General features: G+C 58.5%; 2 protein-coding genes across 8 annotated transcripts; one reads left to right on the top strand and one right to left on the bottom strand.

Annotated features, from left to right (window-relative positions):
• Positions 1 to 1122: 1122 nt before the first annotated feature.
• Positions 1123 to 43177, bottom strand: SLC35F5 (solute carrier family 35 member F5). Of its 7 annotated transcripts, none has more exons than XM_029072912.2 (15): positions 43121 to 43177; positions 40185 to 40292; positions 38090 to 38233; positions 34692 to 34754; positions 29276 to 29357; positions 23066 to 23256; positions 20457 to 20538; positions 17477 to 17564; positions 13674 to 13738; positions 13476 to 13580; positions 11303 to 11462; positions 10594 to 10684; positions 7813 to 7967; positions 6283 to 6370; positions 1123 to 1683 (listed from the first exon to the last, which is right to left on the bottom strand). In XM_029072912.2, exons 3-14 carry the CDS (start codon positions 38177 to 38179, stop codon positions 6286 to 6288), a joined length of 1257 nt encoding a protein of 418 aa, XP_028928745.1. In that variant the 5' UTR covers positions 38180 to 38233; positions 40185 to 40292; positions 43121 to 43177; the 3' UTR covers positions 1123 to 1683; positions 6283 to 6285. The 7 variants fall into 7 exon arrangements, with proteins under 7 accessions (XP_028928745.1, XP_028928714.1, XP_028928735.1 ...); XM_029072881.1 differs by lacking the exons at positions 40185 to 40292; positions 43121 to 43177 and adding exons at positions 1817 to 1842; positions 39847 to 39991; XM_029072902.1 differs by lacking the exons at positions 29276 to 29357; positions 43121 to 43177 and adding an exon at positions 41098 to 41131.
• A 27819-nt stretch (positions 43178 to 70996) lies between these two features.
• On the top strand, positions 70997 to 99794 carry ACTR3 (actin related protein 3). Its single transcript, XM_029068741.2, has 12 exons — positions 70997 to 71184; positions 83534 to 83589; positions 85031 to 85155; positions 85809 to 85919; positions 88085 to 88180; positions 89612 to 89719; positions 89817 to 89960; positions 91551 to 91724; positions 96869 to 96961; positions 97265 to 97390; positions 99103 to 99186; positions 99648 to 99794. The coding sequence occupies exons 1-12, from the start codon at positions 71141 to 71143 to the stop codon at positions 99741 to 99743; spliced, it is 1257 nt and encodes a 418-aa protein (XP_028924574.1). The 5' UTR covers positions 70997 to 71140; the 3' UTR covers positions 99744 to 99794.
• The last annotated feature ends 40506 nt before the right edge of the window (positions 99795 to 140300 follow it).

The following is a 140300-nucleotide window of genomic DNA, read 5'->3' on the forward strand; positions in this document are numbered from 1 at the left end:
CTCACGGTCTTCATCCCCATTTTACAGATGAGGGAACTGAGGCACAGAGAAGTGACTCGCCCACAGTCACGCAGCTGACAAGTGGATGAAGCCTGTGAGCCTCACGTGGGACAACCCGATGACCGTGTATCTCCCCCCAGCGCTTAGAACGGTGCTCGGCACATAGGAAGCGCTTAACAGACACCAACATTATTATTATTATTATTATCATTCTTTGGCAGGTCAGGATGAGAACCCAGATCCTTCTGACTCCCAGGCCCGGTTCTAACCTCTCGAGCTTCCTAGAGCTCACCTGCTTCCCAACAGCGTCCCTGACAAGGAAGAGACCCTCCCGGCCCCGGTGCGAGGATCTCCCCAAACTTTCTGAACGCTCGGGACGCCAAACGTGCCTCCGGATGGTCTGCGCAAGCGCTTAATACGGTGTTCTGCATACGGTGAGCGCTCAATAAATACAACTGAACGAATGAATGCCGGCCCTGTGGAAGTTCACCCTCGGCCCCACTGATACTAATAATGAAAAGTTCCGGTACTTGTTAAGCGCTTACTAGGGGCCAAGCACTGCTCTAAGCGCTGCGGTAGATACAAGTTCATCACGTTGGACGCTCCCAGTGGATTCACATTCGATCCCCACTTGACAGACGAGGGCAGTGAGGCTCAGAGAAGTGACGTGACTCGCCCAAGGCGACGCAGCGGAGAAGTGGCGGAGCCGGGATTAGAACCCAGGTCCTTCTGACTCGCAGGCCCGGGCTCTACCCACGAGGTCACGCTGCCCAGAGACCTGGTTTTGCTGCCTGACTCCCCCGCTTCGAGACTGTCAGCCCGTCGTGGGCTGGGATCGTCTCTCTTTCTGGCTCAACTGGACTTTCCGATCGCTTAGTACAGCGCTCCGCACACGGTAAGCGCTCAGTAAGTACGAATGAATGATTTTGAATGCATGAATTTCCTCCGCTCCCCCTCCCCATCGCCCCGACTCCCTTCCTCCACTTTACGCCCCTCCCCGCCCCACACCGCTTGTCTATATATAGACCGAACCGAACCCCCCGGGAGTCCTTCCCTTCCCCGCTTCCGGCGGCCCGACCGGGCCGGGCTCTCATTTATTAACGAGCACAACGACGACGACGGTCACGTTTCTCTGGCCGTTTATTCCCCCGGGGCTCCATCCCGCCGTCGATCCCGTCCCGGAAAACCCTCCCCGGCGTAGAGAGACCGCGGAGAGCGACGTTTCGGCTCCGACTCCCGCCATCGCCAGCCGGGACCCTCGGCGGCTCCGGGAAGACCCGTCGGGCCCCAGGAAAGACAACCGTGTGGACTCCCCCTCTCCGGCCCGGCCCCGGAGCGCGCGGCGGATCCCGATCCCGCTCCGGGCAGCTGGCGGACGGTCGGGGGGGGCCGACGCCGGGACGGATCTCGGGCCCGTCGGGCGGCGGTGCGGCCCGCTCCGGGGTCGGAGGTCAGAGGCGGCGACGGCCCCCTCGACGGCAGGCGGGGCAGGAGGGGAAAACCAACGTCCCGTCGAGGGCTTCGGGGAATCCCAAGTTGAGATCCGGGGCCTTTCCCCGGAGAGGTCGCCGGAGGTCGGCTCTTCCCGGGGGTCGGGGTCTCCGTCCGGGGCCGGGCCGAGGGACGGCGTGGGAGACGACCCGGGGACGTCCTCGCCGGTGGCTTCTTCCGGGTCGTGGGTCACTTGGGACGCGTTAGGAGAAGAAAGGATTCAGAGAAACCGACCGTTCCCCTTCTCCCGCTCCCTTCCGCGTCCTCCTCGCGTTCGCTCCCTTTCATTCAGTCACTCGTTCTGTCGCGGCGATTGAGCGCTTACCGCGGGCGGGGCACTGTACTGAGCGCCTGGGAGAGGACCATGTAAATAATAATAATAAATAATGTTGGTATTTAGTAAGCGCTTACTAGGCGCAGAGCACTGTTCTAAGCGCCGGGGGAGATACAGGGTCATGGGGTTGTCCCCCGTGAGGCTCCCGGGCTTCATCCCCGTTTTCCAGATGAGGGAACTGAGGCCCAGAGAAGTGAAGTGACTCGCCCACAGTCACCCAGCTGACGAGTGGCAGAGCCGGGAGTCGAACCCGTGACCTCTGACTCCCAAGCCCGGGCTCTTTCCACTGAGCCACGCTGCTTCTCTAACAACAAACGGACACATTCCCTGCCCGCAGTGACCTCACAGTCTTTATTCCCGCCCCCCTCGGCACTCAGGTCCATTTCCCTCGGTGATTTATTTATATTAATATAATAATAATTATGTTGGTATTTGTTAAGCGCTTACTATGCGCAGAGCACTGTTCTAAGCGCCGGGGGAGATACAGGGTCATCGGGTTGTCCCCCGTGACGCTCGCGGTCTTGATCCCCATTTTACAGATGGGGTCACTGAGGCCCAGAGAAGTGAAGTGACTCGCCCACAGTCACCCAGCTGACGAGTGGCAGAGCCGGGAGTCGAACCCGTGGCCTCTGACTCCCAAGCCCGGGCTCTCTCCCACTGAGTGTCCCCCTCTAAACCGTAAGCTCCTTGTGGGCAGGGTGTGGGTCTACCAGGTCCGTTAGCGCGTCCTCTCCGGAGGGCTTAGCACGGTGCTCTGCGCAGAGGAGGCGCTCAATAAATACCACTGATGGACGGACCGATCGACGGACTGTGTTCGGAGCCGCCGAGGGAGGTCAACCCGGGAAGCTGTCAACCCTGGGAGGCTGCGGGGCCGCTCTGGGGGACGATGGGGGTGGGCGGGGGGGGGGGGGTCTCAGATCCCGGGGCATTATGGGAACGGTGCTGGGGGAGATGCTCAGGACCCAGAGCGTTATGGGAAATGTTCTTGGGGAGGGGATCTCAGCAGCCAAAGCATCGTGGGACCGTTCTTGAGGCGGGAAATCGCACAATCTGGTGCATCATGGGGATATCTTCGGTGGGGAGCATCTTAGCACCCAGGGCGTTACGGGAATAATGACGACGACGGCCTTTGTTAAGCGCTTACTATGTGCCCAGCACTGTTCTGAGCGGTCGGGGGGAATACGGGGTCATCGGGTCGTCCCCCGCGGGGCTCCGGGTCTTCCTCCCCGTTTTCCAGAGGAGGTCACCGAGGCCCAGAGAGGCGAAGCGACTCGCCCGACGTCACCCAGCTGACGTGGCGGAGCCGGGATTAGAACCCATGACCTTTGAATCCCAAGCCCGGCCTCTTTCCACCGAGCCACGCCGCTGGGAGCCCCACTGGGATGACCTGATGACCTCCCAGCGCTTAGAAGAGTGCTTCGCACATAGTAAGCGCTTAACAAATACCGTCATTATCATCATGAGGAGGAGGAGGACGACGACGGGAATGTTTCCGACGGGGAGGAGGGGGCGCGGAAACCTCAGAACGCAGAGCATTATGGGCCTACTTTGGCGGGGCGGGGGCCCAGGTCTCAGAACCCAGAGCATTGTGGGAGTGGTTTCTGCTGAATGGCCTTGGGCGAGTCCTTTCCCTGGGCCTCAGTTGCCTCATCTGGAAAATGGGGAATGAGACGGCGTCAGTGTCGGGTGTTGACGTGTTCCGGTTTTTGTTTCGTTCTGTTAGGTTTCGTTGTCCGTCTCCCCCCTCCTAGACCGTCAGCCCGTCGTCGGGCAGGGACGGTCTCTCTCTGTTGCCAAACTGTCCATTCCGCGCGCTTAGTACAGTGCTCTGCACATAGTAAGCGCTCAATAAATACTACTGAATGGATGACTAATTCTCTTTATTCCCGCCGATGCCCTCGAGGCCCGATGACTCGTTTCGCTGCCCGTCTCCCCCCTTCTAGAGCGTGGGCCCGCTGGGGGCGGGACTGGTCGCTCTTCGGTGCCGAACTGGGCTTCCCAAGCGCTCACTACAGCGCTCCGCACCCAGTCAGCGCTCGGTAAATACGACTGAACGAACGACGGGGCGAGGGGGTCTCTGAGAACACGGACTGTGAGCTCGCTGCGGGCAGGGAATGTCTCTGTCCGTCGTTAAATCGTCCTCTCCCGAGCTTTTAGTCCATAAATTCGTCTGAACGCGTGAATGGACCAACGGGTGGAAGGGTGGGAAGCCCATTCTGGGTTGGAAGAGTCAGAAGCGGCGGGAAGGAGCCTGGCCCGGTGGAAAGAGCCCAGACCCGGGTTCTAATCCTGCCTCTGCCGCTTCCCCGCTGGGCGACTTTGGGCAAGTCGCTTCCCCTCTCTGGGCCTCGGCTTCCTCGCTTAAAAAATGAGAATTCGATCCCTTTTCTCCCTCTTCCCCCTCCAGACTGTGAGCTCGCCGTGGGCAGAGAATCGCGTCTATCCGTTGCCATACCGTATTCTCCCAAACGCTCGGCACACTGCTTTGCACACAGTAAGCGTTCGATACGATTGAATGAATGGTCTGCCCTCTAATAATGATAATCATTATTATGGTACCTGTTAAGCACTCACTCTGTGCCAAGCCCTGTTCTAAGCACTGGGGGAGATACGAGGTCATCAGGTTGGACCCGGTCCCCGTCCCCCGTGGCGCTCACGCTCTGAATCCCCATTTTCCAGATGAGGGAACTGAGGCCCAGAGAAGTGACTCACCCAAGGTCACACAGCAGACACGTGGCGGTGCCGGGATTAGAACCCATGACCTTCTGACTCCCGGACCCCGGCTCTACCCAGTAAGCCACGCTGCCCCGGTGCTTAGCACAATGCCTGGCACATAGTAGGCGCTTAACAGTCGCCCCAACTCCCTCCCTTCGCTCTACCCGCCGCCCCACAGCGCTTGTGCATATATGTACGTATTTACAATTATAAATCTATTTATTTTTATTAATGCCTGTTTCCTTGTTTTAATGAGTCTATATCTATAATTCTATTATTTCTATCGACGCCCGTTTCCTTGTTTCAACATATCTATATCTCTAATCCTACTTATTTCTACCGATGCCTGTTTCCTTGTTTTAATGAGTCCATATCTTTAATTCTATTATTTCTATTAATGCCTGTTTCCTTGTTTCGATGTATCTATATCTATAATTCCATTGATGCCTGTTTTAATGAGTCTATACCTCTAATTCTATTTATTTCTATCGATGCCTGTTTCCTTGTTTTAATGAGTCTATATCTATAATCCCGCTTATTTCTATCGATGCCCGTTTCCTTGTTTTGATGTATCTATAGCTCTAATTCTATTTATTTCTGTCGATGCCTGTTTCCTTGTTTTAATGAGTCTATATCTATAATTCTATTATTCCTACTGATGCCTGTTTCCTCGTTTCGATGTATCTACATCTATAATCCTACTTATTTCTGTTGATGCCTGTTTCCTTGTTTCGATGTATCTATATCTATAATCCTATTTATTTCTATCGATGGCTGTTTCCTTGTTTTAATGAGTCTATATCCATAATTCTATATTAGAATTATATTATATATTAGAATTGTATTAGAATATATTAGAGAAGCATTGGCTCAGTGGAAAGAGCATGGGCTTGGGAGCCAGAGGTCATGGGTTCGAATCCCAGCTCTGCCACTTGTCAGCTGTGTGGCTGTGGGCAAGTCACTTCACTTCTCTGGGCCTCAGTGACCTCATCTGTAAAGTGTAAAATGGGGATGAAGATTGTGAGCCTCACGTGGGACAACCCGATGACCCTGTATCTCCCCCAGCGCTTAGAACAGTGCTCTGCACATAGTAAGCGCTTAACAAATACCAACATTATTAATTCTATTATTCCTATTATTCTCTTATTCCTATAATTCTGTTATTCCTATTCCTATTAGTCCTATTGATGCCTGTTTCCTCGTTTCGATTTATCTCTATTTCTAATGCTATTTATTTCTATCGATGCCCGTTTCCTTGTTTTGATGTATCTATATCTCTAATTCTATTTATTTCTATCGATGCCTGTTGCCTTGTTTTAATGACTCTATATCTATAATTCAATTTATTTCTACTGATGCCTGTTTCCTTGTTTTGACGAGTCTATATTTCTAACTCTATTTATTTCTATCGATGCCCGTTTCCGTTTTTTAATGCCTCTATATCTATAATTCTGTTTATTTCTATCGACGCCTGTCTCCTTGTTTCGATGTATCTATATCTTTCTATTGATTTCTATCGATGCCTGTTTCCTTGTTCTGCTGTCTGTCTCCCCTCTTCTGGACCGTGAGCCCGTTGTTGGGTCGCGATCGTCTCTCTTTCTTGCCCATTTGGCCTTTCCGAGTGCTTAGCACAGGGCTCAGCCCAGAGTAAGCGCTCAATAAATACGACCGAACGACCGAACGAACCGTTGAAAGAAAAACCGACCGACCCGAGAGAGCGGGGCTGCGGGGGGCGGACTTACGGATCACGAGGAGCAGCCGGTCTCATCTTCCGGCTGGGTGTCGTGCAGAGGGATGAGGCTCTGACAGTGCTCGCCGTCTTCGGAGAATCTGAGAATTCATTCATTCAACGGTACTGAGCGCTTACTGGGTGCGGAGAACTGTGCTAAGCGCTTGCAGTGTACTGATAACGGAGGGGGGCTCGCGGACCTCCGGGGACAGTTCGAGCCGCGCGTTTCCCCGGGGGCCAGTGACGGGATGATCGAGGTGGCCCAGCCCCAAACCGCTGACGTCCGCAGCCGTCGTTTATTTCCTTTTCATAACGATGCTTAGTACGGTGCTCTGCACATCGTAAACGCTCAATAAATACTACTGAATGATGATGATACTGACGGATAATGACCATATCTGCTACGCGCTTACTACGTATTAAGCACCGTTCCAAACGGTGGGGTGGACACGAGCCAATCGGGCTGGACGCGGTCCCTGTCCCCCGTGTGGCTCCCGGGCCCCATCCCCATTTTCCAGATGAGGGAACTGAGGCCCAGAGAAGCGAAGGGACTCAGCCAAGGTCACACAGTGGACAGGCGGATTAGAACCCAGGTCCTCTTAATGATAATGATAATAATGATGGCGTCTGTTAAGCGCTTACTATGTGCCAAGCACTGTTCTAAGCGCCGGGGTAGATACGAGGTCATCAGGTATGTGGGGCTACAGTCTTCATCCCCATTTTACAGTAAGCCCGTCACTGGGCAGGGACGGTCTCTACCTGTTGCCGAACCGTCCGTTCCAAGCGCTTAGTGCAGTGCTCTGCACATAGTAAGCGCTCAATAAATACTATTGAATGAATGAATGATAGTCTACGGTGTGCAGGGCGCTGTACTGAGCGCTTGGGAGAGGAAAACAGACTTCGCAGACCCAATCCCTGCCCTCCAGGAGCTTAGACTCTACATAAGGAGAGAAGCAGTGGGGCCCAGTGGGTAGAGGCCGGGCCTGGGAGTCAGAAGGACCTGGGTTCTAATCCCGGGCTCTGCCACTTGTCTGCTGGGTGACCTTGAGCAGGTCACTTGACTTCTCTGGGCCTCAGTTCCCTCATCTGGAAAATGGGGATGGAGACTGGGAGCCCCTCAGGGGACGAGGACCGTGTCCAACCTAATTTAACTTGTATCTCCCCCCAGCGCTTAGAACAGTGCTTGGCACATAGTAAGCGCTTAACAAACACCGTCATTATTATTATTGTTATTATTATTACTACACAGACTGTGTCCGACGCACTCATCGTGTAACGACCCCAGAGCTTAGTAGAGTGCGCGGCACATCCTGGCTCTGCCACTTGTCTGCTGTGTGACCTTGGGCAAGTCATTTCACTTCGCTGGGCCTCAGTTCCCTCCTCTGGAAAATGGGGATGAAGACCGTGAGCCCCATGTGGGCCAACCTGATCACCTTGCATCTCCCCCAGTGCTTAGAACAGTGCTTGGCACCCAGTAAGCCCTTAACAAATTTATTAATTTGTTATTAATTAATGCGCTGAATTTCCGCGATCCCCCCGTCACCTCTGAATCCGGTGCTTCCGACAGATGAAGGCGAAGACCCTTCGGATGCCCACCGTCACCGGATCCCAGTTATTGTAGTGGCACAACAGGGTGACCGTCACGAAGGAGAGGAAAACCGGCACCGACCCTGCCAGGAACAGCCAGGAAAACTGCACCTGGAGAGGGAGAAGGGAAAATCCCATCAGCGGCGCGGAGACGGGGCCTCCGAAAGGCCAGCCTCGTCCGCCCCGTCGCCGCTGGGTGACCTTGGGTGGGTCACTCCATTCGATCGTATTTATCGAGCGCCGACTGGGTGCAGGGCGCTGTACTAAGCGCTTGGAAAGTCCAATTCGGCACCAAAGAGAGTCCATCCCTGCCTACACCGGGCCCACGGTCTAGAAGCGGGGAGACGGACGGCGAGACAAGTCAACGGGCATCAAGAGCGTCGGTAGGAATAAACAGAATTCGAGATACAGACACCGTCTCATTCCCCGTCTTCCAGATGAGGCAACCGAGGCCCGGAGAGAGGACTTGCCCAAGGTCATGCAGCGGACAAGTGGCAGAGCCGGGATTAGAACCCAGAACCTTCCGACTCCCAGGCCCGCGTTCTTTCCGTCGGGCCACAAGAGGAGGGCAGACGGGGTGGCGAGGGAAGAACGGGCGGAGCCGCCGTCCGGGACGATGCCGCCGGCGAGGGCAGCGCGGCCCGGTGGGTAGAGCCCGGGCCTGGGAGTCAGAAGGACCTGGGTTCTAATCCCGGCTCCGCCCCTCGTCCTCTGTGTGGCCTGGGGCCAGTCACTTCGCGTCTCTTAGAGGAGCAGCGCGGCCCCGTGGAAAGAGCCCCGGCCCGGGAGGGGGAAGGATCCACCACTCGCTCGTCGGCTGAGAGACCTCGGGCGGGTCACTCCACTTCACTGTGCCTCGGTTCCCTCATCTGTAAAACGGCGATGAAGACTGGGAGCCCCAGGTGGACCGTGTCCCGAACTTCATTCATTCAGTCGCATCTGGTGAGCGCTTACTGTGTGCGGAGCACTGTACTAAGCGTTGGGGAGAGTCCAATACGTCCTGCCTCTGGCCCGGAACCCCCTCCCTCCTCACGGCCTCCAAACTAACTCTCTTCCAAGCCCCCCCACCCCCCTCCGCTCCTCCTCCCCTCCCCGTCGCCCCGACTCCCTCCCTCCGCTCTACCCCCTCCCCGCCCCGCTCGTCTATATTTGTACGTGTTTATTATTCAATTTATTGTATTAATGATGTGGCTAGATCTCTAATTCTATTTATTTCTATTGATGCTTACTGATGCCTGTCTACTCATTTTGATGCCCGTCTCCCCCCTCCTTGACTGTGAGCCCGGCGTGGGCGGGGATCGTCTCTTCGTTGCCAAATCGTACTTGCCCAACGCTCAGTCCAGTCCTCTGCACACAGTAAGTGCTCCCAAAATGCGACTGAATGAACAATAATAATGATGTTGGCATTTGTGAAGCGCTTACTATGTGCAGAGCACCGTTCTAAGCGCTGGGGGAGACGCAGGGTCATCAGGTTGTCCCCCCGTGAGGCTCCCAGTCTTCATCCCCATTTTCCAGATGAGGTCACTGAGGCCCCGAGAAGCGAAGTGACTTGCTCACAGTCACACGGACAAGTGGCGGAGCCGCAATTCGAACCCACGACCACTCACTAGCTTGGATCGCCCCCGGCACATAGCAAGCGCTTAACAGAGGCCGCGTGGCTTAGCGGAAAGAGCCCAGGCTTGGGAGTCGGGGGTCGTGGGTTCTAATCCCGGCTCCGCCACTTGTCTGCCGTGTGACCTTGGGCAAGCCACTTCCCCAATCCGGGCTTCAGTCACCCCATCTGGAAAACGGGGACGGAGACCGTGAGCCCCACGGGGGACAATTAGACTTTATGTTATAATTAATAAATCCCCCGATTAGACCGTGAGCCCGTCAGAGGGCAGGGACCGTCTCTCTCTGTTACCGATCAGTCCAGTCCAAGCGCTTAGTCCAGTGCTCTGCACATAGTAAGCGCTCAATAAATACTATTGAATGAATGAATGACAACCCGCTGGCCTCGAATACTCCCCCAGTGCTTAGCGCACAGTGAGCACTTCACAAATCCCGTCATTATTCCGGCGCTTCGTAGAGGGCTCTGCAAACAGTAAGGGCTCCATAATAGGACTGAAGGATAATAATAAGAATAATGATAATGTTGGTATTTGTTAAGCGCTTACTATGTGCCGAGCACTGTTCTAAGCGCTGGGGGAGACACAGGGGAATCAGGTCGTCCCCCGTGGGGCTCACGGTCTTCATCCCCATTTTATTCATTCATTCATTCAATAGGATTTATTGAGCGCTTACTATGTGCGGAGCGCTGGACTGAGCGCTCGGAAGGAACAAGTCGGCGACAGACAGAGACGGTCCCCGTCGTCCGACGGGCTCACGGTCTCATCGGGGGAGACGGACGGACGAGAACGACGGCGACAGATAGAGTCGAGGGGAAGAACGTCTCGTAAAAACAACGGCAACAGGTGGCAGTGCTGGGATTCGAACTCATGACCTCTTTCTCCAAAGCCCAGGCTCTTTCCACTGAGCCACGCTGCTGCGTTAGGCGCTTACTATGTGCCCGGCACTGTTCTTCGCCGTTCTGAAGGAGTGGGAAGAGGGAGGGAAAACGGGGGGGGGGGGGGGGGGTGGAAGGGGGGAACCAGGCCGTTCTTTCCTCCCCACCGGCTCCATCCCCCGCCCTTTCGGGAGACGACTTTAAGCGCCGCTCCCTCGCCGGGGGGGCTTCGTCGCCGGGGGGCTTCGTTACCTTTCGGACGCACATGTCGGCGATGACGGACAGGGGGATGGTGAGGCTGATGGCCAGGGTGCCGATCAGCGAGGACGTGAGGAAGCAGCCCCTGAAAAGAACCGAAGCGACAGCCTATTTATTATTTTTATGTGCCTCAGTGGAAAGAGCCCGGGCTTTGGAGTCAGAGGTCACGGGTTCGAATCCCGCCTCGGCCACCTGTCGGCTGCGTGACCGCGGGCGAGGCGCTTCGCTCCTCGGGGCCTCCGTTCCCTCCTCTGGAAAATGAGGATGAAGACCGGGAGCCCCACGTGGGACAAACCGATTCCCCTGTGTCCACCCCGGCGCTTAGAACAGTGCTCGGCACCTAGTAGGCGCTTAACAGACACCAAGGTTATTATTCCCCTACTTATTTGGTTAACGAGCTGTCCGTCCCCTTGATTCCATTTATCGTGATTATGTTATCCGGTTTCGGTCCGTCCGTCTCCCCCGACGAGACCGGGTGCCGGTCCTTGGGCAGGGACGGTCCCTATCTGTCGCCCGACTGTCCGTTCCAAGCGCTCAGTCCAGCGCTCTGCCCGTAGTAAGCGCTCAATAAATACCCCCGAATGAATGAAAGCCGCCGGCATCGCCCGCCGCCCGACGGGGAGCGGGGACCCCCCCCCCCCCGGTGTCTCCCTCCCTCCTCTCCCTTTAAACCCCCAGGTCGGGGGTCCCCGGGGGCACCTACCACAGCCACAGGAACTCGGAGAGGACCGTCCCGACCAGCCCGTTGAGGAAGATGTAGAACCACACCAGCCTACTGGGGAGCTCGAAGGCCTCCCATCCGGCGTAGTGGAAGACGAAGAAACCGGGCCACAGCAGGAGGAGGTTAAACAGTCCGACGAATCCTGCGGGACGCACGCGGCCGGGGTGAGTCCCCGGGCCGCCTCGTCGAAGACTCCTCACCCTGGGCTTCGAGGCCGTCCGTCCCCTCGCCCCCTCCTACCTCTCCTCCCTTGTCTCTTTCCCCCGCCCAGCCCGCCCGCTCCGCTCCTCCGCCGCCCGCCTCCTCGCCGGCCCCCGGTCTCGCCCGTCCCGCCGTCGACCCCCGGGCCGCGTGCTCCCGCGGTCCCGGAAGGCCCTCCCGCCTCGCCTCCGCCGGACTCGTTCTCTTCCCCTCTTCGAATCCCTACTTACAGCTCACCTCCTCCGAGAGGCCTTCCCGGACCGAGCTCCCCTTCTCCCTCTGCTCCCTCTCCCCCCCTTCGCCTCTCCGCAGCTAAACCCTCTTCTCCCCGCTTTCCCTCTCCTCCTCTCCCTTCCCCTCCCCTCAGCACTCTGCTCATTTACCCATATTTTTATCCCCCTATTTATTTTGTGAACGAGGTGTCCATCCCCCCCGTTCTATTCATCGCGATTACGTCGGCTCGTTCTCGTCCGTCCGTCTCCCCCGATCAGACCGTGAGCCCGTCGTCGGGCAGGGATCGTCTCTATCTGTTGCCCGACTGTATATTCCAAGCGCTCGGTGCGGTGTTCCGCACATAGTAAGCGCTCGATCGATACTACCGAATGAACGGACGGAGGCTGTTCACGGAGCGCCCGCGGCGGGCAGGGCGCCGTACCGAGCGCTTGGGAGAGGACAAGGCAACGGAGTGGGTAGACCCGGCCGCCGGAGAAGCGGGGCTTAGGGGAAAGGGGCCGGGCTCGGGAGTCAGAGGTCGCGGGTTCTAATCCCGGCTCCGCCGCTGGTCTGCTGTGTGACCTGGGGCAGGTCACTTCACTTCTCTGGGCCTCCGTGACCTCATCTGGAAAATGGGGTTGAGATTGGGAGCCCCTCGCGGGACGACCTGATGACCTTGGATCCCCTGGGGTTAGAACAGGGCCTGGCACATAGTAAGCGCTTAACAAATACCACTATCATTAGAACCGCTGCCTTCCCGCAAGAAGCTTGCCGAGTCTTCCCACATGAGTGTATCGATCGGCGGGCTCTATGGGGCGCTTACTGTGTGCGGAGCACTGTGGTGAGCGCTTGGGAGAGGACACTGCCACAGAGTGGGTAGACACGTTCCTTTCCCACTTGCCCACATTCCCTGTCAATCAATGGTATTTCTTGAGCGCTTACTGCGTGCAGAGCACTGTACTGAGCGCTTGGGAGAAGGCAATGCCCAAGAGCTGGTGGAGGAGTTCCCTGCCCCCCAATTAGACCGTAAGCCCGTCAAACGGCAGGGACCGTCTCTATCCGTCGCCGACTTGTTCGTTCCGAGCGCTTAGTCCAGTGCTCTGCACATAGTAAGCGCTCGATAAATACTACTGAATGAATGAATGAATGCCCACAGGGGCCGAAAGAGGCGAGCGGAAGGGTCAAAGCCCCCGTTTCCTCAGCTCCCCCTCCCCTCTGCGTCACCCCGACTCGCTCCCCCCGCTCTAGAGAAGCAGCGCGGCTCAGCGGCGAGAGCCCGGGCTTGGCAGTCGGAGGTCATGGGTTCTAATCCCGCCTCCGCCGCTGGTCGGCTGTGTGGCTCTGGGCAAGCCGCTTCACTTCTCTGGGCCTCGGTTTCCTCATCTGGAAAATGGGGATGAAGACCGGGAGCCCCACGGGGGACGACCTGATTGCTCTGTATCGACCCCAATGCTTAGAACAGTGCTCGGCACGTAGTAAGTGCTTAACGAATACCATCGTTATTATTATTATTATTCATAATAATTCGGGCTCCTCCACTTGTCAGCTGTGTGACTCTGGGCAGGCCTCTTCACTTTTCTGTGACCCAGTTCCTTCATCTGGAAAATGGGGATGAAGACTGTGAGCCCCGGGGGGGGGGGGGGACCACCTGATGACCCCGTATCTCCCCCAGGGCTTAGAACGGTGCTCGGCACCTAGTAGGCGCTTAACAGATACCAACATTATTACTATTATTTCTTACCGAAGAACATGGCGATGTCCAGCCTGTCTTCGCGCTCCACCTTCCTCTTAATCATGACGATGTAGACGGCGTAGAGGGCCGCCCCGGCCAGGGACCACGCCGACCCTGCGGACGGGACGGCGGGGTCGCCCGGTCCGGCCCCGCCCGGCCCCCGGCCCCCGCCCGGCCCCCGGCCCCCGGCCCCGGCCCGCGACGTACCGAGGGCGTCCTTTTTCGGCGAGGAGTCCGGGCCGGCCAGGTCGACCAGGACGACGCCGCCGATGCTGCGGGACCAAGAGGCGCGGTCACGCGGGCGGGCGGGGAAGTAGGCAGGCCATCGGTCGGGAAGTCAGTGGGTCAGGCGGGCAGGCGGGGAGTCAGTCGGTCGGTCAGTCAGAGGGCAGGGAGGCAGACAGTCGGTCAATCCGGCAGGCTGGGAGGCAGGGAGGCAGACGGTCAATCACTCGGGTGGTCAGTCGGGCAGGCAAGGAGGCAGGCAGGGAGGCGGGGAGGTAGACGGTCAGTCAGTCAGGAAGTCAGTCGGGCAGGCAGGGAGGCAGTCGGTCGCTCAATCAGGCAGGCAGGGAGGCGGTCAGTCAGGTAGAGGCGGGAGGTAGTCAGTCAGGGAGGCAGGCAGTCGGTCAGTCAGTCAGGAAGTCAGTCGGTCGGGCAGGCAGGGAGACAGGCGGGCAGGGAGGCAGTCAGTCGGTCGGTCGGTCAGGCAGGCAGGCAGGCAGGGAAGCAGTCAGTCAGGTAGAGGCAGGAGGTAGACAGTCAGACAGTCAGTCGGTCAGGCAGGGAGGCAGGTAGGGAGGTAGACAGTCAATCAGGCAGGAAGGTAATCGGTCGGTCGGTCGGTCGGTCGGTCAGGCAGGCAGGGAGGGAGGGAGGCAGTCAGGGAGGCAGACAGGCAGTCAATCAGTCAGGCAGGCAAGCAGGCGGTCGGTCGGTCAGTCAGTCAGTCGGTCAGGGAAGCAGTCAGTCAGTCAGTCAGTCGGTCAGGCAGGGAGGCAGCCAGTCGGTCAGTCGGGCAGGTGGGGAGGAAGACAGTCAATCAATCAGGCAGGAAGGTAATCAGCCGGTCGGTCGGTCGGTCAGGCAGGCAGGGAGGGAGGCAGCCAGGGAGGCACGCAGGCAGTCAATCAGTCAGGCGGGCAGGCGGGGAGGCCGTCGGCCGGTCAGTCAGCCAGCCGTGCGGGAAAGCAGTCAGTCAGGTAGAGGCAGGAGGTAGATAGACAGTCAGGGAGGCAGTCAGTCGGTCAGTCAATCAGGCAGGCAGGCGGGGAGGCGGTCAGTCGGTCGGTCAGGCGGTCGGTCAGGCGGCCGGTCAGGGAGGCAGACAGGCAGTCAATCAGGCAGGCAGGGAGGCGGTCGGTCGGTCGGTCGGTCGGTCAAGCGGTCGGTCGATCAGACGGGGAGGCGGTCGCGCAGGCAGGCAGAGGGTCCATCTCATCATCTCGCGTCCGCGTCGGTGCTCGGCACAGTGCTCGCCACAGAGTGAGCGCTTAACGGAGACACTCCCCCTCTAGCTTGTAAGCTGGTGGTGGGCGGGGAATGTAACCGTGCTACTGTTCCATTATCCTCTCCCGAGCGCTCGGGAGGGGACAGCGTCAGCGAGCGGGTAGACGCGCTCCCTGTCCACGAGGAGCTGAGTCTTGGGGGCCCGAGGTGTCGGATCGACCGATCCATCAATCGACGGCATCTATTGAGCGCTCGCCGTTCGCGGAGCGCTGTGCCCGGCGCTCGGGAGAGTCCAATACGGCACAATTGGCGGACACGGTCCCTTTCCACAACAGAAGCAGCGCGGCCCAGCGGGTAGAGCCCGGGCCCGGGAGTCCGAAGGACCTGGGTTCTAATCCCGGCTCCGCCGCTTCTCCGCTGGGGGACCCGGGGTGGGTCCCTTCACTCCTCTGGGCCTCGGTTCCCCCCTCTGTAAAACGGGGATGAAGACGGGGAGCCCCCCCCCGCGGGACCGGGACTTCGTCCAACCTGAGCTTCTATCTGTTAGAGAAGCAGCGTGGCTCAGTGGAAAGAGCCCGGGCTTGGGAGTCAGAGGTCACGGGTTCGAATCCCGGCTCCGCCACTCGGCAGCTGTGGGACTGTGGGCGAGTCACTTCACTTCTCTGGGCCTCAGTGACCTCATCTGGAAAATGGGGATGAAGACCGGGAGCCTCACGAGGGACAACCCGATGACCCTGTATCTCCCCCAGCGCTTAGAACGGTGCTGGCCACAAAGTAAGCGCTTAACAAATACCAGCATTATTATTATTATTTACTACAGTGACTGGTACATAGTAAGCGCTTAACAAATAGTACTAAAATACAAAGAACAAACGAAAAAATGAGCTTGCAGTCTAGACAGGGAGAAGACCAGGTTTGTTCTTGAGTCAAATCCTCCTCTCCGCACCCGATTCTCCCTCCCTTCTGCATCCCCTTATGCACTAGACACCTCGGCCTCTAAGCCCCACGTGGGACACCTGATTAGCTTATCTGCCCCGGGGCTTTGACCAGTGTAAGCCCTTAAATACCATCATCATCATGGGCTTGGGAGTCAGAGGTCACGGGTTCTAATCCCGGCCCCGCCCCTTGTCCGCTGGGTGACTTTGGACAAGTCACCTCACTTCTCTGGGCCTCAGTCCCCTCATCCGTCAAATGGGGGTGAAGCCTGGGAGCCCCACGTGGGACAAGCGGATGACCCCGTATCTACAGCGTGGCTCAGTGGAAAGAGCCCAGGCTTGGGAGTCAGAGGTCACGGGTTCGAATCCCGGCTCCGCCACTTGGCAGCTGTGGGACTGGTGGCGAGTCACTTCGCTTCTCTGGGCCTCAGTGACCACATCTGAAAATGGGGATTAACTGTGAGCCTCCCGTGGGGCGACCTGATGGCCCTGTATCTATCCCAGCGCTTAGAACGGTGCTCACCACATAGTAAGCGCTTAACAAATACCAACGTTATTATTATCACCCCAGCGCCTAGAACAGTGCTTGGCACATAGTTAGTATTATTATATGCACACAGTAGACAGTCACTCTTTGAGGGGAGGGATCGTTGTGTAGACCGTGAGCCCGCTGTTGGGCAGGGATCGTCTCTATCGGTCGCCGAATTGTTCTTTCCAAACGCTTAGTACTGTGCTCTGCACACAGTAAGCGCTCAATCCACAGATTGAATAAACTGGATAATAATGATGACGGTATTTGTTAAGCGCTTACTATGTGCCAGGCACTGTTCTAAGCACTGGCGGGGATACAAGGTGATCAGGTTGTCCCACGTGGGGCTCACGGTCTTCATCCCCATTTTCCAGATGAGGTGAGCGAAGCCCCAGTGAAGTGACTCGCCCAAAGTCACCCAGTACAGAGGCGGCGGAGCCGGGATTAGAACCCACGCCCTCTGACTCCCAAGCCCGGCCTCTTTCCCGAGCCCCGCTGCGAACGGACGCTGACTCCACCCTCTTCTCCAAAGCGCTCAGTACAGTGCTCAGCCCCTAGATCCTTGAGGGTGGGGATCATTCATTCATCCAGTCACTGTACCGAGCGCTCCGAAAGTACAATTCAGCCCCAGAGAGAGACAGTCCCCGCCCACACGGGGCTCCTAACGCTACCATATAGGGAGGAACAGCGTGGCTCAGTGGAAAGGGCACGGGATTGGGAGTCAGAGGTCATGGGTTCGAATCCCAGCTCTGCCACTTGTCAGCTATGTGACTGTGGGCAAGTCACTTCACTTCTCTCTGCCTCAGTTCCCTCATCTGTCAAATGGGGACGAAGACTGGGAGCCTCACGTGGGACGACCCGATGACCCTGTGTCTCCCCCGGCGCTTAGAACGGCGCTCCGCACATAGTAAGCGCTCAATAAATTCCAACACTGTTATTACTGAACTCTCCCGGGCGCTCAGCACAGTGCCGAGAGTAGCCGCCGGTGGGCCGAACCGCGTCTGCCAACGCCGGGGCGTCCTTGTCTCCCAGGCGCTCGGCACGTCCCGCGGCGGGCGCCCACGCCATCCCCCCCGGCCCCGCCGGCCGGTCCGTACCTTAAGAGGACGGCGAGCAGTTTGGAGAGCGTGAACCTGTCTCCGGCGTTGCTGGGGAAGATCGCGGCCAGGAGGAGGGTAAAGAGGCCTGCCGGGCACATAAAATAAAATCATTAATTTAATAAAATAAATAGATTCATAAATCTGAAGAAATATAGACAAGCGGTGCGGGGCGGGGAGGGGGGTAGAGCGGAGGGAGGGAGTCGGGGCGACGGGGAGGGGAGGACGAGCGGAGGGAAAGGGGGGCTCGGTCCGGGAAGGCCTCCCGGAGGAGGGGACCTCTCGGGAGGGCTTTGAAAGGGGGCAGTGAATTAGTAATAATAATAATAATAATAATAATGTCGGTATTTGTTAAGCGCTTACTATGTGCAGAGCACCGTTCTAAGCGCTGGGGGAGATACGGGGTCATCGGGTCGTCCCCCGTGAGGCTCCCGGTCTTCATCCCCATTTTCCAGATGAGGGAACCGAGGCCCAGAGAAGTGAAGTGACTCGCCCACGGTCACACAGCTGACAAGTGGCCGAGCCGGGAGTCGAACCCAGGACCTCTGACTCCCAAGCCCGGGCTCTTGCCACTGAGCCGCGCTGCTTCCCCAATTAGTAGACAGGATCCTCGAGGAGTCAACCGTCTCCTATGTGCAGGGCACTGTGCTGAGCGCTTGGGAGAGGACCATCCACTTGGCAGATAAGAGCCCTGCCCTTAGAAGCAGCGTGGCTCAGTGGCAAGAGCCCGGGCTTGGGAGTCAGAGGTCATGAGTTCGAATCCCGGCTCTGCCACTTGTCAGCTGGGCGACTGTGGGCGAGTCACTTCACGTCTCTGGGCCTCAGTGACCTCATCTGTAAAATGGGGATGAAGACCGTGAGCCTCACGGGGGCCAACCCGATGACCCTGTATCTCCCCCAGCGCTTAGAACGGTGCTCGGCACAGAGTAAGCGCTTAACAAATACCAATATTATTATTATTATTATCATTAATCCCGACCCTGCCGCTTGTCTGCTGTGTGACCTTGGACAACTCACTTCCCTTCTCTGGGCCTCAGTGACCTCATCTGGAAAATGGGGATGAAGACTGGGAGCCCCACGTGGGATGCAGACGGAGCCCCCCTTTCCCTCCGCTCCTCCTCCCCTCCCCGTCGCCCCGACTCCCTCCCTCTGCTCTCCCCCCTTCCCCCCACACTACCACTTGTCTATATTTGTACAGGTTTATTATTCTACTTATTTGATTAATGATGTGTCTATATCTACCATTCTATTTATCTATTTTGATGCTATCGATGCCCGTCTACTTGTTTCGTTTCGTTGTCTGTCTCCCCCCTTCTGGACTGTGAGCCCGTTGTTGGGCAGGGATCGTCTCCATTAGAGAAGCAGCGCGGCTCAGTGGCAAGAGCCCGGGCTTGGGAGTCAGAGGTCGTGGGTTCGACTCCCGGCTCCGCCACCTGTCAGCCGTGTGACTTTGGGCGAGTCACTTCACTTCTCCGGGCCTCAGTTCCCTCATCTGGAAAATGGGGATGAGGACCGGGAGCCCCACGGGGGACGACCTGATGATCTTGCACCTTCCCCAGTGCTGCGAACAGAGCTCGGCACATAGTAAGCGCTTAACAAATACCATCGTTATTATTATTATTCGTTCCCGAATTGTACTTTCCAAGAGCTTAGTCCGGTGCTCTGCACACGGTAAGCGCCCGATAGATACGACTGAATGAATGAGAGAACGAATGACGGGGATCGTGTCCAACCCAATTAGCGTGCACCCACTCCCGCGTTTACTACAGTGCCTGGCCCGTAGTAAGCACTTAAATATTAATCCTGCGCTGCCCCAGGTGCTCGGGGCAACGCGGTGCACGTAGAAAGTGCTCAAAAAATAGTAGTGACTGATTGACCGGTCCATTCCTTTGACGCCCTAGGAAAGACGCCCAACAGGTGGAACTCGGGAAGCATCAGGGCGAGGTGTTTCGTCGACTAGACCGTAAGCCCGTCAAAGGGCGGGGACCGTCTCTATCTGTGACCGATTTGTCCATTCCAAGCGCTGAGTCCAGTGCTCTGCACCTAGTAAGCGCTCGATAAATACTATTGAATGAATGAATGAATGAATGAATGGACACCCACTGAAATTCCATCCCCCGCCCCGGGAATCGCTGACCGGAAGTCAACCCGTTCCCCCGTTCCCCAGGGGAATCGCTTACGGGAAGTAATCTCGTCCCCACGGGGGAATCGCTTACCAGAAGTCATCCCGTCCCGCCGGGGGAATCGCTTACCGGAACTAATCCTTTCCCCCTTCCCTCTGCTCCTCTCCCTTCTCCCGCCCTCAGCACTCTGCTCATTTGTCTATATTTTCATTCCCCTATTTGTTTGTTAACGAGATGTCCAACCCCTTCGTTCTATTTATCGTGATAATGTTGTCTCGTTTTCGTCCGTCCGTCTCCCCCGATTAGACCGTGAGCCCGTCGTTGGGCAGGGATGGTCCCTATCTGTTGCCGAATTGTCCATTCCAAGCGCTTAGTCCAGTGCTCTGCACATAGTAAGCGCTCGATAAATATTTTTGAATGAATGAAGTAATCCCGTTCCCTGGGGGGAATCGCTTACGGGAAGTCATCCCGTCCCCTGGGCAGAAGCGCTTATCAGAAGTCCTCCCGTCCCCCGGGGAAATCGCTTACCAAAGGTCTTTCGGTCTCCCCGGGGGGGGGGAATCGCTTACGGGAAGTCATCCCGTCCCCCCCGGGGGAATCCCTTACCTGAAATAATCCCGTTCCCCGGGGCGATCGCTACGGGAAGTCATCCCGTCCCCCCCGGGGGGAATCCCTTACCTGAAATAATCCCGTTCCCCGGGGGAATCGCTTACGGGAAGTCATCCCGTCCCCCCGGGGGAATGGTTTACCGGAAGTCATCCCGTCTCCCTGGAGGAATCGCCTTCCAGAGGTCATCCCGTCTACCTGAGGGAATCGCTTACCGGAAGGCATCCCGTTCCCCGGGGGGAATCGCTTACCCGAAGTGGAAGACAAGATGTTAACGAGGGCGACCTGAGAGTCGGAAAGGGCCTCTTGGTAAGAAAGGTTGGCCAGAAACCACTGAGGGGGAAAAAGAAAAATCAAACAAAAGCCCAGTTAACCCAGGACTTAATCCGTGTTCTTTCCATTTTGGGTTTCGGCCGAATCTGGCCTTCTCCTAAAGGATCACGTTTATCAACTCCGGAGGACTGTGCTCGCCCAAGTGCTCAGTACAGTGCTCCGCCCGCAGCAAGCGCTCATTAAATACCACCGATCTGCAGGCTGTAATAATAATAATGTTGGTATTTGTTAAGCGCTTACTATGTGCCGAGCACTGTTCTAAGCGCTGGGGGAGATACAAGCGTGGCTAGAGAAGCAGCGTGGCTCAGTGGAAAGAGCCCGGGCTTGGGAGTCAGGGGTCACGAGTTCGAATCCCGGCTCTTCCACTTGTCAGCTGTGTGACCGTGGGCAAGTCACTTCACTTCTCTGTGCCTCAGTTACCTCATCTGGGAAATGGGGATTGAGACCGGGAGCCCCACGTGGGACAACCTGATTCCCCCGTGTCTACCCCAGCGCTTAGAACAGTGCTCTGCACATAGTAAGCGCTTAACAGATACCAACATTATTATTATTATTATTATTATTACAAGGGAATCAGGTTGTCCCACATGGGGCTCACGGTTTTAATCCCCATTTTCCAGATGAGGTCAGTGAGGCACTGAGAAGTGAAGTGACTTGCCCAAAGTCACACAGCTGACAGGCGGCAGAGCGGGATTAGAACCCGTGACCTCTGACTCCTAAGCCAGTGCTCCACATTGGCGGTGTCTACCAACGCTGTTATGCTGTACTCTTCCAAACCTGTAAGTTTATTATGGGCGGTGTCTGTGTCTGTTTTACTGGGGAAGCAGCGTGGCTCAGTGGCAAGAGCCCGGGCTTGGGAGTCAGAGGTCATGGGTTCGAATCCCGGCTCGGCCACTTGTCAGCTGGGTGACTTTGGGCGAGTCACTTCACTTCTCGGTGCCTCAGTGACCTCATCTGGAAAATGGGGATTAAGACCGTGAGCCCCACGTGGGACGACCTGATTCCCCTGTGTCTACCCCAGTGCTTAGAACGGTGCTCGGCACATAGTAAGCGCTTAACAGATACCAGCATGATTATTACTGTACTCTCCCAAACGCTCAGCACAGTGCTCTGCAAACAGGAAGCGCTCCATAAATACGACCGACTGACTGCATACAGTAAGCACCCAATAAATGCCACCGATTGATAGATTGTAAGCTCGCTCCGGGCAGGGAATGGGTCTGCTTATTGCTGAGTTATCCCTCCCATGCGCTTAGTACAGTGCTCTGCACACAGTAAGCGCTCAATAAATACGATTAAATACATGAGCGGGGACTGGGTCCAACCCGATTCACCTGTCTCTATCCCAGCGCTTAGAACAGTGCTTGACACCTAAGCAGCACTCTACAAATACCATCGTTATCATCGTTATAATTACGAAGCGCTCAGTCCAGGCTCTGCACATAGTAAGCGCTCAATAAATATAATCGAACGAACAGGGATTGGGTCCAACCCGAGTCACCTGTCTCTACCCCAGTGCTTAGAACAGTGCTTGACACCTAAGCAGCACCCTATAAATACCATTATTATAATCATTGTTATTAAGCGCTTAGTCCAGGCTCTACACACAGGAAGCGCTCAGTAAATATGATCGAATGAACAGGGATTGAGTCCAATCTGATGAGCTCGTCTCTACCCCAGCGCTCAGAACGGTGCTTGACACCCAATCAGCACCTGGCAAATACCATATTATTATCATTATTAAGCGCTTAGTCCAGTTCTGCCCACAGGAAGCGCTCAGTAAATACGATCGAATGAATGAACAGGGACTGATTCCAACCTGATGAACTCGTCTCTACCCCAGCGCTTAGGACAGTGCTTGACACTCAATCAGCGCCTGACAAACACCACTATTCTTATCATTATTAAGCGCTTAGTCCAGGCTCTGCCCACAGGAAGCGCTCAATAAATACGATCGAATGAATGAACAGGGACTGAGTCCAACCTGATGAACTCGTCTCTACCCCAGCGCTTAGAACAGTGCTTGACACTTAATCAACACCTGACCAACACCACTATTCTTATCATTATTAAGCGCTTAGTCCAGGCTCTGCCCATAGTAAGCGCTCAATAAATACGACTGAATGAACGGGGATCGAGTCCAAGCTGATGAACTTGTCTCTACCCCAGCGCAGTGCCTGACACATAAGTCACGAGAAGCGGCGTGGCTCAGTGGAAAGAGCCCGGGCTTGGGAGTCAGAGGTCACGGGTTCGAATGCCGGCTCTGCTGCTTGTCAGCTGGGTGACTGTGGGCGAGTCACTTCGCTTCTCTGGGCCTCCGTTCCCTCATCTGGAAAATGGGGACGAAGACCGTGAGGCTCCCGTGGGACCACCCGATGACCCTGTATCTCCCCCAGCGCTCAGAACAGTGCCCCGCGCAGGGTAAGCGCTTAACAAATACCAACATTATTATAAGCGTTCGGCACAGAGTGAGCGCTCGGTAAATCCGACCGAATGTCGGCGGGGCCCTGGCGGACGGCGGACCTACCACGAAGCAGAAGAAGAAGCTGATCTTGGCCACCTGTGAGGGCGACAGCTTGTCCGGGGCCTTGGGGGCGACCCCTGGCTGGCGGGGGTCCGGCGGGGCGGCGGGCTGGGGGTCGGCTTCGGCCCCGGCGCTCCAGGGCAGCTGTCGGACTTCCATGATGTTGCTGAACCGCACCCGGGACTTTTTGGCGGCTGGGCGGGAAACGGAGGAGAGAGTAAGGACAAACGGGGGACCGGCCGAGCGCTTCCTGCGTGCCGGGCGCTGTACTAGGCGATGGGACGAGAAGCTGTGAGGAGCGGCGGGGAAGGGGCCCGGGCTGGGGAGACGGAGGTCGTGGGTTCTAATCTACTCACGTCACCTCTCTGGGCCTCGGTTCCCTCATCTGGAAAACGGGGATGAAGACCGTGAGCCCCACGGGGGACGACCCGATGACCCTGTCTCTCCCCTAGCGCTTAGAGCAGTGCTTGGCACATAGTAAGCGCTTACGGATATCATCATCATTATTATTATTAAGGGGGTTATAACGTGGTTACCACGTGGTGCCTGGCAGCGTACTAAGCGATGGGGTGGTTACGACAAGAGTCCCACGTGGGACAGGGACTGGGTTCGACCCGATTTGCTTGTATTCATTCAATAGTATTTATTGAGCGCTTGCTATGTGCAGAGCACTGTACTAAGCGCTTGGAATGGATAAAGCGGTAACAGATACAGTCACCCCAGCGCTTAGAACAGTGCCTGGCACACAGTAAGCGCTTAACAAACACCAGAGTTATCATTATTACTATTAATACGCAAATCGAGTTGGACACGGTCCCTAAGAAAGCCCTCCTCTCACCCACAGACAAGAAAATTCCCAAACGGATCAGGCTCGGTTTTCCTGCTCCAGAAAGGGCCTGATTCATTCACGAGAAGCAGCGTGGCTCAGTGGACAGAGCCCGGGCTAGGGAGTCAGAGGTTGTGGGTTCGAACGCCGACTCTGCCACTTGGCAGCTGTGGGACTGTGGACAAGGCACTTCACTTCTCTGGGCCTCAGTTCCCTCAACTGGAAAATGGGGATTAAGAGTGTGAGCCTCACGTGGGACAACCTGATCACCCTATACGTTGGTATTTGTTAAGCGCTTACTATGTGCAGAGCACTGTTCTAAGCTGTATCACAGACGAGAAAATTCCCAAACGGACCAGGCTCGGTTTTCCTGCTCCAGAAAGGGCCTGATAAGGCTATTTCCCAGAAGCGGCGGCGTGACCTTGTGGGTAGAGCCCGGGCCTGGGAATCAGAAGGACCTGGGTTCTAATCCCGGCTCCGCCACCTGTCTGCTGTGGGACCTAGGGCGAGTCGTTTCACTTCTCTGTGCCTCGGTTTCCTCATCTGGTAAATGGAGACTGTGAGCCCCACGGGGGACAGGGATTGTGTCTTACCTGATTAACTTGTTTCTACATCAGCGTTTAGGACAATGCTTGGTTCATAGTAAGTGCTTAACAAATGCCACGATTATCCTTTTTATGACTTATTACTACACTGAGGCCCGGGAGTCAGAAGGACCTAGGTTCTAATCCCGGCTCCGCCACTTGCCCGCTGTGGGATCTTGGGTGAGTCGCTTCACTTCTCTGAGCCTCAGTTCCCTCATGTGCCTTCGATGCCCATCTACTTGCTTGATTTTATTTTGTCGTCTGCCTCCCCCCTTCTGGATTGTGAGCCCGTTGTTGGGCAGGGATTATCTCTCTTTCTGGCCGAATTGTAATAATATTGGTATTTGTTAAGCGCTTACTATGTGCAGAGCACTGTTCTAAGCGCTGGGGGGGGATCCAGGGTCATCGGGTCGTCCCACGTGAGGCTCACAGTTAATCCCCATTTTCCAGATGAGGTAACTGAGGCCCAGAGAAGTGAAGTGACTCGCCCACAGTCCCACAGCTGCCTAGTGGCAGATCCGGGAGTCGAACCCACGACCTCTGACTCCCAAGCCCAGGCTCTTTCCACTGAGCCACGCTGCTTCCCAACTGTTTATTCCAAGCGCTCAGTACAGCGCTCCGCAGATGTAAGCGCTCCATCAATACGATTGAATGAATGAATGGAAAACGGAGACGAAGACTGTGATCCCCATGAGGGACAGGGACCCACGTCTGACCTGATTAGCTTTTATCTTCCCGTGCGCTTAGTAATAATAATAATAATAATGTTGGTATTTGTTAAGCGCTTACTACGTGCCGAGCACTGTTCTAAGCGCTGGGGTGGATACAGGGTCATCAGGCTGTCCCATGTGAGGCTCACAGTTAATCCCCATTTTACAGATGAGGTAACTGAGGCCCAGAGAAGTTAAGTGACTTGCCCACGGTCACACAGCTGACAAGTGGCAGAACCGGGACTCGAACACTGCTACGTAATAAGCACTTAACAGATTCCTTAAAACAAAAGCGATGCGACTCGCCCAACTCACACAGCAGACCAGTGGTGGAGCTGCGATCAGGACCCGGGGTAATCTCCCTTAGGCCGTGGTACTTCCCAGTAAGTGCGATCTCACCAGGATGAGAGAAAACTGGAGCATCTCATTTACCCAATTCACTTCATTTACATGCAAAATGCAATTTTAACCGGAAACGCGCAGACGGTGGTGTTTGGAAGGCGAGGAGAGGTTTCTCAGGGACCACGAAAGCTTCCCCTGCCGCCGCCTCTCAGGGCCCAGGAGAGAGAGAGACCATCTCTGAGAAGCGGCGCGGCTCAGTGGAAAGAGCCCGGGCTTTGGGAGTCAGAGGTCATGAGGTCGAATCACCACTCCGCCACTTGTCAGCTGTGTGACTATGGGCAAGTCGCTTCGCTTCTCTGGGCCTCAGTTACCTCATCTGTCAAATGGGGATTAAGACTGGGACCCTCAGGTGGGACAACGTGATGACCCTGTATCTCCCCCAGCGCTTAGAACAGTGCTCTGCACCTAGTAAGCGCTTAACAAATACCAACATTATTATTATTATTATTATCCCCTGCCTCCACTCGGGGATGAGGAGAGCTTCACCTGTTTCCTCTCAGGGTCCAGGAGACCTTCACCTCTCTCCACTCATGGACCAAGAGAGAGTCCCCCACCATCCTTTCAGGGACCAGGAATGTTTCAACTAACTCCTCTCGGGGACAGGAGAGCTTCACCTGCCTCCTCTCAGGGTCCAGAAGAGCTTCGCCTGCCTCCTCTTAGGGACAAAAAGAGCCACACCTGATTCCTCTAAGGGATTAAGAGAGAAAGCTTCACCTGACTCCTGTCAGGAAGCAGAAGAGCTTTACTCGCCTCCTCTCAGGACTACAAGAGCTTCCCCTGAATCCTCTCAAGGCTGAGGAGAGCTTCACCTGCTTCCTCTCAGGGATCATGATAGTCTCACCTGCCTCCTCTCAGGGATGAGGAGAGCTTCACCAGATTCCTCTCTAGGACCAGGAGAGCAACACCTGATTCCTTTCAAGGAGCAAGACAGCCTCAGCTGCTTCCTCTCACGGACCAAGAGAACTTCACCTGCCTCCTCTCAGGGATCAAGAGAGTCTCACCTGACTCCTCTAAGGGATCAAGAGAGCTTCACTTTTCTCCCAGGGAGCAGGAGAGCTTCACTCGCCTCCTCTCAAGAACCACAAGAGCTTCTCCTGAATCCTCTCAGGGATGAGGAGAGCTTCACCTTCACCAGACCTTCACCAGATTCCTCTCAGGAGCCAGTAGAGCTTCACCGGACTCTTCTCAGGGCCCAGGAGAGCTACACCTGCCTCCTCTCTAGGACCAGGAGAGCATCACCTGATTTCTCTCAAGGATCAAGACAGCCTCACCTGCCTCCTCTCAGGGATCAAGAGAGCCTCACCTGACTCCTCTAAGGGATCAAGACAGCTTCACTTTCCTCCTCTCAGGGACCAGGAGAGCTTCACTCGCCTCCTCTCAAGAACCGCAAGAGCTTCCCCTGAACCCTCTCAGGGATGAGGAGAGCTTCACCTGCCTCCTCTCAGGGATGAGGAGAGCTTCACCAGATTCCTCTCTAGGACCAGGAGAGCAACACCTGATTTCCCTCAAGGAGCAAGACAGCCTCAGCTGCTTCCTCTCAGGGACCAAGAGAACTTCACCTGCCTCCTCTCAGGGATCGAGAGTCTCAACTGACTCCTCTAAGGGATCAAGACAGCTTCGCTGTCCTCCTCTCAGGGACCAGGAGAGCTTCACTCGCCTCCTCTCAAGAACCGCAAGAGCTTCCCCTGAATCCTCTCAGGGATGAGGAGAGCTTCACCAGACTACCTCTCAGGGATGAGGAGAGCTTCACCTGCTTCCTCTCAGGATCCAGGAGAGCTTCACCTGATTTCTCTCAAGGACCAAGACAGCTTCACCTGATTCTTCTCAGGGACCAGGAGAACTTCCCCTGATTCCTCTCAAGGACCAGGAGAGAACTTCACCTGATTCCTCTAAGGGACCAAGAGAGAAAGTTTCAAGGAGCAGGGGAGCTTCACTCACCTCCTCTCAGGGACCACAATAGCTTCCCCTGAATCCTCTCAGGGATGAGGGGACTTTCACCTGCCTCCTCTCAGGAATCAGGAGGGCGTCACCTGACTCTTCTCAGGATCCAGGAGAGCTTCACCTGCCTCCTCTCAGGAACCAGAGGGGTTTCACCTGCCTCCTCTCAGGGATCAAGATAGTCTCACCTGCCTCCTCAGGGATGAGGAGAGCTTCACCAGACTCCTCTCAGGAACCAGGAGAGCCTCACCTGCTTCCTCTCAAGGATCAAGAGAGCATCACCTGCTTCCTCTCAGGGACCAGGAGACTTTACCTGCCTCCTCTCAGGGATCAAGACAGCTTCGCTTTCCTCCTCTCAGGGAGCAGGAGAGCTTCACTCGCCTCTGCTCAAGAACTGCAAGAGCTTCCCCTGAATCCTCTGAGGGATGAGGAGAGCTTCACCAGACTCCCCTCAGGAACCAGGAGAGCTTCACCTGATTTCTCTCAAGGACCAAGACAGCTTCACCTGACTCTTTTCAGGGCCCAGGAGAGCTTCACCTGATTCCTCTCAGGGAGCAGAAGAGAAAGTTTCACCTGAGTCCTCTCAGGGATGAGGACAGCTTCAACTGCTTCCTCTCAGGAACCAGGAGAGCTTCACCTGCCTCTTCTCTAGGACCAGGGGAGCTTCACCTGCTTCCTCTCAGGGACCAGGAGAGCTTCACCTGATTCCTCTAAGGGACCAAGAGAGAAAGTTTCAGGGACCAGAAGAGCTTTACTCACCTCCTCTCAGGGACCACAAGAGCTTCCCCTGAATCCTCTCAGGGATGAGGAGAGCTTCACCTGCTTCCTCTCAGGAACCAGGAGAGCTTCACCTGCCTCTTCTCTAGGACCAGGGGAGCTTCACCTGCTTCCTCTCAGGGACCAGGAGAACTTCACCTGTCTCCTCTCAAGGATCGAGAGAGTCTCACCTGACTCCTCTCAAGGACCAGGAGAGCTTCCCTCGCCTCCTCTCAGGGACCACAAGAGCTTCCCCTGAATCCTCTCAGGGATGAGGAGAGCTTCACCTGCCTCCTCTCAGGAACCGGGAGAGCTTCACCTGATTCCTCTCCGGGACCGGGAGAGCTTCACCTGATTCCTCTCCGGGACCGGGAGAGCTTCACCTGATTCCTCTCCGGGACCCAGAGTCCTCCACTTGCCTCCTCTGGGGGACCATGAGACTTTCCCGATTCCTCTCAGGGTCCAGAAGAAGTTCACTTGCCTCCTCTGAGGAACCTGGAATTCTCTCCTCTTTCCACCCCTTTCTCCCTCCAGACTGCAGCACTTCTGCACTCGTTTCTCCTCCTCTAGCCTGTAAAGCCTCTGTAGACAGGGAACATGGCTGCCAACTCTGTATTTTCCTCTCCCAGGCGCTCAGCCCAGTGCTCTGCACATAGTAGACTGTCAGCTCCCTGAGGGCAGAGATTGCATCTACTAACTCTAGTCTCCTCTCCCCAGTGTTTACCAGAGTGCTCTGCCCTCAGTAGACTATCAGTTCCTTGAGGGCAAGGAATGTGCCTCCTAACTCTTCATCCTCTCCCAAGCGTCCAGCACAGTGCTCCGCACACAGTAGCCTGTCAGCTCCTTGAGGGCGGGGCCCGTATTCTCTAATGTTCTCTAACGGTGTCGTCTCGTCCTGAGCTCAGCTGGGGTCGGAGGTCCTGGGGGGGGGGGGGGGGGGGGAGATCAGCCCCGGGGCCGGATTTCCCGGGAGCGGCACTTTCGGCCGCGCACTCACTCGTTTCCGCGTCGCTCTTGGCCGCGTCGGGCTTTCCCCCGGGCAGGTCGTGAAATCTGACGGGGACGTAGAGGGGTTCGCTCTGGAAGGCAGGGGGTGCGTGTGGTTACCTCCCGGGCGGCCCCCGCCAGCCCCCCACAACGTCTCCGGGAGGCCTTCCCTGACCGCGCCCGCCTCTCCTCTCCTTCCGCTCCCTTCCGCGTCGCCCCGACTCGCTCCCTTTCTTCATCCCCCCCCTCCCTCAGCCCCACGACACTTATGTCCACATCCCTCATTTATTCATTTCCATTCACATCTGCCTCCCCCACCTAGACTGTGAGCTCGTTGTGGGCAGGGAATGTGTCTGTTTACTGTTAAGTTGGATTCTCCTAAATGCTTAATACAATGCTCTGCATGCAGTACTTAATAATAATAATAATAATGTTGGTATTTGTTAAGCGCTTTCTATGGGCAGAGCACTGTCCTAAGCGCCGGGGTAGACACGGGGGAATCAGGTCGTCCCACGTGGGGCTCCCGGTCTTCATCCCCATTTTACAGATGAGGTCGCTGAGGCCCAGAGAAGTGAAGCGACTCGCCCAAAGTCACACAGCTGACAAGTGGCCGAGCCGGGATTCGAACCCACGACCTCTGACTCCAAAGCCCGGGCTCTTTCCACTGAGCCACGCTGCTTCTCCATCCTGATCCTCCTCGACCTCTCAGCTGCCCTTGACACTGTGGACCATCCCCTTCTCCTCAACACGTTATAATAATAATGTTGGTATTTGTTAAGCGCTTACTATGTGCAGAGCACTGTTCTAAGCGCTGGGGGAGATTCAGAACACGTCATCCGATCTTGGCTTCACTGACTCCGTCCTCTCCTGATTCTCCTCTTATCTCTCTGCCCGTTCATTCTCCGTCTACCTCGGCGGGCTCCTCCTCTGCCTCCCGCCCCCTCACTGTGGGGGTCCCTCAAGGCTCATTTCCGGGCCCCCTTCCAGTCTCCGTCTACACTCACTCCCTCGGTGAACTCATTCGCTCCCACGGCTTCAACTCTCATCTCTGTGCGGACGACACCCAAATCGACACCTCCTCCCCGGTTCTCCCTCCCTCCCTCCAGGCCGGCATCTCCTCCCGCCTCCGGGACGTCTCCCCCCGGCTGTCCTCCCGCCACCTCAAACACGCCCGAGACCGAGCTCCTCATCTTCCCTCCCGGACCCCGTCCTCTCCCCAACTTCCCCGTCCCGGTGGGCGGCCCCGCCGTCCTTCCCGTCTCCCGGGCCCGCGACCTGGGTGTCGTCCTCGACCGCGCTCTCTCATTCACCCCGCACGTCCGATCCGTCACCGAATCCTGCCGGTCTCCCCTTCGCGACATCGCCGAGATCCGCCCTTTCCTCTCCATCCACACTCCTACCACGTGAGTACCATCGCTCATCCTCTCCCGCCTAGACGACGGCCTCGGCCTCCTCTCTGACCTCCCGACCTCCTGCCTCTCCCCACTCCAGTCCACACTTCACTCCGCAGCCCGGCTCGTCTTCCTACGGAAACGCTCGGGGCCTGTCACTCCCGTCCTCAAAAACCTCCAGTGGTCGCCTATCAACCTTCGCATGAAGCAAAAACCCGTCACCCTTGGCTTCCAAGCCCCCCACGCCCCGGCGCCGTCCTCCCTCCCCTCCCTTCCGTCCTCCTCCGTCCCGGGCCGCACGCCCCGCTCCTCCGCCGCCGCTCGCCTCCTCCCCGGGCCTCCGGCTCGCCCGGCCCGCCGGAGACCCCCGGCCCGCGTCCTCCCGCTGTCCCGGACGCCCTCCCTCCTCAGATCCCACAGACGATTCCTCTCCCCCCCCATTCAAAGCCCTACCGAAGGCCCGTCTCCTCCGAGAGGCCTTCCCCGACCGCGCCCTCCTCTCCTCCCGCTCCCTTCCGCGTCGCCCCGACTCGCTCCCTTTCTTCGTCCCCCGTCCCGGCCCCGCACCGCTTAAGTCCACGTCCACCTTTTATTTATTTCTATTCATGTCCGTCTCTCCCTCTACACTGCAAGCTCGTTTGGGGCAGGGAATGTGTCCGTTCATTCCCGTGTTGTAATGATCATCATGGTGGTATTTTTTAAACGCTTACTATGTGCCAGGAACTGTATTAAGCGCTGGGGTGGTTATGAGAAAACGGGGTTGGACGCGGTCCCTGTCCCCCGTGGGGCTCACGGTCTCAATCCCCATTTTCCAGATGAGGTCACTGAGGCCCAGAGAAGTGAAGCGACTTGCCCAAAGTCACACAGCGGCCAAGCGGTGTGCCGGGATTCGAACCCCTGACCTTCTGACTCCTAGGCCTGCGCTCTATCCACCTCACCACGGTGTCCTCTCCCAAGCGCTTAGTACAGTGCCCTGCACACAGTTAAGCACTCCACAAATACGACCGGATGAATGACTATCATCAGTGGAATGACTCTTTCCACTGGGCTCCCAGTCTTCATCCCCATTTTCCAGATGAGGTCACGGAGGCCCAGAGAAGGGAAGTGGCTTGCCCGAGGTCACCCAGCAGACACGTGGCGGGATTAGAACCCAAGTCTTTCTGACCCCCCCCCCCCCCCCCAGGCCCGGGATCCGACGCCATCCGATCGGGACGGTAATTGGGGAAGCAGCACAGCCTAGAGGAAAGCGGTCGGGTCCGGGAGTCGGAGGACCTGGGTTCTAATCCGCCTCCCCGCCGTGCCTGCTGTGTGGCCTTGGGCAAGTCACTTCAGTTCTCCGGGCCTCAGTTTCCTCCACTGTAAAATGGGGAGTCCATTCCCCTTCTCCCTCCGACTTAGTGAGCCCCATGTAGGACGGGGACGGTGTCCAACCCCCTTTCCTTGAGTCTATCCCAGTGCTCGGCACACAGTAAGTGCCTCCAACGTGTACCGTAGATCTTCTTCTTATCATTAATATGACCAACCCTAACTCTAATTATTCCCAACGATCATAATAATCGGTCATTAGTATTCATCGAGCACAGAGCGCCGTACTAAGCGCTCGGGAGAGTACAGTCCACCAGAATTAGCGGAAGCGTTCCCTGTTGACTCCGGGCTAAGCGTTGGGGTAGATTCAATAAATCTAATCGAGAAGCAGCGCGGCTCAGTGGAAAGAGCCCGGGCTTGGGAGTCAGAGTTCGTGGGTTCGAATCCCGGCTCTGCCTCTCGTCAGCTGTGTGACTGTGGGCGAGTCGCTTCACTTCTCTGGGCCTCAGTTCCCTCCTCTGGAAAATGGGGATGAAGACCGGGAGCCCCACGCGGGACGAGCTGACGACCTGGTACCTCCCCCAGCGCTCAGAACAGTGCTCTGCACATAGTAAGCGCTTAACAAATACCGTCATCATTATTATTATTATTACAAGCAAATCGGATGGGACACAATCCCCATCTTGCCTGGGGCACACTGTCTTCATCCCCATTTTGCAGATGAGGGAACTGAGGCTCAGACGGGGGCAGAGCCGGCATTAAAACCCACATCCTTCCTCCTCCCGTGCTCGAGCTCTCTCCACTAAGCCCCGCTGCGTCTTCTCTCTCCCCCAGCGCTCAGCACGGTGCCTGCCACCCAGGAGACCCTTAACAAACGCCGCGGAAAAGGACGCCATTTCACCCCAAAGTGCCCCCTGTGAGAAGCAGCACGGCCTAGCGGATGGATCCCGGGCCCGGGGGTCAAAAGGTCATGGGTTCAGATCCCGGCTCCGCCGCCCGCCCGCCGGGTGACCCCGGGCCGGTGGCTTCACTTCTCTGGGCCTCGGTTCCCTCGTCTGTCGAACGGGGATGAAGGCCGTGAGCCTCACGGGGGGCCAAGGCGATGACCCTGTAACCCCGGCAGTGCCCGGCACGGAGTAAGCGCAAATGCTGCTTACTCTCAGATGAGCGAGGAGAGGTCGCCTCCTCCGGGAGGCCTTCCCACCCCGAGCTTCCCCTTTTCCCTCTGCTCCCTCTCTGCTCCCCCTTCCCCTCCCCTCAGCTAAGCCCCCTTTTCCCCCCTTTCCCTCCGCTCCTCCCCCTCTCCCTTCCCCTCCCCTGGGCAGTCTCCTCATTTGGATAGATTATTTATTCCCCGATTTATTTTGCGAATGAGGTGTCCATCCCCTTCGTTCTACTTATCGCGATGACGTCGTCTCGTTTTTGTCCGTCCGTCTCCCCCGATTCGACCGCGAGCCCGTCACTGGGCGGGGACGGTCTCCGTCTGTTGCCGAATTGTCCAAACGCTCAGTCCGGTGCTCCGCACATAGGAAGCGCTCGATAAATACTACTGAATGAACGAATGCCGTCGCCGGCATCGTCGTGTCCCCCGCTTCCCCGACCTTTGATTTTCCTCCGCCCTCCGTCCTCGGCCTTCCCCCCTCCATCTCTCCGGGGGGGGGGGGGCTCAGTTATTCATCCCTTCGATGGTATTTATTGAGCGCTCCCTGTGCGCGGAGCCTCTAAGCACTTGGCAAGTCCAACTGGGCAACGGACAGAGACCATCCCTGCCCGACAACGGGCTCACGGTCTACAGAAGCAGCGGGGCTCAGTGGAAGGAGCCCGGGTCGTGGGTTCTAATCCCGGCTCCGCCACGTGTCGGCTGTGTGACCTTGGGCAAGTCACTTGACTCCTCTGGGCCGCAATTCCCTCATCTGTAAAATGGGGATGAAGACTGTGAGCCCCACACGGGACAACCGGATGACCCTCTATCTGCCCTTGCGCTTAGAACAGTGCTCGGCACGTAGTAAGCGCTTAACAAATACCAACACTATTAGAGAAACAGCGTGGCTCAGTGGAAAGAGCACGGGTTTAGGAGTCAGAGGTCACGGGTTCGAATCCCGGCTCTGCCACCTGTCAGCTGGGTGAGTTTGGGCAAGTCATTTGACTTCTCGGTGCCTCAGTGACCTCATCTGTGAAACGGGGATAATAATTGGTATCTGTGAAGCGCTTACTATGTGCAGAGCACTGTTCTAAGCGCTGGGGTAGATACAGGGTCATCAGGGTGTCCCGCGTGAGGCTCCCAGTTAATCCCCATTTTACAGATGAGGGAACCGAGGCCCAGAGAAGCGAAGTGACTCGCCCACAGTCACGCAGCTGACAAGGGGCAGAGCCGGGAGTCGAACTCGTGACCTATGACTCCGAAGCCCGGGCTCTTTCCACTGAGCCAGGCTGCTTCCCGAAGACCGGGAGCCTCACGTGGGACCACCCGATGACCCTGTTTCTCCCCCAGCGCTTAGAACAGTGCTCGGCACAGAGTAAGCGCTTAACAAGTCCCAATATTATTATTATTATTATTATTATTGTTAGAAGGGGGAGACGGACGACAAAACAAAAGAAGTAGACGGGCATCAGTGGCATCTCCCCGCCCTCGGGGAGGCCGGGGGACTTTCTGGTCTCCTCCTCCGAGGGCAGGACCCCCGGCCCGGCCCTGCCCGCCCCCCGGATCCCCCGGCAAGGCGGCCGACTTACCAGGGAGCCGTTGGCCGCGGTGTCTCCGCCGTAGGTGGCAAAGTAGCCCTCGGCATCTGCAAGCTGAACGTGGGAATGGATCCGTCAGGCTGGCGCCCAGATAATAATAATAACGTTGGCATTTGTTAAGCGCTTACTACGGGCAGAGCACCGTTCTAAGCGCTGGGGGAGATACGGGGTCATCGGGTCGTCCCCCGTGAGGCTCCCGGTCTTCCTCCCCATTTTCCAGATGAGGGAACCGAGGCCCAGAGAAGTGAAGTGACTCGCCCACAGTCACCCGGCTGACCAGGGGCAGAGTCGGGATTCGAATCCATGACCTCTGACTCCCAAGCCCGGGCTCTTTCCACTGAGCCACGCTGCTTCTCTAACAGAGACTGAACCTCCATTTTGCAGACGGAGGAACTGAGGCCCAGAGGAGTGAGGTGGACAGAGCCCGGGCTCCACTGCTGGTCTGCTGGGTGACCTTGGGCAACCTCTCTGGGCCTCGGGGACCTCATCTGGAAAACGGGGATGGAGACCGTGAGCCCCACGGGGGACAGGGACTGGGTCCAACCTGACTTTCTCCTATCCACTCCAGCGCTTAGTACGGTGTCTGGCACATAATAATAATAATATTGGCATTTAAGCGCTTACTATGTGCAGAGCACTGTTCTAAGCGCTGGGGGAGATACAGGGTCTTCATCCCCATTTTCCAGAGGAGGGAACTGAGGCCCAGAGAAGTGAAGTGACTCGCCCACAGTCACCCAGCTGACGAGTGGCAGGGCCGGGATTCGAACCCACGACCTCTGACTCCCAAGCCCGGCCTCTTTCCGCTGAGCCACGCTGCTTTTAAGTGGTTAAATGGCTCAGTTATCATGTATTATTATTAATCATATCTTTTCTCCTTCTTAAACCATTCGCTCTCCAATGGCTTCTTCTCTGCTGTTTTCAATCACGCCCACCCATTCATTCATTCAATCGTATTTATCGAGCGCTTCCTACGTGCAGAGCACCGGACTGAGCGCTGGGAACGGACAATTCGGCCACGGATAGAGACGGTCCCCGCCCACTGACGGGCTCACGGTCTCATCGGGGGAGACGGACGGACAGAACAATGGCAATAAATGGAATCAAGGCGGGTTAGGATAATAATGTTGGTATTTGTTAAGCGCTTCCTACGTGCAGAGCACCGTTCTAAGCGCCGGGGGAGATTTACAGGGTAATCAGCTTGTCCCACGGGAGGCTCCCAGTCTTCATCCCCATTTTCCAGAAGAGGTCACCGAGGCCCAGAGAAGTGACGTGACTCGCCCACAGTCACCCAGCTGCCAAGTGGCAGAGCCGGGGTTCGAATCCACGACGTCGGACTCCCAGGCCCGGGCTCTTGCCACTGAGCCACCCTGCCTTCTCTTAAACGGTTGGATCAACGTCGTAGCCGTAACCGTAGCCCACGTCTTCCCTGTCCTAAAAAGATCCCTCTTTCGGCCCCACAGCTCCCTCCAGTTCTGGCCCCGTCCCCCCCCGTACTCCAAACTCCTTGGGGGAGTCTTCTACACCCACTATCTCCACTTCTCCTCCTCCAGGAGCAGGCAGCGTGGCTCAGGGCCAAGAGCCCGGGCTTGGGAGTCAGAGGTCATGGGGACGAAGACCGTGAGCCCCACGGGGGACAACCCGATTCCCCTGCGTCTCCCCCAGCGCTTAGAACAGTGCTCGGCACAGAGTGAGCGCTTGACAGATACCAACATTATTAAGTGGCAGAGCAGGGATTCGAACCCACGACCTCCGACTCCCAAGCCCGGGCTCTTTCCACGGAGCCACGCTGCTTCTCATGCCGCTCCGTTAAGCGCCCGCTATTCGGCGGACGCCGTCCCGAGCGCTGGGGTGGATACAACGGCGCTTAGAAGAGTCCCGGGCACCCAGTAAGCGCTCCCCAGATGTCGTCATCGTCGCGGAAAGCACTCGGGTTTGGGAGTCGGAGGTCGTGGGTTCTAATCTCGGCTCCGCCGCTTGGCAGCGGCGGGACTTTGGGCAAGTCACTTCCCTTCTCTGGGCCGCCTGTCTCTCCCCACTCCGGTCCAGCCTTCATTCTGCTCCCTGGATACCTTCTTTGGGCGGGGAATGTGCCTGTTCTATTATTCTACTGTCCTCGCCCAAGCGCTCAGTACAGTGCTCTGCCCACAGGGCTCCAGAAACGCTGCGCGCAGTAAGCGCTCAATAAATACAACTGAATGACCCGAATGACTGATTGGGACTGGGAGAAGAGGACAGGAGGACTGAGTCAGGGAAGGCCTCTTGGAGGAGATGGACCCTCAACCAATCAATCGGTGGTATTCACTGAGCGCTTACTAGGTGCGGAGCACTGTCTCTGTTGCCGACTTGTCCATTCCAAGCGCTTAGTCCGGTGCTCTGCACCTAGTAAGCGCTCAGTAAATACTGTTGAACGAATGAACGAATGTACCCAGCGCTTGGAAGAGTAATAATAATGATTTGGTATTTGTTAAGCGCTCACTAGGTGCAGAGCGCCGTTCTAAGCGCTGGGGGAGATACAGGGTCGTCGGGTCGTCCCACGGGAGGCTCCCGGTCTTCGTCCCCATTTTTCCAGATGAGGTCACTGAGGCCCAGAGAAGGGAAGTGAGGCGCCCACGGTCACACAGCTGACAAGGGGCGGGACCGGGATTCGAACCCGTGACCTCCGACTCCCAAGCCCGGGCTCTTGCCACTGAGCCACGCCGCTTCTCGTAATTTTGGTATTTGTTAAGCGCTTACTACGTGCCAAGCACTATTCTAAGCGCTGGGGGGCGGGGGGGGGGGGGGATACAAAGCGATCAGGTTGTCCCCCGTGGGGCTCCCGGTCTTCATCCCCATTTTCCAGATGAGGTCACTGAGGCTCAGAGAACAATAATAATAATAATAATGACGATGGTATTTGTTAAGCGCTTACTATTTGCCAGGCACCGTTCTAAGCGCTGAGGGATACGAGGCGATCCCGTTGTCTCACGTGGGGCTCGCCGTTTTTAATCCCCATTTTCCAGATGAGGTCACTGAGGCCCAGGGAATCATCATAATAATAACGATGGCGCTTGTTAAGCGCTTACTACGTGCCCGTTCTAAGCGCCGGGGGAGATCCAGGGTCATCGGGCGGTCCCACGGGAGGCTCCCGGTCTTCATCCCCATTTTCCAGATGAGGGAACTGAGGCCCGGAGAAGCGACTCGCCCACGGTCCCCCAGCCGACAAGGGGCGGGGGGGGGGGGGGCGGGATCGGAACCCACGACCTCGACTCCCAAGCCCGGCCCCTTTCCGCTGAGCCACGCTGAAGCGACTCGCCCACGGTCCCCCCAGCCGACAAGGGGCGGGGGCGGGATCGGAACCCACGACCTCTGACTCCCAAGCCCGGGTCCCCGGCCCGCGTCCCGCCACTCACCAGAGCCCCGGGCCCGGCGTGGGATCGGCGCGTACACTGCCTCCGCCACGGCCTCCACACCGCGAAGCCCACGAGGTAGAGGACGAACATGGACGTCTTGGCGAAGGTGCTGAAGAACGGCTTGTTGTACTGACTGAACACGTACTGCGGCGGGAAAGGCACGAGACCGTCAGCCCCCCTGCTCGAACCCGCCACCTTCGAATCGCAACAGTAACGACGATGCCGGAATTTGCTGAGCGCCGTTCTAAGCGCCGGGGTGGATGCCGGGTCATCGCGTCGGCCCCCGCGGGGCTCCCGGTCTTCATCCCCATTTCCCAGGTGAGGGAACTGAGGCCCAGAGAAGAATAATTTACCATGACGGTATCCGTTAAACTATGTGCCAAGCACTGTTCTAATAATAATGATGATGTTGGCATTTGTTAAGCGCTTACTAGGTGCCGAGCACCGTTCTAAGCGCTGGGGGAGGCGCAGGGGGATCAGGTCGTCCCCCGTGGGGCTCCCGGTCTTCAGCCCCATTTTCCAGTTGAGGTCACTGAGGCTCAGAGAAGCGAAGTGACTTGCCCACAGTCAGCCGCAAAGTGGCAGAGCCGGGATTCAAACTCGTCACCTCTGACTCCCAAGCCCGGACTCTTTCCACTGAGCCACGCTGCTTCTCTACAGTGCTGGACACCCAGTGAGCGCTTAAGAAGAACCATAATTCTTACTGTTCATTCATCTCATAGTATTTATCGAGCGCTTCCGATGCGCAGAGCACTGGACCGAGCGCTTGGAATGGACAGGTCGGCGACAGAGAGAGAAAATCCCTGGGGATGAAGACCGGGAGCCCCACGGGGGACGACCCGATGACCCCGTCTCTCCCCCCCAGCGCTTAGAACGGTGCTCGGCACATCGTGAGCGCTTAACAGATACCCACGTGACTATTAACAAATACCACCGGTGGGCTCCGCCTCCTCACATCCCACCGACGCTGACTCTCCCGCCCTTCCAATAATAATAATAACGTTGGCATTTGTTAAGCGCTCCCTATGTGCCGAGCACCGTTCTAAGCGCCGGGGTAGACACGGGGGAATCGGGTCGTCCCACGGGGGGCTCCCGGTCTTCATCCCCATTTGACGGATGAGGGAACTGAGGCGCAGAGAAGTGAAGCGACCCGCCCACGGTCACCCAGCCGACGAGTGGCAGAGCTGGGATTCGAACTCGTGAGCCCTGACCCCAGAGCCCGGGCTCTTTCCGCCGAGCCACGCTGCTTCCAAGCCTCACTGAAGGCCCCCCTCCTCCCGGGAGCCTTCCCGGACCGCGCCCTCCTCTCCTCCCGCTCCCGCCTCGCTCCCCTTCTTCCTTCCCCCGTCCCGGCCCCGCCGACGTCCACATCCCTCGTTTTATTTTATTTATCGGTCTCAAGGTCCGTCTCTCCCGCTCCAGTCCGTGAGCCCGTCGGCGTCCCCGTTTACTGCTGCCTCCTCCTTTCCCCGGCGCTTAGGCCGGTGTTCGGCGGACGGAGATCATAATGATACTGATGCCGGTATTTGTCGAGCGCTTCCTACGAGCGCCGTTCTACGCGCCGGGGGAGAGACGGGCTCACCGGGCGGTCCCACGGGAGGCTCCCGGTCTTCACCCCCGTTTGACAGAGGGGGGGGGAACCGAGGCCCAGAGGAGGGAAGCGGCTCGATCGAGGTCACCCGGCTGACGGGTGGTGGCGGGGATTCGAACCCGTGACCTCCGGCTCCCCACGCGGCCTCGGGACGGGAGCCACCTACCGAGGTGAGTTCGGACGAGGCCACCCAGATGACGTCGACGAGGAGGAGGACGGAGACCCCGAGGGCCACGCGGCGACGCTGTGGTGGGCCGCCGCCCCCGCCGCCGGGGGGTCCCGCCCGTGGCATGGCCCGCGGCCCGCGCCTCCTGTCCGGCCACGGGGGCGGCCGCGTCAGAGCCCGCGCGTGGGGGAGACGCCACCCACACACCCGGGGGGAGGCCGGGAGGAGACCCGGGGAGGCTTGGGGGGAGGCCCGAAGAGGCCGGGTCGGGGGGTGGGGGCCACGGTGGAGGTCCAGGGAGATAAAAATAACGATGGGGCTATTTGTTAAGCGCTTACTATGTGCAGAGCGCCGTTCTAAGCGCTGGGGGGGATCAGAATGTCCCACGCGGCTCGGTGGAGAGGCTTCGGAGGCCAAGGTCACGAGTTCAACTCCTGGCTCTGCCACTTAATAATAACATTGGTATCCGTTAAGCGCTTACTATGTGCAGAGCGCCGTTCTAGGCGCTGGGGGAGACACCGGGTCATCGGGTCGTCCCACGGGAGGCTCTCGGTCTTCATCCCCATTTGACAGATGAGGGAACCGAGGCCCAGAGAAGCGAAGCGACTCGCCCACAGTCACACAGCTGACAAGGGGCAGAGCGGGGATTCGAACCCATGACCTCTGACTCCAAAGCCCGGGCTCTTGCCACTGAGCCGCGCTGCTTCTAAGCGCTGGTGGAATCAGAATGTCTCACGTGGCTCAGTGGAAAGACTTCGGAGTCCAAGGTCACGAGTTCAACTCCTGGCTCTGCCACATAATAATAATAATAACGTTGGTATCTGTGAAGCGCTCGCTATGCGCCGAGCACCGTTCTAAGCGCCGGGGTAGACACGGGGGAATCGGGCCGTCCCACGTGGGGCTCACGGTCTTCATCCCCATTTGACGGATGAGGGAACTGAGGCACCGAGAAGTGAAGTGACTCGCCCAAAGTCACACAGCTGACAGGTGGCCCACCGGGGATTCGAACCCACGATCCCTGACACCAAAGCCCGGGCTCTTTCCACGTGTGACTGTGGGCGAGTCACTTCACTTCTCTGGGCCTCAGTGACCTCATCTGGAAAATGGGGATTAAGATTGGGAGCCTCCCGTGGGACGACCCGATGACCCCGTATCTCCCCCGGCGCTTAGAACGGTGCTCTGCACAGAGTCAGAGCTTAACACATACCAACATTATTATTATTATTATTATTATTATTAATAAGCACTTACTCTGTGCAGAGCACTGTTCTAAGCACTGGGGAGGGGGCTCAGAATATCCCATGTAGGGCTTACGGTTTTCATCCCCATTTGACAGATGAGGTCGCCGGGGCCCAGAGAAGTGACTCGGCCACAGTCACCCAGCTGACGAGTGGCGGAGCCGGGATTCGAACCCATGACCTCTGACTCCCCAGCCCGGGCTCTTGCCACCGAGCCGCGCTGCTTCTCGATCCCAGGGAGACCAGGGGGAGAGCCGGGGGGGACTGGGCTGGAGACCCGGGGGGGGGCCTGGGGGGAGGTCCGAAGAGGTCGGGTCGGGGTTGGGGGGCCGCGGCGGAGGTCCCGGGGGGGGGGGGGGGTCAAGGGGTCACTTGATTCTATTTATTTGCTATCGTTTTAACGAGACGTCCTTCCCCTCGACCCCATCTATCGCCGTCGTTCTCGTCCGTCCGTCTCCCCCGATGAGACCGTCAGCCCGTCGGAGGGCGGGGACCGTCTCCGTTACCGATTTGTAATAATAATAATAATGTTGGCATCTGTCAAGCGCTCACTACGTGCCGAGCACCGTTCTAAGCGCTGGGGGAGACCCGGGGGTATCGGGTCGTCCCCCGTGGGGCTCCCGGTCTTCATCCCCATTTGACGGATGAGGGGACTGAGGCCCCGAGAAGTGAAGCGACTCGCCCAAGGTCACCCAGCCGACGAGGGGCCGAGCCGGGATTCGAACCCATGACCTCTGACTCCAAAGCCCGGGCTCTTTCCCCTGAGATCTGTCCATTCCAAGCGCTCAGTCCAGTGCTCTGCACAGAGTAAGCGCTCAATAAATACTATTGAATGAATGAATGAATGAATATTTATCACGATTAAGTTGTCTTGTTTTTGTCCGTCTCCCCGGATGAGACCGTAAGCCCGTCGAAGGGCAGCGACCGTCTCCATCTGTTGCCGATCTGTCCATTCCAAGCGCTCAGTCCAGTGCTCTGCACAGAGTAAGCGCTCAATAAGTACTATTGAATGGATGAAGGAATATTTATCACGATTAAGTTGTCTCGGTTTTGTCCGTCTCCCCCGATGAGACCGGGTGCCGGTCCTTGGGCAGGGCTGGTCTCTATCTGTTGCCCGATTGTCCGTTCCAAGCGCTTAGTCCAGTGCTCCGCACACAGTAAGCGCTCAATAAATACTACTGAATGAATGAATGAATGAGACCCTGGGATGGAGGGCAGAGGGAGGCCTGGGGAGACCGGGGTCGGGGGTCAAGGGGAGGCCGGGGGGAGACCGTGATGGACGCCCAAGGGGGACAAGGGGGAGGCCGGGGGGAGACCGTGATGGACGCCCAAGGGGGGACACGGGGGAGGCCGGGGGGAGACCGTGATGGACGCCCAAGGGGGGACACGGGGGAGGCCGGGGGGAGACCGTGATGGACGCCCAAGGGGGGACACGGGGGAGGCCGGGGGGAGACCGTGATGGACGCCCAAGGGGGACAAAGGGAGAGGCCGGGGGGAGAGGCCGGGGGGCGGGCGGAGGGAGGCGGGGGCCGGGCAGGGCTGGGGGTGGGGGGCGATCCGGGCTCAGGGGGGGCAGATGGAGGGGGGCGATCAGGGCGCAGGGAGGTTGGGGGGGGGTCAGGCCGAGCTGGGGAGGGGTCACGGGGGGGGCGGGGGCAGGGGGCAGTTGGGGGGGGGGGAAGGGTCAGATGGGGGGAGGGGAGGGGGAAGTGGGGCAGGGGGCAGTTCGGGCTGGGGGGGGGGGGCAGGGGGCAGGATGGGGGGGAGGGGGCAGGGGAGGAGGAGGGGAGGGGGCAGGGGAGGGGGAGGGGAGGGGGAGGATAAGGGGCGAGGGGAGGGGGCAGTTGGGGGGGGAAGGGTCAGATGGGGGGGGAGGGGAGGGGGAAGTGGGGCAGGGGGCAGTTCGGACTGGGGGGAGGGGGCAGGATGGGGGGGAGGGGGCGGGGGGGGGGGAGCTGGAAGCCAGGACCCCCCGCCCACCCCCCCCCGTCCCGTCCCGTCCCGTCCCGTCCCGTCCCGGCCCGTCCGTCACTCACAGCGCCCCGCTCCGCGCAGACTCAGTGCGACGCGCCCCGGCGGGGGGCGTGGCCAAGAGCCGGGCAGGGGGCGGGGCCGCGTCGACGTCACCCGAGGGGGCGGGGTCAGGCCCGGGAAGGGACGCGTCCCAACCGGACGTCGCTGTGGGGGCGGGGCCTGCCGCCCAAGGGGGCGTGTCCTGGGCCGACGTCACGGCGGGGGGCGGGGCCTGGCGACGAAGGGGGCGAGTCCGCGGTAGACGTCACGATCGGGGGCGGGGCCGGGGGGGGGCGTGTGCGAGGTGACGTCACGGGTGGGCGGGGCCTGGATGGGCGGGGCGGGGGCGCCCGTGACGTCATGACGTCGGGCGGCGCGTCCTGCTCCAAATGCCCGGATGTGGGCAGACCTGCCCGTCTGCCCTTAGAACGACCCTGCCCTGAGAATTGGGGCCTTTCCCCAGCGCTCACTACGTGCCCGGCCCTGTGCTAAACGCCGGCCACGTCGGGTCGCTCCCGGCCCCGTAATCCCCATTTTCCAGATGAGGCCACTGAGGCCCAGAGAGCTAGAATCCCATTCATTTAATTAGAATAACAATAATAATAACGTTGGTGTTTGTTAAGCGCTTACTATGCGCCGGGCACTGGAGTGAGCGCTAAATAATAATAATAATAATAATAATGTTGGCATTGGTTAAGCGCTCACTATGTGCCGAGCACCGTTCTAAGCGCTGGGGGAGAGACAGGGTCGTCAGGTTGTCCCCCGTGAGGCTCCCAGTTAATCCCCATTTTCCAGATGAGGTCACTGAGGCCCAGGGAATAATAATCATAATGTTGGTATTGATTAAGTGCTCACTATGTGCCGAGCACCGTTCTAAGCGCTGGGGGAGACACAGGGTCATCGGGTCGTCCCACGGGAGGCTCACGGTCTTCATCCCCATTTTCCAGATGAGGTCGCTGAGGCCCAGTGAAGTCACTGGCCCACAGTCACCCAGCTGACAAGGGGCAGAGCTGGGATGCGAACTCATGACCTCTGACTCCGGAGGCCCGGGCTCTTTGCGCTGAGCCACGCTGCTTCTCTAGACTGTAAGCCCGTTGCGGGCAGGGATTGTCTCTCTTTAGGGCTGCATTGCGCTTTCCACGCGCTTAGTACGGAGCTCCACAGACTGGAAGCACTCAAGAAATGCGATTAAATGAATGAATGCGCTTAGAACAGTGCTCTGCACACAGTAAGAGCTCTATAAATAAGATTAAATGAATGAATGCGCTTAGAACAGTGCTCTGCACACATTAAACCCTCTATAAATGTGATTAAATGAATGACTGCGCTTAGTACAGTGCTCTGCACACAATAAACATTCTAAATGTGATTAAATGAATGCACTTAGTACGGTGTTCTGCACACAGTAAGCGATGCAATTGAATGAATGTGCTCAGAACAGTGCTCCGCACACATTAAGCGCTTTATAAATAATTTTAAATGAATGAATGAATGCACTTAGCACAGTGCTCCGCATACAGTAAGCGCTCTATAAATATGATTAAATGAATGAATGAATGAATAATGGCATGCCTGAGGCCACACAGCAGACAAGTGGTGAAGGTAGGATTAGAACCCATGACCACCTGACTCCCAGGCCCGGGCTCTAGCCAACACCCCAGCGTGGCTCAGCGGCAAGAGCCCGGGCTTGGGAGTCGGAGGTCATGGGTTCGAATCCCAGCTCCGCCCCTTGTCAGCTGGGGTGACTGTGGGCGAGTCGCTTCACTTCTCTGGGCCTCAGTTCCCTCATCTGTAAAATGGGGATGAAGACTGTGAGCCTCACGTGGGACCACCCGATGACCCTGTATCTCCCCCGGCGCTTAGAACAGTGCTCGGCACATAGTAAGCGCTTCACAAATACCATCGTTATTATTATCATGATTATTATTACCCCAGGACTCAGTACAGGGCTTGACACTTATTAAGTGCCCAAGTTCCATAAGCACATTAAGAGCAGTGGCTGAAAAAATGCAACACTCTGACCATGGGCCAGTCGCTCCCTCTCTCTTGGCCTCAGTGTCGTCATCTGTAAATAGGGGATTCAATCCTCATTAGTAATCATCATTATGGTCTTCGTTAAGGGCTCGGAGTCTCAATCCCCATTTTACAGATGAGGTAACTGAGGCCCAGAGAATTAAAGTGACTTGCCCAGGGTCACACAGCAGGCTGTTCCCCCCTCCCACTTTGACCGTGAGCCCCTCGTGGGACGGGGACCGTGTCCAACCTGATTAACTTGCATCTACTCCAGCGTTTAGCACAGTACCTGACACATCGTAAGCACTTAAGTATTGCAATCAGCGTAAGCGGCAGAGAATTCGTGCAATGGTATTTATTGAGCGCTTACTGTGTGCAGAGCACTGGACTAAGCGCCTGGAATGGACAATTCGGCAACAGAAGAATCTGGATCCCCTCTAACCGGGGAAATTAGACTTGGATCCGTGGCGTTTACTGAGTACCTGTGGCCAAGTGGAAAGACACAGACCTGGGAGAGAGGGGAGTGCTTAGTACAGTCCAGCGCTTAGAGCAGTGCCTGGCACCTAGTAAGCGCTTAACAAATACCATCCTTATTAGTCTCATCCCCTTAGTGAACAGAGCAGGGACCTGGGAGCCAGAATAATAATGATGATGGTATCTGTTAAGCGCTTACTATGTGCAGAGCACTGTTCTAAGCGCTGGGGTAGACACAGGGTCATGAGGTTGTCCCACGTGAGGCTCACAGTCTTCATCCCCATTTTCCAGGTGAGGGAACTGAGGCGCAGAGAAGTGAATAATAATGTTGGTATCCGTTAAGCGCTTACTAGGTGCCAGGCACTGTTCTAAGCGCTGGGGGATCCACAGGGGAATCAGGATGGCCCACGTGGGGCTCCCAGTCTTCATCCCCATTTTACAGAGGAGGTAACTGAGGCCCAGAGAAGTGAAGTGACTCGCCCACAGTCACCCGGCTGACAAGTGGCAGAGCTGGGAGTCGAACTCATGACCTCGGACTCCCAAGCCCGGGCTCTTTCCACTGAGCCGCGCTGCTTCTCTAAGTGACTTGCCCACAGTCACACAGCTGACAATAATAATAATGGCATTTCTTAAGCGCTTACTATGTACCAAGCACTGTTCTAAGCGCTGGGGGGGTATACAAGGTGATCAGGTTGTCCCACCTGGGGCTCACAGGCATCATCCCCATTTGACAGATGAGGGAAGTGAGGCCCAGAGAAGCCAAGTGACTCGCCACTTCTCGCCCAGAGAAGTGAAGTGACAAGCGACGGAGGCGGAATTAGAACCCACGGCCTCTGACTCCCGAGCCCGGGCTCTTTCCACTGAGCCGCGCTGCTTCTCAGAAGGACCTGAGTTCGAATTCCAGCCTCGCCGCTCATCAGCTGTGTGACCTTGGGCAAATCACTTCGCTTCTCTGGGCCTCAGTGACCTCATCGGAAAGAGGGGGATTAAAAACCGGAGCCCCACGTGGGACAGGGCCTGTGCCCGACCTGCTTAACTAGTATTTCCTCTGCGCTTAGAACAGTGCTTGGCACATAATAAGTGCTTAACAAATGCCATCATTATTATTATTAATATTACTACTTGTCCGTTCTTTGAACCTGGGCAAGTCACTGAACTCCTCTGAGTCTCGGTTTCCTCATAATAATAATAATAATAATAATGTCGGTATCTGTTAAGCGCTCACTATGTGCCGAGCACTGTTCTAAGCGCTGGGGGAGACACAGGGTGATCAGGTCGTCCCGCCTGAGGCTCCCAGTCTTCATCCCCATTTGACAGATGAGGTCACTGAGGCACAGAGAGGTGAAGTGACTTGCCCACGGTCACCCAGCTGACAGGTGGCAGAGCTGGGATTCGAACCCACGACCTCTGACTCCCAAGCCCGGCCTCTTTGCGCTCCTCTGTTCCTGGAGGCGCAATGTTGCATAGTGGAAATTAACCAGAGGATCCGCGGTATTCACTGAACGCTTACTGTGCAGAGCACTGTACTGAGCGCTTGGAAGGGTACAAAGCATCAGAAATGGTAGAAATGTTCCCTGCCCACAAGGAGCTTCCAGCCTCGGCCGAAATAATAGATGATCCTATTAACTATTGTATTTATTAATTCTATATTCTATTATTTGTATTTTATTATTGTTCTACAGTATATATTCATTCAGTCGTATTTATTGAGCGCTTACTGTGTGCAGGGCACTGGACTAAGCGCTCGGAATGGAGAGTTGGGCCACAGATAGGGACCATCCCTGCCCAACGATGGGCCTCAGGCCTAGAAGGGGGGGAGACAGACAACAAAACAAAACAAGTAGTCAGGCATCAATACCATCCGCATAGAGGAATAGAATCACAGATACACATCATTAATGAAATAAATAGAGTAATAAATAATATATACGAATAGAGGCAAGCGGTGTGGGGAGGGGAAGGGGGTAGAGCAGAGGGAGGGAGGCGGGGGAATGGGGAGGGGACGAAACAAATAGACGGGCATCGATACCGTCGAAATAGACAAATAGGATCGTAGATAATAATAATAATAATAATAATGTTGGTATTTGTTAAGCGCTTACTATGTGCCGAGCACTGTTCTAAGCGCTGGGGTAGACACAGGGGAATCGGGTCGTCCCACGTGGGGCTCACAGTCTTAATCCCCATTTTACAGATGAGGGAACTGAGGCACCGAGAAGTTAAGTGACTTGCCCAAAGTCACACAGCTGGCAAGTGGCAGAGCCGGGGTTTGAACCCATGACCTCTGACTCCAAAGCCCGTGCTCTTTCCAGTGAGCCAGACTTATCATTAAGAAAATAAATATTCGTTATTATTTATCACCCCATTTATTTTGTTAACGAGGTGCATATGTCCTTGATTCTATTTCTCTTGTTGACGTGTTCCGGTTTTTGTTTCGTTCTGTTAGGTTTTGTTGTCCGTCTCCCCCCCATTTCCAGACCGTGAGCCCGTCGTCGGGCGGGGACGGTCTCTATCGGTTGCCAAATTGTCCATTCCGAGCGCTTAGTACAGTGCCCTGCACAGAGTAGACGCTCAATAAATACTACTGAACGAAGGAATGAATGTACAAATAGAGTAATAAATGATATATACAAATATGCACAAGTGGTGTGGGGCAGGGAAGGGGGTAGAGTCGGGGCGATGGGGAGGGGAGGAGGAGCGGAGGAAAAGGGGGGCTCGGTGGGGGAAGGCCTCTATTTATTTATTTTATTCATTTTATTTATTTATTCTATTTATCGCTATTGTTTTTGTCCGTCCGTCTCCCCCGATTAGACCGTGAGCCCGTCAAAGCGCAGGGACCGTCCCTATCTGTTGCCGAATTGTCCATTCCAAGCGCTTAGTCCAGTGCTCTGCACGTAGGAAGCGCTCGATAAATACTATTGAATGAATGAATGAAAGGCCTCTTGGAGGAAATCTGCTTATTGCATATTTATAATGACAACGTTGGTATTTGTTAAGCGCTCAGTCTGTGCAGAGCACTGTTCTAAGCGCTGGGGGAGATCCCGGGTCATCGGGTTGTCCCACGTGAGGCTCACAGTTAATCCCATTTTACAGATGAGGGAACTGAGGCCCCGAGAAATGAAGTGACTCGCCCACAGTCACCCAGCTGACAAGTGGCGGAGCTGGCATTCGAACCCATGACCTCTGACTCCCAAGCCCATGCTCTTTCCACTGAGCCACGCTGCTTCTCTAAGCACTATTATTAATAATGATTATTATGAAATATCAATTGGTATTTGACTATGGATAATACTATTTATTATATTTCTAATTATATAACTAAATGGATTATGGATAAAAATGAATTATGGGTGTGGAGTGAGTGCTCTAGGGCTGCGGGCGGGGTGAGTATTGAGCGCTTAAAGGGAAGCGAGCCCGAGTGTGAAGGCGACGCAGAAGGGAGTGGGAGGAGAGGAAAGGAGGGGGCTTCGGCAGGGAAGGCCTCCGGGAGATAGGGAAAGAGGAATTGTCTGTGGGATAATAATAATGTTGGTATTTGTTAAGCGCTTACTCTGTGCCGAGCACTGTTCTAAGCGCTGGGGGAGACCCGGGGGGATCAGGTTGTCCCACGTGAGGCTCCCAGTCTTCATCCCCACTTGACAGATGAGGGAACTGAGGCCCAGAGAAGTGAAGTGACTCGCCTACAGTCCCACAGCTGACAAGGGGCAGAGCTGGGATTCGAACCCACGACCCCTGACTCCCAAGCCCGGGCTCCTTCCGCTGAGCCACGCCGCTTCTGATGTGAGGAGGGAGGGCGTCCAGGCCAGAGGCGGGACGGGGGCCGGGGGTCGGCGGGGAGACGGAGGAGCTGGAGGGGCGGGGAGGAGGTCGGCGCGAGAGGAGCGGAGCGTGCGGCCCAGGGTGGTGGAGGAGGAGGAGGAGGAGGAGGAGAGAGGCCGGGGCGGGGAGGACGGGGCCACCGCATGGTGAGGCCTTTCTGATTGATACAGAGAGAACTTCCCCCACTAACTCTCAGTCTAAGTAGGAGGGAAAACAGGTATAATAATAATAATGATGATGACGATGGTATTTGTTAAGCGCTTACTATGTGCCGAGCACCGTTCTAAGCTCTGTTCTAAGATACAGCGTCATCGGGTTGCCCCACGTGAGGCTCCCAGTCTTCATCCCCATTTTCCAGATGAGGGAACTGAGGCCCAGAGAAGTCAAGTGACTCGCCTACAGTCCCACAGCTGACGAGGGGCAGAGCTGGGATTCGAACCCACGACCCCTGACTCCAAAGCCCATGCTCTTTCCACTGAGCCACGCTGCTTCTCAGAGAAGTGAAGTGACTCACCCAAAGTCACACAGCTGATGAGTGACGGAGCCGGCATTAGAACCCACGACCTCTGACTCCCAAGCTCGGGCTGTTTCCACTGAGCCGTGCTCTAAGCCCATGTGGCACGTGGACTGTGTCCAGTCGAATTAATTCAATTCCGTCACATTTATTGAGCGCTTACTGTGTGCAGAGCCCTGTATTAAGCGCTTAGGAGAGTCCAATATAACAACAATATAACAATATAACAAAAAGAGAAGCAGCGTGGCTCAGTGGAAAGAGCACGGGCATGGGAGTCAGAGGTCATGGGTTCGAATCCTGCCTCCGCCACTCGTCAGCTGTGTGACTGTGGGCGAGTCACTTCCCTTCTCTGGGCCTCAGCTCCCTCATCTGTAAAATGGGGCTGAAGACTGGGAGCCTCACGTGGGACGACCTGATTCCCCTGTGTCTACCCCAGCGCTTAGAACGGAGCTCTGCACATAGTGAGCGCTTAACAAATACCAACATTATTATTAACAAAGAGACAACCATCCCTGCCCACAGCGAGCTCACAGTCCAGAGAGGGAGACAGACATTAAGATAAATAAATGAATAGACAAATAGATAAATTACAGATATTTACAGATGAATATTAACTATCCCGTATCTACCCCAGCACTTAGTACAGAGCCCGGCCCCTAGTAAGCTCTAAACAAATACCATTTAAAAAAGAAATCTGTTTCCACCCCGGAACTTAGAACGGTGTTTGATGCATGGAAAGTGTCTAATTTAATTTTTTAAATGGTATTTATTCTTGCCAGGCACTGTATTAAGCGCTGAGGTAGATAGAAGACGGTCATATTGGACATAGTCTGTGTCCCGCATCGATCGATAGTATTTAATACTAATGACGGTATTTGTTATTCGTTAAGCGCTTACTATGTGCAAAGCACTGTTCTAAGCGCTGGATAAGATATGGTGACTAGGTTGTGGGGCTCACAGTCTCCATCCCCATTTGACAGATGAGGGAACTGAGGCCCAAAGAAGTGAATCCCTGCTCTGCCACTTGTCAGCTGTGTGACTTTGGGCAAGGACTTCACTTCTCTGGGCCTCAGTTCCCTCATCTGCAAAATGGGCATTTATACTGTGAGCCCCACGTGGGACAACCTGATCACCTTGTATCCCCCCAGTGCTTTCCACATAGTAAGCGCTTAACAAATACCACCATTTTTTTTTCCGATTAGACCGTAAGCCCGTCAGAGGGCAGGGACCGTCTCTCTCCGTTACCGATTTGTCCATTCCAAGCGCTTAGTCCAGTGCTCTGCACATAGGAAGCGGAGAAGCGGCGTGGCTCAGTGGAAAGAGCATGGGCTTTGGAGTCAGAGGTCATGAGTTCAAATCCCAGCTCTGCCACTCGTCAGCTGGGTGACTGTGGGCGAGTCACTTAACTTCTCTGGGCCTCAGTGACCTCATCTGTAAAATGGGGATGAAGACCGGGAGCCCCACGGGGGACGACCCGATTCCCCTGTGTCTCCCCCAGCGCTTAGAACGGTGCTCCGCGCTTAACAGATACCAGCATCATCGTAGGAAGCGCTCAATAAATACTACTGAATGAATGAATGAAGTGACTTGCCCAAAGTCACACAGCTGGCAGAGCCGGGATTCGAACGCATGACCTCTGACTCCCAAGCCCGGGCTCTTTCCACTGAGCCGCGCTGCTTCCCAGCGTATTTACTGAGTATTTACTGAGTGCTTACTATGTGCAGAGCACTGTACTGAGCGCTTGAAGAGGACGATACCACAGAATTGGCCGCCACGTTCCCCGGCCCATAACGAGCTTGCCATCTAGAGAGGGAGGCAGGGGCGAAGGTGAGTAAACGAGTCATTTTTAATTGTATACTATAAAGGTGTGGCTGGAGGGTGAGGCGACTATCAAATATCCGAAGGTCAAAGGACATAGAGGACGCGAAAGGGAAAGCGAGTCAGGGAAAAGAGGGCTTCGGCAGGGAAGGCCTCTTGGAGAAGATCGGACAACAGTAATAATGATAGTGACGGTAATAATAACGATAATGGTATTTGATCAGCGCGTACTATATTGGCGAGGAGCAGCGGGGCTCAGTGGCCGGAGCCCGGGTGTGGGAGTCGGAGGCGGCGGGTTCTAATCCCGCTTCGGCCACTCAGCGGCGGTGCGACTGTGGGCAAATCGCTTCACTTCTCCGGGCCTCAGCGACCTCATCTGTAAAATGGGGGTGAAGACTGTGATCCCAAGTGAGACAACCTGATGATGACCTTGTATCCACCCCGGCGCTCGGAACAGTGACCGGCACATAGTAAGCGCTTAACACGTACCACCATTATTATTACTATTATTATTATCATATGCCAGACACTGTACTAAGTGCTGGGGTGGATACAAGCAGCGTGGTTCCGTGGGAAGAGCCCGGGCTTGGGAGTCAGAGGGACGTGGGTTCGAATCCCGCCTCTGCCGTTTGTCTGCTGTGCGACCTCGATCAAGCCGCTTCGCTTCCCTGGGCCTCAGTTCCCTTGTCTGTAAAATGGGGGTGAAGACCGTGAGCCCCACGGGGGACAACCCCATCACCCTGTATCTACCCTAGAGCTTAGAACAGTGCTCGGCACATAGTAAGCGCTTAACAAACACCATCATTTTATTATCATTACAAACAAATAGGATTGGGCACAGTCCCTGGCCCACGAGGGGCTCACAGTCTCACTCCCCATTTCACAGATGAAGGAACTGAGGCCCGGAGAAGTGAGGGACTTGCCCAAGGTCACCCGGCAGACAAGTGGCAGAGCCGGGCTTCGAACCCATGACCTTCCGACTCCCAGGTCCCTGCTCTATCCACCGCGCAAGATTACCTCCCCTGTAAGGCTCACAATCTTAATCCCCGTTTTACAGATGAGAGATCTGAGGCACGGAGAATAATAACGGTAAAGATGGTATCTGTGAAGCGCTCGCTATGTGCCGAGCACCGTTCTAAGCGCCGGGGGAGAGACAGGGTCATCGGGTCGCCCCACGTGGGGCTCACGGTCTTCATCCCCATTTTCCAGAGGAGGGAACTGAGGCCCAGAGAAGTGACGGGACTTACCCAAGGGCACACAGCAGACAGGTGGCAGGGCAGGGATTCGAACCCACGTCCTCTGACTCCCAAGCCCGGGCTCGTGCCGCTAAGGGACTTGCCCAGGGTCACCCGGCAGACGAGCGGCAGAGCCGGGTTTAGACCTCCTGACTCTCAGGCCGGCGCTCTATCCGTTCGGCCAGGCTGCTTCTCCGAAATCATTATTAGGGAAGCAGCGCGGCTCAGGGGAAAGAGCCCGGGCTTGGGAGTCAGAGGTCACGGGTTCGAATCCCGGCCCCGCCCCTTGTCGGCTGGGTGACTGTGGGCGAGTCACTTCACTTCTCTGGGCCTCAGTCCCCTCATCTGGAAAATGGGGATGAAGCCTGGGAGCCTCGCGAGGGACACCCTCATGACCCTGTATCTCCCCCAGCGCTTAGAACAGTGCTCCGCACATAGTAAGCGCTAAACAAATACCAACATTAAAATTATTATCATTATTGTTGCTAATTATTGTGAAACCACTGTGGGCAGGGAACGTGTCTACCCACTCTGCTAGATTGTCCTCTCCCAACCGCTTAATACACTGCTCTGCACCAAGTAAGCGCTCCAATCTAATCCCCGCTCCGCCACGTATCCGCTGGGTGACCTTGGCCGAGTCATTTCACTTCTCTGGGCCTCAGTTCCCTCATCTGTAAAATGGGGATGGAGACCGTGCGCCCCACGGGGGACGGGGACGGTGTCCAACTCGATTTGCTTGTATCCACCTCAGCGTTTAGTACAGTGCTTGGCGCATAGTAAGCGCTTCATAAATACCACGATTATAATAATAATTGTACTGTGTTCAACCCGTTTTGTTTGTAATAATATTATTATTATTATTATCGTCTTGTATCTCCCTCAGGGCTTAGAACGGGGCCTGACACATAGTCAGCACTTAACAAATACCATCATTATCATTATTATTATTCTCTGGGCCTCAGTTCCCTCATCTGGAAAATGGGGGTACAGACTGTGCACCCCACGTGGGACAGGGACTGTAGCCAACTCAATTTGCTTGTATCTACCTCAGCGCTTAGTATTATTAATAATAATAATAATAATGTTGGTATCTGTTAAGCGCTTACTATGTGCCGAGCACCGTTCCAAGCGCTGGGGGAGACACAGGGGAATCGGGTCGGCCCCCGTGGGGCTCCCGGTCTTCATCCCCATTTTCCAGATGAGGTCACTGAGGCCCAGAGGAAGGGAAGTGACTCGCCCAAGGTCACCCAGCTGACAAGCGGCAGAGCGGGGATTAGAACCCATGACCTCTGACTCCCAAGCCCGGACTCTTTCCACTGAGCCACGCTGCTTCGCTTTATTGAGCGCTTACTGTGTGCAGAGCACTGGACTAAGCGCCTGGAATGGACAATTCGGCAACAGAAGAATCTGGATCCCCTCTAACCGGGGAAATTAGACTTGGATCCGTGGCGTTTACTGAGTACCTGTGGCCAAGTGGAAAGACACAGACCTGGGAGAGAGGGGAGTGCTTAGTACAGTCCAGCGCTTAGAGCAGTGCCTGGCACCTAGTAAGCGATTAACAAATACCATCCTTATTAGTCTCATCCCCTTAGTGAACAGGGCAGGGACCACGTGAGGCTCCCAGTCTTCATCCCCATTTCACAGATGAGGGAACTGAGGCCCAGAGAAGGGAAGTGACTCGCCCCCAGTCACCCGGCTGCCAAGTGGCAGAGCCGGGATTCGAACCCGTGACCTCTGACTCCCAAGCCCGGGCTCTTGCCACTGAGCCACGCCGCGTAATACAGTGCCTGGTGCGTAGTAAGCGCTTCATAAATCCCATAATAATAATAATTGCGCTGCGTCCAAACCAATTTGTTTGTGAAAATATTGTTATTATCCCTCAGGGCTTAGAACGGGGCCCGCCCCATAGTCAGCACTTCAACAAATGCCATCGTTATTATCATTACTAATTTTTATTAAATCACCGCGGGCGGGGGAACCTTCCTACCAACTCTGTCGTGCCGCGCCCTCCCCAGCGCTCAGTCCAGTGCTCTGCACACGGTAAGCGTTCCATAAATACCCTAGATGGATCGATTAATTTTCATGTGTGTCTCCTCCCCTGGACCGTACGCTCGTGGGGGGCATGGGACGTTTCTACCGACTCTGTTACAGTGTCCTCTCCCAAGGGGTCAGCCCGGTGCTCGGCACACAGTAGGTACTCAATAAATGCCATTGATTGATCGACTGATTGACATTCGCCCTGCGGCCCCCTTTGGAGCGGCTCTGCATCGCAGCATCGATTGAGCCGGGCACACGGCTGGACGGACTCCAGCAAGAAGAGGCCCGTTTCTGGCCCGCCGCCCCCTCCCTACTTCTCTTCTCTCTCCTTTCTCTCTCCCACACTTTCTTACACTTTCTCTTTCTCTCTTCTTTTCTCTCTCTTACCCTCTCCCTCCTTTCCCATCCTCTCTTTTCTCTCTCACACACTCTCCTTTCCCTCTCTTTTCTCTCTCTCTTTTCTCTCTCACACACTCCCTCTTTTCCCATCCTCTCTTTTCTCTCACACACACTCTCCTTTCACTCTCTTTTCACTCTCTGGCACACTCCCTCTTTTCCCATCCTCTCTTTTCTCTCTCACACACTCTCTTTTCCCTCTCTTTTGTCTCTCTCGCACACTCTCTTTTCCCATCCTCTCTTTTCTCTCACACACACTCTCCTTTCCCTCCCTTTTCTCTCTCCCTTCTCTCTCACACTCTCTCTTTTCCCATCCTCTTTTTTCTCTCTCACACACTCTCTCCTTTCCCATCCTCTTTTTTCTCTCTCGCACACTCTCTCCTTTCCCATCCTCTTTGCTCTCACACACACTCTCCTTTCCCTCTCTTTTCTCTCTCTCTTCTCTCTCTCACACTCCCTCTTTTCCCATCCTCTCTTTTCTTTCACACACACTCTCCTTTCCCTCTCTTTTCTCTCTCTCTCACACTCTCTCTTTTTTCTCTCTCATACATACTCTTTCTTTTCTGTCACCTTTTTCTCTCTTTCCTCTCTGCCTCGCACACTTTCTTTTCTCACACTCCCTTTTCCCTCTGTTCTCTCTCTCACTCTCTTACACATTCCGTCTCTTCTCTCCCTCTCTTGTCTCTCTCAGACGCACTGTTTTCCCTCCCTCTTTTCTCTCTTTCCTCTCTCACACACACTGTCTTTTCTCTCCCTCCCCTTTCTCTCTCTCCTTCTTACACACTCTCTCTCTTCTCTCCCTCTCTTGTCTCTCTCAGACACACTCTTTTCTCTCCCTCTTTTCTCTCTTCTGTCTCTCTCACACTCTCTTTTCTCCCTCTCTCACAGGTTCTCCGTCTTTTCTCTCCCTCTCTTGTCTCACTCAGACACTCTCTTTTCTCTCCCTCTTTTCTCTTTCCTCTCTCACACACTCGCTGTCTTTTCCTCTCTTTTCTCCCTCTCTCACAACTTCTCTGTCTTTTCTCTCCCTCTCTTGTCTCTCTCAGACACACTTTTCTATCCCTCTTTTCTTTCTCTCTTTCCCCTCTCTCTCACACATTCTCTCTCTTTTCTCTTCCTCTCTTCTGTCTCTCATACTCTCTTTTCTCTCTCTTCTCTCATTCTCTCTCACACTCTCTCTTTTCTCTCCCTCTCTTGTCTCTCTCAAACACACTTTTCTCTCCCTCTTTCCTCTCCTCTCTCTCACACACTCTCTTTTCTCTCTCTTCGCTCACTTTCTCTCACACATTCTTTTCTCTCCCTCTCTTTTCTCTCTTTCTCTCTCATATACTCTCTCTCTCTCTCACTCTTGTCTCTCACAGACACACTCTTTCCTCTGTCTCACACACTCTTTTATCATCCTCTCTTTTCTCTCTTTCCTCTCACACACTTTTTTATCACCCTCTCTTTTCTCTCTCTTTTTCTCTCACACACTCTTTTTTCCTCCCTCTTCTCTTTCCTCTCCCACACTCTTTTATCAGCCTCTTTTCTCTCTCTCTTTCTCTCATCCACTCTCTTTCCTCTCCCTCTCTTTTTTCTCTCTTTCCTCTGGCACACTCTCTTTTACCATCCTCTTTTTTCTCTCTTTCCTCTCACACACTCTTTTATCACCCTCTCTTTTCCCTCTCTTTTTCTCTCACACACTCTTTTCTCTCCCCCTTTTCTCTTTCCTCTCAGCCACTCTCTTTCATCATCCTCTCTTTTCTCCTCCTCTTTTCTCTCACACACTCTTTTATCGCCCTCTCTTCTCTCTCTCTTTCTCTCATACATTCTCTTTCCTCTCCCTCTCTTTTTTCTCTCTTTTCTCTCACACACTCCCTTTTATCACCCTCTCTTTTCTCTTTTTCTCTCACACACTCTCTCTTTTCTCTCCCTCTTTTCTCTCTTTCCTCTCACACTCTCTTTTTCTCTCTCTTTCTCTCTCCTCCCTCCCTTCGCCCTCCCTCCACCCCCTCTCCTGGGTCTCCACTCCCGCCGCTCACCCCACCTTCAAACGCCTCCAAAAAAATCCCACCTCCCCCAAGAGGCCTTCCCCGACTAAGCCCTCCTCCCCCCCGCCCTGCATTGCCCTCGCACTTAGAGTCAGAGGCCATGGGTTCGAATCCCGGATCTGCCGCTTGTCAGCTGTGTGACTGTGGGCGAGTCACTTCGCTTCTCTGGGCCTCAGTGACCTCATCTGTAAAATGGGGATTTACTGGGAGCCTCCCGTGGGACAACCCGATGACCCTGAATCTCCCCCGGCGCCTAGAACAGTGCTCTGCACATAGTAAGCGCTTAACAAATACCAACATTATTATTATTATTATGTGCCCTTTACGCCCTTGGAGAAAGCACTCTATTTTGTATGTCGTATTTGTTAAGTGTTTACCATGTGCCAGGCCCTTTGCTAAACGCTGGGGTGGAGCCAAGCTAATCAGGTTGGACAGAGTCCCTGTCCTGCTTGGGGTTCACAGTCTTCATCCCCATTACGCTTACTATGTGTCAAGCACTGTTCTAAGAGCTGGAGTAGATAGAAGTCATTCAGATCGGAGGCAGTCCCCGTCCACACTCTCAATCCCCATTTTACAGATGAGGTCACCGAAGCCCAGAGAAATCACAGTAAAAATGATAACGATGATGGCATTTGTTAAGCGCTTACTATGTGCAAAGCGCTGCTCTAGGCGCTGGAGAGGATACGAGGTGATCAGGTGGTCCCACGTGGGGCTCACAGTCTTCGCCCCCATTTTACAGAGGAGGGAACTGAGGCACAGAGAAGCGAAATGACTTACCCAAAGTCACACGGCTGACGAGCGGCTGAGTCGAGATTTGAACCCATGACTTCTGATTCCCCAGCCCGGGCTCTTTCCACTGACCTGCGCTGCTTCTCACCGATGTGAAAATCCACCTTCTCCCCTCCATCCAAAGTGCTACCACGTTCATTCATTCATTCAATCGTATTTATTGAGCACCTACCGTGTGCGGAGCGCTGTGCTGAGCGCTTGGGAGGGGACGACACTACAATAAACAGATGCATTCCCTGTCCTCAACGAACTGACAGTCTAGCGAGGGGGAGACGGACACGAAGAGAAATAAATAAGGTGACGGGTGCGTACGCAAAAACAGAGGGGCCGGGACGGGGGACGAAGAAAGGGGGCGAGTCGGGGCGACGCGGAAGGGAGCGGGAGGAGAGGAGAGGAGGGCGCGGTCGGGGAAGGCCTCCGGGAGGAGGGGGGCCTGCAGGAAGGCCTGGAAGAGGGGGGAGAGTCATCGTCTGTGGGATGTGAGGAGGGAGGGCGTCCGGGACAGAGGCGGGACGTGGGCCCGGGGTCTCCGGCGGGCCGGGCGAGCCGCAGGCCCGGGGACGAGGCGAGCGGCGGCGGAGGAGCCGAGCGTGCGGCCCGGGCCGGAGGAGGACGGAAGGGACGGGAGGGAGGACGGCGCCGGGGCGTGGGGGGCTTGGAAGCCAAATAGTGAGATTTAGTTTGCTGCGGAAGTGGCTGGGCAACCACTGGAGTATCTTGAGGAGCGGGGCGACGTGTCCCGAGCGTTTCTGTAGACAAATGATGTGGGCAGCAGAGTGAAGGGTGGACTGGATCGGGGAGAGCGAGGAGGCCTGGAGGTCGGCCAGGAAGCTGATCCAGTCATCCAGGCGGGAGAGGATGACCGATCGAATTAACGTAGTAGCCGTTCGGATGGAGAGGAAGAGTGGACTTTAGCCATGTTGCCAAGGGGGGACCGACAGGATTTAGTGATGGATTGAATAGTGAGTTGAATGAGAGAGAGAGGAGCTTTAGGAGAACGCCACCTTCCCCTCTCCCGCCTCCATTACCGGATCGACCTCCCGGCCGACCTCCCGGCCTCCCGTCTCTCCCCGCTCCGGTCCACGCTTCACTCTGCTGCCCGCACCATTTTTCTACCAGAAATACTGAGGCCACGTCTCCCCGCTCCTCAAAAACCTCCAGGGGTTGTCCATCCACCTCCATATTAAACAGAAACCCGTCACCGTCGGCTTTAATAATGTTGGTATCTGTCAAGCGCTCACTACGTGCCGAGCACCGTTCTAAGCGCCGGGGGAGACATAGGGGGATCGGGTCGTCCCACGTGGGGCTCCCGGTCTTCATCCCCATTTGACGGATGAGGGAACTGAGGCCCAGAGAAGTGAAGCGACTCGCCCACGGTCACCCAGCCGACGAGTGGCAGAGCTGGGATTCGAACTCATGAGCCCTGACTCCAGAGCCCGGGCTCTTTCCACTGAGCCACGCTGCTTCTCCAAAGGCTGCTTCTCCAAAGGCGTCTTCCTTAAAGGCGTCCATCGAGTCGTCGCCTCCTCCCCCGGCCGCTCTCCTCCTCCTCCTCCACCCTGGGCCGCACGCTCCGCTCCTCCCGTGCCGGCCTCCTCCCTGCCCCGCCGCCTCCTCGGTCTCGCCTCCGACCCCCGGCCCCCCGGCCCGCCTCTGGCCTGGACGCCCTCCCGCCTCAAATCCACCAGACAATTCCTCTCTCTCCACCCTCAAAGCCTTACTGAGGTCCCACCTCCTCCAGGAAGCCTTCCCTGACTGCGCCCTCCTCTCCTTTTCTCCCGCTCCCTTCGGCGTCGCCCCGACTCGCTCCCTTTCCTCATCCCCCCTCCCTCGGCCCCGCACCGCTTAGGTCCACATCCCCCATTTCTTTATTTCAATTAGTGTCCGCCTCCCTGTCCATTCACTCAATAGTATTTATTGAGCGCTCACTATGTGCAGAGCACTGTACTGAGCGCTTGGAATGGACAATTCGGCAACAGATAGAGACCGTCCCCGCCCGCTGATGGGCTTACAACTGTGGGCAAGGGATGTATCTGTCCTATGGTTATTCTGTATTTTCCCAAATGCTTAGTAGAATAATAATAATGATGGTATTTGTTAAGCGCTTACTATGTGCCAAGCACTGTTCTAAGCGCTGAGGGGGGAATACGAGGTCATCAGGTTGTCCCACGCGGGGCTCCCGGTCTTCATCCCCATTTTCCAGATGAGGTCACTGAGGCCCAGAGAAGTGAAGTGACTTGTCCCAGGTCACCCAGCTGACGGGTGGCGGAGCCGGGATTCGAACCCACGACCTCTGACTCCCAAGCCCCCGCTCTTTCCATTAAGCCAAGCTGCTTCTCAGTAAATATTGAGAAGCGCTTAGTACAGTGCTCTGCAGAGAGAAAGCGCCCAATAAATACAATTGAGTGAAATAGGGTCGATCGATCGATTGACTCAACTCTTTGGTACTGTACTCTCTGGAACGCTGAGTACGACGCTCTGCTCGTACGGTGCTCTGCACGGAGTAAGCGCTCAGTAAATACGATTGAATGAAAAAATGAATGCTTTATTCATGTCTGTCTCCCCGTCTCGACTGTAAGCTCCTGGTGGGCAGAGGACGGGTCTGCCGACTCTCTTGTATCCGATCGATCGATCAGCCGATCGATCGGTGGTATTTATTGAGCGCTTACCATGAGCAGAGCACTCCACTAGGCACTGGGGGAGAGGAGGTTACGGCCAAATTGGCAGACACGTCCTCTGCCCATAATGAGCTTCCGATCTCGTACTCTCCCAAGCGCCCAGTACAGTGTCCTATTAATGCCTGAGTTCAAATCCCGGCTCTGCCACCTGTCAGCTGGGTGACTGTGGGCAAGTCACTTAACTTCTCTGGGCCTCAGTTACCCCATCTGTAAAATGGGGATTAACTGTGAGCCTCACGTGGGACAACCTGATTCCCCTGTATCTACCCCAGCGCTTAGAACGGTGCTGGGCACATAGTAAGCGCTTCACAGATACCAACATCATTATTATTATTATTATTAATGCCTGTCTCTCTCTCTAAGCAATAAGTTCGTTGTGGGCATGGCACATGGCCACATGGTGCTTTCCAAGCATTCAGTCCAGTGCTCTGCACATAGTAAGCAGCGTGGCTCAGGGGCAAGAGCCCGGGCTTGGGAGTCAGAGGTCATGGGTTCCAATCCCGGCTCCGCCGCTTGTCAGCTGTGTGACTTTGGGCGAGTCACGTCACTTCTCTGGCCCTCAGTTCTCTCATCTGTAAAATGGGGATGAAGACTGTGAGCCCCACGTGCGACAACCTGATGACCTTGCATAAAAAAAGTTGGTTTCTGTTAAGCGCTTCCTATGTGCAGAGCACTGTTCTAAGCGCGGGGCGGGGGGGGGGGGATACAAAGTGATCAGGTTGTCCCACATGGGGCTCACAGTCTTCATCCCCATTTTCCAGATGAGGTCACTGAGGTACCGAGAAGTGAAGTAATAACGTTGGTATTTGTTAAGCGCTTCCTATGTGCAGAGCACCGTTCTAAGCGCTGGGGGAGAGCCAGGGTCATCGGGTTGTCCCACGTGAGGCTCACAGTTTTAATCCCCCTTTTACAGATGAGGTAACTGAGGCACAGAGAATAATAATAATAATAATAATGTTGGTATTTGTTAAGCGCTTCCTATGTGCCGAGCACCGTTCTAAGCGCTGGGGGAGATACGGGGTCATCGGGTTGTCCCACGTGAGGCTCCCGGTCTTAATCCCCATTTTACGGATGAGGGAACTGAGGCACCGAGAAGTGAAGGGACTCGCCCACAGTCACCCAGCTGACAAGTGGCAGAGCCGGGATTTGAACTCATGACCTCTGACTCCCAAGCCCGGGCTCTTTCCACTGAGCCACGCTGCTTCTCAAGAGAATTCATTCATTCATTCAATAGTATTTATTGAGCGCTTCCTATGTGCAGAGCACTGGACTGAGCGCTTGGAATGAACAAGTCGGCAACAGATAGAGACGGTCCCTGCCCTTTGACGGGAGAAGTGAAGTGACTTGCCCAGGGTCATACAGCTGACAGGGGGAGGAGCCGGGATTAGAACCCAAGACCTCTGACTCCTAAACCCGTGCTCTTCCCACTGAGCCACGCGGCTTCTCTCCCCTCCAGTGCTTAGAACAGCGCTTTGCACATAATAAGCGCGTAACAAATGCCATCGTCATCATTATGATTCTTATAAACACGATTGAATGAATGAATGACCATACCTACCAACTCTGGTCTCTCCCAAGCGTTTAGTACAGTGCTCTGCACACCGTAAGCGCTCCATAAATACCCTTGACGACGATGATTCCTTCTAGACTGTAATCTCGGCGTGGTCGGGGGGTGCGTCGACCAACTCTAGGTAGGTAATAATAATAATAATAATAATAATAATAATGTTGGTATCCGTTAAGCGCTTACTATGTGCCGAGCACCGTTCTAAGCGCTGGGGGAGATACGGGGTCATCGGGTTGGCCCCCCGTGGGGCTCCCGGTCTTCATCCCCATTTTCCAGATGAGGCCACTGAGGCCCAGAGAAGCGAAGCGACTCGCCCACGGTCACCCAGCTGCCAGGGGGCAGAGCCGGGATTCGAACCCGTGACCTCTGACTCCCAAGCCCGGCCTCTTTCCACTGAGCCGCGCTGCTTAGAAGCTGAACAGGCTGGACGCAGTCCCCGTCCCCCGGGGGGCTCCCGCTCTTCATCCCCATTTTCCAGATGAGGTCACTGAGGCTCAGAGAAGTGACTCGCCCAAGGTCACCCGGCAGGTGGCGCTGGGATTTGCACCCAGGTCTCCGATTCCCAGGCCCGGGCTCTAGCCTCTAGGTGACGCCGCTTCTAATGGACTCTCCCAAGAGCTTAGTACAGTCCTCGGCGCACGGGAACCGCTCAATAAGTAGTATAGATGGATCGATGACGACATCCCGCCTCTGCCCCTTGTCAGCTGGGTGACTTTGGGCAGGTCGCTTCACTTCTCGGTGCCCCGGTGACCTCATCTGTGAAACGGGGACGAAGACCGGGAGCCTCGCGCGGGACCGCCCGATCACCCTGTCTCTCCCCCAGCGCTTAGAACAGTGCTCGGCACGTAGTGAGCGCTTAACAGATACCGACATTATTATTATGAGCCACGCTGCGGAGCCCCGGAGTAGATATAGGACCGTCAGGCTGGACTCGGCCTCCGTCCCGCGCGGGACTCTCAGAAGCTGCATGGTGTCGTGGATTAGAGCGGCGTGGCTTAGCGGCAAGAGCCCGGGCTTGGGAGTCAGAGGTCCTGGGTTCTAATCCCGCCTCTGCCGCTTGTCGGCTGTGTGACCTTGGGTGAGTCACTTCACTTCTCTGGGCCTCAGCTGTAAAATAGGGGAAATGGAGTCCGTGAGCCCCACGAGGGGCTTGGGATGGTGTCCAACCTAATATGCTGCCTCTCCCCCAGCGCTTAGTGCAGTGCTTGGCACGTAGTCAGCGCCTAACAAGTACCGCAATCGTTATTATTAGGGCACGGGCCCGGAGGCCGGAAGGTCATGAGTTCTAATCCCGGCTCTGCCACTTTTCCGCCGTGTGGCCTTGGGCGGGTCGCTTCGCTTCTCTGGGCCTCGGTTTCCTCATCTGCACAATGGGGATGAAGACCGTGAGCCTCACGTGGGACGACCCGATGACCTTGGATCTCCCCCGGCGCTTAGAACAGTGCGTGGCACACAGTAAGCGCTTAACAAACCCCGACATTATTATAATTATTCTCTACTCCGGGCCTCTGTTCCCTCATCTGTGAAATGGGGATGAAGACTGTGAGTCCCATGCGGGACAGGGACCGTGTCCAAACCCGATTTACTTGCATCTCCCCCAGCGCTTAGTATAGTGTCTGGCACTTAGTAAGCGCTTGACCCAAACCACAATTATCGTTAAGATTATTATCCATGTCGGAGGGAGGGGAGTTGTTTAATCCCCCTCTTCTCGGACGAGGAAACCGAGACCCGGAGAAGCGAAGTGACTGTCTCCAGGTCACACGGCAGACGGGTGGCGGAGCCGGGATTAGAACCCAGGTCCTTCTGACTCTCAGGCCGCGGTAAGCACTCGATGAAGAGGGATTGGATTGATTAGCGCGGCTCAGTGGGAAGAGCCCGGGCTTGGGAGTCGGCGGTCACGGGTTCGAATCCCAGCTCGGCCACTTGTCAGCTGGGTGACCGTGGGCCAGTCACCTCACTTCTCCGGGCCTCGGTGACCTCATCTGTCGAATGGGGATGAAGACTGGGAGCCTCACGCGGGACGACCCGACGAGCCGGTATCTCCCCCAGCGCTTAGAACGGTGCTCGGCACGTAGCGAGCGCTTAACGAATACCAACATTATTATCGGTTTCCTTTCGGGGGAAGTGAAACCTCTAGAAGACAAGATGGGCCCTCGAGACGATCACCCTTTTGTCAAGATGGGCCGTCAGGGGAATTTTCGAATAAGTGTTTTTCGGGGGGAAGACCCCGGCAGGCATCAGGGAGCTAAATCGCTTTACTGAAATATTCATAGTAGGACCGGAGACTTCCTAGGCTCCATTATGATGGCGAAATATCTTTACCTCGGGATCGTCTCTCTCTGTTGCCGAATTGTCCATTCCAAGCGCTCAGTCCAGTGCTCTGCACCTAGTGAGCGCTCAGTCGATACCGTCGAATGAATGAAAATCAACTTGCGTTATCGCCGCAAGGGTTTGCCGCGACTGCCTTCAACTCGCCGTTCTCAGTTTCCTCGAAATAATAGTCCTCATTTGGTATGTGTGGAGCGCTTACTAGGTGCCGAGCACTGTTCTGAGCGCTGGGTAGATACAAGGTAAACAGGTTGTCCCCCGTGGGGCTCCCAGTTTTAATCCCCATTTCCCAGATGAGGTGACCGAGGCGTAGAGAAGTGAAGTGACTCGCCCGTGGTCACACGGCTGACGAGTGGCGGAGTCGGGATTCGAACCCACGACCCCGGACTCCCAGGCCCGGGCTCTTGTCACCGAGCCACGCTGCCTCGTGGCCTCTCTCTCCTCCCTCCCTCTCTCCATCCGCCGTCGGCGACTCCGTTCTCCTTCCGACGTCGGACGTTCCCGCCGGACTGGCATCGTCCTGCACGTCCAAGCGCCCGGGCTCCTCTCCCTCATTTTTTTTCTTGGTATTTGCTAAGCGCCTACTCTGTGCCAGGTGCTGTACTAAGCGTTGGGGTAGATACAAGGTCATCAGGTTGTCCCACGTGGGGCTCCCGGTCTTCAGCCCGTCAAAGGGCAGGGACCGTCTCTATCTGCTGCCGATTTGTCCATTCCAAGCGCTTAGTACAGTGCTCTGCACATGGTAAGCGCTCAATAAATACTATTGAATGAATCCCCGTTTTACAGAGGAGGGAACTGAGGCACAGAGCAGCGACTTGCCCAAGGTCACACAGCAGGTCGACGGCGGAGTCGGGATTTAATAAAAATAATAATAATAGAGAAGCAGCGTGGCTCAGTGGAAAGAGCATGGGCTTTGGAGTCAGAGGTCATGGGTTCGAATGCCGGCTCGGCCACCTGTCAGCTTTGTGACTGTGGGCGAGTCACTTGACTTCTCTGTGCCTCAGTGACCTCATCTGGAAAATGGGGATTGACTGTGAGCCCCACGTGGGACATCCTGATTCCCCTCTGTCTACCCCAGCGCTTAGAACGGTGCTCGGCACCTAGTGAGCGCTTAACAAATACCAAAATTATTATTATTATTATTAATTAATTGTAATTAATAATAATTTGGTATTTGTTAAGCGCTCACTAGGTGCCGAGCACCGTTCTAAGCATTGGGGGAGAGACAGGGTCATCAGATTGTCCCACGTGAGGCTCACGGTCTCGTTCACAGATTTGAACCCAGGCCTCTGACTCCCGGGCCTGGCCTTTAGCCTTTGGGTCATGTTGCTTCTCCTCACGTCGGCCAAACCAATAACACTAATTAACGATGATGATTATAATGACGATAAACAACCCGTGCTCGTTCCCGCCTTCCAAAAGGCACCCGCCAATCGAGCTGACTTTCTCGATAATGACGGTGGCGTCTCGTTAACTGACCGATATTTGCCGATTTCTGAGCGGCGTTGGAAAGCCGCCTTCGCCCTTTCAAGTCACTCATTCGGTGGTATTTGTCGAGCGCTTACTGGGTGCAGAGCACTGGACTAAACGCTTGGAAAGTCCAATTCGGCCACAGGTGGAGACCGTCCCGGCCCAACGACGGGCTCACGGTCTAGAAGGGGGAAGTCCAAGCGTTCAGTCCAGTGCCCTGCGCAGGGTAGAACGTCGGCTCCTCGAAGGCGGGGTTGGCGGCTACTTACTTTAGACCGTGAGCCCGCTGTGGGCAGGAATGTGTCTGTCTGTGGTTATATCGTACTCTCCCGAGCGCTTTTTCCAGCGTTTATAACTCTGTTCTCCTCTCCCAAGCGCTCAGTACGGTGCTCCGCACACGGTAATAATAATCGTGATGTTGGTATCTGTTAAGCGCTTACTAGGTGCCGAGCACCGTTCTAAGCGCTGGGGTAGACACAGGGGAATCAGGTCGTCCCCCGTGGGGCTCACAGTCTTCATCCCCATTTTCCAGATGAGGTCACTGAGGCCCAGAGGAGTGAAATGACCTGCTCAAAGTCACACAGTTCACAAAATATCCCGGCTGGATTACCGTGTCGGCCTGCTCTCGGACCTCCCTTCCTCCTCTCTCGCCCCGCTCCGGTCTATCCTTCGCTCCGCCGCCCGGCTCGTCTTCCCGCAGAAAGGCTCTGGGCCCGTCACTCCCCTCCTCAAAAACCTCCAGGGGTTGCCCGTCGACCTCCGTACGAAACAAAAAGTTCTCACTCTGGGCTTCGAGGCCGTCCGTCACCTCGCCCCTTCCTACCTCTCCTCCCTTCTCTCTTTCCACCGACCACCCCGCCCGCTCCGCTCCTCCGCCGCCCGCCTCCTCGCCGTCCCCCGGTCTCGCCCGTCCCGCCGTCGACCCCCGGCCCTCGTCCTCCCGCGGTCCCGGAAGGCCCTCCCTCCTCGCCTCCGCCGAACTCGTTCTCTTCCCCTCTTCGAATCCCTACTTGAAGCTCACCTCCTCCGGGAGGCCTTCCCACCCCGAGCTTCCCCTTTTCCCTCTGCTCCCTCTCTGCTCCCCCTTCCCCTCCCCTCAGCTAAGCCCCCTTTTCCCCCCTCTCCCTCCGCTCCTCCCCCTCTCCCTTCCCCTCGGCACTCTGCTCCTCCGCTCATCGGTATAGATTTTTTATTACCCTCTTTATTTTGTTAATGAGATGTCCATCCCCTCGATTCTATTTATTACTATTGTCTTTGTCCGTCCGTCTCCCCCGATGAGACCGTGAGCCCGTCAGTGGGCGGGGACGGTCTCTATCCGTTGCCGAATTGTCCATTCCGAGCGCTTAGTCCGCTGCTCTGCACATAGGAAGCGCTCGATGAATACTATTGAATGAAGGAAGTGGCGGAGCCAGGATTAGAACCCGTGACCTCTGACCCCCCCCAAGCCTGTGCTCTTTCCACTGAGCCGCCACGCGACCGTCAGCTTCTTGAAGGCAGGGTTGGTGACCTCTTACTCTAGCCTGTGAGCCCGCTGCGGGCAGGAGTGCGCCTGTCAGTTGTTATATCGTACCGGCCCGAGCGCTCAATACAGAGAAGCAGCGTGGCTCGGTGGAAAGAGCCCGGGCTTTGGAGCCAGAGGTCATGGGTTCGAATCCCGGCTCCGCCGCTTGTCAGCTGTGTGACTGTGGGCGAGTCGCTTCACTTCTCTGGGCCTCGGTTCCCTCATCTGTAAAACGGGGATGAAGACCGTGAGCCCCACGTGGGACGACCTGATTCCCTTGTGTCTACCCCAGCGCTTAGAACAGCGCTCTGCACATGGTAAGCGCTTAACAGATACCAACATTATTACAGTGCTTTGCGCACAGTAAGCGCTCGATAAATAGGATTGAATGTACTAGCTCTGCCATCCTCTCCCAAGTGCTCAGTATAGTGCTCTGCACATAGTAGAATCGAAGCTCCTTGAGGGTAGGGATTGTCTCTACGAAGACTCAAACTTAACAAATAACACAATCATTAGAAGCAGCGGGGCGTAGCGGACAGAGCCCGGGCCCGGGAGTCAGAAGGACCTGGGTTCTAATCCCGGCTCCGCCCCTTGTCTGCTGTCTGACCTTGGGCGAGTGGCTTCACTTCTCTGGGCCTCAGTTACTTCATCTGTAAAGTGGGGGTGAAGACCGTGAGCCCCGTGTGGGGCAGGGACCGTGTCCAACCTGATTATCTTGGATCCACCCCAGCGCTTAATACAGTGCCTGGCGGTGCCTGTTTAACTTGTTTTGATGCCTCTCTTCCCCCCGTCTAGACCGTGAGCCCGGTGTGGGCAGGGATTGTCTCTCTTTGTTGCTGAATTGGACTCTCCGAGCGCTTCGTGCAGTGCTCTGCACGCAGGAAGCGCTCAATAAATACATTTGGATGAATGAGTGCTTAACAAATTTAATATTACGATGCTCTGAACAATGTGGCTGGCCAACTCTTCGGGGGCAGAGATCCTGTCTACTAACTTTATTGTGCTCTCCTAAGCGCTCAGTACAGAGCTCTGCACGCCGTAGACTGTCAGTTCCTTGAGGGCAGGGATCGTGTTTTACTACAACTAATGATAATGTCGGTATTTGTTAAGCGCTTACTACGTGCAGAGCACTGCTCTAAGCGCTGGGGGAGATACAGGGTCGTCAGGTTGGCCCACGGGAGACTCACAATTAATCTCCATTTTACAGATGAGGTCACTGAGGCCCAGAGAATAATAATCATAATGTTGGTATTTGTTAAGCGCTTCCTATGGGCAGAGCACCGTTCTAAGCGCTGGGGGAGATACGGGGTCATCGGGTTGTCCCGCGTGAGGCTCCCGGTCTTCATCCCCATTTTCCAGATGAGGTCACTACTGAGAGCCTGGGCTTTGGAGTCAGAGGTCATGGGTTCGAATCCCAGCTCTGCCACTTGTCAGCTGGGTGACTGTGGGCGAGTCACTTCACTTCTCTGGGCCTCAGTTCCCTCATCTGTAAAATGGGGATGAAGACTGTGAGCCCCACGTGGGACAACCTGACTCCCTTGTGTCTCCCCCAGCGCTTAGAACGGTGCTCTGCACATAGTAAGCGCTTAACAGATACCAACATTATTATTATTATTATGAAGTGGCTTGCCCACAGTCACCCAGCTGACAAGTGGCAGGGGTCGGGATTCGAACCCATGACCTCTGTCTCCCCAGCCCGGGTTCTATCCACTGAGCCGCGCTGCTTAGGGAAAGAGAGCTAGTTCTAGACTGTGAGTTGGTTGTGGGCCAGCATTGACACTCTTGACTCTGGTACTTTAGTATTATACTTTCCCGAGCGCTTAGTACAGTGCTCTGCATATAGTAAGCGCTCCATTAATACGATTGAATGAGTCAATGAATGAATGAGGGTGTGAGGTGGGAGGGGGCAGGCCTTCCGCGCATGCTCAGTTATCGGAGGGGGGGGAATCAAGCCCTCGTCTCCCTGCGCATGCTCAGTATTCGGAGGGGGGGGGGAAATCGAGCCCTCGTCTCTCTGCGCATGCTCAGTTATCGGAAAAGGCGGGGGGGAGGATCGCGCCCTCGTTTCCCCCCCGCCCCCCGCGCAGGCTCAGTTATCAGGAGGATCCCGCCCTTGTCTCCCTGCGCATGCTCAGTTAAAGGGAGGGGGTTAATCGCGCCCTCGCCCCCCCCCACGCATGCTCAGTTATCAGAGGATCGCGCCCTCGTCTACCTGCGCATGCTCAATTACCGGAGGGTGGGGGGAATCGCACCCTCGTCCCCCCGCGCATGCTCAGTTAGCAGAGGATCGCGCCCTCGTCTACCTGCGCATGCTCAGTTATCGGAGGGTGGGGGGGGAAGTCGCCCCCTCGTCCCCCCGCGCATGCTCAGGCGCTTTGCTTAAGAAGAAAGGAGGAAGGAGTAGGGAGAGGGGAGCGACCCCGCGTTCTTGCGCATGCTCAGTCGTTAGGATTTCTGTGGGGGGGGGGGTGGAGGAGGAAGGGCGCGCCCCTGCCACCCCGCGCATGCTCAGTCGCTAGGCTTCCGGCGCGCCCCCGCGTCTCCAATCGTTAGGCTTCTCGGCGTGGAGGTGGCGCTCGTACTGCCGTCCATCTTACCCCCCCCTTAGGCCGCGAGCCCGTCGTTGGGCAGGGATCGTCTCTCTGCGTTGCCTAATTGTCCATTCCAAACGCTTAGTCCAGCGTTCTGCACACCGTAAGCGCTCAATAAATACGATTGACTGACTGAATGAATGAATAAAAGGAGAGGCGCGCGCCTCACCCGCGTCGGGCCGCGCATGCTCAGTCGCAGGCCCAAGCGGCGGGGTTGTGGGGTGGAGGAAGGAGAGGGGCGCGGCCCCCTCCCCCCCCCATCTCCGCGCATGCTCAGTCGCTACTAGGCTTTCCGGGGGGAGGTGGGGGCGGGCCCGTTCTTTTGCGCATGCTCAGTCGCCACTAAGGTTTCCGGAGGGAGGTGGTGGGGCGGTGCCGTTGCTTTGCGCATGCTCAGTCGCCACTAGGCTTTCCGGGGGGAGGAGGTGGGGCGGCCCCGTTGCTTTGCGCATGCTCAGTCGCTAGGTTCCCCCCGGGGGGAGGCAGGAGCGGAGCGCGTGCCGCGCATGCGCCCTGGCGAGTCGGCGTTGACGGGGAAGGGGGGGGAGCGGCCATCTTGAGGAGGGCGGGTCCGGCCCCTGGCCTCCCCGCCGGGCGGGCGGGCGGGCGGAGCGTGTTGCGGAAGCGTAGGCGGGAGGGGCGGGAGGAGGGCGGTGGCGGCTGGTTGGGGCCCCGCCCGCGGATGGTCCTGTCGCCGGGCGGCCCACACGACTCGCCTCAGCCCCGGAACGGCGGCGGCGGCGGCCCAGGCTTCGGGAGCAGGAAGGCCCAGGAGGCGGGAACATGGCGGGGCGGCTGCCGGCCTGTGTGGTGGACTGTGGCACCGGGTAAGGGGACGCGGCAGGGCGGGGGCGCGGGGGCTGCCGGGACGGGGCAGGGGGCGCGGGGGCTGCTGGGACGGCCCAGTGGGCAGGGGCAGGGGGCGCGGGGGCTGCCGGGAAGGGGCAGGACGGGCAGGGCAGGGGGCGCGGGGGCTGCTGGGACGGGGGCAGCTGGGGCAGGGGGCGCGGGGGCTTCTGGGGCAGGAAGGGCAGGGGCAGGAGGCCCGGGGGCTCTGGGCCAGGGGGCGCAGAGGCTTCTGGGACAGGGGCAGGACGGGCAGGGCTGGGGCAGGGGGGCGCGGGGGCTTCTGGGACAGGGGCAGTTGGGGCAGGGAGCAGAGGGGCAGCTGGGGCAGGTTGGAGAAGAGGAGGGCTGCGGGGGGGGGGGGGCGGGTGAAGGAGCGGTAGGCCTGGAGAACATCCCCCTCGCCCATACGCATCCGCCCCCACCCCCTTCACAACCTCCTCTTCCTCATTCCCCTCTCGCCCCTCCTCTTCCTCACCCTCCCCACCCCCCCACCCCCCTCCTCTTCCCCATCCCCCCCACCCCCTGCTCTTCCTCACCCTCCCCACGCCCCTCCTCTTCCCCATCCCCCCACGCCCCTCCTCTTCCCCATCCCCCCACGCCCCTCCTCTTCCCCATCCCCCCACCCCCCTGCTCTTCCCCATCCCCCCACCCCCCTGCTCTTCCTCACCCTCCCCACCCCCCTCCTCTTCCCCATTCCCCCACCCCCCGCTCTTCCTCACCTTCCCCACCCCCTCCTCTTCCCCACCCCCTTCACCCCCCCCTTCCTCACCCTCCCCACCCCCCTGCTCTTCCCCATCCCCCCCACACCCCTCCTTTTCCCCATTCCCCCCCACCCCCCTCCTCTTCCCCGCCCCCTTCACCCCCCTCCTCCTCCCCACGCCCCTCCTCTTCTCCACCCCCCCCTTCATTCATTCAGTAGTATTTATTGAGCGCTTCCCGTGTGCAGAGCACTACACTAAGCGCTCGGCACGTCCCACACGGCCATAGAGACGATCCCGAGCCGACAGCGGGCTCAGGGTCTCGCACCCCTCCCCGTCCCCCCAAGTCCTCCTCCTTCCCCTCACCCCCTTTCTGCCCTCCCCCCCCCCGGCCCCCTTCGGCCTGCGGCGATCGCCGGCCTCCCCCGTGGCACGTTTTCGCAGCGGGATGACGAGGGGGTTGGGGGGCGGGGGGTCGTCCCGCTCTAGTTCGGGGGGGGGGGGAGGCCCGGCCTCAGAAGGAACCGAAACGGGGCCGGCGGGCACTTCCTCCTCCCCCGGGCCCGGGCGGGCGGGCAGGGCCCCTTCCCGCCCTCCCTCTGCCCTCCCGCTCCCCCATCCCCTTATAAGGTGACGAACCCCGAGCTTCTGCTCCGCCGCCGTCTCTCCCTCCCGAGACCCGCCCAGAAGAGAATACCGTATTTCTCGAGCCCCGGCTGGGCCCGGAGAACCTGCCCCGTCCGGCGGCGGGGGATTCGTTCACTTCGTTCGTTCCGTCGTACTCAGTGAGCGCTCACCGGGCGCGGAGAATCCGGCCCGTCCCGTCCCCGACCCTGCCCCGTCCGTCGGCGGAGGATTCGTTCACTTATTCCTTCCGTCGTACTTATTGGACGCTCACCGGGCGCGGAGAATCCAGCCCGACCCTGCCCCGTCCGTCGGCGGAGGGTGCGTTCGTTCCTCCCGTCGTACTTACTGAACGCTCACCGGGCGCAAAGAATCCAGTCCGGCGCGACCCTGCCCCGTCCGTCAACGGATTCATTCGTTGGTTCGTTCGTTCCGTCGTACTTACTGAGCGCTCACCGGCGCAGAGAATCCAACCCGTCCCCTCCCCTGCCCCGTCCGTCAGTTGAGGATTCGTTCATTCATTCACCCCGTCGTACTTATTGAACGCTTACCGAGCGCAGAGAGCGTTTGGAAAGTCCACTTGGGCAGCAGAGACTGCGAGCTCGCCGTCTCGAACGGGGGAGAGGGACCCCAAAACAAAAGCAGGCGGGCACCCGCAGCGTCAGTATAGATAAAAGCGGCGTGGCTCAGTGGAAAGAGCATGGGCTTTGGAGTCAGAGGTCATGAGTTCGAATCCCAGCCCCGCCGCCTGTCAGCTGGGTGACTGTGGGCGAGTCACTTCACTTCTCTGTGCCTCAGTTCCCTCATCTGGAAAATGGGGATGAAGACCGGGAGCCCCCAGCGGGACGACCCGACTCCCCCGTGTCTCCCCCAGCGCTTAGAACGGTGCTCGGCACATAGTAAGCGCTTAACAGATACCAACATTATTGTTTTTATTACTATTACTTGTTAAGCGCCTGCCGCGGGCCAAGCGCCGCTCTAAGCGCTGGGGCGGATTCATCCACTCGACTGCATTTATCGGGGCCTGGGAGTCGGCGGTCCCGGGTTCGGATCCCGGCCCTGCCCCCCCCCGTCAGCTGCGTGACCGTGGGCGAGTCGCTTCCCTTCTCTGGGCCTCCGTGACCTCATCTGTCCACTGGGAGCCTCACGTGAGACGACCCGATGACCCCGTCTCTCCCCCAGCGCTCAGAACAGGGCTCCGCACCTAGTAAGCGCTTAACAGATACCGGCATTATTATTAGAAGCTAATCAGGGTGGACACAGTCCCACGTCCCACCCGGGGCGCACGGTCTTCACCCCCATTTTACAGATGGGGTAACCGAGGCCCGGAGAAGAGAGGTGACTTGCCCAGGGTCGCCCAGCGGACAAGTGGCGGGGCCGGGATTAGAACCCGGGTCCTTCTGGCTCCCGGGCCCCGCCCTCTTCCCCCTAATAATAATAATGTTGGCATCTGTTAATTAAGCGCTTACTATGTGCCGAGCACTGTTCTAAGCGCCGGGGTAGACCCAGGGGAGTCGGGTTGTCCCAAGGGAGGCTCGCGGTCTTCATCCCCATTTTAGGGCCAAGTGACTTCTCATTTTGCCTTCGAACATCTCTTCCTTCCTCCCGGAGTAAATTGGTTCGTCGAGTCGTACTGAGCGCTTTTAAGCGTGCGCGGAGCACTGTACCAAGCGCCTGGGAAAGTATAATACGGCAGTAAACGGTGCCATTCCCTGCCCGGGGCGAACCGGCAGCCTCGTCCGGGACAGCGGAGCGCTGCGGCTTAAGAAACGTCTGCCAAGCGCTCGCCCCGGCCTCTCCCCTCGTGCCGTCGGTTTCCCTGCGGGAAACGAGCCCGGGCCGTGCCGGGAGGCCCCGGGTTCTAATCCCGGCTCCTCCACCTCTCCGCCGTGTGCCCTTGGGGAGGTCGCTTCACTGGGCCTCGGTTCCCGCCTCCGCAAAACGGGGATGAGGGCGGTGAGCGTCCAACCCCGTCGGCTTCTCATAATAATAATAAAAAGGGTATTTAAGCGCCTGCTGTGTGCCGAGCACCGTTCTAAGCGCCGGGGTGGAGACACGGTGGTCAGGTGGTCCCCCGTGGGGCTCCCGGTCTTCACCCCCATCTTCCGGATGAGGTCACCGAGGCCCGGAGGAGCGGAGCGACCGGCCCAGAGTCACCCGGCTGACGAGGGGGCGGAGCCGGGATTAGAACCCACATCCTCCGACTCCCGAGCCCGGCCTCTTGCCGCCGAGCCCCGCGGCTTCTCCGTGGGCCACCCCAGCGCTTAGTACGGTGCTCGGCGCGCGGTGAGCGCCTAGATGCGGCGGGGACCGGGTCCCGCCCGATGACCTCGCGTCCACCCCCGCCCTTAGCGTGGGCGTCCGGCCCACAGTGAGCGCCGAACGGAGAACCGTTGAAAGAATAAATAAAGGAGAGGGGAAAAAAAAAAGCTGACAAAAGAAATAAGACGATCGTCAGGACCGCGTGGGGCTCCGCGACCGTAGGGAGGCGAGACCCAGGGGAAGCAGGGTTGTGGGTGGGTTTGGGGTCCGGCGCTGTCTTGGACTCCCCCCCCCCCCGCGCCGCGTTATTTTTAGCGTTGGATTTCCCCCGCGGTCGGCCTTCTGAAGTTCTGGTTTTCAAGCGGCGAAAAGAGGCAGGCCACGATTCACGTCCTTTCCCGACGTGTCCCCCACCCCCGTCTCCGACGCGCTGAGGATTTTGCTTCCCGTCCCTCCCTCTCCGCCCGCCCCGAGTGGACCCCCTCGATGGTGGCTCAGCGGGTAGGGCCCGGGCGTCGGAAGGAGCCGGGTTCCGATCCTCCCTCCGCCGTCGGTCGGCCGGGGGACTCGGGGCGCCTCCCTTCGCTTCTCCTTACCCTGTATCTCCCCCGGCGCTTCGGATAATAACGTGGGTATTGGGTAAGCGCTTCCTCTGTGCCGAGCGCCGTTCTAAGCGCCGGGGGGGATCCGGGGTCATCGGGCGGTCCCACGGGAGGCCCCCGGTCTTCACCCCCATTTTACAGATGAGGGAACCGGGGCACAGAGAAGTGAAGTGACTCGCCCACGGTCCCCCAGCTGACCAGGGGCAGGGCCGGGATTCGAACCCATGACCTCCGACTCCCGAGCCCGGCCTCCCTCCGCTGAGCCACGCTGCTTCTCTGGCGGAACGGTGCTCCGCACATAGTAAGCGCTTACCGGATACCAACGTTGTTATCGTCTGGGCCTCAGTTGCCGCCTAATAATAATGTTGGTGTCCGTTAGGCGCTTACTACGTGCCGAGCACCGTTCTAAGCGCCGGGGGAGACGGAGGGGGATCGGGTCGTCCCGCGTGGGGCTCCCGGGCTTCATCCCCATTTTGACAGATGAGGGAACTGAGGCACGGAGAAGTGAAGCGACTTAATAATAATGTTGGTATCTGTTAAGCGCCTACTATGCGGCGAGCACCGTTCCGAGCGCCGGGGGAGATCCGGGGTCATCGGGTCGTCCCGCGTGAGGCTCCCGGTCTTCATCCCCATTTGACAGATGAGGGAACCGAGGCCCGGAGAAGGGAAGTGACTCGCCCACGGTCCCCCAGCTGGCAGGTGGCGGGGCCGGGATTCGAACCCGTGACCTCCGACTCCCGAGCCCGGGCTCTCTCCCCTGAGCCACGCTGCTTCTCTAGCGGAACGGTGCTCCGCACATAGTAAGCGCTTACCGGATACCAACGTTATTATCCGCCGGGCCTCGGTCGCCTCATCCGTCCGACCGGGGGGGACGCGGCCCGCGAGCCCCGGGCGGGACCGGGACCGGGACCGGGGCCGCTCCGCCGGCCTCGCGTCCGCCCCGGAACGGAGCTGGGCACGTAGTAAGCGCCTTACAGACACCGTAAGCATCGGGCGCTCCCCGTGAGCACTGTGCCGAGCGCCCCGGAGGCGCGGCGGGGCTCCGTGGCAAGAGCCCGGGCTGGGAAGCCAGAGATCGTGGGTTCGAATCCCGGCTCCGCCACCCGTCGGCCGGGTGACCGTGGGCGAGTCGCTTCACTTCCCTGGGCCTCGGTGACCTCGTCCGGGAAATGGGGATGAAAACCGTGAGACGTGGGACGAGCCGATGGCCCTGTCCCTCCCCCAGCGCTCAGGACAGTGCTCGGCACAGAGCAGGCGCTTGACAGATGCCGTCATCTCCTGCCTCCGTCTGAATGGTTAAGGATGATGCTTGTGAAGCGCTTTGCTCTGTGCCGGGCACTGTACTGGGCGCCGGGGCGGGTACGGGCAGATCACCGTGACCCCCGAGCGGAAACCGGGCCCGGAGGGGCCGCTCTGGGAGTCGCCCCGCCTCGCTGGACGCCCCCGAAGGGCGGCCTCGGCCCCCCGACCGGGAGGACCGGGGACGGAGAGGGCGGCGACACGAGTCCCTTCCCTTCTCTGGGCCTCGGTTCCCTCGTCTGGAAAACGGGGACGAAGACCGGGAGCCCCACGTGGGACCACCCGGTGACCCCGGATCTGCCCCCGGCGCTCAGAGCGGTGCTCGGCGCGTAGTCAGCGCTTAAATACCAACATTATTCCCTTTTGGCAGCGTGGCTCGGCGGAAAGAGCACGGGCTTGGGAGTCAGAGGTCATGAGTTCGAATCCCGGCTCCGCCACCCGTCGGCCGGGTGACCGTGGGCGAGTCGCTTCGCTTCTCTGGGCCTCGGTGACCTCGTCCGTCAAATGGGGACGAAGACGGGGAGCCCCACGGGGGACGACCCGATTCCCCCGCGTCTCCCCCCGGCGCTTAGAACGGTGCTCGGCGCGTAGTGAGCGCTTAACGGATACCAGCATCATTCTCATTATTAGTAAGAAACCCGGCGAGGAGGCGGAAGCGTGGTCGACCTCGCCGCGTCGGCCTTCTCGCGGTCTCGGGCGAGACGCCCGGGTCTCTCGACAGAGAGCCCGGGCCCCGGGTTCTAATCCCGGCTCGGCCGCCCGTCCGCCGGGTGCTTCTCCCGTCTCCCGGCCTCGGTGGCCTCATCTGGAAAATGGGGGCGACGAGGGCGAGCCCCACGGGGGGGGGGCAGGGGCCGCGTCCAGTCCGACGCTCTTCCCCGGTTCTTAGAACGGTGCTCGGCACACAGTGGGCGCTCATTTCTAATTAGTGATGCTAAGTTACTATCTATCTCTCATTAGTAATAATAAATGCGCCGTCGTCGTTCTTAGAGCCCGGGCCCGGGAGTCAGCAGGTCGTGGGTTCTGATCTCGGCTCCGCCGCCTGTCTGCCGGGTGACCTTGGGCAGAGAGGCGGCGTGGCTCAGCGGATTGAGCCCGGGCTTGGGGGTCTGAGGGCGTGGGTTCGGATCCCGGCTCCGCCCCTTGTCAGCCGGGTGACCGCGGGCGAGTCGCTTCGCTTCTCTGGGCCTCGGTTCCCTCGTCCGTCAAATGGGGACGAAGCCTGGGAGCCTCACGTGGGGACGACCCGACGACCCTGTATCTCCCCCCGGCGCTTAGAACGGTGCTCTGCGCGTAGTGAGCGCTCGACGGCTACCAACCTTAAGTCCCTTCCCAACTCCGGGCCTCGGTTCCCTCATCTGGCGAATGGGGATGGAGACCGCGAGCCCCCAGGAGGGACGGGGACCGTGTCCAGCCCGCTCTGCTTGCGTCCACCCCGGCGCCCAGCACAGTTCCCGGCGCCCAGTAAGCGCCCAACAGATACCCTCCTCCCTCGGGCCTCGGCGTCCTCGTCTGTACAGTGGGGGTGCCGTCCGTCTCCCTGCTCCTTCCCCCTCGGACCCGGGAGTCCAGGGGACGGCGGAAGGAGCCCGAAAGAGGTGGCGCGGGGCGGCCCGGTCGGTGCTCAGCACTGCGCCCGGCGCGTAGTAAGCGCTCCCCGGACGAGCGGGGACCGCGGGGCCGGCCGGGCCGGGGGCGGCCCCGGCGGCGTCCGTCCGGGGCGAGAGACGCGCGGGCGGGAAGCCAGCGAGTGAGGTCTCCGCCCCGGGAGGCGGGGGGTTGGGGGGGTCGGGAAACGCGGAAGGCGAAAGGCCGCGACTACCGTTGCCCCCCCCCGCCCCTCCCCGCTCGCCTGCCGGGTGACCTCGGTCAAGTGACTTCCCCTCTCGGGGCCTCACTTCCCTCACCCGTCCAATGGGACGAGGGACGGGGCCCCGGGTCCCACCCGCCGCGCCCGGACCCACCCCGGCGCTCGGGCCGGGCGCGGGGTCGGGGCCGGGCGGATGTCGTAAAAACAGAAAAGGAGGCCGCCCCGGGGTGGGGGAGGTCGACGTGGACGAGCCCCGGCGAGGTCTCGGGGGGCGGGCCGGGCCCCGGGGGACGGGGTGACCGTCGGGCCGCCCGGCCTGCTCCCGGCGTGAAGGAGGAAGTTCCCGTGGGGGTTTTTTTTCGGTCGCGGCCCCTTGAGCGACGAGGCGCTCCACCGAGCGGGAAGCGTCTCCTCGCCGCCCGGAAGGGGCCCCGCTCGCCCCGGGGGGCCGGGCACCGGGCGGGGCCGGGGCGGGGGAGCCCGGTCCTCCTCGGCGGGAGGGAGGGGAGGGAGGATCGACGGGCGCGGGGGAGACCCCGCTCGTCCCGCGGAGGAGGAAGGATGGACGAGGGGGTCCGGAGGCCGACGGTCCTTGGCGGGAGAGGGGAGAGGAGTGATGGACGGGCGCGGGGGCGACCCCGGTCGTCTCTCTGAGGAGGAAGGGTCGACGGGGGGGGGGGGGGGGGGGGCTCCGGGGACCGACGGTCCTGGGCGGGAGACGGGGAGGGAGGATTGACGGGCGTGGGAATGAGCCCCCGGTCGTCTCTCTGAGGAGGAAGGGGAGGAACGATTGTCGGGTGTGGGGACGACCCCGGTCATCCCTTTGAGGAAGAAGGATCGACCAGGGGGTCGGGAGGCGAATGGTCCTCGGCAGGGGACGGGGAGGAACCGTTGACGGGCGTGGGGACGATCCTCGGCATCTCTCCGAGGAGGAAGGATCGACCGGGGGCTCTGCAGGCGACTGGTCCTTGGCGGGAGAGGGGAAGGAATGACGGACGGGCGTGGGGGCCACCCTGCTCGGCTCTCTGAGGTCTGGGGGGCCGACGGTCCTCGGCAGGGGAGGGGAACCACTGACGGGGGTGGGGGCGAGCCTGCTCGTCCCTTTGAAGAGGAAGGGGAGGGACGATCGACGGGCGTGGGGACGACCCCGGTCATCTCTTTGAGGAGGAGAGATCGACGGGGGGGGGGGGGGGGGTTCCGCAGGCGAACGGTCCCGGGCGGGAGAGGGGAGAGGAACGCCGGACGGGCGTGGGGGTGAGCCCGGTCGTCCCTTTGAGGAGGAGGGGGAGGAACGATCGACGGGCGCGGGGGCGACCCCGGTCGTCTCTCTGAGGAGGAGAGATCGACGAGAGGGTCCGGAGTCGAACGGACCTTCGGCGGGGGAGGGGGAGGAACGATCGACGGGCGCGGGGGCGAGCCCGATGGTCTCTCTGAGGAGGAAGGGTCGACGAGGGGGTCCGGAGGCCGACGACGGTCCTTGGCGGGAGAGGGGAGAGGAACGACCGATGGGCTCGGGGGCGACCCCGCTCGTCTCTTTGAGGAGGAAAGATCGACGGGGGGGGGGGGGGGGTCCGGAATCGAATCGCCCTCGACAGGGGAGGGGGAGGAATGATTGATTGGGGAGGGGGGCTGGACGTCGCTCCTGGGGGGGAAGGAGGATGAATAATAATGATGACGTGTGGTACCCGTTAAGCGCTTACTACGTGCCGGGCACTGGGCTAAGCGCTGGGGCGGCCGGAAGCAGATCGGGTTGGACACGGGCCCTGTCTCGCGTGGGGTTAGCAGTCTTCGTAAGCGCTCAGCGTTCATTCGGTAGTATCCATTGAGCGCCCGCTACGTGCGGAGCACCGGACCGAGCGCTCGGAACGGACGGGTCGGCGACAGACAGGGACCGGTCCCCGCCGTCCGACGGGCTCGCGGTCCCATCGGGGGAGACGGGCGGACGGGAACGACGGCGACAGACAGAGTGGAGGGGAAGGACGTCGCGTAAGAACAGCGGCGACTAAATAGAATCGAGGCGACGTACATCTCGTTAACCGAAATAAATAGGGTGATGAAAATATATATACAGTTGAGCACGTATATGTATATATATATGCGCTCATATTATGCGCATACTATACTATACATGTATACGTGGAGCAAAATATATACCGTACAGGCCTCTGCACACGGTAAGCGCTCAATAAATATGCTCGAGTGAGTGAATCCCCATTTTGCAGATGAGGGAACTGAGCGAGGCCCGGAGAAGTGACGTGACCCGCCCAAGGCCGCCCGGCAGACAAGTGGCGGAGGTGGGGTTAGACCCCACGACCTTCGGACTCCCGGGCCCGGGCTCTACCCGCCAGGCCGGGCTGCGTTCTCCTTCGTCGCGTGGCGTTTATCGAGCGCCTAACTGAGTGCAGGGCGCCGGACGAAGCGCTTGGAAAGTAGAGCTGCGCGAAAGAGAGAGACGATCCCCGCCCGCACCGAGCTCGCAGTACTCGAAGAATTTAGGGAAGCGGTCCGCTCCAGTGGGCGGAGCCCGGGCCTGGGAGTCAGGAGGTCCTGGGTTCCGATCCCGCCTCCGCCGCCTGTCTGCCGGGTGACCCCGGGCCGGTCGCTTCACTTCCCCGGGCCTCAGTTTCCTCCTCTGGAAAGCGCGGACGAAGACCGTGAGCCCCGCGGGGGACGGGGACGGCGTCCGACCCGATCGGCCCGTATCCACCCCAGCCCGGGTACCGTGCCGGGTGATGATGATGATGATGATGATGATGGTACTCGTTAAGCGCCGACTAGGTGCCAGGCACTGTTCTGAGCGCCGAACGTCGTAAGCGCTTGACCAGTACCACGATTACTATTATCATCTTCCGGACGAGGTCACGGAGGCCCCGAGAAGCGAGGCGACCGGCCCGAAGTCGCCCGGCCGACGGGCGGCGGAGTCGGGATTCGAACCCCCGACCTCCGCCGCCCAAGCCCGGGCTCTTGCCGCCGAGCCGCGCTGCCTCTCTTCCCGAAGGGAAGGGATCCCGGCCCGGCGGACCCTCCCTCCCCTCCCGTCTCTTCCCTCTTCTCCCGTCCGGCTCGGGCCGGCGGCTCCCCTCCGGGCAGCGGTCCCGTCCGCGTCCCCGGCCCCGGCGCCCGGTCGTCCGTTCCCGCGTCCGGTCGCGTCTCCGGAGCGCCTCCCGCGTGCGGGGCACCGTGCTAAGCGCTCGGAAAGTCCAGTTGGGCAACGGCGGGACACCGGCCCCGCCCGACAGCGGGCCGCCGGTCTGGAAGGGGGGAGACGGCCGACGGAGCGAGCAGACGGGCGTCAAGAGAGCCCGGAGGCTCCTTGAGGGTCAGGGCCGTGTCCGCCCGCTCCGGCCTCCTCCCCCGAGCAGTCGGCACGGTGCTCCGCACGGAGCGGACCGGACCGTCCCCTCGGTCGGGGGGCCGGGGGTGGCCCTGTTCTGTCCCCTGCCGTCGCCCTCGTCCGTCCGTCTCCCCCGATCGGACCGGCGGCCCGTCGGAGGGCGGGGACCGTCTCTGTCCGTCGCCGACCCGTCGGTCCGTCCCGAGCGCTCGGTCCGGGTGCTCTGCGCGTAGGAAGCGCTCAGTAAATACTGTTGAGTGAACGAGGAAGAGGAGAAAGCGGGGGGAGAGAGGAGGGGCGGGAAGGGGGAGGAAAGCGAAGCGGGAGAGGCCCCGGGGAGCCGGACTTTGACCGGGGTGCGTCCAGTACAGTGCCCTCCCCGCCCCCGCCCTCTCCCCTGCCGCTCCGGGATCCTGCTGGGGGAGGGGGAAGGGAGGGGAGGCTCTCTGGTGCCGATGATGACGGTAACGTTGGTACCCGTTAAGCGCTTACTACGTGCAGAGCACCGTTCGGAGCGCCGGGGGAGATCCGGGGTCATCGGGTCGTCCCCCGTCATCGGGCTCCCGGCTCATCCCCATTTGACGGACGAGGGAACCGAGGCCCGGAGAAGTGAAGTGACCCGCCCACGGTCCCACAGCCGACAAGGGGCGGAACCGGGAGGGAGTCGAACCCGTGACCTCTGACTCCCAAGCCCGGCCGCCCTCCACTGAGCCAAGCTGCCTGACAGTGTCGGTATTTAAGCGCCCGCTACGTGCCGAGCGCCGTTCTGAGCGCTGGGGGTAGTAATGACGACGCCGTTGGTATCTGTTAAGCGCCGACTGCGTGCCGAGCACCGTTCTGGGCGCCGGGGGAGACGCAGGGTCATCGGGTCGTCCCACGGGAGGCTCCCGGTCTTCAGCCCCGTTTGACGGATGAGGGAACTGAGGCGACGGTGGCGCTTGTTCAGCGCTTACCACGTGCCGAGCACCGTTCTAAGCGCCGAGGTAGATGAAGGGTCATCGGGCGGTCCCCCCGTGGGGCTCACGCTTTTAATCCCCGTTCGACGGACGAGGGAGCTGAGGCGCGGAGACGTGCAGCCACCTGCCCAAAGGCACCCAGCTGATAAGCGGCGGAGGCGGGATTGGAACCCACGACCTCTGACTCCCAAGCCCGAGCTCTGCCCGCTGAGCCGCGCTCAGCGCCTCTCGCGGTGCGGCCTAGCGGGTAGAGCCCCGGCCCGGGAGGCAGAGGGACCTGGGTTCTAACCGCGGCCCCGCCACCGGCCTGCCGGGCGACCTTGGCCGGGTCCCTTCGCTTCCCCGCAGCGCCGGGCGCGGAGTAAGCGCTTCGCAGATACCATCGTCCAGCGGCGCGGCTGTCGGTGGGAAGAGCCCGGGATTGGGAGTCAGAAGTCCCGGGTTCGAATCCCGGCTCCGCCCATCCGCCGTGTGACTGGGGGCGAGTCCCTTCACTTCTCCGGGCCTCGGTTCCCTCATCTGGAAAATGGGGATGAAGACCGGGAGCCTCACGAGGGACGCCCCGATGACCCCGCGTCTCCCCCGGCGCTGAGAGCGGCGCTCGGCGCGTAGCGAGCGCTTCACAGATGCCAGCGTTATTATTATTATTGTTATTATTATTTTCCCTCGCCCTCGTCCGGGAACGGGATCGGGCCCCGGCCGTCCGCGGCGTCCCTCTCAGCCCCGCGCCCTCTCTCCGCAGGTACACCAAACTGGGATACGCCGGAAACACAGAACCGCAGTTCATCATTCCGTCATGTAAGTAGACCAACGGTCGGGAGCGTTCGGGGAGCGCTCACTCTGTGCCGCGCGCCGCGCGTGGGAGAGCACCGGTGAGCCGGCGGGCGTGACCTCCGGCCGGAGGGCCGCGCTGGGCGGAGCCCTGGGCCGAGCGCCGGGGGGAAGCCCGTCGGGTTAGGAGACGGGATCCCCGCCTTCAGAGAGCTGACGGTCTGCCGTGCGCAGAGCGCCGCGCTGAGCGCTCGCACTAGTCGTCCATCCGGTCAGCGGTATTCACTGAGCGCCTACGGAGTGCGGAGCACCGCGGTAAGCGCTTGGGAAGTCCAGTTGGGCGGCAGACAGAGGCGATCCCTACCCGACGACGGAGAGTTACTAAGTATCATTCCTGCCCTCCGACCGTCTTCTGGGTGCAGAGCGCCGTGCCGAGCGCCTGGGAGAGTCCACGAGAGTTCTTGGGTATCACTCCTGCCCTCGGGGAACTTGACAGTCTTCTGGGTGCACGGCGCTGTGCTGAGCGCCTGGGAGAATCCACGAGAGTTCTTGGGTATCATTCCTGCCCTCGGGGAACTTGACGTTCTTCTGGGTGCAGAGCGCTGTGCTGAGCGCCTGGGAGGGGACAGGAGAGGCAGTAGGATCCCCGCCCTCGAGGAGCCGACGGTCCCCCGGGCGCGGAGCGCTGTGCCCAGCCCTCGGGAGAGTCCGAGAGAGTTCTTGGATATTATCTTTGCCCTCAAGGAACTGTGTGCGGAGCACTCATCCCTAATGATGATAATGATGATGATGATAATGATGTTGGTATCCGTTAAGCGCTTCCTATGTGCCGAGCGCCGTTCTAAGCACCGGGGTAGACATAGGGGAATCGGGTCGTCCCACGGGGGGCTCACGGTCTTCATCCCCGTTTTACGGATGAGGGAACTGAGGCACAGAGAGGTTAAGCGACTCGCCCACGGGCACACAGCCGACAAGCGGCAGAGCCGGGATTCGAACTCACGAGCCCCGACTCCAAAGCCCATGCTCTTTCCACTGAGCCACGCTGCTTCTCCTCCGTTCACCGGTATTTATTGGGCGCTCACTGTGTGCCGAGGACTGTCCCGAGCGCTTGGAAAGTACAGTTCAGCAATAGAGACCTTTCATTCATTCGGTCGTATTTATTGAGCGCCGTGTGCAGAGCACCGGACCAAGCGCTTGGAATGGACAGTTCGGCAACGGATAGGGACGGTCCCCGCCCGGCGCCGGGCTCCCGGTCTGGAAGCGGGGAGACGGACGACGAGATAAAAACAAAGCGCCGTGCCGAGCACCGGGGAGGGGACGGTCCGGTTAGTAGCCGGGAGGCGGGCGGCCGTCGCGTGGGGCGGCCCCGGGCGCGGCGGTGACGTCCCTCCCCGTGTCCGTCCTCTCCCCCGCCCCCGCCCTCCCCCGGTCCGCGTCCGTCCCGTGTCCGTCCCCCCGGGCCACGAAGGCATCGCCATCAAGGAGTCGGCCAAGGTGGGCGACCAGGCCCAGCGGAGGGTGATGAAGGGCGTGGACGACCTGGACTTCTTCATCGGGGATGAGGCCGTGGAGAAGCCCACCTACGCCACCAAGGTACCGGCCGGGACCTTCCCCCGCCCCCCCCCCCCCCCCCCCAAGAGAATAATAATAATAATAATAATATAAGTGTAACATTTTAAAATAATGTCAACGAGGGTACTCGTTAAGCGCCTGCTAGGTGCCGGGCGCCGTTCTAAGCGTTGGCGGAGAGACGAGGTCGTCGGCCCGTCCCACGCGGGGCTCACGGTCTCCATCTCCCAGACGAAAATGGAGGCCCAGTGAAACGACCGGCCCGAAGTCCCACGGCGGCCGAGCGGCCGAGGCGGGATTAGAACCCGCGGCCTCCGACTCCCAGGCCCGGCGTCTTGCCACTGAGCCCCGCCGCTGCAGTTAGTGCACAGCGGATCCCGTCGCCGTCATTATCATTGGAGGGGGAGTGGGACGTTCGATGTAGATCTTGAATGCGGCCCCGGGGGCCGGCGATTACTAGTGGTGATGACGACGATGACGGTGATGGTATTCGTTAAGCGCTCACTGAGTGTCGGGTGCCGAGGTCGGGGGCGGGGGGGAGCGGGTGGGGTCGGACACAGGGCCCCGTCCCCCGGGGGGCTCTCGGGCCGCGTCTCGGCGGGGTCCGCCGTCCCCCCGGGGGCGGGGAGGGCCGAGGCGGGGGCCGAACGGCGACGATGTCGTCGTCATCCCCGCAGTGGCCCATCCGGCACGGCATCGTGGAAGACTGGGATCTGATGGAGCGCTTCATGGAGCAGGTCATCTTCAAATACCTGCGCGCGGAGCCCGAGGATCACTACTTCCTCCTGGTGAGCGCGCCCGGCCGGACGCCGCCTGCCCCGCGCCGAGCGCCGGGCCCGGCCGTCGCCCCGGGGGCCTCGGGGGACCCCGGCCTCGCCCTCCGGGGGCCGCCGGCCTGCCCCGGGCCGAACGCCGGGCCCGCCGCCGGCGCGGGGGACGGGGGACGCGCCAGACGGGGAGCGGAGGGTCCGCCGCGGGCCGGGCGGCGGGGAGGGGACCAGAGAGCGGGGCACCGCCATCCCCGCGCTCCGTCCAGCTCGGTCAGGGAGGCGGCGCGGCTCGGCGGGGAGAGCCCGGGCTTCGGGGTCAGAGGTCGTGGGTTCGACCCCCGGCTCTGCCGCCTGGCAGCCGCGAGTCGCCTCTCCGGACCTCGGTTGCCTCGGCTGTAGAACGGGGGCGCCTCCCGCGGGACGACCCGACGACCCTGGATCTCCCCCGGCGCTTAGAACGGGGCTCCGCACAGAGCAGGCGCTTGAATACCGAGACGACGGCGACCGTCGTCGTATTTATCGGGCGCTCACCGGGTGCGCCGCACCGTCCTCCGCGCTTGGAAAGGACGGTCCGGCCGCGGCCGGGGACCGTCCCCGCCCGACGACGGGCCCGCGGTCCGGAAGGGGGACGGACGGCAGAAGGCGAGCGGACGGGCGTCGATGGCATCGACGTAAACGGAACGGTAGATCCGCGCCGTTAATGGAATGAATAGAATAACAAGTCGGGGTTAATGTAGATATAGATACGTGCGGTGGGGCGGGGAGGGGGGGTGGAGCGGAGGGAAAGGGGGGCTCGGTTGAAGAACTCAGAGCTCGTAGGAGTTCAGACGTCGCAGGTTAGCCGGGGCGGCTAAACGAGAGCGTTCAGTCGGGGTGGCTGCTTACACGGTAATAACGGTATAATGATGATATCTGTGAAGCGCTTACCGTGTGCCAAGCACTGTTCTGAGCGCCGGGGTGGAGATACGAGTTAAGCAGGTGGTCCCCTCTTGGGCTCACGGTATAATAATAACGACGTTGGTATTGGCGAAGCGCTTACCGTGTGCCCGGCACCGTTCCGAGCGCCGGGGGGGGGGGGGGAGATACGAGGTCGTCAGTTTGTCCCCCGTGGGGCTCACGGTATAATAATAATGTTGGTATTAAGCGCTTACCGTGTGCCGAGCGCTGTTCCGAGCGCCGGGGTGGAGATCCGAGGTCATCGGGTTGTCCCCCGTGGGGCTCACGGTATAATAATAATAACGATGTTGGTATTTGCGAAGCGCTTACCGTGTGCCAGGCACTGTGCCGAGCGCCGGGGTGGAGATCCGAGGTCATCGGGTTGTCCCCCGTGGGGCTCACAGCATGACGATGTTGTTATTAAGCGCTTACTGTGTGGCGAGCACCGTTCTGAGCGCCGGGGTAGAGATACGAGGTCACCGGGCTGTCCCCTGTGGGGCTCACGGTACGATAATAATAATGTGGGTATCTGTTAAGCGCTTACTATGTGCCAAGCACTGCTCTAAGCGCCGGGGGGAGAGACAAGGTCATCGGGTTGTCCCACGTGGGGCTCACGGGCTTCATCCCCATTTTCCAGTTGAGGTCACTGAGGCCCAGAGCGGCGAAGTGACTCGCCCACGGTCACCCAGCTGCCAGGCGGCGGAGCCGGGATTCGAACCCGTGACCTCCGACTCCCCGGCCTCTTGCCGCTGAGCCCCGCTGCTTCTTCTGTAGCGATCCTGTAACGTCTGTACAGGGGCTTCCTGTGCGCGGAGCGCTGTACCAAGCCTTGGGCTAAATCCTAAATAATGGGGTCGGACCCGGTCCCCCCGGGAGCTTGGCGGCGAATGCCCAAGTTCCCACGGCCGGGGGGGGGGGGGGGGGGGGGGGCCGAGCCCGAAAGGTGAAACGGCTCGGCCGAGGTCACGCCGATTGGGCCTCCGTCGGTCCGTCGGCCTCGATGTTCGGCGAGGGCCGAGCGCCGTAGCGAGCGCTCGGGAGAGTCGAGTCCGACGTGGTCGGGAGACGCGCCGCCCCGCCCTCGGCGGGCTTCCCGGCAGGAGGCGGGAGGACCCGGGCCTCCCGTCGATTGTCCAACGGGCCGGGAGGGCGTCCTCCGCGCTCCCCGCCGGGGCCGGGCGGGTCGGCGGGAGGCCGCTCAGCGTCGCGGCGTCCGCCCCGTGTCCCGTCCCCGTCCCCCCCCGCAGACCGAGCCGCCGCTCAACACGCCGGAGAACCGCGAGTACACCGCCGAGATCATGTTCGAGTCCTTCAACGTGCCGGGCCTCTACATCGCCGTGCAGGTAACCCCTCGCTCGTCCACACGCACTCCTCGGGCGCCCACCTGGGGCGGAGCGCCGGACTCGGCGCCGGGGAGGGGACGTCTGCGACGGTGAACGGCCCCGGGCCCAGGCGGGGTCGTGAGCGCTTGGGAGGGGACAGTAGCCGACGCGGTCCCTCACCCCGAGGAGCCCCCGGGTGCGTAGGGCAGCCTGCCGGACGCTTGGAAGAGTCCGACGAGGTGACGGGAACGAAATGAATCCGTCGGTGAGCGCGGAGCGCTGTACTGAGCGCCTGGGAGAGTCCAACAGAACGGTCGGTAGAGAGGGCCCCCCCCACCCCCCCCCCCACGAGGAGCCGCCGGCCGAGGGGGGGAGACGGACGGCGAGGGAGATGAACAGATGAGGGAGGCGGACGTGAGCGGCGCGGGGCCGAGGGAAGGCGGAAGGAAGGGAGCGGACGCAAGGAGGACGCGGAAGGGGGCGGGAAATGAGGTGGACACGTCCCCTGCCCGCAACGGGCCGACGCCCTGAGGGAGATGGACGTGAATAGGAATCGGTAAAATGGTGGCAGCGGACGGAAGTGCTCTGGGCGGAGGGAGGGAGGAATGGAAGGGAGCAGATTTAAATGCACGGGGGTCGTAGAAGGGAGCGGGCAGCGAGGGAGACGCGTTCCCTGCCCACCGGGAGCTTCCGGTCTAGAGGAGGAGACGGACCTGAATGGAGAGAAATCACGGCAGTGGACGGGAGTGCTCTGGGCGGAGGGAGGGAGGAGTAAAAAGGAGCCATTTTAAGTGTCAAGGGCGACGCGGAAGGGAGCGGGAAACGAGGGAGACGCGCCCCCTGCCCGCGTGGAGCCTCCGGTCTGGAGGAGGAGGCGGACGGGGATGGGAATAGAGCAGTCACGGCAGCGGACTGGACGTGAGCGGGGCCGAGGGAGCCGGGAAGAAAGGAAGCAAATCCGAGGACGAGGGGGACGCGGAAGGGAGCCGGGAGCGAGGGAGACGCGCCCCCTGCCCGCGTGGAGCCTCCGGTCTGGAGGAGGAGACGGACGGGGATGGGAATAGAGCAGTCACGGCAGCGGACTGGACGTGATCGGGGCCGAGGGAGCCGGGAAGCAAATCCGAGGACGAGGGGGACGCGGAAGGGAGCGGGAAACGGAGGCGACGCGCCCCCTGCCCGCGTGGAGCCTCCGGTCTGGAGGAGGGGACGGACGTATGTAGAAATCAGCCGTGGCCACGGACGGAAGCGCTCTGGGCCGAGGGAGCCGGGAAGCAAATCCGAGGGCGGGGCGGGGGCGCGGGAGGGAGCGGGAGAAGGCGGAGGAAGACGGGAGAGGTGGGCGGAAAGGGCCTCTCCGGGGCGTCTTCACAAACCTCGGCCCGCCCGCCCGCGCCCCCGTACCGAGCGCCGGGGGGAGGCTCTCACGGTCCCTCCCCGCGTCGGCGCGTCCAGGCCGTCCTCGCCCTGGCCGCCTCCTGGACGTCGCGCCTGGTCGGGGAGCGGACGCTGACCGGCACGGTGATCGACAGCGGGGACGGCGTGACCCACGTGATCCCCGTGGTAAGGGCCGGGGGGGCCGGGGGGGGCCGGGGGGGAGGTGGCCGGGGCCGGCCGACGCGAGGGGGGGCCCCGGGCGTGACTCGCCGGCGTCCGGCAGGCCGAGGGCTACGTGATCGGCAGCTGCATCAAGCACATCCCCATCGCCGGGCGGGACATCACCTACTTCATCCAGCAGCTGCTCCGCGAGCGCGAGGCCGGGATCCCCCCGGAGCAGTCCCTGGAGACCGCCAAGGCCGTCAAGGTACCCCGCGGCCCCCGCCCCCCCCCCGCCCCGCCCCGCGTCGGCCCCGGCCCTTCCCTCTGCCTCGGCCGTCCCGTCCGGACGAAGCCCGGGAGCCCCGCGACGGCCGTGGATCTACCCCAGCGCCCAGGCCGGGGCACAGAGCGAGCGCTCAACGAATACCGTCATCGTCGTCAATCAGCGCGTAGAACGGTGCGGGGCACGGAGTGAGCGCCTAACAGATACCGCCGTCGTCGTTCTCATGGGCGCTTAGAACGGCGCTTGGCACGGAGTAAGCGCTCCGCAGATAGCATCATCATCCTTCCGTAGCGTCTGCCGAGCCCCCGCTCCGTGCCGAGCGCCGGGGAGCCGGATCGGCCCCGCCTCTCCCGGCGGAACGCCGACTCCGTGCTGGGCGCCGGGGTGGCCGCAGGCCGACGGGGCGGGGCTGGGAGCCGGGGGGCCACCCGGCTGCTTCGCCTCTGTTGGATTATGTCTGCGAGGGACCTACCTCGCGCTGAGCGCTGGGGAGGACCCAGGGTGACCCGGCTGGACTGGGAGCCGGGCGTCCCTCGGCCTCCGCCGTCCGCTAGCGTGCGTGAAGTGCCGACTTTGCGCCAGGCGCCGGGGTAGACGCGGGCTATTCGGGCGGGGGTGGGAGGCAGGGCCTGCCGAGTGCCCGCTCTGTGCTAAGCCACCGGGGTGGGCGGAGGGTGATGAGGCCGGATTGGGAGGCGGGGCCCCGCCCGCCTCTCGTCTCCGATTTTCATTCGCTAATTATTCACTCAGGGCTTACTGTGCGCCGAGCACTGTGCCGAGCGCTTGGAATGGACGATTCGGCGACAGAGAGAGACCGTCCCCGCTCGAATACCAAAAGAGCTGGTATTTGTTAAGCGCTTACTGTGCGCAGAGAACCGTACTAAACGCTGGGAATGTAGAATTTGGCAACGGAGACCGACCCTCCCTGCTTTAATGATTAACAGTACTGATGTCGGTGTTTTGTTAAGCGCTCGCTACGTGCCGAGCTCCGTACTAAGCGCTCGGGATGTACAGTTTGGCAACGGAGAGAGACGATCCCTGCTTTGATGATGATGATGATGATGATAACGATGATGTCGGTATCCGTTAAGCGCTTACCATGTGCCGAGCACCGTTGTGAGCGCCGGGGGAGATACGGGGTCGTCCCACGGGAGGCTCCCGGTCTTCATCCCCATTTTAAAGGTGAGGTCACCGAGGCCCAGAGAAGGGAAGCGACTCGCCCACGGTCGCACGGCTGCCGCGTGGCAGGGCCGGGATTGGAACCCGTGACGGCCGAGCCCCGCCGCCTGTCACCAAGCCCGGGCTTGAAAGCGTCCGCAGAGCTCCGACTCCGGGGCGGGCGCGGGGCGGTCGGGCCGGTCCGGAAGCCGGGCGCCGCCCGGCCCCTTCTCCCCGCCGGGGTCCGCCCACCCCTCCGCCCTCCCGTTTCCTTTTCCCTCCTCTCCCGCCCGCCGCCCCCGCTTCCCGCCGCCCCTCCCCGGGCCCGGGCAACCGGGAGGACCCGGGTTCTGATCCCGGGTCCGCCGGGCGCCTCTCACCGGGTGCCCGTCTCCGTGCCCCGGCCCGCGGCAGGAGCGTTTCAGCTACGTGTGCCCCGACCTGGTGAAGGAGTTCAACAAGTACGACACGGACGGCTCCAAGTGGATCAAGCAGTACACGGGGATCAACGCCATCTCCAAGAAGGAGTTCTCCATCGACGTCGGCTACGAGCGCTTCCTGGGCCCCGAGATCTTCTTCCACCCCGAGGTCAGCGTCTGTCCCTCCCCCGCTCGCCGGCCCGTCCCCACCCACGGTGATCGGAACTCGGCCCTCGCGGGCCTAACGGCGACGGTATTCGTCGAGCGCCGACTATCCGCGCCGCCCTAGGCGCCGGGGGAGAGACGGGCTCGTCGGGTCGTCCCGCGTGGGGCTCCCGGGCTTCATCCCCCGTTTTCCAGATGAGGTCGCCGGGGCCCAGGGAAGGGAAGTGACCCGGCCACGGTCACACAGCCGCCAAGTGGCAGAGCTGGGATTCGAACCCACGACCGCAGACTCCCAAGCCCGGGCCTCTTCCACCGAGCCGCGCTACAATAATAATAATAGTAACGGTAGAGCGCGGCTCCGGCAGGAGCCCGGGTTTGGGCGTCGGAGGGCATGGGTTCCGATGCCGCCCCCGCCCCCCATCCAGCTGTGTGACCTTGGGCAAGTCGCTTCACTTCTCTGGGCCTCAGTTCCCTCATCTGGAAAATGGGGATCCGAAGCCCGGGAGCCCCACGTGGGACAAACCGATGACCCGGCATCTCCCCCGGTGCTTAGGACGGCGCTCGGGACATAGGAAGCGCTCAACGGCCGCCATCCTTATTATCACCGTCGTGATGATCTTATCTGGTGAAGCGCTCACTCTGCGTCAAGCACTGTGGCGGATACGAGGCGGTCGGGTCGGACGCAGCCCCTGTCCCCCGTGGGGCCCCCCGTCTTCCTCCCCGTTTTACAGACGGGGAGACGGAGGCCCGGAGCAGCGAAGTGACCCGCCCGAGGTCGCACGCGGCGGACCCGTGGCGGAGCCGGGGTTAGAACCCAGGTCCTCCGGATTCCCCGGCCCGTGGAGAAGCAGCGTGGCTTAGGGGCAAGAGAGCGCGGGCTCGGGAGCCGGGGGACGTGGGTTCTAATCCCGGCTCCGTCTCTTGTCTGCCGTGTGACCTCGGGCCGGCCGCTTCCCTTCTCTGGCCCTCGGCGACCTCATCTGGAAAATGGGCGTGAAGGCCGGGAGCCCCACGGGGGAAGACCTGATGATCCCGCGTCTCCCCCAGTGCTCCGCCAAGGGTGCTTGGCACGTAGTAGGCGCTTAACGAATGCCGCCGTCGTCGTCGTCGTCGTCATTATCGTTCACTAAGCCGTAACCCCGGGTCCTCTCCGTCCCCTCGGCCGCCCCGCCGCCCCGATCCGTGGGAGCCGGGGGCCGGCCGAGGGCGGGAGGTTTCGCTTCCCCTTCGACCTTCCTCAAAGCCTCCATCCGGCGGGGGGGGAGGGCCGGGGCCCGGGAAGGCTGAGCCGCGCAAGATTCGATTCCGCCGCCAGCCCGACCTCCCCTCGTCGGCTCCTCGCGCGAAGCCCCCGTCACCGCGGGCGCCTCTCCGCCGAGGGAACCGGGAAGGGGACCCCGGGCGCGTCTCCGGGGGCGACCTTTCAGATCCCCCCCTTCCCCGGCACAGACCACCCCTCGGGTGGTCCCGGCCAGCGGGTCCGCCGGGCCACCTGTGGGATCGCTCCGCCCGACGGAGGGGCGGGGCTACCTTTCAGATCGCCGGGGGGCGGCCTTTCGGATCCTCGCCCCCGGCGCGGGCCGCCTTTCGGATCACCGTCTCGTGGGCTACCTCTCGGATGGCCCCGGCGCGGATTTCCTCTCGGATCGCCCCGCCGCGGGCTACCTAGCCCATCACCCCGGTGCGGATTTCCCTTCCGATCACCCCGGCGCGGGCTGCCTTTCGAATCGCCCTCTGGTGGGCCGCCTCTCGGATCTCCCCGGCGCGGTTTTCCCTTCGGATCGCCCCGGGGCGGGCCACCTTTCGGATCACCCTCTCGTGGGCTACTTCTCGGATCGCCCCGGCGCGGATTTCCTTTCGTATCTCCCCGCCACGGGCTACCTTTCGAATCACCGTCTCGTGGGCCACCTCTCAGATGGCCCCGGCGCGGATTTCCTCTCCGATGGCCCCGCCGCGGGCCGCCTCTCGAATCACCCCGGCACGGACCTCCTCTCCGATGGCCCCGCCGCGGGCCGCCTCTCGAATCTCCCCGGCCCGGGCTACCGTCGGGTGACGCCAGCCGTCAAGGCTACCTTTCGGGTCGGCCAGGGGCTGCCCGTCGGGTCACCTGGCCATCGAGTGTCCAGGGCTCCCTTCCAGACCGCCGCGACACGGGCTACCTTTCAAATCGCCCCAGTCCTCAAGTCACTGATGGATGGATTGATTCGGCCGTATTTACTGAGCGCTCACTGTGGGCAGAGCCCTGTACCAAGCGCTCGGGAAAGGGCAGTTCAGCAAGGAAGGGAGACAATCCCCGCCCGCAGCGGGCTCGCGGTCTAGGAGGGGGGAGACAGGCGGCGAGACAAGGAAACGGGCATCGGGTGGCATGGTTCTAAATAAATCCCTTATAGATAAATCATTGTAAATAATAATAATGTCGGTATCCGTTAAGCGCTTACTACGTGCCGAGCACCGTTCTAAGCGCCGGGGGAGATGCGGGGTCATCGGGTCGGCCCGCGTGGGGCTCACGGTCAATCTCCCTCATTTTCCAGATGAGGGAACCGAGGCCCAGAGAAGCGAAGGGACCCGCCCGCGGTCACCCGGCTGACAAGGGGCGGGGCCGGGATTCGAACCCGTGACCTCTGACCCCCGAGCCCGGGCTCCTCCCGCTGAGCCACGCTGCCTCTCCGTTTAAAAACGAATGCGGTCTTAATCCCGCATCCACCGCCTGTCAGCTGTGGGCAAGTCACTCCGCTTCTCTGGGCCCGTTTCCTCATCTGGCAACTGGGGATGAAGCCCGCGAGCCCCACGGGGGACATCCCGATGACCTCGTGTCCCACCCCAGCGCTTCGAATGACGTCGGTATCTGTTAAGCGCTAACTACGTGCCGAGCACTGTTCTGAGCGCCGGGGTAGACGCAGGGGAATCAGGATGTCCCACGTGGGGCTCACAGCAGTGAGCTTAGTGAGCTTAACAGTGGGGCTTAGAACAGTGCTTGGCACATAGCGAGCGCTTAACAGATACCATCGTTATCCCTGAAGTCGGCGAGGGGTAGAGCCCGTGCTCCTCCGCCGCCCGCCTCCTCGCCGGCCCCCGGTCTCGCCCGTCCCGCCGCCGACCCCCGGGCCGCGTCCTCCCGCGGTCCCGGAAGGCCCTCCCGCCTCGCCGCCGCCGATCACGGGAGACCCACTCCCGGTTTCGTGAGTCCGGAGGAAGAAATCCCGAACCCGTTTTTCTCCTCCGAGTCAGCGGGCCGAGTCACGTCCTCCGCCTTCTCTCCACCCTTTCGATCCAGGCCCCCTTTTCTCCTGCGGGTTCCTTCCCCGCGGGCGTCCCTTCCTTCGGCGGCGTCTCACTGGGTGCGGCGCGCCGGGCGGAGCGCCTGGGAGAGGACGAGACGGCAGTGGAGAGGCGCGCTCCCTGCCCGCGACGCGCTGCCGGGCCGGGGGGAGACGCACCCCTCTAGGTATTTTAAGTGCTTACCACGCGCCGAGCACCGTCCCGAGCGCCGGGGGAGACACGGGGGGATCGGGTGGTCCCACGTGGGGCTCGCGGTCTTCGTCCCCATTTTACAGATGAGGGAACCGAGGCACCGAGAAGCGAAGTGACTCGCCCAGAGTCACCCAGCCGACGAGTGGCCGAGCCGGGATTCGAACCCGTGACCCCCGACTCCCGAGCCCGGGCTCTTTCCGCTGAGCCACGCCGCTTCTAGCCCTGGGCCCGCCCCGTCCCGTCGCCGAGGAGCGGGGCTCCGCGGCGAGACCCCGGGCCTGGGCGTCGGACGTCGTCCGGTCGCGTTCGTCGAGCGCTCGCTGCGTGCGCAGCGCTCATCCCGGCCCCGCCCCCGTCCGCTGGCTGACCTCGGGGAAGCCGCTTCACTTCTCTGGGCCTCGGGGACCTCGGCCGGACAGTGGGGGGTTAATGAGACCGGGGGAGCCCCGCGTGGGACAGCCCGCTGACCGTGTATCTCCCCCTCGGCGCCCAGAACAGCGCCTGGCACGGGGTTAAGCGCTCAGCAGCGTGGCTCGGTGGCAAGGGCCCGGGCTCGGGAGTCAGAGGGCGTGGGTTCGCAGCCCGGCTCCCCTGCCGGTCGTCGGCCGGCCGACCTCGGGCGAGCCGCTGCACTTCCCGTCGCCTCGGTGGCCTCGTCTGCGAAATGGGGGTGAGTGGTAATAACGTTGGGGTTTGTTAAGCGCTTACTGCGTGCAGGGCGCCGTTCTCAGCGCTGGGGGAGAGACAGCGTCGTCGGGTTGTCCCTCGTGGGGCTCACGTTTTTTAATCCCCGTTCTTCCAGGTGAGGGAACCGAGGCCCGGAGAAGTGAAGCGACCCGCCCACGGTCGCACAGCCGACAGGCGGCAGAGCTGGGATTTGAACCCGTGACCTCTGACTCCCGAGCCCGGCCTCTTTCCCCTGAGCCACGCTGCTTACGGGACCACCTGATGGCCTCGTGTCTCCCCCAGCGCCTAGAACGGTGCACGGCACGGAATAAGCGCTTGACACATGCCATCGGATTATTGTTATTGTTTCAACTGTGTTCCCTGCCAACTTCTAGACACCGTCTCAGTTGGGAGGCCGCAGTGGCATTTACGATCGTGTCGGTATCCGTCAAGCGCTTCCTATGTGCAGGGCACCGTTCTAGGCGCCCGGGGAGACACGGGGTCATCGGGTCGTCCCACGGGAGGCGCCCAGTTAATCCCCCTTTTCCGGATGAGGTCACTGAGGCCCAGAGAAGTGAAGGGACTCGCCCACGGTCCCACGGCTGACAGGTGGCAGAGCCGGGATTAGAACCCGTGACCTCGGACTCCCAAGCCCGGTGTGCAGAGCGCCGTGCCAAGTGCCGGGGAGAGGACAGTGGAGGTAGTAGAAGGGATCCCTGCCCGAGGGGAGCCGACAACGGTGCCCGGCGCTTAGAGCCGGGCCTGGCACGTAGTAAGCGCTTAACGAATTACCGGCGTTATCGTCGTCGTCTTCTACGGTTTGCTTGTTTCTCCCCCCCCACCCCCACCCCCGGCGCTCAGTAGGTTGCCTGGAACGTAGTAAGCGCTCAACAGATCCGAACAACATAAAGGGGGCGGGGGGGGGGGCGGGGGGGGCGCTTCCCCGTGTCGGCGCGGGGAGGGGGACCCTGACCCGGATCTCATTTTGCTCTTTAATTCTCTCCCCCGCAGTTTGCGAATCCGGATTTCACGCAGCCCATCTCGGAGGTGGTGGACGAGGTCATCCAGAACTGCCCCATCGACGTCAGGCGGCCCCTCTACAAGGTGGGCGGCCCCCGGGGGCGGCACTGCCCCGCGTGGGGGGGGGGGGGGGGTCCCCCGGCCGGACGGGGAAGGGCGGCCGGCGGCCGCTCGCTCGTCCAGTCGTATTCATCGAGCGCCCGCGCTCCGGGCGGAGCACCGGGCCGAGCGCTCGGAATGGACGACTCGGCCACGGACGGGGACCGTCCCCGCCCCGGGGGAGACGGACGGAGACGGCGGCGATGAGTAGACCCGGGGGGATGGACATCTCATTAAGGAACCGAGCAGGGTCATAAAGGTATCTTCAGATCATCCCTCCGTCCCCAGAACATCGTCCTGTCGGGGGGGTCCACCATGTTCCGGGACTTCGGGCGCCGCCTGCAGCGGGACCTGAAGCGCACCGTGGACGCCCGCCTCAAGCTGAGCGAGGAGCTGAGCGGAGGCCGCCTGAAGGTGATGACGACGGTGGCGTCCGTGGAGCGCTTAGTACGGGCGGAGCACCGTTCTCGGCGCCGGGGGCGATCCGGGGTCGTCGGGTCGTCCCGCGTGAGCACGCTCACGGTTAATCGCCGCTGTCCGGATGAGGGGACCGAGGCCCCCCGGGGAGGCGAAGCGACTCGCCCACGGTCACCCAGCCGACGAGGGGCGGAGCCCGGGAGTCGACCCCGTGACCTCCGGCGGGGGCGGCCGCCTCCCTCCCTCATTCGTCCATTCGGGCCGGGAGCGCCGTCCCGCGCGCTCGAAAAGCACGGGTCAGCGGTAGAGAGAGAGACGGCGGGCGCACAGTCCAGCCGGCGGGAGGCGGGCGGCGAGGGAAGTGAGTTGGTTGCGCACGTGGAGACGAGTCACCGGGCGTCGGTAGAAATGAGTCGAATCGCTCGGGCTCGTGTCGACCTGCCGGGCGCCGGACTGAGCGCCGGGGAGGGGACGCGCTGAACGCGCGCGTTCCCCGCCCACGGGGAGCCGACGGTCCGGAGGGGGAGACGGGCGCGAATAGAAACGAACAAATGAGGGAGGTGGACGGAAGGGGTGCGGGGCTGAGGGACGGGGGGATGAAGAAAGGGAGCGAGGCGGGGCGACGCGGAAGGGAGCGGGAGGAGAAGCAGCGTGGCCCAGTGGAAAGAGCCCGGGCTCTGGAGGCAGGGCTCATGAGTTCGAATCCCAGCATCTGCCACCCGTCGGCCGTGTGACCGTGGGCGAGTGGCTTCGCTTCTCTGGGCCTCGGTTCCCTCATCTGTACAGTGGGGATGAAGACCGGGAGCCCCACGTGGGACGACCCGATCCCCCTCCGTCTCCCCCGGCGCTTAGAACGGTGCTCGGCGCGTAGTAAGCGCTGAACGGATACCAACGCTATTACTGGGAGAGGAGGGAGCGGTCAGGGGAGGCTTCCGGGAGGAGGGGGGCCTTCAGGGAGGCTTCGAAGGGCCGGGGGAGGGTCAGGGTCGGATTAGAGGAGGGAGGGCGTTCCGGGCCAGAGGAGTCATGGCGGGTGGTGGGATGGAGCCCACGTCCGCTTAGCAGGATCGTTCGTAACGGTAGATGCACACAGAAGAATAACGTCGGTATCTGTTAAGCGCTCACTGTGCGCCGGGCACCGTTCTGAGCGCTGGGGGAGACGCAGGGGGATCGGCTCGTCCCCCGCGGGGCTCGCGGTCTTCATCCCCGTTTGCCAGGTGAGGGAACCGAGGCACCGAGAAGCGAAGCGACTCGCCCACGGTCACGCGGCCGGCAAGCGGCAGGGCCGGGGTTCGAACCCGTGACCTCTGACTCCGAAGCCCGGGCCCTTTCCAGTGAGCCGCGCGGCTTCCCAATACTAATGAGAACGTTGGTACCCGTTAAGCGCTCACTATGGGCCGAGCACCGTCGGAAGCGCCGGGGGAGATAACGGGGTCCCCAGGTCGGCCCCCGGCGGGGCTCACGGTCTCAACCCCCCCCCCCCCCCGGTGAGAGCGACGGCACCCGTTCCACGCCGACCGTGTGCCGAGCGCCGTCCCGGACGCCGGGGGAGGGACCCGCGCCTCGGGCCCCACCCGGGGCTCGCGGTCCGAGTTAGGGGGGCCGGGCGGGGACGGAGGCCCCGCGGGGCGGCCGGGGGGGGAGCGGGGGAGCCCCCGGTGCCCTCCGCCCGCCCTGAGCCGGGGCCCTCGGCCTCTCCCGCTCCGCAGCCGAAGCCGATGGACGTGCAGGTGATCACCCACCACATGCAGCGCTACGCCGTCTGGTTCGGGGGCTCCATGCTGGCTTCCACGGTAAAGGCGGGACCCCCCCCCGAGACCCCCGCGGGGGCCCTCCGGGCGGGGGACGCCCCGGCTTCCTCGGGCTCCCCCTTCTCCCTCGCTCGCCTTGGTCCTCGGGCCCCCCCGCTTTCCTCTCCCCGACCCCCCCCCCCCCGTCCCCTCCTCCCCCCCGGGTCCCCCTCCGCTTCACTCCCCTCCCCCCCGGGTCCCCCCCCGTCCCCTCCCCCTCGGACCCCCTCCCTTTCATTTCCCTCTTCTTCATCCCCCTCCTCTTCCTCAGGTCTCCCCCCACCCTTTGGGCCCCCGTCCCCCTCTCCCCTTCTTTCTCCCCCCTCACCCCGGGTACCCCTTCCCCGTCCCCTTGGGACCCCCCTCCCCTTCGTGCCCCTCCCCCTTCAAGCCCCCCACCCCCGCCCCCCCCGCCCCCCCCGCCAACTCACCTGCGGTTCCCCGTTTCTCGCCCCCGCCCGCAGCCCGAGTTCTACCAAGTGTGCCACACCAAGAAGGACTACGAGGAGATCGGGCCCAGCATCTGCCGCCACAACCCCGTCTTCGGGGTCATGTCCTAGGGACCCCCCGCCCCGGCCCCCGGGGGTGCGGAGAAGGGGGTCTTCCCCCCTCCCCCCCCCCCCCCCCCCCCCCCCCCCCCGCCGTTCGGGTCACAGGCGTGGCTGGCCGGAGCGGGAGGGCGGGGGGAGAGGAAAGAAAAAACGAGCGGACGCGTTCCGGCGGGGCCTCGGCGCGCGGACGGGAAGGCCGGCGGGAAGATCCCCAGAGGGTCCCCGATTCGGATCGGGCGGGGGCGGGGGCTCCCAGGTCCCTTCGGGCCCGGATATCTCGTCGGGCGACGGTCGGGGGGGCGGGGGGGGGGTCCCTCGGCGCCCGCCCGGGCTGCGGCCTCCTCCCCCCGCCCCCCCGCCGCCCCCCATCTCTTCCTCTCTCTCTCCCTCCTCTCCGCCCCCCTCGAGAACATGAGCCGGTTTATATTTCATACTTTTTTTATACTCTGAGGCGAAACCGAGGGGAGGGGAGACGTGGAAGCGATCCCCCCGTCCCCCCCCCCGTCCCCCGAAACGGCGGCGGCGCCCGGCCCCGAGCGCGCGAGAGGCCCAGCCGAGCCCCCCTCCGGACGCGGTGGGGGTCCCCGCGGGAGCCTTCTGGGGGCCGGCGCGGGCCGTCCCCCGCTCCCCCTCCCGCCGGGCCGGGACGCCCGGGCCCCCGCCTCGTTTCCCATCCGGACCCCGGAACCGCCGGATCCGAACCCGGAGCCCAACTCCTTGGCACTTGAAGCCCCGGCGTTTTTCCTTTCCTCTCTGCCTGAACCCTTTTTTTAAAATCTCTCCTTCCCTTCCCAGTCGGGGACCAGATCCCCCTCGGGCCCGAGGGGCCCCTTCTCTGGGTCCAGTGGCTAAGAAGAATTTAGTCTTTTTTTTTACGTTGCACGCTCTGTCCGAGGCGGCGTGTAATTTTTAGGATGAGATGTTGGGAGCGCTTCCGTTTGTTTTTTTTTTGATACCCGTATCCCGCCTTCGGCCGTTTCCATCCGCTTACGCCCCGTCTTTTTGTTTCTCCCCCCGCCCCCCCGATGGCGTCTGGGCGCCCCGCTCTTCCTCCTCCCCGACTTTCCTTCTCTGGGATTTTCTGGGCAGGTCAGCTATTCATCGCGTTTTTAAATCCCTCTGGTTTGCGCAAAACAAATTCCGACGAATAAATATCCGAACCGCTCTTTCTAATGGTTTTTTTTGGGGGGGGGGACGGGGAGGGGGCGGCGGGAGGGGAAGGCATCCAATTGCACCTGGCGTGGGCCGGCCGGGACGCCCGGTGTCACTGTCGACCCCGCTTAGTAGCGGCGCGGCGGAAAGAGCCCGGGCTTGGGAGTCCGAGGTCACGGGTTCGAACCCCGGCTCTGCCCCTCGTCAGCTGGGGGACTGTGGGCGAGTCGCCTCACTTCTCTGGGCCTCAGTTCCCTCGTCTGGAAAATGGGGATTAACCGGGAGCCGACCCGATGACCCCGTATCTCCCCCCGGCGCTTAGAACGGGGCTCGGCACGTAGTAAGCGCTTAACAGATAGCAACATTTTTTAATAATAACGGTGTTGGTTCATTCGGTGGTGCTTCTTGAGCGCCTGCTGCGAGCGGAGCACCGTACGAAGCGCTTGGAAAGTACAATCAGGCAACAACCCGAGCACTTAGTCCAGGGCTCTGCGCACGGTAAGCGCCCGGTAAAGACGATCGACTGAACTAGAGACAAATCCCTACCCGACGACGGGCTCACGGCCTGGCGCGGGGGGAGACGGGCCACAAAATTACGGGAGCGCTTACTACGGGCCGGGCACCGTGCTAAGCACTGGGGTGGATGCAAGCAGATGGGGTCGGACCCTGTCCCGCCTAGGGCCCACGGTCTTAATTCCCCATTTGACAGATGAAGGAACGGAGGCCCGGGGAAGCGACTGGCCCGAGGTCACACAGCAGGCAAGTGGCGGAGGCGGGATGAGAACCCAGGACCTTCCGACTCCCAGGCCCCGGGCTCTGCCCTCTGCGCCGTACTGCTTCAGGTCGAAGTAGTCGGGGTTTGGGAAGCCCGATATTTTCTCCGGTGCCCCTGACCGGCTGTTTGTTCGAAAGGACACGGGACGGGGGGGGGGGGGTCCGGAGGCCGGTGCTATTGATTGGACGCTCTGCTGGGGGCGGAGCGCTCTAATAATCACGGCGATGGTGTTTGTTAAGCGCTCACCGTGTGCCACGCGCCGTTCGAAGCGCCGGGCTTGCTTACGCGGTCATCGGGTCGTCCCCCGGGGGGCTCCCGGTCTTGGTCCCCGTTTTCCAGATGAGGCAGCTGAGGCCCAGAGAGGTCAAGCGGCTTGCCCACAGTCACACGGCGGACTGGGGTGAGAAACCACGACCTCCGACGGCCCAAGCCCGCGCTCTTGCAGCTGCTGCTGCTGCTGCTGCTATTTGTTAAGCGCTTACTATGTGCCAAACGCTGTCCTAAGCACTGGGGGAGATACGGGGTCATCGGGTTGGCCCACAGTCTTCAGCCCCCTTTTTTCAAAGCGCGCTTACTATGTGCCAAGCACCGTCCTGAGCGCTGGGGGAGATACGAGGTCATCAGGTCGAGAAGCAGCGTGGCTCGGTGGAAAGAGGCCGGGCTTTGGAGTCGGGGGTCATGGGTTCGAATGCCAGCTCCGCCGCTTGTCAGCTGTGTGACTGTGGGCGAGTCACTTCGCTTCTCTGGGCCTCAGTGACCTCCTCTGGAAAATGGGGATGAAGACCGGGAGCCCCACGGGGGGACGACCCGATTCCCCCGGGTCTCCCCCAGCGCTTAGAACAGTGCTCTGCACATACTGAGCGCTTAACAAATGCCAACGTTATTGGGTTGGCCCACAGTCTTCAGCCCCGTATTTTCGAAGCGCTCACTATGTGCCGAGCACCGTCCTAAGCGCCGGGGGAGATACAAGGTCGTCGGGTCGGCCCACGGTCTTGCGCCCCATTTTTCCGATGAGGTCGCTGCGGCTCGGTGAGGTGACCTGTCCAAAGTCACCCAGCTGACGAGTGGCGTTGCGGGGACTAGAACCCACCACCTCTGACTCCCCGGCCCGGGCTCTTGCCACTGAGCCACGCTGCTTCTCTGTAAAGAGCCCGGGCTGGGAAGTCAGAGGTCCGGGGTTCGAATCCCGGCCCCGCCCCTTGTCGGCTGGGTGACCGTGGGCAAGTCCCAACTTCTCTGAGCCTCAGTCCCCTCATCTGGAAAACGGGGCTGAAAACCGGGAGCCCCACGTGGGACGACCCGATGACCCCGTATCTCCCCCGGCGCTTAGAACGGTGCTCGGCACGTAGGAAGCGCTTAACGGATGCCGACGTCTTTTTATTATTACTGAGCGCTTGGGGGAGGACCAGACGGAATTGGGAGTCGCGTTCCCCGCCCACAGGAACCGACCGGCCCCGGGGGGAGCCAGGTGTGAAAATAGGTCGGGCCTCGAGGAAGTCGTAGAGTAATAAGGAAGTCTCGTCCACATCCTGCCTCCTTTACACCCAGCAGAAGGTCACTCTCCCCCGCCCTTCGTAGCCTTCTTAATAATAATAATAACGTTGGTGTTTAAGCGCCTACTACGTGCCAAGCGCCGTTCTACGCGCCGGGGGAGATACGGGGCCATCGGGTCGTCCCACGTGGGGCTCCCGGTCTTCATCCCCATTTTCCAGAGGAGGTCGCTGAGGCCCGGAGAAGCGAAGCGGCTCACCCGAAGTCAGGCGGCTGACGGGCGGCGCCGGGATTCGAACCCGCGACCTCCGACGCCCGAGCCCGGCCTCCGGCCGCCGAGCCACGCGGCTTTCTCCGCTTGCGACGGAAGAGCCCGGGAAGAGTAGTCACGGAATGTGCCGGTGTCAGAATTGCCCCCCAAAATCCAAACGGTCGATCGTGTGGCGTTTCCAGGCCCGGCGTATGGGTCCGGAGGCCGGACGGTGAAAAAACGGGATAGGACGTCGGTTCCCGAGGAACGCGGTGCCCGGAGAAGGCTGCGGCGGTTACCCCGGCCGGCCCGGAAAACAAATGAATGGATTTGGGAGCAGACGAAGCCGGGGGAGTCTTGGGGAACCCGCACGACCGGACTTGGATGAGCGTTTTTCGGACACGTGATGAGGACGGATCCTCCGGCGAAGAAATGCTGGGAAAAATCGGGGGAAAAGGAGGAAGAGGCAGAGCGGGAGCGAGACGGACAGAGACCCCGACAGCCGTAACCGAAGAAAGAACCGTCAGAAAGCTGATGGAATACGGCCGAACGCCCGGTGTTGTGGAGAAAATAGATCCGTGGAGCCGCTGGGAGTCGGAAACGACTCCGCGACCCTTAGATGATGATAGTGGATGTGGTAATAATGTTGGTATCTGTTAAGCGCTTACTACGTGCAGAGCACTGTTCTAAGCGCTGGGATGGACGCAGGGGAAGGAGGTGGTCCCACGTGGGGCTCCCGGTCTTCATCCCCATTTTCCAGATGAGGTCACCGAGGCCCAGAGAGGTGAAGCGACTCGCCCACGGTCCCACAGCTGACGAGTGGCAGGGCCGGGATTCGAACTCATGACCCCCGACTCCAAAGCCCGGGCTCGTTCCACTGAGCCACGCTGCCTCTCCACCTAGAATTCAGCTTCTCTAGCTGTAGCTAGAGCCCAGGCCTGGGACTCCGAAGGACCTGGGTTCTAATCCCTGCTCCGCCGCTTGTCTGCTGTGTGACCTGGGGTGAGTCGCTTCCCTTCTCTGAATGAATGATCCGCACGGTGCTAAGCGCTTAGCCCAGTGCTCTGCACACAGGAAGCACTCAATAAATAGGAGCGAATGCCAGTAAGCGCTGTGCCTAGAGAAGCAGCGTGGCTCAGGGGGAAGAGCTCGGGCTTGGGAGTCAGAGGTCGTGGGTTCTAATCCCGGCTCTGCCACTTGTCTGCTGTGTGATTTTGGGCGAGTCACTTCACTTCCCTGGGCCTCAGTGACCTCATGTAGAAAAAGAGGATGAAGACTGGGAGCCCCACGGGGGACAACCCGATGACCTTGTATCTCCCCCAGTGCTTAGAATAGTGCTTGGCCCATAGTAACCGCTTAACGAATACCAGCATTATAATTAATAATAATAATAAATCCCACTGAACGAAGTGTGTATATATCTATGATTGTATATATCTATGACTCTATTGATCTCTCGATCTATTAGAGAAGCAGCGTGGCTCAGTGGAAAGAGCCTGGGCTTCGGAGTCAGAGGTCGTGGGTTCGAATCCCAACTCTGCCACTTGTCAGCTGACTGTGGGCAAGTCACTTCACTTCTCTGGGCCTCAGTTCCCTCATCTGAGCCTCACGTGGGACAACCTGATGACCCTGTATCTCCCCCAGCGCTTAGATCAGTGGTCGGCACATAGTAAGCGCCTAGCAAATACCATTATTATTGTTTTGCTGCCTGTCGACTCGTTTTGTGTTGCTGTCTGTCTCCCCCCTTCTAGACCGTGAGCCCGTCGTTGGGCAGGGATGGTCTCTATCTGTTGTCGAATTGTACTTTCCACGCGCTTAGGACAGTGCTCTGCACACAGTAAGCGCTCAATAAATACCAATGAATGAATGAATGAATGAATGAATGAGCTTTGGTCCTTTCCCAGCCGCGTTTCCCCCTCGCGCCACCAGGTGGCGCCGCCGGAGCGGGGATCGAGCCTGGACTCATTCATTCATTCGTTCGTTCGTTCATTCATTCATTCGTATTTATTGAGCGCTTCCTATGTGCAGAGCACTGGACTAAGCGCTTGGAATGGACAAGTCGGCGACAGATAGAGACCGTCCCTGCCCGACGACGGGTTCACGGTCTAATCGGGGGAGACGGACGGGCAAAAGCAAGATCACATCATCAGGATAAATAGAATGAAGGGGATGGACACCTCTTTAGCAAAATAAATGGGGTAATAAAAATATATACAAATGCCTCCCCTCCCCCATCCCCGCACCTCCTTCCCCCTCCCCCTTGACCCCTGACCCCTGCAACTCCTGCCCCCCTTGGGCTCTCCACCTCCCTGACCCCCAACCCCCAGAGCCCCAGAAAATTCTAATAATAATGATGACGGTATTTGGTAAGCGCTTACTAAGGGCCAGGCCCCGTTCTAAGCGCTTGGGGGAGATACGAGGTCATCAGGTGCCCCTCCCCCCCCCCCCCCCGCCCCCTGGGGAGCTCCCGCTCTCCATCCCCATTTTCCAGAGGAGGGAACGGAGGCCCAGAGAAGTCAAGTGGCTCGCCCCAGGTCACACAGCAGGCAAGTGGCGGAGGCGGGATTAGAACCCAGGTCCTCTGACTCCCAAGCTTGGGCTCGCTCCACTGAGTCACGGGTCCCAGACCCCCGGATGTCCTGACCCCCTGGGTCCCGACCCCCCGGCCCAGCATTTTCCTGGCCTCTGACCCCCTGACCCTCTAACCCAGGGACCCTTGGACCCCTGGACCCCTGAACCCCCAAGGTCCTTCAACTTCCCGGCCCCTGATAATAATAATAATAATTGCGGTATTCGTTAAGCACGCACTGTGTGCCAGGCACTGTACTAAGCGCTGAGGTGAATACAAGCAAATCGGGTTGGAAACGGTCCTGGTCACCGTGAGCACGGAATGTGTCTGCTTAATGCTCTGCCATTTGTCAGCTGTGTGACTTTGGACAAGTCACTTCACTTGGGGTAAGCAGCGTGGCTTAGTGGAAAGAGCCCGGGCTTGGGAGTCAGAGATCGTGAGTTCGAATCCCGGCTCTGCCACGTGTCAGCTGGGTGACCGTGGGCGAGTCACTTCACTTCTCTGGGCCTCAGTGACCTCATCTGGAAAATGGGGATTAACTGGGAGCCTCCCGTGGGGCGACCTGACGACCCCTCTATCTCCCCCAGCGCTTAGAACGGTGCTCTGCACATAGTAAGCGCTTAACCGATACCAACATTATTATTATTATTAGACTGTCAGCTCGTTGTGGGCAGGGACTGTCACCGTTTATTGTTGCGCTGTACATTCCCAAGCACCTCGTCCGGTGCTCGGCACACAGTAAATGCTCAAGAAAAATGACCGGATAAAGGAATGAATATATTCAGTTTAGAGAGCAATCAGCCAATCCATCCGTGGTATTCATTCAATAGTATTTATTGAGCGCCTACTATGTGCAGAGCACTGTACTAAGCACTTGGGAGAGCACACTACGAAAGGGTAAGTAATTACGATCCCTGCCCTGAACGAGCCGCTATTGGGTCTAGAAGAGAGAGTCAGGCAAGAAAATAAATTACGGCCGAGGACGTGGATGCTGGAGGTTAGGGTCAGGCTGAGGGGTGGGGAAGGATTATCAGATGCGCAGTGCTCAGCACAGAGTGAGTGCTCAAAAAATACCATTGATGGATTGATACTGTCTCCGCTTACCAGAGGAGGAAACTGAGGCCCAGAGAAGTGAAGGGACTAGGGAGAAGCAGCGTGGCCTAATGGATAGAGCCCGGGGCTGAGAGTCAGAAGGACCTGGGTTCTAATCCCAGCTTGGCCCCTCTTCGGTTGTGCGACCTTGGACAAGTCACTTGGCTTCTCTGGGTCTCAGTTCCCTTTTCTGTAAAATGGGGATTCGTTCATTCAATCGTATTTATTGAGCGCTTACTCTGTGCAGAGCGCTGGACTAAGTGCTAGGAAAGTCCAAAACAGCAATAAAGAGAGATAATCACTGCCCACGATGGGCTCGCAGCCTAGAACGGGGGAGACAGACACCGATTACTAGCCAACAAGCAATAATAGAAATAAATAGAATTATAGATTTATGCCCAAGGGCTGTGGGGCGGGGAGGGGCGGAAGGGCAAAGGGAGCGAGTCGTGGTGATGCAGAAGGGAGGGGGAGCTGAGGAAAAGGGGGGGCTTAGTCTGGGAAGGCCTCCCGGAGGAGGTGAGCCTTCGGTAGGGCTTCGAAGGGGGGAAGAGAGCTAGTTTGGCGGAGGTGAGGAGGGAGGGCGTTCCGGGACAGCGGGAGGGCGAGGGCCGGGGGTCGACGGCGGGACGGGCGAGGACGGGGGACGGCGAGGAGGCGGGCGGCGGAGGAGCGGAGCGTGCGGGGTGGGCGGGAGAAAGAGAGAAAGGAGGAGAGGTAAGAGGGGGCGAGGGGATGGACGGCCTCGAAGCCAAGAGTGAGGAGTTTTTGTTTCGTGCCAAGGCTGATAGGCAACCACTGGAGGTTTTTGAGGAAGGGAGTGACAGGCCCAGGGCCTTTCTGTAGAAAGATAATCTGGGCAGTGAAATGAAATATAGACTGGAGCAGGGAGAGGCAGGAGGTCGGGAGGTCAGAAAGGAGGCCGATGCCGTCATCCAGGCGGGAGAGGACGAGAGATCGTACAAACGTGGTGGCCGTTTGGCCGGAGAGGAGAGGGCGGATCTCGGCGATGTCGCGAAGGTGAGTCCGGCAGGATTTGGTGACGGACCGGACGTGCGGGGTGAATGAGAGAGCGCGGTCGAGGAAGACGTATTTGTATTCCCCTATTTATTTTGTTGAAGAGGTGTCCGTCCCCTTGATTCTATTTATTGCCATTAAGTCGTCTCGTTTTCGTCCGTCCGTCTCCCCCGATTAGACCGTGAGCCCGTCATTGGGCAGGGATGGTCTCTATCCGTTGCCGAATTGTCCATTCCAAGCGCTTAGTCCGGTGCTCTGCACATCGTAAGCGCTCGATAAATACCATTGAATGAATGAGTGAATGAATGACACCGAGGTCGCGGGCCCACGAGACGGGAAGGACGGCGGTGCCGGCCACGGGGACGGGGAAGTCGGGGAGAGGACGGGGTTGGGGAGGGAAGATGAGGAGCTCGGACTTGGACGGGTTGAGTTTGAGGTGATGGGAGGACAGCCGGGTGGAGACGTCCCGGAGGCGGGAGGAGATGCCGGCCGGGAGGGAGGGAGAGAGATCGGGGCCGGAGAGGGAGATTGGGGAATCATCCGTGGAGAGGTGGGAGTCGAAGCCGGGGGAGCGGATGGGTTCTCCGAGGGAGGGGGTGGAGAGGGAGACTAGAAGGGGGCCCAGAGGTGAGCCTCGAGGGACCCCCACGGGGAGGGGGCGGGAGGCCGAGGAGGAGCCCCCCGAGGAGACGGAGAACGAGCGGCCGGAGAGGTAGGAGGAGAACCCGGACGGTGTCCGGGAAGCCGAGGCTGGATGAGGTTTCCGGGAGCGGGGGGTGGCCCGCAGGGTGGGAGGCAGCCGAGAGGTGGAGGACGATGAGGATGGGGTAGAGGCCGGAGGATAAGTCGAGCGGGAGGTCATCGGTGACCTTCGAGAGGCCGGTTTCTGTGGAGCGAAGGGGACGGAAGCCAGATGGGAGGGCGACCGGGAGAGAGTCGGAGGAGAGGAACTCGAGGCGGCGGGTGTAGACGACTCGTCCGAGCAGTTTGGAGAGGAAGGGGAGGAGGGAGACGGGGCCATAACTGGAGGGAGCAGGGGAGGATGGAGAGAAGCGGGGTGGCTCAGTGGAAAGAACCCGGGCTTAGGAGTCAGAAGTCTTGGGTTCTAATCCCAGCTCCGCCACTTGTCAGCTGTGTGACCTGGGGCAAGTCACTTCGCTTCTCAGTGCCTCAGTTACCTCATCTGGAAAATGGGGATCAAGACGGTGAGCCTTAAGGGGGACAACCTGATGACCTTATATCCACCCCAGTGCTTACAGCAGTGCTTGGCACAGAGTAAGCACTTAACAAACACCAACATTATTATTATTACAATTCAGCAACAAAGAGGGACCATCCCCGCCCACAACGGGCTCACAGTCTAGAAGGTTCCTACGGGGGAATCTCCATGGTGTGGGAAGAATTAATCCGGGATAGTTTCGGATGGCGACGGTTTTCCCTCCGGCCTGATGGAGACTCCACCGGGCGGGGGATTTATCACCACGTAAAAATATTAAAAAAACCACGTCAGCCGAAAAAATAACCCGTTAAATCTCCCAACCCGGCGGTCTAACGGGGAAAAGAAAAATGAGTTTTCTGTCCTTTCCCCTGGGAGCCATTTCCTCACTGGCCCTGTTGGAAATCCTCAAACCGGAATGAGGATCTGCAGCCTGGTGGAGTGGTGAGAGCCCGGGCCCGGGAGTCACAAGGTCACGGGTTCTGATCCTGACTCCGCCACTCGTGGAGCGAGTCGCTTCACTTCTCTGGGCTTCCGTTCCCTCAGCTGTCAAATGGGGATGGAGACTCTGAGCCCCATGTGGGACAAGCTGATGACCTCGGATCTACTCCAGTGCTTAGAACAGTGCTTGGCACATAGTAAGCGCTTAACGAGAGAAGCAGCGTGGCTTAGCGGCAAGAGCACGGGTTTGGGAGTCAGAGGGCATGGGTTCTAATCCCGACTCCGCCGCTTGTCTTCTGTGTGAGCTTGGGCAAGTCCCTTCACTTCTCTGGCCCTCAGTTCCCTCATCTGTCAAATGGGGTTGAAGACCGGGAGCCCCACGTGGGACGACCTGATGACCTTGTATCTCCCCCAGCGCTTAGAATTGTGCTTGGCGCGTAGTAAGCGCTTAACAAATATCACTATTATTATTATAATTATTATTATTATTATTCCCTGTCCACAAGGAGCTGATGGTCTAGAGGGGGATAAAGACTCTCCGGGACGGATTGGGGGTTTTGTGGCGGGTGGAGGGTGGCCCCTGTTTGACTTCTGGACCCCCCCACCCACCTTCCCCCACAATGGGGGGCTTCGAGTCCGAGTCAGCAGCCACCTCCTTGTCCCTCTGTTCATTCAGGGTGTCTCTCTCTCTGGGCTCTTCCTTTTTTCGAAAAAAAAACCAAACCAAGGCATTTGTTAAGTGCTTATTATGTGGCAAGCACTGTATTAAGCGCTGGGGTAGTCACAAGATCATCAGGTTGGACACAATCCCCGTCTCACCTGCGGCTCCCGGTCTTCAACCCCATTTTCCAGATGAGGGAACTGAGGCCCAGAGAAGTGAAGCGACTGGCTCAAGGTCACCCAGCCGACAAGCGGCGGAGCCGGGATGAGAACCCAGGTCCTTCTGACTCCCAGGCCCGGGGTCTAACCACTAGACCACGTTGCGGTTCCTTGCTCCATCTTGGTTCTCCTTCCTGCTCCCACTTCTGGTGACTAATTCCCGCCGGCTCTTTCTTCCCCGCGAGATTGCGGCAGGTTCCCTGAAGGGAGAAACAGCTTGGCCTAGTGATTAATGGCATTTGTTAAGCACTTACTATGTGCCGAGCACTGTTCTAAGCGCTGGGGGGGATACAAGGTCATCAGGTTGTCCCCCGTGGGGCTCACAGTCTTCATTCCCATTTTGCAGATGAGGTCACTGAGGCCCAGAGAAGTGAAGCGACTTGCCCCAGCTCACAGAGCAGACAAGCGGCAGAGGCGGGATTAGAACCCGTGACCTCTGACTCCCAAGCCCGGGCTCTTTCCACTGAGCCACGCTGCTTCTTTAGAGCCCAGGCCTGGGAGTCAGAAGGACCTGGGGTCACAGCGTGGCTATGAGAAGCCGCGTGGCTTAGTGGGAAGAGGCCGGGCTTGGGAGTCAGAGGACGTGGGTTCTAATCCCGGCTCCGCCACTTGTCAGCTGGGTGACCTTGGGCGAGTCACTTCACTTCTCTGGGCCTCGGTTCCCTCATCTGTCAAATGGGGATGGAGACTGGGAGCTCCATGTGGGACAACCTGGTTACTGCATATCTACCCCAGTGCTTAGGACAGTGCTTGGCACATAGTAAGCACTTAAATACCAACATTATTATTGTTATCATTATTATTATTATTATTGTTCACCTCTCTGCGTCTCAGTTTCCTCATTAATAAAATGAGGATGAAAGATCCATTCTTCCTCCCCCTAAGACTGAGAAGCCCCTTTCTGGGACAGGGACTGGGTCCAACCCGATGAGTTTCGATCTACCCCAGCGCTTAAGTACAGTGCCTGGCACTTGGGTGTAGTGGTTAGAGCCCCGGCCTCGGAGTGGGAAGGTCATGGGTTCTAATCCCGGCTCCGCCACTTGTCTGCTGTGTGACCCTGGGCGAGTCACTTCACTTCTCTGGGCCTCAGTTCCCTCATCTGGAAAATGGGGATGAAGACTGTGAGTCCCATGTGGGACAGGGACTGTGTCTGATCTGATTAGCTTGTATCTACTCCCATGCTTAGAACAGTGCCTGGTGCATAGTAAACGTTTAATAATGTTGGTATTTGTTAAGCGCTTACTACGTGCAGAGCGCCGTTCTAAGCGCTGGGGGAGATACAAGGTAATCCGGTCGTCCCACGTGAGGCTCACAGTTAATCTCCATTTTACAGGTGAGGTCACTGAGGCACAGAGAAGTGAAGTGACTCGCCCACAGTCACACAGCTAAGGGGCAGAGCCGGGATTCGAACCCATGACCTCTGACTCCAAAGCCCGTGCTCTTTCCACTGAGCCACGCTGCTTAACGAGTACTATCATTATCAATTGTTAATTTTCACTTAGAACGGTGCCTGGAACATAGTAAACGCTTAACAAATACTATCATTATTAATTATTATTATTATTGCCACGGGTTCTAATCCCGGCTCTGTCACTTGTCAGCTGTGTGACCTTGGGCAAGTCACTTGACTTCTCTGGGCCTCAGTTCCCTCAGCTGGAAAATGGGGATTGAGACTGTGAGCCCCACGTGGGACAGGAATTGGGTGTCCAACCCCATTATCTCGTATCTACCCCAGGGCTTAGAACAGTGCTTGGCACATAGTAAGCGCTTAACAAATACAATTCTTCTTATTATTATTAAGCTCACTGCGGGCGGGGAATGTATCTGTTGATAATAATAATGATAATGTTGGTATCTGTTAAGCACTTACTATGTGCAGAGCACTGTTCTGAGCGCTGGGGGAGATACAGGTCATCGGGTCGTCTCACGTGGGGCTCCCAGTCTTCATCCCCATTTTGCAGATGAGGTCACTGAGGCCCAGAGAAGTGAAGTGACTCGCCCACAGTCACCCGGCTGACAAGTGGCAGAGCCGGGAGTCGAACCCATGCCCTGTGACTCCCAAGCCCGGGCTCTTTCCACTGAGCCACGCTGCTTATCATACCCAATATTAGCTTGTATCCACCCCAGTGCTTAGTAGAGTGCTCTGCACCTAGTAAGCGTTCAATAAATAGGACTGAATGACTGAGCAAAGACCTCTACCATGATGAGAGGTGCAGTCTTCCGTTCGTTCATTCATTCAATCGTATTTATTGAGCGCTTGCTGGGAGCAGAGCACTAGAGCACTGGACTAAGCGCTCGGGGGAGGACAATACACTGCTAAGCGGTGACATTCCCTGCCCACAGTGAGCTCATCTTAAACGTCCCCATGCCTTGGTGACCTAGAATCCATCGAGGGATCGGAGGGGAGCAGGGGGAGCGGATGAGGGTGGTCATTCCGGGGGTTGGGACGGTCATAGTGGGGGACCGGGGGAGGAGGTGGCTCTGCGCTGGGGGGAGAGGGGTGGCCGTCATAGTAAAAATAATAACTGTATTATTGGTTAAGCGCTTACTATGTTCCAGGCACCGTCCTAAGCGCCAGGGTGGAGACAGGTAAATCGGGTTGGACCCCAGGGCTGTCCCAGTCTCGAACCCCACTTTCCAGATGAGGGAATAATAATAATGTCGGTGTCTGTTAAGCGCTTCCTAGGTGCAGAGCACCGTTCTAAGCGCTGGGGGAGATACGGGGTCATCGGGTTGCCCCGCCTGAGGCTCACAGTTAAAGCCCATTTTCCAGATGAGGGAACTGAGGCACAGAGAAGTCAAGCGACTCGCCCCCCAGTCCCACTGCTGCCAAGTGGCGGAGCCGGGATTCGAACCCATGATCTCCGACTCCCGAGCTCCTTTCGCTGAGCCACGCTGCTTCTCTATACTGAGGCACAGAGGAAGTGAGGTGACTTGCCGAGGGTCACAGAGCAGAAAATTGGCATAGGTGGGATTAGAACCCGTGACCTTCCGACTCCCAGGACTGGGTTCTAGCTACTAGGCCATTCTGCGGGATCGGGGGAGGGGGAGGGGGGTGGTTGGTCATAGTTGGGGGGCTTGAGGGAGGAGGGGGCGGCTGTGGGGAGGAGGGGGGCGGGGGCAGGGGGGAGGCAGAGTTTTGGGGTGAAGGGGCGAGGGAGGTGGTTGTTCTCGGGGGAGAAGAGCGGGGAATCGGGGATGGGGATGGGTACAGAGCAAAGCGGAGACGGAGAAACAGAGAGCAAAAGAGAGAGACAGAAAGAGACGGAGACAGAGACACAAAGAGACAAAGCAAAACGGAGAGGCAGGCAAAGAAACCGAGACACAAAGGGACAGAGAGAAACAGAGAGACAGGCAAAGAGAGAGCGAGAGAGTCAAAGAAAAGGAAAGGCAGAGACAGAAATGATAATGTTGGTATTTGTGAAGCGCTTACTGTGTGCAGAGCACCGTTCTAAGCGCCGGGGGAGAGACAGGGTCATCGGGTCGTCCCCCGTGAGGCTCCCGGTCTTCATCCCCCTTTGACAGATGAGGGAACCGAGGCCCAGAGAAGTGAAGTGACTTGTCCACAGTCAGCTGCCAAGTGGCAGAGCCGGGATTCGAACCCATGACCTCTGACTCGCAGAGAGATCGCAAATGGGGCTCGCGGAGAGACAGAGGCAGAAAGAGGCAGCAGTGGAGTGGCAGAGCCAGAGGCGCAGTGACAGAAAGACAGAGAGGAAAAAAAAGGCAGAGGTTTTTAAATCTGAATTCTGAGCCAATCTCCCCTATTCCCCCTCTCCCTTCTGCCTCTCCTTTGCGCTTGAATTTACTCCCTTTATTCCCCCCTTCCTCAGCCCCAGGCCAATTCTCTGATTCATTTATTCAGACTCAATGTCTGTCTCCTCCTCTAGACCGTAAGCTTGTGGATAGGGCACGTATTTACCAACTCCGTTATTTTATCCTCTCCCAGGCGCTTAGCGCAGTGGTCTGCACCCAGTAAGTGCTCAGTAAATACGACTGAGCCATTGATATTGACTGGAGGTGCCGTTCTTGTTCGATCGCTGTTCCTGATTTTCCTTTTGCCTCCTTCCTCTTTTGGACTGAAAGCGTGTTCTGGGCAGGGAATGTGTCTGTTTATTGCTATATCGGACTCTCCCAAGCGCTTAGAACAGACTGTCCTAAAAAAAAAAACCCTCCCTTGACCACCGCCCCATCTCCCTCCTTCCTCTCCAAACTGCCCGTGCGAGTCGTCGACACCCGCCGTCTCGAGTTCCTCTCCTCCGACTCTCTCCCGGTCGCCCTCCCATGTGGCTTCCGTCCCCTTCCCTCCACAGAAACCTCCCTCTCGAAGGTCACCGATGACCTCCCGCTCGACTTATCCTCCGGCCTCTACCCCATCCTCATCGTCCTCCACCTCTCGGCTGCCTCCCACCCTGCGGGCCACCCCCCGCTCCCGGAAACCTCATCCAGCCTCGGCTTCCCGGACTCCGTCCGGGTTCTCCTCCTACCTCTCCGGCCGCTCGTTCTCCGTCTCCTCGGGGGGCTCCTCCTCGGCCTCCCGCCCCCTCCCCGTGGGGGTCCCTCGAGGCTCACCTCTGGGCCCCCTTCTAGTCTCCCTCTCCACCCCCTCCGTCGGAGAACCCATCCGCTCCCCCGGCTTCGACTCCCACCTCTATTTGGATGATTCCCCAATCTCCCTCTCCGGCCCCGCTCTCTCTCCCTCTCTCCAGGCCGACATCTCCTCCTGCCCTCAAGACATGGCTACTCGGATGTCCTCCCGACGCCTCAAGTTTAACCCGTCCAAACCAGAGCTCCTCATCCTCCCACCCAAAACCCCGTCCTGCCCGTGACTTTCCCATCACGGTAGACGACACCACCAACCTTCCCACCTCACAAAGAGAAGCAGCCTGGCTCCGTGGAAAGAGCCCGGGCTTGGGAGTCAGAGGTCGTGGGTTCGAATCCCGGCTCTGCCACCTGTCAGCTGTGGGACTCTGGGCGGGTCACTTCGCTTCTCTGGGCCTCAGTCGCCTCAACTGTAAAATGGGGATGAAGACCGTGAGCCTCACGTGGGACGACCCGATGACCCTGTATGTCCCCCAGCGCTCAGAACGGTGCTCTGCACGTAGTAAGCGCTTAACAGATGCCAACGTTATCATTACAAACCCGTAAACGTGGTGTTCTCCTCGACTCATTTCTCTCATTCAATCTGTCACCCAAATCCGTCAGTTCCGCCTTCGCGACGTCACTAAAATCCACCCTTTCCTCTCCATCCGAACCGCCATCCCGTTACTCCCATCACTCACCCTCCCCTCCCTTGATTCTTGCTTCGGCCTCCTCTTTGACCTCCCTGCCTCCGGCCTCTCCCCGCTCCAGTCCCGACTCCACTCTGCTGCCCGCATCATTCGTCTATAAAAGTATTCGGGCCACGTCTCCCCGCTCCTCAAAGGAACTCCAGCTGTCGCCCGTCCCCCTCCGCATCAAACGGAAACCCGTCAGAGTCGGCTTTAAAGGCGTCCATCAAGTCGCCCCGTCCTGCCCCGGCCGCTCTCCTCCTCCTCCTCCGCCCTGGGCCGCACGCTCCGCTCCTCTCGTGCCGACCTCCTCCCTGCCCCTCCAGCTCCTCCGTCTCGCCGCCGACCCCCGGCCCACGTCCCCCTCTCTGGCCCGGAAGGCCCTCCCTCCTCAAATCCCACAGACTAACTCTCCCTCCGCTTCCAAACCTTCCTGCAGGCCCCCCTCCTCCAGGAGGCCTTCCCGGACCACGCCCTCCTCTCCTCTCCTCCCGCTCCCTTCCGCGTCGCCCCGACTCGCTTCCTTTCTTCATTCCCCCCTCCCGGCCCTTCACCTCTTTTATCCATATCCCTCATTTATTTGAATGATCATCTCCCCACTAGACTAAGCTTCTTGTGGGCAAAAAACATGTCTCCTAACTCTTGTATCTCTTGTATGGGGATGAAGACTGGGAGCCCCATGTGGAGTAATAATAATAATGTTGGTATTGGTTAAGCGCTTACTATGTGCAGAGCACTGTTCTGAGCGCTGGGGGAGATACAGGGTCATCAGGTCGTCCCACGGGAGGCTCACAGTTAATCCCCATTTTAGAGATGAGGTAACTGAGGCCCAGAGAAGTTAAGCGATTTGCCCACAGTCACACAGCTGACAAGCAGCGTGGCTCGGTGGAAAGAGCACGGGCTTTGGAGTCAGAGGTCATGGGTTCGAATCCCGCCTCCGCCACCTGTCAGCTGTGTGACTTTGGGCAAGTCACTTAACTTCTCGGTGCCTCAGTGACCTCATCTGTAAAATGGGGATGCAGACCGTGAGCCCCACGTGGGACAACCTGAATGCCCTGTGTCTACCCCAGCGCTTAGAACAGTGCTCGGCACATAGGAAGCGCTTAACAAATACCAACATTATTAAGTGGCAGAGCCGGAAGTCGAACCCATGGACTCTGACTCCCAAGCCCGGACTCTTTCCACTGAGCCACGCTGCTTCCCTCTTCAGGAGGGAACTGAGGCCCAGAGAAGTGAAGTGACTCGCCCAAAGTCACACAGCTGACAAGTGGTGGAGCTGGGAGTAGAGTGAATAGACACCATTCTTGCCCTCAGTGAGCTCCCAGTCTTCTTGTGGGCAGAGAACTGTACTGAGCGGTCGGGAGAGGACAGTCGTTAGTAATAATAATAATAATGTTGGTATTTGTTAAGCGCTTACTCTGTGCCGAGCACCGTTCTAAGCGCTGGGGGAGATACGGGGTCATCGGGTTGTCCCCCGTGAGGCTCCCGGTCTTCATCCCCATTTGACGGATGAGGTCACTGAGGCACAGAGAAGCGAAGTGACTCGCCCACAGTCACACAGCTGACGAGTGGCGGAGCTGGGATTCGAACCCGGGACCTCTGACTCTCAAGCCCGGGCTCTTTCCACTGAGCCACGCCGTTAGTAAACACGAGCCCGGCCCTTAAGGAGCTGACAGTCTACTCTGTGCAGAACACTGTACTGAACGCTTGGGAGAGTCCAACAGACTTAGTAGGTGAGATCCTGAGCCTCAAGAAGCTTCCAGTCTATTGAGGGAGAGTAGAGAGTAGAGCAATAATTCTCGATGATAATAATATAATGAATTAATAACGATAATGGTACTTGTTCAGTGCTTACTTTGAGCCGAGCGCCGTACTAAACGCTGGGGTGAATACGATCACATCCGGTCGGGCACAGTCCCTGTCCCACGCTGGGCTCCCGGTCTTCACCCCCATTTTACGGATGAGGTCACTGAGGCCCGGAGAAGTGAAGTGACTTGTCCAAGGTCACACGGCAGACAAGTGGTAGAATGAGAATCCAGGGCCTTGTGACTCCCGGGCTCTAGCCACCAGGCCACGGAAGACGACGTTCCCGGGATCCTTCCTTGTTTTAGTGTCTCTCTCTCCGAGGACGACGACTCACCCCATTTAAGTTGCCTTTTCCTGGAAATGGTCTTTTGCGAGACAGGGCCGCCCTCCAGATTTAATGACCTTATCGGAGATTCATCGTGTTTAAATATGCTCCGAAAAGGAAAAAAAAAACCACCTGGAATTCAACCGCTTTTAGCCATTGGATCCCAGATCATTTGTATAAATGGTGATTAATTGCTGTTAATCTTTCTGGGCAAATGTCCCTCATTATCGTTCCCCTCAATCCGCTCGTGAAAAATGGGCTAAAATCTCTAAATATTAATGGAAGCGCTCATTTAGAGCCGAGAGACGCCCTTGCTTGTCTCTAGCTATTACCAGCAGCGACATGCATTCTTTATAAGCTCGCCTCCTCCCCGGGCCTCCGGCTCCTCCGGCCCGCCGCCGACCCCCGGCCCACATCCCGCCTCCGGCCCGGAACGTCCTCCCTCCTCAAATCCCACCGACGATGACTCTCCCGCCCTTCGAAGCCTTCCTGAAGGCCCACCTCCTCCCAGAGGCCTTCCCTGACCGCGCCCTCCTCTCCTCCCGCTCCCTTCCCCGTCGCCCCGATTCGCTCCTTTTATGCATCCCCCGTCCCGGCCCCGCGCCGCTCGTGTCCATCTCCCTCATTTATTTATTTCCATTAATGTCTGCCTCCCCCTCTAATAGTGACGATAATGATAAAAATGTTGGCATTTGTTAAGCGCTGACTTTGTGCCAGGCACTGTTCTAAGCGCTGGGGGAGATACAGGGTCATCGGGTGGTCCCCCCGTGAGGCTCCCCGTCTTCATCCCCCTTTTACAGATGAGGTCACTGAGGAACAGAGAAGTGAAGTGACTCGCCCAAAGTCACACAGCTGACAAGTGGCGGAGTTGGAATTCGAACCCATCACCTCCGACTCCCAAACCCGGGCTCCTTCCACTGATGACCTTGTATCTCCCTCAGTGCTTAGAACAGTGCTTGGCACATAGTAGGCACTTAACAGATGCCATCATTATTATTATGATTCCCCCCTTACCCTCTAGGGATACCAAAGTCCGGCTTCTTCTTCATCCGTAAAGACGGCGACTTGCACGGGAGAGAGGCCCGTGTGGGGAGGCAGAAGACCTGGGTTCTAATCCCGGCTCCTCCGCGTTTTTTATGGTGTTTGTTAAGCGCTTACTACGTTCCAGGCCCCGTACTAAGCGCTGATGCAGATACAAGCTAACGAGGTTGGACACAGTCCCCGTCCCACGCAGGGCTCACCCTCTTCATCCCCATTTTCCAGATGAGGTCGCCGGGGCCCAGAGAAGTGAAGCGACTCGCCCACGGTCACGTAGCGGATAAGTGGAGGAGCCGGGATTAGAACCCGGGTCCTTTTGATTCCCAGCCCTGAGCTCTACCCACTAGGCCACGCTGCTGCGCACGCTAGTCTGCTGTGTGACCTTGGCCAAGTCACTTCACTTCTCTGGGCCTCTGTTTCCTCAGTCGTATGATGAAGATTCAATCCCTGTTCTCCCTCCCGCTTAGAGAAGCAGCAGGATGTAGCGGGGAGAGCCCGGGCCTGCGGGTCAGGAGGTCGTGGGTTCGAGAAGCAGCGTGGCTCAGTGGAAAGAGGCCGGGCTTGGGAGTTAGAGATCGTGGGTTCGAATCCCGCCTCTGCCACTCGTCAGCTGTGTGGCCGTGGGAAAGTCACTCAACTTCTCTGTGCCTCAGTTCCCTCATCTGTCAAACGGGGATGAAGACCGTGAGCCTCCCGTGGGACGGCCCGATGACCCCGGATCTCCCCCAGCGCTTAGAACGGTGCTCTGCGCGTAGTAAGCGCTTAACGGATACCAACCTTATTAATCCCGACTCGGCCTCTTGTCGGCCACGTGACCTTGGGCGAGTCGTTTCACTTCTCCGCGACCTCATCTGTCAAATGGGGATTGAGACAGTGAGTCCCGTGTGGGACAAGAACCGTTGTATCTACTCCGGCATTTAGAACAGTGCTTGGCACATAGTAAGCGCTAGAAGCAGCAGGGCATAATGGATAGAGCAAGTCACTTCACTTCTCCGGGCCTCAGTTCCCTCATCTGGAAAATGGGGATGAAGACTGGGAGCCCCACGTGGGACGACCTGATGACCCTGGATCTCCCCCAGCGTTTAGAACAGTGCTCTGCACATAGGAAGCGCTTAACAAATACCAACATTATCATTATTATTATAGGGCCCAGGCCCGGGAGTCGGAAGGTCATGGTTTCTAATCCTGACACTGCCTCATGTCTGCTGTGTGACCTTGGTCAAGTCACCTCACTTCTTTCTGCCTCAGTTCCCTCATCTGTCAGATGGGGATGAAGACTGGGAGCCCCACGTGGGACAACCCGATGACCTTGTAACCCCCCACCCCCGAGCGCTTAGAACAGTGCTTGGCACATAGTAAGCGCTTAACAAATACCATAAAAAACCCTCAAATACCATTATCATTATCATTATTATTCGACTATGAGCCCCACGAGGGACAGGGACCGGGTCTTACTCGATTTCCCCCTATCCACCCCAGCGCTTAGCACAGCGCCCGGCTCGTAGTCAGCGCTTTACGCTGGAGAAGCAGCATGGCTCCACTGGCAGGAGCCCGGGCTTGGGAGTCGGAGGTCGTGGGTTCTAATCCGGACCCCGCCACTTGTCAGCTGTGTGACCTTGGGCAAGTCACTTCGCCTCTCTGGGCCTCACTGACCTCATCTGCAAAGTGGGGATGAAGACTGTGAACCGGAGAAGCAGCGTGGCTCAGTGGAAAGAGCACGGGCTTTGGATTCAGACGTCACGAGTTCGAATCCCGGCTCTGCCACTTGTCAGCTGTGGGACCGTGGGCGAGTCGCTTCACTTCTCTGGGCCTCAGTTACCTCATCTGGAAAATGGGGATGGACTGTGAGCCCCACGTGGGACATCCTGATTCCCCTCTGTCTCCCCCAGCGCTTGGAACGGTGCTCGGCACATAGTGAGCGCTTAACAAATACCAAAGTTATTATTATTATTATTCTTAACCTCACGGGGGACAACCTGATGACCTCGTATTTATCCCAGTGCTCTGATCAGTGCCGGGCGTATAGAGTAAGCGCTTAACAAATAGCACCATTAATTATTATTAACACGATCCATAACTACTTTTATTATATTTCGTTCAAGTGAAGGGATATTTTCCACCACGGGAGAGCCGTTTCGTCTACAGAGAGGGGCTGCGGGACTGATAAATGACCCCAGGAGGATTCGACCTCTCGTCCCGCGGCCTGGGCTCGAAGACCGAGAGATCTTCGCGATCCTGGGGTTCCGGGGCGAGCGAAGGGAGACTTAGCGAGAGTGCCCGGCTCGGGCTAAGGAATTATTCACGGGGAGTTAAAAGCCTTTCCGCCCAACGGCAGCTCTTAGGGTGGAAGCCGAGGGAATATTCATAATTGGCTTCGTTCATTTATGCCGGGGCGAGGTCGCCCCCGGTCAAGCTGGAGTCTCTAGAACCTCTGTCATTCATTCATTCAATAGTATTTATTGAGCGCCTACTATGTGCAGAGCACTGGACTAAGCGCTTGGAATGAACAAGACGGCAACAGATAGAGACGGTCCCTGCCGTTTGAAGGGCTTACGCTCTAATCGACTCGTACAGTCTGTCGACTCGTAGAGAAGCAGGGTGGCTCAGTGGCAAGAGCCCGGGCTTGGGAGTCGGAGGTCCTGGGTTCTAATCCCGGCTCCGCCGCTTGTCAGCTGGGTGACTTTGGGCAAGTCGCTCCGCTTCTCGTGGCTCAGTGGAAAGAGGCCGGGCTTGGGAGTCGGAAGTCATGGGTTCCAATGCCGGCTCTGCCACTTAGCTGTGTGACTGTGGGCCAGTCACTTCACTTCTCTGGGCCTCAGTTCCCTCATCTGTAAAATGCGATGAAGACTGTGAGCCTCGCGTGGGACAATCTGATTCCCCTGTGTCTACCCCAGCGCTTAGAACAGTGTTCGGCACATAGTAAGCGTTTAACAAATACCAACATTTTTTTTCCTCTGGGCCTCAGTTCCCTCATCCGGCAAATGGGGACGAAGACTGTGAGCCCCACGTGGGGCAACCTGATGACCTTGTGTCTCCCTCAGCGCTTAGAACGGTGCTTGGCACGTTGTGAGCGCTTACCAAATACCACCGTCATTATTATTGTTTTAGCGCTCTCTCTCTGCCCCCAAATTACACCATAGAAAAGAGAGTATTTATTGAGTGTCCACCCCCAACCGCCCCCCGGAACCTCAGTGCAGCACACCGCTGTGCTAAGCGTTCCAGAAGAACAAGACAGAAAAGAGAAACAGCGTGGCTCAGTGGTTAGAGCCCGGGCTTGGGAGCCAGAGGATGTGGGTTCTAATCCCGCTGTGTGAATCTGGGCAAGTCACTTCACTGCTCTGGGCCTCAGTTCCCTCATCTGTCAAATGGGGATGAAGACTGGGAGCCCCATGGGGGACAGGGACCGTGTCTGACCCGATTCGCTTGTCTCCCCTCCCCGGCGCTCAGTGCGGCGTCCGGCACAAAGTGAGCCCTTAGCAAATACCGTTTGAAAATAAGTCGATCAATTGTATTGAGGGCTTACCGTGCGCACTGTACTGAGCGCTTGGGAGATGACAATAGAGTGAGTAGAAAGGATCCCCGCCCTCAAGGAGCTGCCAGGCTACTGTGTGCAGAGCACTGTGCTGAGAACCTGGGAGAGCACAGACACGATCATTGCCCTTGAGTCTATAGGGGAAGACGGATATTAATTCAGTAAGTTAAAAGTAACAATAGCAAAAGAAATCATGGCACTTGTTAAGCGTTTACTATGTGCCAGGCCCTGTTCTAAGCGCTGTGGTAGATCCAAGGTCAGCAGGTTGGATACAGTCTCTGTCCCACTTGGGGCTCCGGTCCCAACCCCATTTTCCAGATGAGGGAACCGAGGTCCAGAGAAGTGAATCGACTGGCCCAAGGTCACACAGCCGACAAGTGGCGGAGCCGGAATTAGAACCCAGGTCCTCTTGCCTCCCGGGCCCGGGCTCAGCGTGGCTCAGTGGAAAGAGCACGGGCTTGGGAATCAGAGGTGACGGGTTCTAATCCCGCTCCGCTGCTAGGCAGCTGTGTGACTTGGGCAAGTCACTTCACTTCTCTGTGCCTCAGTCACCTCGTCTGTTAAACTGTGAGCCCCACGTGGGACAGCCTGATCACCTTGTATCCCCCAACGCTTAGAACAGTGCTTTGCACATAGTAAGCGCTTAACAAATACCACAATTTATTTATTTTTTTTTTACCCACTAGGCCAGGCTGCTTCTCACAAGTCACTTGGGTGGGGGACACGTGCCTGGAGTAGGACACGCGTGTTGAAATGATGATGGTGATGGTATTGGTTAAGCACTTACTCTGTGCCAAGCACTGTTCTAAGCGCTGGGAATGGGACCCTCTTGATGCTCTCAACATTCCCCTTTCTACTAAACTCAACTCCCTCTCTCCCCTGTCCCTCTGTCGATCTCGGACCACGAACCCACGGCCCTGGATCAAGCCCGCTGTGGGCAGGGATCGTCTCTCTCTATTGCCGGATTGTACTTTCCAAGCGCTTAGTACGGTGTTCTGCACACGGTAAGCGTTCAATAAATACGATTGAATGAATGAATTTGACAGATGAGGGAACTAAGGTGGGGGGGAATGTCCACGTCTAAGGATCTGGACATTTGAGCTGTGGATAATGTTGGTATTTGTCAAGCGCTTACTACGTGCCGAGCACTGTTCTAAGCGCTGGGGTAGATACAGGGGAATCAGGTTGTCCCGTGTGAGGCTCCCAGTTAATCCCCATTTTACAGATGAGTAACTGAGGCACCGAGAAGTGAAGTGACTCGCCCACAGTCCCACAGCTGACAAGTGGCAGAGCTGGGATTCGAACCCATGACCTCTGACTCCCAAGCCCGGGCTTTTTCCACTGAGCCACGGATCTGGAGGGGAACTGAGCATCGCCATGCTTAAGGTGGCTAAGCACTTAGTACAGTGCTTTGCACACTGTAAGTTCTCCATAAGCTCTCAATAAATGTGAAACAGCGTGGCTCAGTGGAAAGAGCCCGGGGTTGGGAGTCAGAGGTCGTGGGTTCTAATCCCGGCTCGGCCACTTGTCAGCTGTGGGACTGTGGGCGAGTCACTTTACTTCTCTGGGCCTCAGTGACCTCATCTGGAAAATGGGGATGGAGACTGGGAGCCCCACATGGGACAGGGACCGTGTCCAATGGGAATTGCTTGTATCCACCCCGGTTCTTAGTACAGTCCCTGCCCCAAATACCATAATTTGTATAAGGAAAGGAGAATAGGATGGGAAAGAGAGATTAGTTGGGGAAGGCCTCTTGGAGGAGGTGTGATTTTATGAGGGTTTTGAAGGAGGGGAGAGTTATCGTCTGTGGGATTAGAGGAGGGAGGGCGTTCCGGGCCAGAGGCGGGACATGGGCCGGGGGTCTCCGGCGGGCCGGGCGAGCCGGAGGCCCGGGGAGGAGGCGAGCGGCGGCGGAGGAGCGGGGCGTGCGGCCCGGGCCGGAGGAGGACGGAAGGGAGGGGAGGGAGGACGGCGCCTGGGCGTGGGGGGCTTGGAAGCCGACGGTGACGAGTTTTTGTTTGATGCCGAGGTGGGTGGGCAACCACTGGAGGTTTTTGAAGAGGGGAGTGACAGGCCCAGAGCCTTTCCGTAGGAAGATGATCCAGGCAGCAGAGTGAAGTGTGGACTGGACTGGGGAGAGGCAGGAGGTCGGGAGGTCAGAAAGGAGGCCGAGGCCGTCACCCAGGCGGGAGAGGATGAGCGATCGTACCAGCGTGGCAGCCGTTCGGATGGAGAGGAAAGGGCGGATCTCGGCGATGTCGTGAAGGTGAGACCGGCAGGTTTCGGTGACGGATCGGACCCGTGGGGGGAATGAGAGAGCCGAGTCAAGGACGACTCCGAGGTCGCGGGCCCGGGAGACGGGAAGGACGGCGGTGTCGGCCACAGTGACGGGAAAGTCGGGGAGAGGACGGGGTTGGGGAGGGAAGATGAGGAGCTCCGTCTTGGACGCGCTGAGCCCTGCACGTATTGAGGATATGAAGAGGGAGGGCGTTCCGGGCCAGGGGCAGGACGTGGGGCGGGGGTCGGCGGGGAGACGGGCGAGCCGGAGGCCCAGGGAGGAGGTGAGCGGTGGCAGACGAGCAGAGTGTGTGGGCTGGATTGTAGTTGAAATAATAATAATAATGGAATTTGTTAATAATAATAATCATAATGTTGGTATTTGTTAAGCACTGACTACATGCAGAGCACTGTTCTAAGCGCTGGGGGAGATACAGGGGAATGAGGTTGTCCCACGTGAGGCTCACAGTCTTCATTCCCATTTTACAGATGAGGGAATTGAGGCCCAGAGAAGTGAAGTGACTTGCCCACAGTCACACAGCTGACAAGGGGCAGAGCTGGGAGAGATACAAGGTGATCAGGTTGCCCCACGTGGGGCTCACAGTCTTCATCCCCATTCTACAGATGAAGGAACTGAGGCCCAGAGAAGTGAAGTGACTTACCCAAAGTTACATAGCTGACAAGTGGCGGCGGCGGGATTAGAACCCACAACCTCTGACTCCCCGGCCCGGGTTCTTTCCACTAAGCGACGCTGCAGCGAGGTCCAGTGGTTAGAGCCCGGGCCTGGCCATCGGAGGACCTAGGATCCGATCCCGGTTCTGCCATTTGTCTTCTGGGTGACCTGGGGCAAGTCGCTTCAGCTCTCTGGGCCTCAGTTCCCTCATCTGGAAAATGGGGATGAAGGCTGCGAGCCCCACGGGGGGCGGGAACGGTGTCCGACCTAATTATCTTGTTTCCACCCCAGTGCTTAGCACAATGCCTGGAATGTAGTAGGCGTTTCACCAGTGTTTATTACATAATATAATTATTATAGACTGATTATTATTATCATCATTATTAGGAGAGCAGAGAGGAGAGATCGGATGGATTGTTTCTAGGACCGCTGTTAAAAAGAGCCCCGCCTGCGGAGAGAGGAAGCTTTATTTTCCGATGTAGAAGCTTGATTCCTCTAAATTAATCATAGAATCGATAGTCTGCCACCGTCCGGGTCTGGATTGGATCGGTCTTTGTTGATTCCTCTACCAGAGACGAATTCGGGTTTTGAAAATTTCCAGGAATGAAATAGAGAGGCAGCGCGGAAAGGGTCCGGGCCCGGGAGTCAGAAGGACTTGGGTTCTAATCCCGGCTCCGCCGCTCGTCTGCTGTGTGACCCTGGACAGGTCACTTCGCTTCGCTCTGCCTCAGTGACCTCATCTGCCAAATGGGGTTCGAGATTTCGAGCCCCACATGGGACGGGGACTGGGTCCCGCCTGATTTGCTCATCTCCACCCCGGCGTTTAGTACAGTGCCTGGTACAGCGCTCAGTACAGTGCCTGGCACATAGTGAGTGCTTACCAAGTACCATCATATATTCTAATCCTGGCTCTGCCACTTGTCTGTTGTGTGGCCTTGGGCGAGCAGCGTGGCTCAGTGGCAGGAGCCCGGGCTTGGGAGTCAGAGGCGGTGGGTTCTAATCCCGGCCCCACCCCTTGTCAGCTGGGTGACTTTGGGCAAGTCACTTCACTTCTCTGGGCCTCAGTTCCCTCATCTGGAAAAGGGGGATTAAAACTGTGAGCCCCACGTGGGACAACCTCATGACCTCGTACATACCCCGGTGCTTAGAACAGTGCTTGGCACGGAGTAAGCGCTTAACAAATACTATTGTTATCGTGGCTCAGTGGAAAGAGCACGGGCTTTGGAGTCAGAGATCATGGGTTCTAATCCCGGCTCGGCCACTTGTCAGCTGGGTGACTTTGGGCGAGTCACTTAACTTCTCTGTGCCTCAGTTCCCTCATCTGTAAAATGGGGATGAAGACCGTGAGCCCCACGTGGGACAACCCGATTTCCCTGTGTCTACCCCAGCGCTTAGAACAGTGCTCGGCGCATAGTAAGCGCTTAACAAATACCAACATTATTATTATTATTATTATTCTCTGGGTCTCAGTTTGCTCCTCTGTAAAATGGGAATGGACTATCTATTCTTCCTTGTTCTTTTAAGGCTGCAAATCCAGGTTGGCACAGGGCCTGCGTCTGCTTTAATTCTCTCCCCTACATTCGTGCCCGTGGGGCGGAGACAGGACTGACCATCCGTCAGTCACATCTATTGAGCGCTTAGCGTGTGCAGAGCAGTGTACTGAGTGCCTGGAAGAGGAGCCGTGTTTTCTGCCCTCGAGGAGCTGACAGTCTTATTGTGTGCAGAACACTCTCCTGAGCACTTAGGAGAAGAGAATAGAGCTATTAGACAGGAACTCTGCCCTCCAGGAGCCGACGGTCTACTCTGTGCAGAGCCCTGGACCGAGCGCTAGGGCTAGGACACTAGCGTTAGTATTCATTTATTCATTCAGTCGCATTTATTGAGCGCTTACTGGGTGCAGAGGACTGTACTAAGCGCTTGGAAAGTACAGTTCAGCAGTGAAGAGAGACAATCCCTGCCCACAGCGGGCTCACGGTCTAGAAGGGCGGGGGACAGCAAAACAGGTCAACAAACGTCGATAGAAATAAATAGAATGATAGATACACATCAAAACAAGTCAACAGGCATCAGTAGAAATGAATAGAATGATAGATACACAGCAAAATAAGTCAACAGGCATCAATATAAATAAATAGAATGATAGATACACAGCAAAACAAGTCAACAGGCATCAATATAAATGAATAGAATTATAGATCTGTACGTATACGGGCAAGCGGCGTGGGAAGGAGAGGGCGGTCGAGCAGAGGGAGGGAGTCGGGGCGACGGGGAGGGGAGGAGGAGCGGAGGGAAAGGGGGGCTCGGTCTGGGAAGGCCTCCCGGAGGAGGTGAGCGCTCAGTAGGGTTTCGAAGAGGGATTATTCGGCGGATTTGAGGAGGGAGGGCGTCCGGGACAGCGGCGGGACGTGGGCCGGGGGTCTCCGGCGGGCCGGGCGAGCCGGAGGCCCGGGGAGGAGGCGAGCGGCGGCGGAGGAGCCGAGTGTGCGGCTCGGGCCGAAGGACGGAAGGGAGGGTTGGGGCGCTTGGAAGCCAAGAATAAGGAATTTTAGCTTCATAATCACGATCCCTCAAGGATCCCTCAGTTCTCTCAAGGAACTGCCAGTCTACCGTGCGCAGAGAACTATACTGAGCGCTTGAGAATGGCCGACAAAACAGAGTTTCGTCGAGGGGTCGGCGGCCAGGTAGACGAGATGGTGACATTCATTCATTCATTCAGTAGTATTTATTGAGCGCTTACTATGCGCAGAGCACTGTACTAAGCGCTTGGAACGAACAAGTCATCTCTGACTCCCAAGCCCGGGCTCTTGCCACTAAGCCACGCTGCTTCTCAACTCATCCTCTCCCGAGCGCTCACTACAGTGCGCTGCACTGGCAGTTCCTTGAGGGCAGGGATCGTGTCTACTAACTCTATCGTCCTCTCCCAAACGCTGAGCACAGTGCTCTGCACACAGCAGATCGTCATCTTCTCGAGGGCAGGGACGGGGCCTACCCACTCGACTATTTTGTGTTTCACAAAGTCTAATGGAAAATAGCTGGGCCTGGGAATCAGAGGATCGGGCTTAATAATGTTGGCATTTGTTAAGCGCTTACTATGTGCCGAGCACCGTTCTAAGCGCTGGCGGAGATACAGGGTCATCGGGTCGTCCCACGTGGGGCTCCCAGTCTCAATCCCCATTTTCCAGATGAGGTCACTGAGGCCCAGAGAAGTGAAGTGACTCGCCCACAGTCACACAGCTGACCAGTGGCAGAGCCGGGAGTCGAACTCATGACCTCCGACTCCAAAGCCCAGGCTCTTTTCCATTAAGCCACAGTGCTTCTAATCCCGGCTCCGCCCCGGCCTGCTGCGTGACCCCGGCCATGTCACCTATCCTCTCTGTGCCTCAGTTTCCTCTTCGGTAAAATGGGAATCCTCCGGTTTAGACTGTGAGCTTCACCAGGCACTCAGCCTGTTTCTGCCCTGATGATCTTGTCTCTGCCCCACTCCTTAATATAGTGCTTGGCATTCATTCGTTCATTCAATCGTATTTATTGAGCGCTTACTGCGTGCAGAGCGCTGTACTAGCCGCTTGGAATGTACAATTCGGCAACAGATAGAGACCATCCCTGCCCAACAACTGGCTCGCGGTCTAGAAGAAGCAGCGTGGCTCAGTGGAAAGAGCCTGGGCTTGGGAGTCAGAGGTCATGAGTTCGACTCCCACCTCTGCCACTTGGCAGCTGTGTGACTGTGGGCGAGTCACTTCACTTCTCTGGGCCTCAGTTCCCTCATCTGGAAAATGGGGATGAAGACTGGGAGCCTCACGGGGGACAACCTCATGACCCTGTATCTCCCCCAGCGCTTAGAACGGTGCTCTGCACGTAGTAAGCGCTTAACAAATACCAACATTATTAGAAGGGGGAGACAGCAAAACAAATAGGCATCGATAGCATCAAAATAAATACATAGGATTATAGATAGATCCAATCATTAGCACTTAATAGATACCACTAATATTAGTGTTTCTGCACAACGTATGTGTAAAAGTCAATCCCTCTGCCCTCGAGTAGCTTGCAGAAGAATCGGTAATTAACTGGTGACAGATGGGGAAGCAGCATGGCTCATTGGGAAGAGGCCGGGCTTGGGAGTCAGAGGTCGTGGGTTCTAATCCTGACTCCACCCCTTGTCAGCTGAGTGACCTTGGGCAAGTCACTTAACTGCTCTGTGCCTCAGTTACCTCCGCTGGAAAATGGGGATTGAGAGTGTGAGCCCCACGTGGGACAACGTGATGACCTTGTATCTCCCCCAGCGCTTAGAACAGGGCTTCGCACGTAGTAAGCGCTTAACAAATGCCATCATTTAGAGAAGCAGCGTGGCTCAGGGGAAAGAGCCCGGGCTTAAGAGTCAGAGGTCATGGGTTCGCATCCCGCCTCTGCCCCTTTTCAGTTGGGTGACTGTGGGCACGTCACTTCACTTCTCTGGGCCTCAGTGACCTCATCTGGAAAAGGGGGATGAAGACTGTGAGCCCCACGGGGGACAACCTGATTGCCCTGTATCTACCCCAGTGCTTAGAACAGTGCTTTGCGATAGTAAGGTTGTCCCCCGTGGGGCTTCATCCCCCTTTCCCAGATGAGGTCACTGAGGCCCAGAGAAGTGAAGCGGCTTGTCCAAGGACACACAGCAGACAAATGGGGGAGGTGGGATTTAGAACTCACAACCTCCGACACCCAAGCCCGGGCTCCTTCCACTAAGCCACGGTTGTCCCACAGTTTTAATTCCCATTTTCCAGCTGAGGCATCTGAGGCCCAGAGAAGTGAAGCGGCTTGCCCTAGGTCACCCACCAGACAAGCGGGGGAGCCGGGATTAGAACCCACGACCTCTGACTCCCAAGCCCGGACTCTTTCCCAAAAGCCACCCTGCTTCCCATAGTGCTTCCCACAGTACTTACTAGGCTCCAGGCACTGTGCTAAACCCTGGGGTAGACACAAGCTAATCAGGTTGGATAAAACCCCCGGGTCTCCCTGCCTGTAGCCACTAGGCAACCCCGCTTCTTCCCCTTTCGCAGGTGAGGAAACCGAGGCCCAGAAAGGTCACATGATTTGCCCAAGTTCAGTGGCAAAGCTGGGACTAGAACCCAGATCACCTGCCTCCCCAGGCCCGGATATTTTCGCTTTCTGTGATATGTGTTAAGCACTTACTATGTGCCAGGCAGTGTAGTAAACGCTGGGGTGGATACGAGCGAGTCAGGTCGGACCCAGTCCCTGTCCCACGTGAGGCTCGCAGTCTCCATCCCCGTTTGACAGATGAGGGAACTGAGGCCCAGAGAGGTGAGGTGACTCGCCCAAGGTCACCCAGCAGACAAGAGGCGGAGCCGGGATTAGAACCCACGACCTTCTGACTCCTGGGCCCCGGCTCTGTCCTCTAGGCCACGCTGCTTCTCTATATCGTTCTATTGTCCTCCCGCAAGCGCTTAGTACAGTCTTCCTCACACAGTAAGCGCTCAGTAGATACCACTGACTGACCGAATGACCGATCCGTTCCCGGAGAAGCAGAGTGGCCTAGAGGACAGAGCCGGGGCCCAGGAGTCAGAAGGTCGTGGGTTCTAATCCCGGCTCCGCCTCTTCTCTGCTGTGTGACCTTGGGCGAGTCACTTCACTTCTCTGGGCCTCAGTTCCCTCATCTGGAAAATGGGGACTAAGACCGGAAGCACCACGTGGGACAACCTGATGACCTTGTATCCACCCCAGCGCTTAGAACAGTGCTTCGCATGTAGTGAGCGTTTCAGAAATACCATCATTATCATTATTATCATTACTAAACGCTGGGGTGGATCCAAGCTGATCCGCTTGGACCCAGTCCCCGTCCCACAGGGGGCTCACAGTCTTCATCCCATTTTCCAGACGGGGGGGACTGAGGCCCGGAGAAGCGAAGTGGCTCGCCCAAGGCCTCCCAGCAGCCAAGCGGAGGAGCGGGGATGAGAAAGCGGGCAGGGGGAGGGTGGGGAGGCGGCTCTCCGCCGGCCATCCTGGGGCTTGGAGAGCGTCCAGCCCACGGGAGGCTAAGTCAGCCGCCAGGCTTCTTCGCTCTCCAGTCGGTCTCCCGTCAGGTCCGGGCTCGCAGGCCACACCGGACTCCGGGCCCGAGGGGAGACGGGAGGGACCCAGGTCTCCGGCTCGCCCCGCCATGAACCAGACGGCCGGCGTCTCCCACCAGGCCCAGTGCCAGCCGGGCAAGGCCCTCGAGGTAGGACGTCCCCGGCCGGCGGGGCCGGAGGACGGGGGGAGGTTTCCCGCCCGCAGCCCGGCTGGGGGAGATCCGGCAGGGAGGCACGTGGGCCTCGTCGAGCGGGGGGCGACCGGATTAGGGCCCGGAGGGCGGGGGTCGGGCTGGGGGTCACCGGGGAGGGTGGCTGGCGACGCTCGGGGGCAACTAAGACCGTGTGTTGGGGGAGTTTTCCCACCGAAAGTCTGGCCGGAGGAGATTTGTCAGGGAGGCGACTGGGCCTCATCGACCGGGGGGCAACAGGCTTAGGAAGGTGGGCGTCGGGGGCGTCGGCCGGCACGTGCGGGCGATGCCCCGAGGAACCGACATTGTGCGTGGCGGGAGATTTCCCACGAGGAGCTTCGTCGGAGTGGTATCGGGGCACAGAGGACGGGGCACCGGTGGGGTGTGGCTGGTACCTGTGGACGACGCCCTTCCGACCCAACGCTTAGTAGAGTGCTCTGCACACGGTACAAAGCAGCGCGGCTCGGTGGAAAGAGCCCGGGTTTGGGAGTTCGAAGTCGTGGTTTCTGATCGGCCTCTGCCACTCGTCGGCTGGGTGACTTTGGGCAAGTCGCTTTACTCCTCTGGGCTCAGTGACCTCAGCTGGAAAATGGGGATGAGGCCTGGGAGCCCCACCTGGCACAACCTGGTCTCCCCCAGTGCTTAGAACAGCGGTCGGCACATAGTAAGCGCTTAACAAATACCGGCGTTATTAATAAATACGATCGAATGACCGAGACCGTGTGTTGGGGAGGGGGATTTCCCACGGGGAGTCTGTCTGGGGAGGGGTCTTCAGGGACGCAGCTGGGCATCATCTTCGGGGGCACAGAGGGCAGGGGGAGAGTCCGGGGCACCGGCGGCGGGTGGGCGAAGCCCTGCGGAACGGAGGTCGTGTGCGGGGGGGGGAGATTTTCCCGCAGGGAGCCTGGAGAGGGGCCAATTGTCAAGTGAGGCATCCAGGCCTCACCTTTGGCGGGGGGCAACCGGCTGAGGGCATGGGGGGTGAGGGCTCTGGGCGGGTTCGCCTGGCGTGGTGGGTGTTTTAAGAAACCGTGACCGGGGACGGGGTGAGATTTCCCACAGGGAGCCGCGCCGGGAGCCCTTCCTCACTTGAGGCATTTGCCACCTGTGGGCGATGCCCTGTGGAACCGAGATGGTGTCCGGGGGCGGCGGGGGGGGGATTTCAATCATTCGTTCACAATAGTTATTATGGCAGTTGTTAAGCACTCATCTAAGTGCTGGCGGAGAGACAGGGTGATCGGGTTGTCCCCCGTGGGGCTCACGGTCTTCATCCCCAATGTCCAGATGAGGTAACTGAGGTACAGAGACCCGTTGTTGGGCAGGGAGCGTCTCTATCTGCTGCCGAATTGTACATTCCAAGCGCTTAGTACAGTGCTCTGCACATAGTAAGCGCTCAATAGATGCGATCGAATGAAAGTTAAGCAGCTTGCCCAAGGTCACCCGGCGGGCAAGGGGCGGAGCCGGGATTAGAACCCACGTCCTCTGCCTCCCAGGCCCGGGCTCTTTCCACTGAGCCACGCTGCTTCATTCGTTCAATCGTATTTATCGAGCGCTTACTCTGTGCAGAGCACTGTACTAAGCGCCTGGGAATGTACGAGACACCAATAAACAGTGATGTTCCCTACCCACGATGAGCCTGGCTTTCGGGGAGCTTTGCCGGGGCGCATTTGGGACTCATCTTTTGGGGGATGGCAACTGGGCGAGGGCGTGGCAAGTGAGGGTAAGCCCAGGAGCGTCGGGGGCGTTGGCTGGCATGTGTGGGCGACGTCTGCTGTGTGACCTTGGGCAAGTCACTGAACTTCTCTGGGCCTCGGTTATCTCGGCGGTAAAAGAGGGATGGGGACTGTGAGCCCTATGTGGGACAGGGGCAATTTGCGCGTATCCACCCCAACGTTTGGAATGGTGCTCGACACGTAGTAAGCACTTAAAAATACCATCATCATTATTACAAGCGCTTAGTACAGTGCTCTGCACATAGTAAGTGCACAGTAAATACGACTGAATGAAGATTATCATTATTATTATTATGTCCTGTGGAACCAAGATGGTGTGCGGGGGGAGCCTGGCTGGGGGTGATTTGTCAAATGCCACATCCAGGCCTCGCTTGTATATATCTATAATTTGTGTATATATCTCTAATTCTGTTGATTTATATCGATGGCATTGATGCCCGTCTACTTGTTTCGTTGTCCGTCTTCTCGAGCCTGTTGTTGGGTAGGGATCGTCTCTATCCGTTGCCGAACTGTACTTTCCAAGCGCTTAGTACAGTGCTCAATAAATAGCACTGGAGGAATGAATGAAATACCATCCTTATTATAATTATCTGTTGGCTTCTCTCCCTCCGCCTCGGGCCTTCTCCACCCCAAGCACCGAGGGCCTCTCTGCCGCCGCAGCCTAAGGATAAATCTGGCTCCCCTCGGATTGTTTTCCTGCTGGGAGTGGATCGTTTGGAATCTGAGAAGCAGCGTGGCTCAGTGGCACAAGCCCGGGCTTGGGAGTCAGAGGTCGTGGGTTCTAATCGTGGCTCCGCCGCCTGTCTGCTGTGTAACTCTGGGCAAATCACTTCACTCCTCTGAGCCTCATTGACCTCATCTGGAAAATGGGGATTAAGACCGTGAGCCCCATCTGGGACATCCTGATAACCTTGTATCTCCCCCAGTGCATAGAACAGTGCTTGGCGCATAGGAAGCGCTTAACAAATACCATCATTATTATTAATATAAGGAGAAATAGGAATTCCGGCTGGGGAGAGTTTCTCCCAACCCAAATCCTGACTCCCCCTCCCCCAACCACTGTCTACCTCTTCCTTGGAATTCCAGATTGCAGAGAGGGTGGAATTCCATCGGCTTGGGCGGGGGGCAGTTCTCGGGGCCTCATCTGCGTCGGCTGAGGGGGACAATTAGCCGAGGACAAGGAGGGAGAGTCCGGGGACTCGGGTGGGGTCGGCTGGCACGTGTGGGCGATGCCCCGTGGAACCGAGATTGTGTGCCGTGGTAGATTTTCCCCAGGGATCCTGCCTGTCTGTGTGGGGATCATTTTTCTACAAAAAGTGTTCAGTCCACATCTCCCCGCTCCTCAAGACCCTCCGGGGGTTGCCCGTCTCCCTCCGCATCAAACGGGAATCCCCCTCACCGTCGGCTTTAAAGGCGTCCATGGGGTCGCCCCTCGTCCCTCCCCCGGCCGGTCTCCTCCTCCTCCGCACGCTCCGCTCCTCTCATGCCAACCTTCTCCCTGGGCCTCCATCTCTCCCATCCCGCCGTCGACCCCCGGCCCACATCCCGCTTCCGGCCCGGAACGCCCTCCCTCCTCAAATCCCACAGATGATGACTCTCCCTCCCTTCAAAGCCTTACTGAAGGCCCATCTCCTCCAAGAGGCCTTCCCTGAGTGCGCCCTCCTCTCCTCTCCTCCCGCTCCCTTCCGCGTCGCCCCGACTCGCTCCCTTTCTTCTTCCCCCTCAGCCCCGCACCACTTATGTCCACATCCCTCATTTATTCATTTCTGTTCACGTCTGTCTCCCCGTCTCGACCGTAAGCTCTCTGTGGGCAGGGAAGGTGTCTTATATTGTTCTATCGTTCTCTCCCAAGAGCTTAGTACAGTCTTCTGTGCACAGTAGGTACTCAATAAATATGATCGACTGACTACAGTGCCACAATATAACAGACACATTTCTTGCCCACAGCGGTTTTTCCGTGCAGAGGGGACTTACCCAAGGTCTCACAGCAGAGACGTGGCGGACCCGGGATCGGAACTCGGGTCCCCTGACTCCTTTCCACTAGGCCACACTGCTTCTCTGGTCCCCCGCTCCCAGGGAAGTGGGAAGGGGGGTGGTCTCCCCACTTCTTCCCGTCGTTTCATCCTGTCGGTCACCGGGAACACCCCCGGGGTCCAAACCTGACAGAAAACTCCCAGGTCTTCCGATCGAAGCTCCAAGCTAATGATGATTCGGAGCCATTAAATCCTTCTGCACAAGTGTAAATTAAATTATACCGAAGGCCCAAACCCCCTGGCTCTTCATTACAGGCTCCTAACGGGATTTTATCAATCTGCCGCCTGACACAGTTGGTTTCTGAATTTCTCTCCCATCGGATTGAAGGCTGGCGCCTTTGAAAACAAACAGCCGTGACTCAGGACGTTCTTGGTCGAGGCACTATAGAGCGTAGCTGACTTTTTTATTTCTTGAGCACTCGTTAGGTGCAGAGCACTCTGCTAGGCGTTTGGCAGCAGAGTACAATACAACATAATTAAGGGGGAAGTGGAAACTTGCCACCATGGGCTTTAAAGCCTTTCATCAGCCCGCCCCCCCCCACCTCACCTCGCCGCTCTCCGATTACATCCCGCACCACAAGCTCTTCTGCACCGCCAGCCTTCTCCCTGGGCCTCCATCTTGTCTATCTCCCCGCCGACCCCCGGCCCACGTCCTGCCCCTGGCCCGGAACGCCCTCCCTCTTCATATCCTCAATACGTCCAGGGCTCAACGCGTTCAAGAACGAGCTCCTCATCTTCCCTCCCAAACCCCGTCCTCTCCCTGACTTTCCCGTCACTGTGGCCGGCACCGCCGTCCTTCCCGTCTCATGAGCCTCGGTGTCATCCTTGACTCCGCTCTCTCGTTGACCCCCACACATCCGATCCGTCACCGAAACCGGCCGGTCTCCCCTTCACGACATCGCTGAGATCCGCCCTTTCCTCTCCATCCGAACGGCTGCCACGCTGGAACGATCGCTCATCCTCTCCCGCCTGGGTGACGGCCTCGGCCTCCTTTCTGACCTCCCGACCTCCTGCCTCTCCCCAGTCCAGTCCACACTTCACTCTGCTGCCTGGATCATCTTCCTACGGAAAGGCTCTGGGCCTGTCACTCCCCTCTTCAAAAACCTCCAGTGGTTGCCCACCCACCTCGGCATCAAACAAAAACTCGTCACCGTCGGCTTCCAAGCCCCCCACGCCCCGGCCCCGTCCTCCCTCCCCTCCCTTCCGTCCTCCTCCGGCCCGGGCCGCACGCTCCGCTCCTCCGTCGCCGCTCGCCTCCTCCCCGGGCCTCCGGCTCGCCCGTCCCGCCGTCGACCCCCAGTCCACGTCCTCCCGCCGTCCTGGACGCCCTCCCTCCTCACGGCCTCCAAACTAACTCTCTTCCCCCCTTCCGAGCCCTCCCGAGAGGTCACCTCCTCCAGGAGGCCTTCCCGGACTGAGCCCCCCTTTCCCCCCACTCGCCCCTCCCCTCCCCGTCGCCCCGACTCCCTCCCTCTGCTCTACCCCCCTTCTCATCCCACAGCACTTGTGTATAGAGGTACAGATCTATAATACTATTTATTTATATTAATGCCTTTTACTTGGTTTGATGTATATATATATCTATATTCCTATTCATTTATATTGATGTTATTGATGCCCGTTTACTTGTTTTGCTGTCTGTCTCCCCCCTTCTAGACTGTGAGCCCGTTTCTGGGCAGTGATTGTCTCTCTTTGTTGTTGAATTGTACTTTCCAAGCGCTTAGTATAGTGCTCTGCACACAGTAAGCGCTCAATAAATGCAATTGAATGAATGAATATTCAGCAGGCCACCGCTCTCCCCACCTCCAAAGCCCTCTTAAAATCACACCTCCTCCGAGAAGTCTTCCCCAACTAAGCCCTCATTTCCCCTATTCCCTCTCCCCCTATGTAGCACAGGCACATGTCTGCTGTGTGATCTTGGACAAGTCATTTAACTTCTCTAGGCCTCGGTTCCCTCATCTGTAAAATGAGGATTAAGACTGTGAGCTCCACGTGGGTCAGGGACTGATGTAGCGTGGCTCAGTGGAAAGAGCCTGGGCTTGGGAGCCAGCGGTCACGGGTTCAAATCCCAGATCTGCCACTTGTCAGCTGTGTGACTGTGGGCGAGGCACTTCACTTCTCTGGGCCTCAGTTCTCTCATCTGGAAAATGGGGATGAAGACCGGGAGCCTCACGTGGGACAGCCCGATGACCCTGTATCTCCCCCAGCGCTTAGAACAGTGCTCTGCACCTAGTAAGCGCTTAACAAATACCAACATTATTATTATTATCATTAGTGGTTAGAGCCGGGCCTGGGAGTCACAAAGTCGTGGATTCTAATCCCGGCTCCCCCACATATCTGCCGTGTGACTTTGGGCAAGTCACTTAACTTCTCTAGGCCTCAGTTCCCTCATCTGTAAAATGGGGATGGAGACTGTGAGCCCCACCTGGGACAACCTGATGACCTGTATCTCCCCCAGCGCTTAGAATAGTGCTTGGCACATAGTGAGCGCTTAACGATTGCCATTATTATTATCCCATCTGGTAATCCCACACAGCTGGTAACCAATCAGTGGCATTTATTGAGCGCTTACTATATACCAAGCACTGTATTAACCACTTGGGAGAGTTCAGTACAACAGAGCTAGCAGAAACAACGGGTTTGCAGCCTAGGGATAAGTGACGGAGTCAGGATTAGAACCCAGATCTTCTGACTGCCAGGCTCAGACTCTTTCCACTAGGCCACACTCCTTCTCAGCTTATACTATCCATGTCTCCAAAACGTTTCCATCAATCGATCCATCTGTCAGTGGTATTTATTGAGCACTTGCAATGTGCAGAACACTGTACTAAGCACTTGGGAGAATCCAAACCGACCGATACCCGACAAGTTCCCTGCCCGCAACGAATTTAGGAGCTTACAGACATCCATACCAATCGATAAATTACGGACAGTATCATCAGTAGTATTTATTGAGTGCTCACTGTGTGCAGAGCAGCGTGGCTCAGTGGGAAGAGCCCGGGCTTTGGAGTCAGAGGTCATGGGTTCGAATCCCGGCTCTGCCACTCGTCAGCTATGTGACTGTGGGCAAGTCACTTCACTTCTCTGGGCCTCGGTTCCCTCATCTGTAAAATGGAGATTAAGACTGTGAGCCCCACGTGGGACAACCTGATTACCTAGTACCTCCCCCCCCCGCCGTGCTTAGAACAGTGCTCAGCACATAGTAAGTGCTTAACAAATACCAACATTATTGTTATTATTATTATTATTACTGAGCGCTTGGGGGGGAATCCAGTCCAACAGAGTTGCTAGACTCATTCCCTGCCCCCAGAGAGGGAGACTGACATCCATATAAATCAATCAATTAGGGATATTATCATCAATGGTATTTCTTGAGTAACAATAATAGCGATAATAATAATAATATTACTATTTGTTAAGCGCTTACTATGTGTCAAGCACTGTTCTAAGCACTGGGGTAGATAGTCCAGCGTTTAGAAGAGTGCTTGGCACATAGTAAGGGCTTAACAAATGCTATCATTATTATTACGAGTTCATCGGGTTCGAACACACTGACAACAGAATTGGTAGAAGCGTTTCCGACCGGCAACTTCCATTCAGTTCACTTCAGTCGTCTTTATTGAGCACTTACTGTGCGCAGAGCACTGTACTAAGCGCTTGGGAGAGGACACTACAACAACAAACTGACACATTCCCTGCCCACAAGGAACTGACAGTTCAGTCGTGACCTTCCTGCCGCGGCCAAGGTGATGAGGTCCAATTTCTTTTTGTTCCCTTGCAAGTGATAATAATGATTAGAATTGTGACATTTGTTAAGCGCTTACCGTGTGCCAGGCACTGTTCTAAGCGCTGGGGTGGATACAAGCAAATTAGGTGGACAGAGTCTCTGTCCATTATGGGGCTCACGGTCTCTATCCCCATTTTACAGATAAGGGAACTGAGACGCAGAGAAGTGAAGCGACTCAGCCAAGGTCACGCGGCAGGCAAATAATATTGATAATTGTGGTATTTGTTAAGCGCTTACCGTGTGCCAGGAACTGTACTAAGCGCTGGGGTGGATACAAGCAAGTGGAGTCGGACGCCGTCCCTGTCTTTCATTCATTTCTTCGTTCAGTTTGTTGTATATTTATTCAATGTATTTATTGAGCGCTTCCTACTACTACTACTACTAATAATTATGGTATCTGCTAAGCGCTGACTATGTGCCAAGCCCCGTTCTAAGCGCTGGGGTAAATACAAGGTGATCAGGTTGTCCCACATGGGGCTCACGGTCTCCATTCCCATTTTCCAGATGAGGTCACTGAAGCCCAGAGAACTGAAGTGACTCGCCCAAGGTCACACAGCAGATAAATGGTGGAGCCGGGATTAGAATCCTAGTACTGTGTGCAGAGCACTGTACTAAGCGCTGGGCAAGGCCAATTCAGCAACAAATAGAGGCAAATGCTACCCAACAACGGGCTCGCAGTCTGGAAGTGGGGAGAACAGTCTAGGAGGGGGGCTCACGGTCTTAATCCCCATTTTCCAGATGAGGAAACTGAGGCCCACCCGAGGCCACACAACAGACCGCGAGCCCGTCAATGGGCAGGGATGGTCTCTATCTGTTGCCGAATGGTCCGTTCCAAGCGCTTAGGACGGTGCTCTGCACATAGTAAGCGCTCAATAAATACTATTGAATGAATGAACAGGCCAGTGGCGGAGCCGGGATTAGAACCCATGACCTTTCGCCTCCCTGGCCCGGGCT

This window comes from Ornithorhynchus anatinus, chromosome 1 (genome assembly GCF_004115215.2).
Source record: "Ornithorhynchus anatinus isolate Pmale09 chromosome 1, mOrnAna1.pri.v4, whole genome shotgun sequence".
Lineage (NCBI taxonomy): Eukaryota > Metazoa > Chordata > Mammalia > Monotremata > Ornithorhynchidae > Ornithorhynchus > Ornithorhynchus anatinus.

Excerpts from the sequence above, each read along its gene's own strand:
- SLC35F5 (XM_039913550.1), bottom strand. The coding sequence starts at position 39,972 with ATGCCACGGGCGGGACCCCCCGGCGGCGGGGGCGGCGGCCCACCACAG. Across the intron at positions 34,755-38,089 it reads ACGCCGGGCCCGGGGCTCTG|CTTGCAGATGCCGAGGGCTA; the intron begins GTGAGTGGCGGG and ends TCCCACGTTCAG. Across the intron at positions 23,257-29,275 it reads CAAGAGCGACGCGGAAACGA|CCGCCAAAAAGTCCCGGGTG; the intron begins GTGAGTGCGCGG and ends TTTCCCGCCCAG.
- ACTR3 (XM_029068741.2), top strand. The coding sequence starts at position 71,141 with ATGGCGGGGCGGCTGCCGGCCTGTGTGGTGGACTGTGGCACCGG. Across the intron at positions 71,185-83,533 it reads GTGGTGGACTGTGGCACCGG|GTACACCAAACTGGGATACG; the intron begins GTAAGGGGACGC and ends CTCTCTCCGCAG. Across the intron at positions 97,391-99,102 it reads TGAGCGGAGGCCGCCTGAAG|CCGAAGCCGATGGACGTGCA; the intron begins GTGATGACGACG and ends CCCGCTCCGCAG.